This window comes from Marmota marmota, unplaced genomic scaffold (genome assembly GCF_001458135.2).
Source record: "Marmota marmota marmota unplaced genomic scaffold, marMar, whole genome shotgun sequence".
Taxonomy (NCBI): Eukaryota; Metazoa; Chordata; class Mammalia; order Rodentia; family Sciuridae; genus Marmota; species Marmota marmota.
Genome location: NW_026000051.1, coordinates 10,093,770 through 10,237,948, shown reverse-complemented (window position 1 = coordinate 10,237,948; position 144,179 = coordinate 10,093,770). Strand labels below are relative to the sequence as shown.

At 41.5% G+C, this 144,179-nt stretch overlaps 3 protein-coding genes across 19 annotated transcripts in view; all 3 read right to left on the bottom strand.

Moving 5' to 3' along the window:
• Positions 1–18,243, bottom strand: part of Traf1 (TNF receptor associated factor 1) — a 23,569-nt gene extending 5,326 nt beyond the window's left edge. Inside the window, exons 1-9 of one of the 10 annotated variants that reach the window (XM_048813193.1) lie at positions 18,103–18,118; positions 16,525–16,679; positions 15,106–15,242; positions 14,509–14,877; positions 12,795–12,879; positions 5,416–5,481; positions 4,545–4,955; positions 2,964–3,141; positions 1,329–1,477 (exon numbers count right to left, since the gene is read on the bottom strand). In XM_048813193.1, the coding sequence (XP_048669150.1) occupies positions 1,329–1,477; positions 2,964–3,141; positions 4,545–4,955; positions 5,416–5,481; positions 12,795–12,879; positions 14,509–14,648 (1,029 nt within the window). In that variant the 5' untranslated portion in view covers positions 14,649–14,877; positions 15,106–15,242; positions 16,525–16,679; positions 18,103–18,118. The other 9 variants (XM_048813191.1, XM_048813190.1, XM_015497668.2 and 6 more) reach the window with 9 other exon arrangements.
• Positions 18,244–39,743: 21,500 nt separating this feature from the next.
• On the bottom strand, positions 39,744–124,967 carry LOC107152134 (complement C5-like). The gene is made up of 41 exons (XM_015497664.2): positions 124,589–124,967; positions 120,567–120,759; positions 118,387–118,549; positions 115,058–115,128; positions 112,592–112,683; positions 110,192–110,274; positions 107,879–107,969; positions 106,240–106,354; positions 104,480–104,606; positions 101,965–102,080; positions 100,595–100,780; positions 99,055–99,258; positions 97,507–97,716; positions 97,243–97,392; positions 95,947–96,076; positions 93,945–94,007; positions 92,537–92,734; positions 90,711–90,801; positions 88,678–88,751; positions 87,603–87,742; positions 84,921–85,148; positions 83,654–83,714; positions 79,316–79,405; positions 77,754–77,966; positions 77,240–77,315; positions 71,784–71,943; positions 68,810–68,905; positions 67,318–67,489; positions 63,809–64,014; positions 61,289–61,441; positions 58,611–58,673; positions 57,278–57,359; positions 56,097–56,154; positions 49,615–49,717; positions 49,172–49,246; positions 48,959–49,064; positions 47,725–47,808; positions 46,734–46,823; positions 43,839–43,922; positions 40,790–40,928; positions 39,744–40,284 (listed from the first exon to the last, which is right to left on the bottom strand). The coding sequence occupies exons 1-41, from the start codon at positions 124,651–124,653 to the stop codon at positions 40,146–40,148; spliced, it is 5,040 nt and encodes a 1,679-aa protein (XP_015353150.1). The 5' UTR covers positions 124,654–124,967; the 3' UTR covers positions 39,744–40,145.
• Positions 124,968–137,171: 12,204 nt separating this feature from the next.
• LOC107152133 (complement C5-like) overlaps positions 137,172–144,179 on the bottom strand; it is a 31,285-nt gene continuing 24,277 nt past the window's right edge. For 3 of the 8 annotated variants that reach the window (XM_048813182.1, XM_015497659.2, XM_048813183.1), the window contains 4 exons: positions 141,590–141,665; positions 139,957–140,030; positions 137,854–137,977; positions 137,172–137,518 (listed from right to left, as the gene is read on the bottom strand). In XM_048813182.1, the coding sequence (XP_048669139.1) occupies positions 137,892–137,977; positions 139,957–140,030; positions 141,590–141,665 (236 nt within the window). In that variant the 3' untranslated portion in view covers positions 137,172–137,518; positions 137,854–137,891. Of the gene's footprint in view, positions 137,538–137,845; positions 137,978–139,956; positions 140,031–141,589; positions 141,666–144,179 lie in introns of all 8 variants that reach the window. The other 5 variants (XM_015497660.2, XM_015497661.2, XM_015497658.2 and 2 more) reach the window with 5 other exon arrangements.

The following is a 144,179-nucleotide window of genomic DNA, read 5'->3' as shown; positions in this document are numbered from 1 at the left end:
TGACCCACCTGGCTGCTCCCCACCCCAGCTGAGCTCTGCAGCCTTGACACCTCCCCTCACTAGATGCTGCTGTTCACTTGCCGGGATACCCAGCCTCTCCTGACTCTCCTTTAAACATTTTTTTAAAATTTATTTTTTAGGTGTAGATGGACACAACACAATGCCTTTATTTTTATTTGGTGCTGAGGATCGAACCCAGGTCCCGCCCGTGCTAGGCGAGCGCTCTATCGCTGAGCCACAATCCCAGCCCTAAACATTTTTAATAGACTATTATTTAGAGCAGTTTTAAGTTCCCAGCAAAACTGAGTGGAAAGTGCAGAGATTTTTCATCCCCAGCACCGTACCGGCACCTCTCCCACTATCAAGACCCTGCCCCAGAGAGGTGCACCCGCTACCAAAGATGAACGTGTTCGAGCACCTGTTGGCCACCAGAGCCCGTGGTTCACATTAGGGTTTACTCTTGGTGTGGTGCATTCTGTGGGTTTTGAGAATGTAGAGGACGTGTGTCCATCATCACAGTATCATATGGAATAGTTTTGTGGGCCTCAAAAATCCTCTGGGCTCCATCTCTTTCTTCCTTTTTCTCCCCTACTGACCAGAAACCACAGATCTTTTTTCCTGTCTTCATGATCCACAGTGGGGATCAGACAGTACGACTGGCTTTTCAAGACTGGCTTCTTTGAATAGCAACATGCACTTAGGCTTCCACGTCCTTCCGTGGCTGGACAGCGCATGCACACGGAGCAATGCTTTATTGTATGGATAGGCACAGCTGGCCCGTTCTCCCGCTGAAGGATGCCCTGCTTGTTTCTAAGTGTCAGCAGTTAGGTATAAAGGTGCTATGAACGTCCAGGACATGTTTTCACCTCCTCTGGGCAGACACCGAGGAGCATGACTGGGGGATCGTGGGGCAAGAGCATGCTAACTTTTTAAGAAACTATCATACTGTCTTCCAAAGTGGCCGCGCCATTCTGCATTCCCACCAGCACGGCATGGGCTCCCCTGCATGTGGTGGTGTCAGTGTTCTGGATTTTGGTCATCTTAACTCCGTCCTAGCCTCAGAGCACCTCCTCCTGGACGTTTTCCTTATCAGGCCACCCTGTGAATTCCACTTGCACACGCCTGCCCTTCGGGAACTCCATGTTCTGGACATTTTAGCTGCTGGGCTCAGGGGCTGGAGGGAGCCTTGACTAGATCCAAACTCAGCTTCTTGTTTTAAAATAGGGGGAACTGGAAACACAGGGGGTGGGGACGTGCCCAGGTCACTCGGCCAGTTCATGGCTAAACAGGTCGTCTGCCCTTCCCCCCACATTTGCCCAGGCCCATACCTTGTTCCGGAAAGGCCAGGACAGCAGAGCATCGTACTCCCCCCTCATGATCACGATGAAGAGTGACAGGTGGGTCCTCTTCCCAGTGCCGTCCCCATTCAGGTACAGCCGCAGGCACAGCTTGTAGCCATACTTGGCAGTGTAGAAGGCTGCAAGGCAGAGGAAGGGTCAGCAGAGCTCGGAGGTGGAGATGAGGAGACCCAGGCACTGCAGTTAGGTGCGCCCAGGGTCAGCAGCTCAGAACCAGGCAAGCTCCGTGGGAGCCTGGCCGCCTTCTCAATGAGCGAGTCAAAGAGGGATGGGCTCCCCGAGGTCGGGCAGCCTAATGGCTGTCGGCTGGCCTTCTGTATCACAGACGCAGGGCCGCCCTGAGCTCTGGCTCTGTGGTGTTGGTGAGGACGGAGGATCTGCACTCTGAAAACCTCTCCAGGGATACCAGAGAACAAGCTCTGGCTCTAGGACCCTCTTGGAGAACCCTGCTCTCACCAGCCTGCATGTGATCCTGGAGACCAGCCCGCGGAGGAGAATGGCTGCCGTGGCTACCGGGCTGGGGGCAGAGCAGGACCCCACCTCCCAACACTGGTCCCTTCTGCTGTCCTAGGCCAATGGCTGGGCTCTCGCCCTGGGCAGCTCTAAAGGCCATCCCATCGGAGCCAGTTCCCACAGCTGGCAGCTCTGGTGGCACCTCCCTGGACAGAGGCAGGGTGTGGGGCAGGCAGGAAGTGGTGGAGGAGGGACAGGCTGACGGTCTGACTCATCACCGGGTGTTGGTGGAGCAGGAAGCCAGAGGCAGGCTGGCTTGTCCCCTCTGTGGAAAGATGGAGGAGGAAAGGTCTAGCCTCACATGGGGGCAGGATGTGAGGCCACCCCATGAAGAGGTCCACCCTGCAGAAGAAACGGCTTTGGGACCTGGTCCTGCTCTGGGGTGTAGCCCTCTGCTGCCTTGCCATTGTCCCAGTCTCCTGAGGGAAGCAGCTTCACAGGTGACCGGTGGGACTCCTCCTCCTTCTTGGCCCCTCCCGGTTCACTTGGACACACAGGAGTGACATGGCGGGCGGGGGGAGGGGGAAGCACATGCTCCACACCTGGCTTCTGTGCAGCCTTGGTGGGATCTAGCCTTCTTGGGCTTCAGTTTGTTCAACTACAGAATGATGTCGAGGAAACGGGCACCAGGTGACGGAGGCGCTGAGTGGTGACCCAGGAGGCCCCAGCACACGGTGCAGTACAGATGGGGCCGAAGCCACGTATACAGGAATGGGAGCGTTATATGCACAGGACATGCATGAGCTGCCCACAGTCAGACCAACCGGACACCAGCGTGAGCGGGTCTGACCCAGTTCCCTCCTTGTCTAACTGCAGACCGGGGCTCTCCGTGGGTGGGTCCCACAGTATCCCCCTTATTTGCACGGACTGCGGCTCACGTTGCACCTTCTTTCACACAGAGAGCCTCTGGGTTAACGATTTTTATTCCTATTTTCAGAACGCACTGACTGCTGTGTGTGGCTGAGGGCCAGAGGTCAGGGCACAGCATGCCCACTGTCCCCGGTCTCAGCATGATCCTAGGCCCTGGCCTAACGGGCCCCGCGGACTGTCTCAGCACTGGCTCCTGCCCACCTGGTCACTGTGCCCTGTTACCTGGGGAGAAGAGGCTGATGGTCCTGCCACACGCGGACTCATGGCACCGCCTGGCGACGTTGGTGATCTTCCACAGGAAGGTGCCGTCGTAGGAGGCCTCCTCCATGAGGCGCAGGCTCTGCTCCAGCTTGCCCAGAGCCTGGTCTTTCTGGGCCAGGGTCTGCTGCAGCTCCACCACCTGCAGGAAGCCCAGTCAGGCAGGGACACCGGAGCCCGGCATGGGGACGAGGTGGGGATGGCGGGATGTGGAGCGGACATGCCCCTGACCTGCTGTCCTGCTCCCCATCCCCCGGGGCACACACATCTGCATTGGCACGTCTCCTGCCAGGAGTCCCTTTCCCTTCCTTTGCGAGGGGCCGACTCCTAGTCATCCATCAGGAAGCAGCTCCCCTGGCCCCTCCTGGGGAGGCCCTCGCCCCTGGCCCTCGCTCAGCTGGCCTCTCCTCCACTTTCTCACAAGGCTCTGACCATGGTCTGGGAGGCCTGATGGCCTGCCTTTCCGACCAGCTGGGCCTAGGCTCACTTCATCCGTGTTCCTATTTGGCAGGGGGCTAGCCTGTAAAAGGACAGCCAGGAAGTTTGCTGGGGAGAAGACAAGGTCCTCAGGAGATGTACCTTTTCCCTGCGGCAAGTTTCATAAATAAAGGCTTTGTTTGGCCACTCTAAGCAGTGCCCAGCCTTGCTAGTGGGATTTCCCAACGAAATCTGAAAGAACAAAACTATCCTCAGGTGAGGGAGCCAGGAACTGAAGTGAGAGCCCTTAAGGAAAATTTAACCCCTAATTTTACTGATGCGGAAGCTGAGGTTCTGAGAAAGTGACTTGCTTAGAGCTACTCTGTAAGTTAGTAGTGGAGCCAAAACTAAAATCCAGGCCTCCTTCTGTATGAGACAATGATGTAGTGTTGCTACAAAATAAAAAGCAACATTAGCATAGTGACTGGATATGACAGGAAAAGTATAAGCTCTGGAATAAAGGAGGAGACAGATGGGTGGATTATCTGGAGTCAGTCTGGGACCTGGGATCACTATATTTGGGACCTGGGACCATTATATTGGCTCCAAGCAAATATGATCCTTTAGAGACTGAGCCCATGCATATGAAGACCACAGGAAACAACAGGCTCTGAAGGACAGGAGAGACCCTGGGCATTTGGCCTAAGGAAGGAAAGGCTGGTTAGGACGTAGTCACTGACTATCCATCTCTGAAGGGACTTGAACCTGAACTTGTTTTGTGGACCCTGGGGGCCAGGGCTAGGAACAGTGCAGGGGAGACAGACAGACATGAGCTTAGTAGAAGAAAGAACTTTCTAATAGTGAAAAGTGTCCAGCAACAGAATGAGCTGCCCGGAGCGGGAGGGAGCGCCCTATCTCAGGAGCAGCTCGGCAAAGGAACTGAAGCACTGGATGGGGTCGGGGTTGACCTTGACTGGGGCTTCTGACCCCGGGCTCTGCCTGGAAGGTCCTGGGGCCCAGGAGACGGGCGCCTCTGCTCTGTGAATGTTAGGGGGAGGCCGGCCTGGTGCTCTGGTGACGGGTGGCAGGGGCCTCCCTGAGCTGACCCTGAGGGCCTCTCACGCTCACCCTCTGCTCCAGGCTCAGGATGTGCTCACGGTCCAGCTGGCTCTGGTGGAGGGAGGCGGCCAGGGCCAGGTGGGAGGCCTCCACCTCCTTGTTGAGGACGGCCACGATGTTCTCGAACACACGCAGCTTCTCCTCCAGCTCGGCCAGCAGCTTCTCCTTCAGGAAGTGCTGCAGGGCCAGCTCCTCCTGGCTCTCGGAGCAGGGGGCGCGGTAGCAGTCCACCTCCAGGTCCCCCGCCACCTCCACGGCCGCCTGCAGCTGCAGGTCTGACAGGTTCTGCTCCAGGGCCATGGGCCCAGAGCCCAGGCCAGGGCCCAGCTGGGCCTTGCAGTGCTTCATGAACCCCAGCAGCAGGCTCAGGTGGCTGGCGTAGGAGGAGGCCTCGTGCTCCTGCACGGCCTGCGGGCTCCCCTGCAGAACAGCAGAGGCCATCACTGGAGAGGGGCGGATGGGCCAGGAGGGTCCTGGCATCAAAGGCCACCCAGGAAGTCAGACCCATTTCCCCAGCCCAGGGGAGTGGCTCTCTGTGCCGTGGGAGGGATTCAGGAGGACCCGGCACCAGATGTGCCCATGGTGAACCACATGCCTCCCAGCCTCTACAGAGCCATCCTTCCCTGCCACACAATCCCAAGTCAGGACCATGGAGAGAGGCGTGGGGGTCACTTTCATGACCTGCAGCAAGGCTTAGGTGAGACATTAAGAAGAACTTCCCTGAGCACTATGATGACTTAACAGAGAGACCTGTCATTTGGAAAGTCACTGGTGTAAGGGACATCCAGAGGAGCAGCTTGATGTTATAGGAAAATGTCAGAGGGGTTCAAGAAGAAAGACCCAGAGGACACGACCACAGTGGACACACGCAGATGCTTACCTTGAAGGAACAGCCGATAGCTGCAAAGGGACACCCGACTCCAGCCTTAGCCACCTCAGGGTGAACCTGGAAATAATAATGGTGTCACCGAGGACATTTTATGGGGATCCCTGTGGTCACCCTTAGGGCTCTCAGTACAGCACCAGGCTCCATCAGGGCAGGAGGTGGGCTGGGCACATGACTTTGCACATGCTGTTCCTTCTGCCTGGACAACTCCTTTCCACCCTCTGAGCCGCAGCCCTTTTATGACCTTCCTTCAAAACAGGACCAGGGCCCCTGCTGTCATCTTCAGCAGCACCAGGACCCCTTGCACACGGACGGCTCTGTGCTCATCACTGTGTGGTCGCCCCCACTGGTCTGGGGGCAAAATACTCAATGGCTACTTCACCAAAGAAGACGTATGAATGACGAATCAGCCCGTGAAAAGACACTCTGTGTCACCAGTCATCAGAGAAGGCGAATTATAACCACAGTGAAATGCCACTCCCCACCTGCTAGAGCAGATGAAATTAAGCTGTGGCGAGATCGAGTCTTGGCGAGGAAAGGAAGCAGGAGAATTTTCTCGTGCTGCTGGGTTCAGACACCGTGGAGGCATCTTATCAGGCTGAACCATCCTTCTAAGATAACTTATGTCCAGCCCAAGAATGTTCTTGATAGCTCTGCTCAGAACAGCCCTAAACTGTGAGCAATCTATGTAACCAAGTGGTGAACAGATAAATAAAATGTGCATCCATACTACAGAACACCGCTCATCCACCAGGTGGAATTAAATAGTAACAGGAGACGACATGGGCGAACCCTGAAACATTACGCTAAATGAAAGAAGTCACACAAAAGATGACATACCATTCTACTCTTTTTTTTTTCCCCTGATATTAGGGATTGAACCCAGGGTGGTCGGCCCCTGAGCTACCTGCCGAGTCCTTTCAGTTTTTTGAGACAGTATCTTGCTAAGTTGCCAAAGCTGGCCTCCAACCTGTGATCCTCCTGCCTCAGCCTCCCAAGTGGCTGGATTACAGGTGCATGCCCCCCTCCCCCCCCCGGCCCTTGATTCCATTCTTAGGGATTCTAGAAAAAACAAGGCTACAGTGGTAGAAATTAGATGGGCTGCTGATCCAAGCTGGGAGGAGACGGCGCAAGGACACGGACAGCTTTTTCCAGGGCAGAACTACCGTTAAGATGGTGTTATGCTTTAACCAGGATTCATCAAACTGTATACTTAAAACAAGTAAATCTGACTGCATGTAAATAATAGCTCAACTTTTCAACAGCTTTATTATTTTGATTCGAAGGAACGAGTTTGTGGGGCACAGTGAAAGGGGATCTGGAAGAACAGAGGAGGACACTAGTCATCCCTCTGCACGAGGAAAATAAGCAGAGGGCCGTGGGCGTCATGAGCAGCTGGTCTGGGACTCATGCACCACCAGTCGGGGCCCACCCTGCCCCACCGTCCTGGGCTTCAGGGACAAGTTGTTCCCAGCCAAAAACAAAGAAAGAAAACAGATGCTTCTTGGGAGACGGGCAGAGGGCAGCCTTGGCAGGGAGACACTGGCTCTGGGGAGTCAGGGGCAACAGAGCCCCCCTCTCCTCACAGGTCCCTTTGATGACAGGTGGGAAGCAGGAGCCTGATGCCGAGGGGCCCGGGAGCTGGGCAAACGACCTGGGGGATCTCGGGGTCTGCGAGTCCCACGCGTCCATGATTCAAAGCCTCTGCAGTTCTAAGGTTGAAGCTTGGAGTGAGTCATCAGAGGGGTAAGAAGGTGACAGTGGCCATGCTAGCAGTGGAATCTGAAGCGTCCCCTGAGTGAGGTGTGTCCTTCTGTGGCAGAGCCCTTATGGTGTGGATGAACAGGGAAGCCAGCTTGGGGTAAAACGCCAAGCAGACATCAGGGTGGCACTATGACGTGTGTGTACAGGTGTGGGCTGTGAACAGTCGAATCCTGGAGGAAGAGGAGGGGCAGGGTGACTCGAGGGGCCTCGGAGATTAGCCAGGCTGCCCTGTCTCATCAGCCATCACTCCCTCCTCAGAGAGTAAGGGCTTAGGGGTGTGGATTGGGGTTTGCAGCACACAAACTTTCTGTCACTTCACATGCTAGCCAGGTGGCCCTGGGAGAGTCATTAACTTCTCTGTCTTAGTTTCCCCATCTGTCACATGGGGATGACAGTGCCCGCCTTTAGAGTCATTGTGAAGATTAAATGAGACACTACATATGTGTGCTAGCATCAGTTATTTCTTGCAAAATAATTCTGGGAGTGTTTAATGGTTTAAAACAACACAAATTTATTATCTTACAGTTCTGGAGGCCAGAAGTCCTAACACTGAGGTGATGGCAGGACTGCGTTTCCTCTGGATATGGTGGTGGGGAATCTATTTTCTTCTTTTTTTTTAGCTTCTAGCAGCTGCCATAGCTTCAAGCCGTAGCTTGGGGTCCCCTCCTTCACCTTCACAGCCGGTGCACAGTATGGCTTGCTGACTTTCATCGCCCTCTTGGGAAGACCCCTGTGATCACGCAGGGAGCCCGGGGTAATTGCCCTACCTCGAATCCTGCATCTAATCACAGCCACAGCCTTCTTTTGCCACTGCCATGAGCTGAGGGGCCCCCGCCATTCACATGTTGGGGTTCTAGCCCCCCCAGCATGTCAGACAGTGGAGACAGGGCCACAGGCTAAAATGAGTTCATTATGGGTGCAGTCATCGGACTCGTACCCTTACAAGAAGGAGACATTTAGACGCAGAAGACCAAGTAAAGATGGCCACCTACAAACCAGAGAGGGGCCACGGAGGAATCCAGCCCCGCCAGCACCTTGTCTGGAACCTCACAGCCTCCAGAACTCAGAGAACAAATGCCCAGGGTCTGCCCACCCCGTCTTGGTGCTTAGTTAAGGCGGCCCTAGTAGAGAACAGCCACGAGCACCATCGACAGGTTCAGGGATTATGATGCGGACATCCCTGGCACATTTTTCTCCTGATACCACGTTCAATAAATGTGAGCCATTCGCAGTAGCATGACTGGTATTAACATTCTTCCTGCAGATGACCGGCCTCTACCCAGTAGCACATGCATCTCTTTTAACCCCCACGACGCAAGCTGTGACAACTAATTCTATGAAACTCTATCAGATTTCTTCAGATGGGTAAGAACGTCCCTAGATGTGTGCGTACCCAGAACGTCCTGCAATGACAGAGGACCGAGGCATTTCTGCATGCTGCCTCGTGGGTCCCGGCACCGTCCTTGGCGGCAGGCGGGGCTGGATGAGCTGCTGCCTCACGTAGACTGAGACTGGGCTGAGCCGCCAGCTGAGTCTGGGTTTTCTCTCCCCCAGTTCCAAGCCTTGGCGAGGCTGTGCTGCTCTCCCAGAGCTGTGTAGCTCTGGGGGCCTAAGCACTCTGAGAGGGACAGGGCTCTGAGGAGGATGGGGGCGGGAGTCAGGGACTCACAGGAGGCAACAGGGCCAGGTGAGGTACAGCCCAGAGCCTGAGGGCCACGTCCAGGGTCCTTTCTCCCCATCACGGAGCCTTCACCTCACCTGAAGGCGGGGACCAGTGGCACAGAAGGTTGCAGAGGAATAACAGGGGATCAGTCCCAGGCCAACCCCAGAGTACGCCTGGAGCCACAAGTGGACCCTATGTGAATGGCCTCGCTGCTTGCAAATTGCTCAAAATAAAGTTGGCAGAGGAATTTCCTCTGAGGAGGAAACAGAAAGAGAGAAAACAGCATGCCAGCCCCTGGGGAGCACGTGCCCTCTGTGTCTGAGGGACCTCTGGGTGTGGGTATTCCCCACCAGCCTGGCTACCCGGGCCCTTTGTGATCGGGTCACAGAAGGTCCCCGTGGGAGGCCCACACTCAGGGACCTGGGAACCCCCAAAGAATGTGTTAGGAGGGTGCCAGGAGCTGAAGGGCCACCTCTGGCAGCCACTGTGTGGAACAAGGAGGCTCTGCATGTGCCAGGTGCTGCCCACCATACTAGACTGGGCACAGAGACTGGCCGAGGATCTGGAGGCCCGGGGCTGGGTGTGTGTGTGTGTGTGTGTGTGTGTTTCTGCTCAGCCTCAGCTGGTGCTGACCGGGAGACACCCTAGCTCCAGGGGGACTTGGCTGTCTGATGCTGCCCGTTCCTGCCCTTCCTCTATAACTGGGCCAGTTCCCTCTCTGCTGTCCTCAGCTCTAGGAAGCCCTGCCTGATTCTCCTGGTTGAAGGTGGCCCTAGTCAATCCTGTCCTCCACAGCACTCGGTGGGATCTAGCACTTAAGGCTGACGCACGCACAACACATTTTGGGGGTATGGGTCAGCCCCCATTTGGAGACCGCATAGAGAAGATGCCTCCAGGGTAGGAGGCGGGAGCACGAGTTGGAGTCTGGCTTTGCCTCCCTCTTGCTTTGTGATGTTGGTCCAGATGCCCAAATCTCTTCCTCCCTGGGCCTTGATATATTACCTATCGGTAAAGTAGGGACACCACCACCGCCCACCACACAGGATGCCCGTCGGTCAGTGAGCTTACAGATGTAAACTGTCAGGGGTTCATGTCCAGGCATCACACTTCAGGGGACACAGATGGAGGACATTTGCCCCAGAGGCATACAGGTGCAACAGGGATGTGGTATGTGTCTACCCCAGATCAGGAAGGGCCCTGGGGACAGGAGGCTGACTTGCCTTTTGTGGCCCTCACAGGAGACAGATTTTAGCTCAGCATAAGTAAAGAAAAAAATCACTGCAGTTGTCAGAGTCCCCCAGCGTGGACAAAGGTTTCACAGAGTCACGAGCTCCCTGTCTTTGGAAGGACATGAAGCCTCACGGCAGGGGTCCAGCACGGGGTGGACATTGAACTAGACGGCACAAATGCCTACCATCTTCAGACTCTAGAAAAAGTTAGGCACTATTGCGAGCCCCTGGCATCAGATGCCAGCTTGCTTTAGACCTTCGTGAATGGGTCAGAGAGGGAAGGGAGCGAGAGAAACACTCCCACTGTGGGGGTTTGGCACACAAAGTTCTTTTCCACTCACTGGTTCATCCTTCACTGTTATTTCTTCAGATAGATGACTCCAGGCAAGAACCAAGCCTCTAACCAGGTCACGTTAACCCTCTAATACGTGTGACTTACACCAGGTGCCGGTGCAGGACTCCGGGCCCCTCTGAGGGAGGTATTAATCTAATAAGTCAGAGGATGCAGACAAGCTGATAAGCGGACGGCGTGTTTGCAGGGGTGGGCACCTTTGGGCCTCGCTCCCCTGGTCTCCAGCCCAGTCTCTCTACCCTGTCTCCACTTTTTGGCTTCCCCCAGATACACAGTCCAACTTAGGCATCACCACAGATGCAAAGTATCCACTGATAACCACCTGCTTTCCCTTGGTCAAAAGTCCCCCCAAATTCCCATCAGGGGCAGGAGCCAGAGGAGTCCCTCGTCTTTCCACTCTGTGGCTTTGTGCAGGTGATTAGCCCACTGACTCAGCCCCACCAGCTCCTTCTCAGCAGGGCAGAGATGACTGTGCTGGGTGGGGAAGCCAGAAGGGAGGGGGGTCTGCCTGCATCTAACAGGCCTTCGCCCCTATGCCCAGAGCCTGTTGGAACACCTGTCGCTCCACCCCAAACGTCGCGCCATTTAGTTCAAGGCAGCAAGTTGCATACTGGGTTGTACAGGGCCCGCGGAGTCCCCAGAGTGTAAGCCTCTCTCCAGCACGACAGCCAAACGGGAGGCTCAAGAAGTTCTCCCATGGGTCAGTGGTTCAAATTAATCCTTCCTACACGGCCCAAGAAAGTGTACCTGATCCTGCCCCAGGAGGGCTGCTGAGGAAGGTTCGGGAAAGCCCTCCAAGCCAGAGCGCGGTAGGGCAGGAATCTCCCCTGAACTTTCTGAACATCAGGAACCAACCAGCACAGAGAAGGGAGACGCACCAGCCTTTGGCTCAGCAAATGCAAAGAAAAGCTCCCAGGCAGCTGCTGACCCATAGCCTGGACATCACAGATACTGCAAAGGCCCCGCAGAACCAACCTGACATCTTCACTTTACAGAGGAAGAAACAGCGCCTGGGAATTGCCTCCAGCCATGCAGTGAATGATCCAAAACCATCTTCAAATGCCAGCCTCCTGATCTCCACAGAAGGGAGCTTTGTCTAAAAGCAGCCAGACGTCTGTCCCACAGAGGGGCAGTGAGGATGGCCACTGAGACTCCCCAGTGGGCCTCGGGTCTCACAAATAAATGAGGGGGTTGGATTTTGAGCAGTGATTCCTACCTGTTTGCATTCACAGGCCCACGAGAGTTTTGTTGCTTTACTTGGGAGACTACATTAACATAAAGATTGCTATCTTTTTATTGTACCTGGTAAAGGTTTTACCAAAAACTATCATCTACTATTGAATTTTGTTTATACAAAGACATGTCCAGGAAGGACACAGTCTCAGAGTAGTGTTGATTCTATAAATGGAGATAATTTAGCTTTATAAAAATTCACTATGCTTATTTTTTTTTAAAAAATATTTTTATAGCAGATGGGCACAATACCTTTTTTTTTTTTTAATTTTTATGTGGTGCTGAGGATAAAACCCAGTGCCTCACATGTGCTAGGCAAGTGCTCTACCAACTGAGCTACAACCTCAGCCCACTATGCTTATTTTAAAAAATTTTTTTCATAAACCAGTGGATGGGATGTGGAAACTTCTGGGCTGTGCAGGTACCCAGGAGAGTTCTACTAGTTTGCAGGGGCAGAGTTCTAGATGGTGGTGTCTGAGAACATCTCCTCGCCCCTCACATTTTAAAGGTGTCTCTTACTTCTAGATGCACAGCTTGGCAGAGCCTAAGAGGGGGCTGATAACGGTCTATCCCTGCATCAGGAGGCTGGCTAATTTATTCCATTAGAACCTCAGAGTAAGTATTTTGGGCTTTGAAGTCTCGTGGAAAGTACTCTGCCATTGCAAGGAGAAAGCAGCCACAGGTAATATGTAAATGGGTGGGTGTGACTTTATTTATGGACAATAAAACTTTATGGACACAGTGGTTTGAATTTCATGTCCTTTTCATGGATCCCCCAATACTATTCTTCTTCTGATTTTTTTTTTCACCCACCTAAAAATATAAAAATCATTCTCTGCTTTTGAGCTGTACAAAAACAGGTGGTGGCCGGATTTGGCACCGGAGCCACAATTTGTGGACGGCTGGTCTAGACCGTGGTTCTCAGCCTAACTCTATCACAGACCAGCCAGGTGGCTCTGGGGAAGACGCTTCCCCACGGTGAACGCCAATCTCCTCGCTGCTCATAAAGTGAATTCAGTCCAGACTCAAGGTAAAAGAGGGTGCACCTGTCAGGGGATATCTGGGCAGCTGGCCTCAACCTGAACAAATCAAGAGAACAGACAGATGCTCTTTCCTGGCTGTGCCAACATACCTTCTCCTGAGTCAGAAGGCTCCTTGGGCTTTCAGATTGGAGGTTGTCCCCTCTGCATTTGGGACAGATCCCATCTGGGCTGTTTCTGGGGAGACATGAGCAAATGCCCTGAGTGTGGCGTCCACTCCCTGCACCACCCACTCCGCTGGCAGCTCTAAAAGCCCAGGCCTTGCCCAGCATGGTGGCTGACAGCAGCGGTCACACAGGTCCAGAATCCTGGAGCCGCCATTCTCAAACCTCCAAAGCCTGGGGCATCCATGTTTTTCTGTGGGTTTGTGGGAAAATTCCTTGGCAGCCAAACCTGACCTGAACTGACCCTTGCTGGTCCCACTTGATGTGACTACTTGTATGTTTCACTGTAGAAACATTAAAGTGCTTGATTACAGGGTAATCCCCCTATCCCTGCTGGAAGAATTACATAATATGCTGACTTGCTTTTCTAAAATGTGAAAAAATTCTGAATTCCAAAATATAACTGGCTCTGGGAATTCAGACAGGGACTGAGGACATGTAATTAAGTCACTCTTCTCAGCACCTTCTATTGCGTTTTGGTTTCTTATATCTGGTGATTACAGATGATCATGGCCTATTAGAACAAGAAGGGGGTCTCAGTTATCATCTAGCATGGAGTTAGGACAGGGTGTCCGATTCTGACTTGGGTTACACATGGGCACCTGTGTCTTTATGAAGTCCCCAGGTGATTTTTACTGACTTAACCCATTTTACAGGTGAGAAAATTGAGGCCTTGGAGGCCTGTGGATGGGCCAAGGGTGGAATGAGTTCTGAGCAGGACAGAAGCCTCTTTGTGCTCAGGGGCTTTGTGCCTTTCCCTCCCCCACCTGCCCTTTCCATTCTCGGGACCTTCTGCCCCCTTCCCACACCTCCTGCCTCCCTCTTCTCTGTCACATTTGAAATTTTCATTCAGCTTGATTCAGGTTTCCCACCTTAAGCTGAAAAGCCCCAAAGAAAAGGTCATGGCCACAGTATATGGCTTCTCGAGAGAGCACATTTATGCCAGGAAACTGACCTGGGGCAAGCTGACCTCATCTCTCTACAAGACTTCAGGGTCCTCACTTGTAAAACAGAATTATAATAGTACTCACCCCTCGAGGTTGTCCTGAGGACATAAGGAAAGAGTACTTGACATACAGCAGGTGCATAACAGTTGCTTAAGGCAAGATGCTGATGTTTCACTGAAGTCATACACTTCTGAGTTGTTCAAATTTTAAATATAAATGTCTACATAGATACGTATTTTTATCTTATCTTTGTCCCCTTTAAAGGGTTTCCAGCCAAGTACTGAGATATATTTATTGAACCATTTGCCATTCACCAAGGAGCTGAATACTCAATATTAGAAGAGCTTTTTTTGAGTATTGTTCATTAGGTCTTGTAACAATTCTGCAAGGCAGAAAACTGCTTTACAGACAAGAAAGTTGGGGCTCAGAGACACCGGCAGTTTGCCCCGGGCCACACAGTGAGTGCAGAGGTGGGTCTGGAGTGTGGACACTGTGGGGCTGAAATCTTTCTGTGGCTACTTCTCCTTCTACCCACAGCCACAGGGGCAGCATCAAGGAGAAAAGGGTGTGGACCCTGAGGCCCAGAGAGGTACAGTCACTTGTCCCACGTCCCTGGCTCCTCTCAGCCTCCCTTCCATCAGGGGTCCCTCCCCAACACCTTCGTCCTGCCCACCCCCTGTTTCTCGTCCCCTCACCTCAGGTTCTCAGAGAGACAGGCTGTGCAGCAGAGGGCCCTGGGTTCTGGTGGGTCCTGGCAGACAGTGCGAGGGCACCCGAAGGGAAACTCATTCTCATCAGGGGCCTGGTGGGGGCTGCTGGCCGAGTTGGAGGCCATCTTGGGGGCCGTGCAAGCTGCTCCAGGCCAGAAGGCAGCCCTGTGGAGTCCGTGGGGAGAGGAGAGGAGGGTTCTGGCCTGGGCCACCTCTCTGGTGAGCAGAGTCTCTGGTGATTTGATCTTTTCCTCTCTGGCTGTGTGTAGTTCAACGTCACAGCTGAGTCACAGCAGGGATGGAGCAGGAATTACCCTTCGTGGTGAGAAAAATCCCCTGCATGGTGACCAAAGGCTTCAGGAGTGTCCAGTCATTTTTTAGAGTGAGAAAGAGCAAGAGAACGAGTCAGAGAAAAAGGAGCAGGTCACAGACTTTCAGGAGCCAGAGTTCCCCTGAGAACCGCAGGCTGCTGCTGGCTTCCTCTGCCTCCTCCCTGGGGCATATCGGTAGAAGCCACAGCTGGCCACTTGTCTTGTCCCCTGGGACCTCTGAGCAGTGTAAAATTCTCAGTGGGATGCTCACCTTCTGGTGGAAATCCCCAGGGTCCTGGAGGCTGGTCCCAAATTCAGGTTCAAGGTCCTTTAGCTCTGCCCTGTCACTTTTACCTGGGTGACCTCAGGGAAAAGTCACTTTCTCACTGTAGGTCTTGGTTACCCCACCTGTTTAAAAAAAAAAAAAAAAAAGCAAGTTTCAACTGGTGGTCTGTCTCTGGGCTTTAGGATTCGGCAACTCTGTGACTAAGCCTAGAAGAGGGAGCAGAAATTCTTCTGACAGCCCAACCCTGCTGGTGGCATGTTGCACCAGTCACAACAGTGACAAACAAAGCCCGCCCCTTCTTTGAAGTCCAAGGCCTTAGGACCTCAGACTCGCTGGGCTCTCTCCCCACAGCCCCACTCAGGAAGTCATAGGTGGCTACATGCTCGGGTCAGGCGCCACCACTTCCCTGCTCTGAGAAGAAAGCACTAAACAAATAAAGATCTTAGGGAGTGGGGGCTCAGTAGCCAATGTAGACATATTTGCAGGAAAAGTGGACCGTGGGAACCGTGCTCCTGGCGTCTACTGTCTGCTCCCTTCCAATCCATACAACAACCTGCTGGGAATGCCTCTGCAGTCACACACAGGTTCAGAGAAGCAAGATGCTTGGTCTGGAGTCACAGAGTCTCTAGTGGTGGAGTGGGATTCGCACCAGGGCTATGGGTCTCCAGGGTCTGAGTTCTTCAGCCACAGAAGAGTCATAAGCAAGGCAGCTGGGTTGAGCCTCCAAGCCGAGCTCCCCTTGATGATCAATGGAAAAGATGACCCTTGCACATCTGTCTATTCCACTGAGTTGCCACTGGGGTTCTGCACATATTCAAAGTGATTTCCAATCGGGGGCTTTGAGGTCAGACAGACCTGAGTTGGGATCCTGGATCTACCACTTACTAGCTAAGAGTCCTTACACAAGGGCTTTACTTCCCTGAACCTTAGTTTCTGCATCTATAAAAATGGGGATAGTGATACCGCTTCACCCAACTGTTCATGATGAGTGAATGAGATGGTGGGTGAGAGTAGAACACAGTTCATGGTCCAAGTGACGTGCTCAGAAGGCTTTGACATTTTACTCATATTATGGCCATAGCCCCTTGACTCCTCAAAATCGGGGAAGAAGATGAAAATGGTAAATTACACAGAGTATTTTTACATCTGTCAACTTAATCTGAGCCTCCCAAGTGGGCAAGGCAGGTTGGATGTTGTCATCCTGCCCTCAATAAACCCAACTGCCCACCTTTCCTGGGCTTCCAGGGGCTGTTGGCAAAGAAGTCACTGTGTCCTATGGCCGCAGTGTAGATCAGGACTTCCACCCTCACCTGAGCCTGCCCAGCACTCTCAGCCCACCACTCTAGTTCAAATTATCAGACATTTAACTGCATGCCCCAACATGCAAACTTCCTCCATTCCCACCTGCCCCTCCTTCCCTTGGTTTGGGATAGAAGAGGAACCCAAGCCTTATCTCTCCATGCAGCTTCCATCCCTTTCTGTCCCCTCTGACAGGCCAGTTGTCATCCACTCCCTCTAGATGCTCCATCCCAACAGCATCAAAATATGCCCGAGCTGCTCTAATAAGTTAAAAAAAAAAATAAAGGCATTACTTTTTAGCACTGTTAAGTATTTTACATACACCATCTCATTTAATTTCTACATGCCCCCCCCCCCCAAGAGGCACATATTATCACCATTATCCTCATCTTACAGATGAGCGAACGGGGAGAGGTAAATCAGTGACTCGGGTTAATAAGCACAGGTTAATAGAGGTTAGCAAGCACAAGGTCCTCTGTTCAGCTACCTTCCAGGGCATGCCCGAGCCCAGAGCTTTGCTCTAATCACATGTGCTTTAAAATTGTTAACCTTCATTCCAAATCCTCCTCTCACAACTATTTTTTCTCCCCTCTCGGCAGACCTTCTAGAAAAGACTGTCTACACAGGTGCTTGAGTCTCCTGGAAACCATTTCCCCAAGATTACCGACTGCTCTGGCCCTTCCTTCCGGAATCCTTTCCTTCCTGGCTTCCCGCACCCCTTTGGATGGAGTCCTTCCTGCGTCTCTGGCTGCTCTCCGTGGGTCTCCTTGCCCACTTTCCCTACCACCTTGAACCTCCATCGATTCTTCTCCGTGGATCCACCCACGGAGATTCGCGCACGCGGAGTCCCCAGCGTCACGTGCCCCAATCTTCCCCATTGGTCCTGGGGCGCGCTGGGCCCAGACTCCGCTTTCCTTGGCAAGTTTCAGTGGCCACCCTCGGGCGCGGGGCTTTCGATCCCATCGCGTCCCGCCGTCCCCGACCCAGCCCCTGCGGCCCTGCTCCGCGATGCCGGTGGCCAGTCTGTCGCCCCCAGCCCTGCCCATACGCCCCCCAGGGCAGGTGACTGTCGTTTCACCACAGTCACAATTTCAGATGCGCGCAGAGCTCTGCAGAAACACCAGCCCGTGTCTGTTTCAGGACGAACGGGCCCCAGGGGTACCCCAGGCGCCCGCAGGAAGGGCCGGGACCGTGAGTTGGGGACCGGCTTGGCAGCGCGGGTACCAGGGTCCGGCGCGGCGAGGCCGGCACTTGGGGAGCCCCGCCCGTGCGAGCGCAAGCTGGGGCGTGCGCGGCTGGCGGGGCCGGAGCCACCCCGCGGTCCCGGGCTGGGTGGGGAAGGCAACCAACCTCCGCGTCGCCACGACCTCCCCGCCACCAGCCGGGAGCTTCCGGTGGGCGGCCCAGGACGTGGCCAGGCCGGCGGAAGCCGCGGTCCCCACAGCCCCCGCTCGCTCCGGGGGCGGGGCGGACGCTCCTCGAATGGGGAAACTGAGGCCGGCGGCCGGCACCGAGCTCCCGTTGGCAGTATTCAGTCCCCTCCTCCGCGTGCCGCGTGCCAGCCCGGTGCAGCGATGGCACTTACTTAATAGTGCAGCGCCCGCCGCGGAAACCAGCCCACCCCGGGGATCTGGACCCGCCGCGGCCCCTAGCCGGCGGGAATTCCTGCCCCCCGAGTCTCACCGGCTCGTGGATTCCTGCAAAGAGCCCAGGGCACTGCCAGGCTCGCCCAAGTTTAGACAGTGGCCGCAATCAGGACGCAGCCCGCCCTTAGGCGCTGCGCATCTACAAAACTGGTTGTATGGAGGAATCGTTTCTGCTTTTTAATCCAAACACAGCGGGTGTGCACGCACACCCACACACCCACGGCTACTTGTTCCCCATGAATTTATGTACATGAATCAAAAAGTTATGGAAATTAGCGTTGGTGTAGAATATGAGTTTAAAGGGTAAAAAACATATTGTTTGCGAATCACTGATTTGACAGGTCTCCTCTTTTATCAGATCTCTAATTCCTGCGGACCAGACTGCTCAGGGTGGAGGAGGACGCCCACCTTGCTGATTTTGTTTGACCTTCCTAGGGACACCCATGAAACTCCCTTTGTGTGTTATGATCCCTGTTTTGTTTGTTTGTTTTGTCTTGACTCTAAGGTGGAGTTTTAGAACTGGGAACAACCTTCTGCTTTTCTCTTTTAACCTGGGGTGTATGTAAGTCTCCCACCCATTAGAGGCTGAGCTGCTGTCTTCCAGTTTCAGGCAGACAGGCTGGGGCTGCAGCACAGATGAAAGCAGAGAGGCTCTGGCACAGGAGGACCTCTGGGTTCCACCTGGAAGGGAGATACCTGCTTGAGGACAGAGGTCCCAGGAGCCTCCTGGAGATAATCCTGTAGGAGGCTGACCACAAGTGGCCTTTTCTAAGACCAAAGAATTCAAAAAGTTCCTTCCATCTCTGACTTAAAGATTCATCGATTCTCAGTCCAGTCCCTGAAATGGAGTTGCTTAAGGATGTGGGGCCTATAGGAGCCATTCTCTGGTCCCACTTCTCTCCTGCCCGGCCCTCCCTCTCTGCCCTAAGCTAGTATAAGTGAAAGGCAGGCAGTCTGACCTCACTCTTCATGTGCCACATCCTGTTTTCAGATTAGTGAGCTCATTCGCTGGAAATTTACCAAAGGAAATAGTTTAATTTTGGAAAGTACCAAAAACTTATTTGTAGTCACTCGACATCATTTTGGGGGCTCTTGGAATAGAGGGGGGCATCTCTGGAGGACCTCTGAGTGGTCAGGGAACAGTACGGCTACAGAAATTGAAAGTGCAGCTCTGTGAGGCTGAACCTGATTCAGAAAGGAAATAAAACCTTTTGGGAACTACTCGTCTCTACGGAATAGATTTATTTTTTCTGTTCTAAAAATGGCCTTAGATCGGAGGTCAGAGCATGGGACCACAATGAGGAACCAGAAAGCAAACACAGGGAAATGAGATGTTGGCGCCTCAGTAGGCTTTCTTCTTATCCATGGCTGTTCCCCTTGTTCTCAGAGGCAGAGAATGACTTTCATTCTTCAGTTTTGCCCCAGTCTTCCAGCTGTCACACTCTTGACATTGAAGTGGCCTGACAGGTCTCACAGTCTCTAGAGCCTGTGGCTCCTGCCAAAGAGGCAAGGACTGATGGTCAGGAGGACTGGATAATTAAAGGGCCATTCTGTGTCAAAGATGGTAGAGTACAGTTGAATCCCCGGAGACTTGCCTCCAAGTATCTGACCACCTCTTGGCCTGGGGAGTAGGTAGGAGCCACCTGATTCTTTAAACCAGCCCAACACACCAGCCTGTTCTTCAGTCTCTTAATTCTGGACATTGGTTTATCAAGAGACTAGTCTATAAGTCATGGTGACCTATCTTTCCGTCTGACGATGAGGAGGAGTCTCTCCTGGGAGCAGGTTGGGAGACAAGGCACTGGAGAGTCCAAGGTGGGGAAGGCAAGGCTCCACGGAGGGGTGAGGGGATGCAGGGTGGGCTGCGGTTGCTGCAGACATTATTGTTTACTCCCCCTGCCCCCACATTTATTGAACACTTGTACCAGGGTAGGCCATCAGCACACTCCGGCTTTTAGCTGTGAATGAGATGACAAGGTCCTCATATCCTGATGGCCACCCCTAGAGCAGGATGATGTAGGAGAAGTGAATCAATCCAGCCAGCCAACTACAGCTATTTGGACCTACCCCTGTTTGCCAACAGCCCTTAAAATGGGGAGCCCCAGAGTGGGCTGCCACTCCTCCTATTTAATGCCACATGTTCCTCATTTTGTCCTTATGTTCTTTCTTATCATCACCAGCAGGCATGTCCTCTCTCTGTCATGCTCACAGCTTATATTTGGTAAAAACAATTATGATCAGGTTTCCTGATTAGCTCTTCTTAATCTCTTATGATAACTTCTGATTCAGGAACCAGGATTTTTTTTATTTAGTTGTAGATGGACAAAATACCTTTATCTCTCTATCTCTCTATCTCTCTATCTATCTATTTTAAGGTGGTGCTGAGGATTGAACCCAGTGCCTCACACATGCTAGGCAAGCGCTCTACCACTGAGCCACAACCCCAGCCCATAAACCAGGAAATTTAATTAAACACATGATTACAGGCTGTCTGCAACCTACTCCATTAAAAGACCAAATAGTGCTGGATTCTTCAACCCAAATTCAATAGAGCTGATATCCACAACAGAACAAAGAAACAAAACAAATAATTTTTTACCAAAACAATAGCCTATCAGATGTATTTTTTGCATTAGTGTGATGATTAAACTGTGTTGAGTTTCTGTTCCTCCCCACCTCGGTTTTTCTTATACTTATTATAACTGGAAGTTTGAAAAATGTACGTGTCTACAAGGTTTTTTCTTTCTGTCCTAGTAGAATAGACAAGCCCGTGAAATGAAAGGAACACATGAAATTAGGCATATGAATACATCAGTTACATAAGACAAAGCCATAGAAGTAAAGCTGTGTCTGACTTTATTGTTGTTCCCCCATTGAGCTGGAAGTACTGGGGGACTGTCAAGAAATAAATGTTCCCTGGCCGACTAACATGCTCCACACTGTTCATGAAAATGTTTGCTTCAGGTAACAACAGTTAAGGATGATTTCACCACAACCAGGAAACATTGATTCAGTTTATCTTTGACCTGGTCTTTTCTGGGATGCTGTGAAGTTAGAAAAATTTGAAAAGAAATCCAGGAATGTTTTGTTGAAGGGAGTTTCTGGGTCTCAATAGATTTCCAGATTTTAAGTCAAAAACAAAACAAATGAATCAACCAACCAAAAAACCCACCTCTGAAGTTCTTTGAATTACAGGCACTGAGAGGTCCCTGGGGTTTTTCCGATGGTCTGGGACTGGCAATGGGATTTCAGTTGATGGTGGGGCAGCCAGGGACACTCATGAGTGGATGAGGTGGTCCAGGGGAGAGCTTGGCTGATAGACCTTTGGCTAGGGACAAGCTCTGGGGTGACCATACAGGGAAGGCCTCGGTGCTGGCCCACCTCTGCTTCTTTTTGTCATCTCTGCTCACCCACGTGCCCTGTTCTGAGTCTTACCTTCACCATTGTCGATTCCTTTCTTTATGGACTCTGGAAGCAAATTCTCTCCCAAAGGTGGATGCTAGACTGCGGCCTTTTGCTGGGCTACAGAATTTCTGTTCATCCTTCACTCTCACCTCTGTCAGGCTTGGATTCCCTGGCAGTTGGCTCTCCTGCAGGATGAGAATGCTTGTGTTCTACAGCGGGCAACATCTGGTTGAAGCAGGACGCAGCCTGGTGGTTCTCATCTCACTCCGTCCTGAGCTCCTCCTCTGTGGTTGACTGCAGGACTGTGGGAAAGTTCCTCCCAACCTCGGCCTTATTTTTCTCATCTGCTAAGTGGGAGAACAGCCTCAGAAGAATCACCGAGCACCCTTTAATCATTTAGACTTTGATCATTCAAACTCTGGTGCTGGGGAAGGGGCATACCCTTCTCTTTCTCATCTGGACTTGGAGAGGCACCAGGAACCCTGGTAAATGATGCTGGGAGATTCTAGTAGAAGCTGGTTATTTTGGACTCCAGACTCTTCTCTCTCTCTTTCTTTTAGGGAAGGTATGTGAAAAACCTCTTCTGATAGATTTCTTTCAGAGCTCAAGCCAGATGAATTTTACCAGCACAAGCCAATCCTTGGGAGCAGCAATGTGGGGTAGGAGTAAGAGTCGAAAAAGGAGGGCTGCGGCCCTTGCTCTTCAAAGAATTCCCAAGATGGAGGCCAGGAGGGCTGTGAACATGGGGTTGGTGTTTGCTTATCCCTTCTGACCTCCTTGTCTTACAAAAGGGGAAATGGGCCCAGAGGGAAAAGTCAGCTCACCCAGTCAGAGGGCCCGAAGTGTCTTTCTCCATGTTCCTCTGTCCTTTTGTCCCAGAATGTTCTCAGTAATACCCTGCCCCTTTGTTGCTGCATTCATTTATCTTCTCCTATCTCTGCAACTCTGAGCTTCCTGAGGCCAACAGGCAGGGCATACACATCCCTGTAACCCCTGGGGGCCCAGCCTACATATTGCATACAGGGAGAGCCCCATTAATATTTATGAAGAGGGAATGATTTGCCATCCTAAGAAGACTTCGTGATACTAGGAGAAATATCAATCAACACTTTTCACACTTGTGGGCTCCCAAAAAGTGTTTAACAAATGTGTATTTAGCTTCTACTGTGAGCCATTTGCTCATTTAAAAAAGTATCCTTGCATAAATATGTAGCATCACTTTCTGGGGAGGTCTTACTCATTTCAGATCTATACTTGCAACATTTTTTAAATGCAAAATTGGACAAGAAAAGCTGTTGTGTCTAGTTGTCATCCTTAGTTACTATGTTCTGTAAGTATCGTCCAGCTGCACAGCCAGAGAGCCTTGGGTTGGGCCTGCAGCTCCCTTTGGCCCCTCTACTGAAACCAGAGCTGCTGGGGGAGGCCCAGGGCCTGGCACCAGCTCCTGCCCCATCCTGCTTATCCTTTCATACAGAACATGTCGGCACACAAGCTCTCCTGAGCCGCCTTGGAGTCCCTCCAAGGACAGCCCTGGAGACCGGCCAGGAGGGAGGGTGCCCCTGGGAAGGACACATCTAGCAGGAAGCAGAGACTGTGGCAGGCAGGCACAGACATGCACATTTGCAGGGTGGCTGGATCTTCCAAGGTTTGAAAAGAAACTGGAAATCTGGACTTTGATGTGAAATGTCTTGATTTTAAGAACATTCTGTGAGCCAAAAAACAAACCCAAACCACATGAGATTCCCCACCAACCATGTCTGTGGGCCACTATTTTCAACCTCTGGTAGAGCCTGGCACTCCATAAACACGTCCTGAGCAGACGTGTGAACGTGCTGACATGGACCTCACCCGACTGCACACATACTGTACGCGTTCATCCAGATGTGGACCAGGTGCACATGATAGGGACTGCCATTGAAAAGCGACACAAGCAGACTATTTCCTAGGATGTGGTTTTAATATTTGAATTTTCCAGCTGAGGAGAATGAATGTCAGAGCCATCTCCAAGGTCATGTAGCTAGAAGGTGGTTGGACCAGAATCCCAGGCTGCCTGACCACAAAGCCTGAACCACCACACAAACCGCGCCCCTGTCTCTGGTCTCTGGATTGAAACTGCCAGTTATTTTGCATCCCTCACTAAGCTAAGCATTTGGAGATTATGTCCCCATCACCTTTTACTGTGTCCAGCACAAAATAGAAGTTGCTCGATAAATTGTTGTGTGGGACCGTATCCACAGGTGCACACAAACACATGTATAGGCAAGGCACATGTGCACACCCATAATGCCGCCATCCCCAAGAACATGGCACACCCATGCTCCCACACCCACTACCACCACTGTCCCACCTCCCAGGGTGCTGGAAACTAAGCTGTGCCTCCCTGAGCTCCCTCTGCCAGCCTCCTGCCAGCCTTGCCCAGAGCCTTCACATTTAGTTTCCTGGAAATCTCCAGGCAGATGTGGTGTTCTGTTCCCCTAACTCAGGAGACAACTCAGCAGTTTTGTTTTTCAAAGTCTGGGACTCATAAACCTGGAATCTTTTCTTCATTTTTTCCACTAGAATTTTTCTTGGCCTGTTGCCTTTCCCCAGGGCCGTGGCCAGGAGGTTACTCTCGGAGCGCCCTCTGCTGGGGACCCTTCTCCCAATCTAGTGGGTAGTTGCAGAGACCTACCTCAGACTGCTTTGCTGAAGGGGAAACCAAGTCAGAGGGGTGGTTGGGCGGGGAGAGACTGGGGGATGTGGCTCATTCTAAGTACATGCCAGCATGTGTTACTAATAAGTGTTCTTTTTTTGCATTATTGAAAATAATAAAAGAAACAGTTCCCGGAGCTCAAAGAAAGGACCTCTACTCTCCCTAGGGTCCTTGTGTGGAGCAGGTGACAGAGATTTTGGGACATCACCTGATTCGACTTTATCCTTGAATGCCCATCACATTTAATAGATGAGGCAGCTGAGACACAGATCTTGGGGGACGGGAGAGGTGGCATATTTACTGAGCATCTGCCAGTTGCTAGTTATGCTTGCAAATCTCTATCATTTAATCTCTGCAAGCAACCTTGTGAGGTGGGTGCTTTTGCTTTCATTTTACGGATTAAGACAAAGAGGCTCAGCGAGGTCTCCAGACCAGAAAGGGAAGGGGAAGAGCTGGGGTTTGAATCACCCCGGCTGTGCTTCTGGCTGTGCTTCCTGGCTTTTTCCCATTTGGCTCCGGGTCTGAATTCAGTGAGGCCCAGGGCAGAGTCTGAGGCAGGACTCATTGGAGGCGAGGGCTCCTTGGTCAGAAAGGGAAGGCCCTCTCCTTGGAGTCTTTAGACAGCCGCGTTCGGGGGCTGCCATGTCGACAGGCAGACCCACACGGCTTTTGGAGCCTGGGGCCAGAGAGTGAGTTCCTGGCACTGGCAGTAGTGCCAAGGTCCCTTAACCAACAGTGACAGCAGGATTGCATGGCTTCATAAAGGGAACCCATGAGAGGCTCCACAGGGCAGGAGTTTTCTTGGAAAAGAAAGTGGGTCCTGGAAGGTTTTTTGTTTTTCTTCTTAATGGGGCCCTGGTTAATGACTCAAGGAAATGAAGAACATGTTTCACCAACAGTTAGTCATCGCCCTCCCTCGTCCATCGTCCACTCTGCTGCCCTGTTCGGAAACTCTCAAAACTTCTCACTTCCTGCAGGGAAAATTCTAAACATCTTGTCTTGCTTGTTTTGGTCCCACTTTTGGTCTCTGCTACTTGTCTCGTTTAAACAAACCTTCTAAAGGTCTGTCCACATCTCCCTTGGTCCCCATTACTGGGCTCTGCTATATTATTTTTTACTGAACTGACTTTACTTCAATGGATCCAAATCTGGGTCTTTCTTTAAGACCCAGCTCAGAGGTCATCTTTTTTTTCTTAATTTTTAAAATTGATTTTTAAAAATAAATGACAGCAGAATGCATTACATTTCTTATTACACATATAGAGCACAATTTTTCATATCTCTGGTTGTATATAAAGTATATTGACACCAATTCATGTCTTCATACATGTACTTTGGATAATGATGTCCATCACATTCCACCATCATTGCTAACCCTCTGCCCCCTCCCTTCTCCTCCCGCCCTTCTGTCCTATCTAGAGTTTGTCTTTTCCTCCCATGCTCCCTCTCCCTATCCCACTATGAGTCAGCCTCCTTATATCAGAGAAAACATTTGGAATTTGTTTTTTTTGGAATTGGCTAATTTCACTTAGCATTATCTTCTCCAACTCTACCCATTTACCTGCAAATGCCAATGATTTATTCTCTTTTATTGCTGAGTAATGTTCCATTGTGTGTATATACCACATCTTCTTTATCCATTCATCTACTGAAGGGCATTTAGGTTGGTTCCACAGTTTAGCTACTGTGAATTGGGCTGCTATAAACATTGATGTGGCTGTGTCCCTGTAGTATGCTGTTTTTAAGTCCTTTGGGTATAGACTGAGGAATGGGATAGCTGGGTCCAATGGTGGTTCCATTCCCAGTTTTCCAAGGAATCTATCTCCATACTGCTTTCCAGATTGGCTGCACCATTTTGCAGTTCCACCAGCAGTGTATGAGTGTGCCTTTTTCCCTGCATCCTCGCCAACACTTATTGTTGTTTGTATTCTTAATAGCTGCCATTCTGACTGGAGTGAGATGAAATCTTAGAGTAGTTTTTTTTTTTTCTTAGAGAAGACAGAGAGAGAATTTTTAATATTTATTTTTCAGTTTTCAGTGGACACAACATCTTTACATCTTTATTTTATTTTTATGTGGTGCTGAGGATCGAACCCAGCGCCCTGAGCATGCCAGGTAAGCGTGTTACCACTTGAGCCACATCCCCAGCCCAGAGTAGTTTTGATTTGCATTTCTCAGAGGTCATCTTCTCCCGCTACCATCTTCTGATTCTCATGTTGTCAAGTTGAGGGACTTAATATCCATGTGCCTTTGTTGCAAAGTCTTGGATGACAACCACATTCTGATTCTATGAGATGCTGCTGACTGTAATTTATAACTACCTTGTGCCAGGCCTTGGGGTTAGGATGACCCCTGTCCTGCAGGGCTCAAGGTGGGATGGAGGAATGTGGATAAGCCATCAGAAGGCTGTGGGTAGCCAGAGCTCCGGCACAGGTGTGTTCACAGAGAGCGCTTATTGGAGCCTTCACATATATGATGGAAGTATTCTTCTACCTCTTGCAAGAACCACTATAAAGCCAGTGGTTGCCCCTAGTAATAACTGTAACAGATAAGAAGCTGGTGTCAAACTGTCTGGCTTCTAGTTCCGACTCTTCTTTACTCTTGACGGAGTCTGCCCTTTGATGTTACCGTGATGTCAGGCCCATGGCAAGCAGGCCGGGCACTTAGTTTGCAAACGTCAGCAATTCCAGGAAGTTTTCCTTGCTGAATTTGATTCCAGCTCTCATCACTTCTTTGTTCTGTTATTCTCAGCACTTTTTCAACTCAGCCTTGCGTCCATTTACCCTTCCACTGCAAATATAGTGAACAAACACAGCCTACGGGATAGTGACCTGCATCTTAGCTCAGCCCATTCGGGAGAGTTGGAACTGTGATTGGAACCCAGGTGGTTTCGTGCCTGCTCCTCATCCTTTACCTAGTTATTATATAGTGGCACCACTGGCTTTATAATGATTCTTTTTTGAGGTGGCATAATATTTCATGGAATGTCCGTCCATCATTTATGTATTATATTCCCCTCTTAGGCCACCACTTTATACATAATATTTAAAAAATCATTTAAAGTACCTCAAGAATGTGTGAAGCATTCGTTTATATACCCTTATTCTAGACTCAGATCAAATTGCTACTTGATATCTCCACAAGGATGTCTAAAAGTCTTCTCAAATATAGAAATATCCTTTTCCTATCTTGTGTTGGTTTGCAAGGGCGGTGGTAATGAAATATCACTAACAACAGAGATTCAGTCTAGAGAATAGATTTATCCTGTCAGAATTCTGGCGTTAGACGCCTGAAATCAAAACGTCAGCAGGACTGCATCCAGGAGCTCTGAGGAGAGCCCGCTCCCCGTCGCTCTCCTCGCTTCAGTGACAGCAATTCTTGGTGTTTCTTGGCTTGCAGATGCGTCACTCTGACTTCTGCCAGTCTTCATGTCTTCTGTTATCTGTGTCTTCTCATGATGTTCACTCTGTGTCCAAATTTCCCTCTTCTTATAAGAACAACAGTCACATTGGACGAAGGGCCTAGCCTATTCCAGGATGACTCCTGTCTTTAATTGTAACTTGATTTCAATGACTTTATTTTCAAATAAGGTCACATCCTGGGCATTGGGGGTTAGAATGTCAGTACATCTTTTGGAGGGACATGGTTCAAGCCCATAACAACTCCCTTCCTTATTTTCCTGAAATGTCACCTTCTTCTGTCTCCCCAGCTGTGTCAATGGCACCTGTAGTGGCTCAAGCTAAGGGTGCAATCCTTGGTCCTTCCGCTTTCCTCACCCCATACCAATTCCTTCAGCCCAACCTCCCAAATTATCCTGAATCCGTCCATTTCTCTTTACTCCGATTTCTATGGTTCTGCTTCAAGCTACTCTCACCTCTTACCAGGGCAGCTACATTAGCTCCCTGGCCCTATTCTCATCTCCAGTTTGGTTGATGACCCTTGCTTACTACTCACAACTGAATAATATCCAAATACTTCATAGCTGCTTACAAAATCCTATTGATCTGGCCCCTCCCACCTCTCCAGCCTCATTTGCTGTAACTTGGTTTCTTTGCTCCAGTCACATGGGCCTTCCCACTGTTCCCTGGACCACTGGGTGTTTACCTTCACTAGCTTCCCTTCTAGAAATCTCTTTCCTGAACCTTCATATGGCTGTGAACATTCCTTTTGTTATGAGAATCTCAGCTTAAATGTCACCTTACATAGTGACATTTAATACACCTTCTCTGACCATCCAATCTCAGCAGTCACCTATGGTTCTCCATCATAAACCTTGATCTTAATTCTCTGCAAGGAATTTAGCAAGTTATATTATTTTTCTAATTTATGTGGGTATTGTTTTTTCCCCCATTGGAAATCTCCAGGAGAGCAGAGGGCTTGTTTATCTTGATTACACCACCTAGAACTACATCTGGCTTGTAGGAGGTACTCAATAAATATTTGTTGAATGGATAATTAATCTTCCACAGAAGACCTTTGTGTATAAACCCTTTTTTTTTTCTGTTTGGAAATTTAATCTACATAAATAATTCATCAGAAGGAGGGTTATTGGATCAAGAGATATAAACATATTTTGACTCTTGAAACGTATTGTTAAATTGCTTTGCAAAGAGGTAAGATCAGTTTTCATTTGTTAGGCAGCTTTTTAAGTCCTAAGTGCCAAGCTAGTGATTTCTGGTATGTGGGGGGAGGAGAAGGGAGGCATGCACTGGAGGAGGGGGTGGCCCGTCAGAGCTGCTGCCCTGGAGGGTCAGGGAGGGAGCTGCAGTGGCAATGAGCCAACTGAGCAGGTCTGGCAGGAGGGCAGCAGCCTGGTCTAAAGGCCCACATAGAGGATAGAGGGTGCTGCTCTGTGAACTTGGGCCAGAAGAAAGCCGACAGCGCAACTGCTCTTAGCTCAGTGAGGCCTGTCCTGCATGCCTGGTTGGGGACAGAAGTGAGGACACAGAGTAGGGCCTGGATCTTTTGCTTGAAGGCTCTTTGTAGGAGGCTATTTTTAGATTGGACATGGGGTCTGGGACATAAAGTGACACCAGCGCCCCTGTATAGAAGCCTCTAGGAACAGAGACCTGCTTTACCCAGTTTTACACGGCCAGGCCTGTTCCACAGGGCTCTGCCCTGAATCCCTGCTTGGCCACTGGAGCAATGGCAGGAAGACAAATGTCCTATGCTCATAAACGGAAGCTAAAATAGTTGACTTCATAGTAGAAAGCAGAATGGTGGTTCCTAGAGGCCCAGAAGGTTGGGGACAGAGGGAGGTTGGATCACAGATACCATAATGCAAGCAAGGGCACCTCCTCACACGTAGCTGGTTGTGCACATGCTCTGTAAATGGAGGTGCTGGGCATTAATCGGCTTGCTCACTGAATAGCATAAATACTGGAGAAAGTTCTACTGGGTCTCTTTTGTTTGGTGAGGGAGCCTTGGAACAGCTGGGGGTGGGCACAGGTGACTGGGTACTGGGAAGGTTCTTGTTTATGGTGTGGAATGCTTGGATGGAAACCATGGCATCTTTCCTGCCTTAGTCCACCTTATGCCGGTCACTCCCTCTGTAACTCCCAGCCCTACTGCACAAACAGGTCTCTACTTTGACGCCGCCTCCTTCCAACCCAGTCCTCTTTTCTTCGGTCCCTGGCCCCAGTATTCCCTGGATCTTTCAACTCTTGCAGGGCATGTCCCTCCACCCTCCTGGTCATCCTCCTTAGGATCTGCTCTGATTTAGGTTCCTAAGTAACTTGTGAGGCTTGGTTTCCCCTCCTTCCATCACCAGGGCCACAAGCCAGGATGCTGCCCACAAGCCAGAGCCGAACTCTCCCTCAGGGCTGGCTCTGTCTCTCTGATTCTCCTTTCCTGGTGTCTGAGTGTCTCTATTCTATCTTTGCAATTGCACAATGCTTTGGCTTCTGTCTCTGTCTTTCTCTCTCATGTCCCTCCCTATTAACGGGCCTCTGCGTAGGAGCAGTTTCCTTGTACTATTATTGTGGTCAATAAATATTTAATTGCATAAACAATGTTTTTAATGTCAGTAGTCCCTTCCAGAGCCCAGCGTTTTTGTCTGGCCCTTGCTGCGTCTCGCACATATTTGCTGAATGTACAATCAGCCCAAACCAGAGACTGACACTTCCTAACACATCATCCACTTCCGAACTCCTCCATGATGCCTCTCTACTCTAAACAAAGACCACACTCTGAGTCATGACCTTGAGGCTCTGCATGACCCCCTTACTCTTCTTACCTCTCAGCTCCTCTACCCCACCAAGGGACCCACCATACTGTATTTTTTTCTTTCCTTCACATCTTTGTTGCATGGTCCCACTTTGCTCTTGCAGCTCTCTGTGCTCAGGTTGATCTGTTCCTTTCCCTTTGCTCCACTTCTGTCCTCTTCATCTGTCAACTCCTCCTACTTCAGATATTAGCTCAAATACCACTTGCCCCAGGCAACTAATCAGCTTGCTCACTGGATGGCTAATTGCTAGAGAAAGTTCTATACTGGGTTCTAAATTCTGGCTGGCCACTTAATAATTGAGTGACTGTGGGCAAGTTACTTAATCTCTTTGTTTCTCTGTTTACTGCTCTATAAAGTAATTATAGTTCCCACCTCTTGGATGGTTTTGTAGATTCATTAATTTGGTGAATGCAAAGAACAGTGCCTCACATATAGAGGGCATTTGGTGAGTGAATGGTTAGTTCACACCCAGACCTGGCCTGCACATGTTCTGCACAGGGAACTGAATTTTCCTTTAGTGCGCTCCTTTTTCCTTAAGACCTCTTTGTGATTGTTGTCTGTTTTCCTTTTCCCTAGTGTCCCTAAGCTTTTTCTTCTGCAACCAATTCTTGAAAATCCTGTGCAGAATTACTCTTAACTAGGTATTGATTGTTAAAGGGTTATTTTTCTTCATACAGAAAACTCTGTCTTTATAGAACAATCTAGAACCTTGTTGTTCAAGGTTCAAACACCAGTTCTCTCTGGGCATCAGGTAGATGTGGAGGCTCCAGCCTACTCCAGGCCCAGAGAACCAGAACCTGCATTTTCACAAGATTTTCAACAACACTTCTTAGACTCTGATGTACCTGTAATTTTCTTGGAAAGCTTGTTAAAATATAGATTTCTAGAGCTCCCTGGGGTGGGGCCTGAGGATCTGCTTGTCTAACAAGTCTCCAGGAGAATGGCAGCCTCCAAGCATCAAAGGAAGATGTGCTAATGGGGAAATTGGAGGCACTGGGGGATATCTTTTTTCCAAGATAGTACCCTTTTCCCATCTTTTAAAATCACCAGGCAGTCTCTGCCTGTGGTTTTGTGGCACAAAAATGCTTGTGATTATTGCTGCTATGTCCATTTCTATTTAAAATTCCACAGTTTAAAAGTTCTTCACATCTTTCATTTTATTTCCTCCGAGCAACAATTCTACCAATTGCATGAGAAGAAAATTCTTAGCCTTCTTTTTAAAAGAGCCTGATCATGTACAACCAGACAAATGAGAAGTTATACTCCATTTATGTATGATGTGTAAACATGCATTCTACTGTCATGTATAAGTAATAGAACAAATAACAAATATATTAAAAAACAGCAAGAGACTGAGATTAAGAGAACTCAGAGAGGCAAAGGCTCACAGCCACCAGCTGCCACTGCCATCACAGGTGGCGTCTTCTGGGTTGGCACCTAGTGTTTCTCTAATACTTACAACCTTTACGGCTGATAACATCACTTCCACTTTACAGGTGATACAAGGAGGCTGGATGAGGTTCAGGAACCTTCTCAGGGTCACAAGCCAGGGCAGCTCCACTCTGGTAAGTGGGTATTACAGAGCAGTAGTTCTGCTTCTAGAAGGGAATGTGGCCCTTCTGTTTCCTGGTCAGGATCTTAATTCTTCATTATCTCATTACTCATAGTAACAGCTCCTCTGTCTCTATCACACAGTCTCTCTCTCTCTCTCTCTCTCTCTCTCTCTCTCTCTCACACACACACACACACACACACACACACAGATGTATAGGCCACCGATGGGCCATTTAAATTTCTACCTCCATTTGCCCTTCTGCCTTTAGAGGTGAAAGGAGCTGGGGAGGAGGTATGAAAGATGACCTCCCTGCCCAAGGCCCCGACAGATCCAGGAATCCATCTGGCTTTCTCCTCCGTCTCGGCCATATCATCTTTCTCTTCCTCTTCCTCTGCTCTCAGAGAATTACAGTCCAGTCCTGGCTCTAATTTCCTACAGATTCTTTATTTAGAAAAAAAAAAATTAAGCCAAACAATCTATTCCTTAACTTCAATTTCCCTTGTCTCATTGGGTTTCAATCCCCCTTCCACCTGCACACACAACACGTACACACAGCCAAAACTCCAACCAATAAACTCTGATTTTTTTTCTCATCAGACAGTTCGGATTTCTCTCCTGTTGCCCGTTAGAAGTGCTGCCCTGGCCCCCTTGCCCTCCCCTGGGCTCTGGTATGCTTGCCTCCCCTGAGGCCCGGCTGGCAGGAGGACACACCAGGCTGCCAACAGAGGGCAGAGGAGCTTGGTGCTGCAGTTCTAGGCCCAACTGGGCTGTGGAGCCCTCAGAGAGTCCGTGCTCCTTCATGTGGAACACGGGCGGGTTGGTTAGATGACCTCCAGGGGTGCCTCAGACATCAATATTTTATGATTCTAAGTGGAATGTTCACAAGGAAAAACTTTCATGGCCTTTATTACCGATGGCGTGCCAGGGACATGTTATCGGGAAGCCAGAAGTTACTTTTATTGTGCCAGGTACTGTGCTAATAATTTTACATGCATTATCTGAATTATCTCATTTCAGTCTCACAGAAACCCTCCAACCTGGGAATTATTAGTATTTCCGTTTCTCATATGAGAAAACTGAGGCTTAAAGAAATGTTTTGTTTTCCTGAATATCAATGGTCTCTCACAGACGAACAGAGGTTGGACTGTTATCAGGGCCAGCCCCTCACCCTGAATTGTGCCTGCCATATTTCTGGAAGGTGGTGCCTGGACTCTGCTTGGATTTCCCCAGGGCTGGGGAACTTGGTTTTTTGGAATCACTTTTTTGGTTCCATTTTTGGAACCACTTTTTGAATGGTTCTGAGTATAAGAAAACTCTTCTTCACAGGGAGCCCAAACTTCTTTCCTTGTAACTTGTGCTACTCTGTATGGTGGAAACAACACGGGGCTGAGAGTCACAGGCCTTGGGCTAGTATCCCAGCCCTTCACTTAGCACCATAACCATGGGCAGGTGGCTCCTCTGGGCCTCAGTTATCCCAGGTGAACATGAAGGGATTGGAGGAGTTGAACTTGGGGTCCCTTCTGGTTTGGACACTTTAGGATTACATAGTTCACGATGGAGGATGTAACATACACATATCTGATCCCAATCATGGAAACAGTGAAGGAGTGAACATTGTGTTCCAAGAACAGGTCCCTTTCTGCCAAAATGTCTGTGAAGGTGGCAACCCTGCCAGCTGAGATGAATCCAGAGGTTCTTATAAATGGAGTTCTTGTCTGGTCTTAAAACCAAATCCCTCTTCTCTCCCTCCTTCTTTTCCCTCCTTCCTACTTTTTTTTTTATCCCTCCTTCCCCCACCCCCCACCCTCCCTCTCTTTCTGATTTAGAGAATGTCTCTAAATGTGGACTACTGTAATCTTCCAAAGTTAGAGATCATGTCCCTGGCAACACACTTCTCTCATACGTTAAACATACAGAATCAATCCTTTTCAGGAGTAGAGAAAAACCTGCAGAAACATAATCTAGAGTTGTTTCATGTCTCTTGAGAACCTTTAAATTTGGCTGCTAAACTCGTGGCTGTTGGGATAGAGGTTTTCAGTCATGAAGTCCCTGCACAACTTTTGGGGGGCCTCTGGAATAGTATGTCTATGTGTGCTTTGTTTGTGAATGTGCATTTTCTGGGGAAAAGTATCTGTGAAAGAGAAGAACAGCCTGTGACACTGGGGGTAGGCCTTGGTGTCTCTAGGAGTTGGCCTGGTGTTCAGAGCTGGGCTGTGGTGTTCTCTGTATCTGATGTCACAGAACACCAGCCGTCAGACAAAATGAATCAAGACAATAAAAAGAATACTCCATAATCATGTTTGAGCAGAGAATAAAAATAAGAACATCGTCCAAGCCACAAAAATGACCACACATTCCCCTTTCCTGGCCAATGGGAATGCTGCTTCCCTCCCTACCTGCTAGAAAAGAATCTAGATGACCCATTATGATATCGCCCCCGTTTCTCGAACAAGAGTCCAGAACAAGAGCTCCATTTCCTTGAAGCTTCCCTGAAATGATCCATCAACAGCCCAAATCCTATAAGGAGTCTGTTCTAACAGCCTCTTATTGAGAAGCCTCCTGAGTCTCATGGCATATGCTCTCCCTTGTTCCACTCAATAAACTTGACCTTGTCTAGTGGCAGGTGTTCCCAGTTGCCTTGACCACAGGGAATAGGCATGTCTATAGCTTTTCAGTATCTGAATGGGATTAGAGAAAAATCCTACAATCCATGCTGACCAGTCTCATTTGAAATTCATGGCTAGAAACCCCAAGTGGACTCTGGAGTCAGAGAGGCAGTTATATGGCAAGTTCTTAGTCCATTCAGTCTTCCTGTCTTCTAGACAATTGTTCCTCCCCTTCCCTATCTCAGGTGGCGATCTTCCTGCCTAGTTCTCCGAGACAGGGACTTGCACAGGTTCTCTGGCACATCCACCCACCTTCTAGTGTCTGCCCATGTACTCTCACTCTCTGCCTACTCTCGTGGATCAGGGATGGGTACACTGCTGCCCAGGGCTAAATCCAGCCTGCCCACCCCCTGGCCATGCTTATCCCCTTATGCATTATCTATGGCAGCATTTGTGCTGCAATGAGAGAGTTGAGTGGTTGCAGCAGAGACCTCTTGACCTGCAAAACCTAAAATGTTCACAGATATTTTAATGCGTGGCCCATTACAGAAGAAGCTTGCTGACCCCTGGCATAGATGAGCAGGTGATGCACTTGGTTAACCCTCCACTTGTACTCTAGATCCCCTGCCCCAGCCTCTTCCAAGACATTCCTCTATCAATCATCTTTGTCTCTCCTGCAAGGTCAACAGTTTCTTGTCTATTGGATCACTCCCTTCATGCACAAATGTGTTATTTCTCCTATCTTAACTTTTTCTTCATTCTACTCTCCCAACACATTTCTTTTGCTCCCCTTTGTGGCACAACTTCTTTAAAGAATTTATTCTCCCTGTCCCCAAATCTTCTCCTCCCATCCACTCCCCTGCCCCCACCCTGCCCCATATTGGGGACTGAACCCAGGCGTGCTTCACCACTGAGCTACATCCTCACCCATCTTTACTTTTTATTTTGAGAGAGGGTCTTGGTAAATTGCCCAGGCTAACCTCGAATTTACGATCCTCCTGCCGCAGCCTCCAGAGTCTCTGGGATCACAGGTGAGAGCCACTGGGCCACTGGGCCTGGCCCATTTGCTCTTCATCCATTGTAATTAGGCTGCTGTCTCCACTACTTCACTGGAGTGGCATTTCTCAAAGTCACCGATGCTAAACCCAGTGCCAAGCCCTCACCCCCTTCTCCTTTCAGCAGCGTTGGTTCAGTCCAGCACTCTTCCTTCTTCCTCCCCAAACTCTTTTCTTTCTTTCACTTGGCTTGTAGGGCACCCTGCTCTCCTGGATTTTTTTTTTCCCCTTAACTCTGTGGATCCTCTATCTCTTTTTCTCCATCAAATTAATATTGGGATGCTTCAAAGGTCTAGGCTTGGTCTTCTTCCCCCCTCTTCTTCCCCCTTCTTCTATCTATATCCACATTCTCCGTGATCTTATCCAGTCTAATGGCTTTAGATAAGAACTCAGATTGATATCAGCTCAGGCCTTTCTCTTGAACTCCAGAACTGAATGACCGGTAGTCTCATTGCCTCCTTCACTTGAATGATCCATAGTCTATTCTACAACTTGACACACCCAAAACAGACCCCTCCTCCTGCCTCCTGCAGCCGGCTCCATTGGCAGCCTTCCCCACCATTGTCAATGGCAACTCCATTCTTCCTTTACTCAGGTCAAAATCTTGGTGTCATTCAGACTTCTCTCTTTCAAACTTACTTCCAGTCTATCAGAGAATCCCATTGAATCTACGTTGATAATATATCCAGAATTCATCTGTGTTCCAATACGCCCACAGTACCTCTCTGGGCTGAAGCGTCAACCCTCGGGTCTGGCCTCTAACTCGTCTCTACCTCCATCCTTGCGTTATTTCAATGTGGCAGTCAGAGCAGTCCTTTAACATGGTTAGATAGATTGTGACACTCCTCCATTCAAAACCTTGCAGGGGCTAAAGCCCCTTCCACTGGCCTGCATAATCTGGACTGTTACCCCAGCCTCCCTGCTTGCGCTGTGGTACCCGTGCTCCTGCTGTAGGCTCCTGCTGTAGCTACCCACAACACTCTTGCCCTAGTACCCATTGGCTCACTTTTACATCCTTTACATCTTGGTTCACATTTCCCCACTGAAGCCCACCCTGGCCTGACCCACCCCATGTAAAAGGCAGCCCCTCTCCCCTCTCTCAGTCCCCTTGGTCTGCTCTATTTTCTTACATTTCTTATCTTCTAACATTCAAGATCAGTTTCCCAATTGTTGTCCTTATTATTTCTTGCATGCCCCCCTCCTCTGGAGCCCCACAAGGTTAGGGATCTTGGCACCAACCACCTGAAAATGGACTTAGCCTACAGTTACCTTTCTGTAAATATTTGTCGCATGCTGCTGAATAGATCAAAGACTGACCATTGCTTTGGTCCAGAGTTTCTCACTGAGCCCTCGAACTTGGGTCATAGTCAATTCTATGCATTTCCTTAGTAGAGAGTTCCCTAGGCTTTCAACCACTTGCATGCCAAACTCTGGATTACTGCCCCAAACATAATCTGTATTTTTATTTACTTTATCCTTTTCCTTAATATAGACTTATTTTATGACAACTAAATTAATTTTATCAGAACATCTCATATCATGGCTCTGATGTACTAGTTCTGTTTCTCCTAATACATTAAAATAAACATATAGCTATTAAATGAAAAAATGCTCATTTGTATTAACCGAGGTCATCTTGCTTAGCTCTTGTGGTGACCTGCCCATTCTTTTCCCTTCCATCAGAAAGGCCTCCAGCTTCTCCCATCTCCTCAAATCCCACTGTCCTTCTCTAGGAGGCCTCGGGAAGCTCCTCCAGCCTCCTTCTCTGAGCTCCCTTCACACTTACAGACAGAATGCTTAACCCAACATGTGGATGCCGACATCCTAGTATGGTTGGGCTCATGTGTTGAAGGCATGTTTCCCAATGCAGCAAAGTTCAGAGGTGGGCTTTTGGGTAGTGAGGGACCAGGAGGGCTCTGACCTCATCAGTGGATTAGTTCATTGATAGCTGAGTGGACTACAGGAGGTGGTGGAAACTCTAGGTGGTAGAGCATGATTGGAAGAAGTAGGGCATAGGGGCATGCCCTGGAGAGGTATTTCTTTTTTTTTGGTACCAGGGATTGAACCCAGGGATGCTTAACCATTGAGCCACATCCCCTGCTCTTTTTAAATTTTTTATTTTGAGACAGGGTCTTGCTTAGTTGCTTAGGGCCTCATTAAGTTGCTAAGGCTGGCTTTGAACTTGTGATCCTCCTGCCTAATCCTCCTGAGCTGCTGGGATTATAGGCGTGCGCCCCATGCACGGCTCGAAAGGTATCAATTGACCCTGGCTTCTTTTTCTTTCTCATGAGCAGAGCAGCTTCCCTCTGCTGTGCCCTTCCACCCTGGTGTTCTTCCTTGTCTCTGGCCCAAAGCAATGGACCAGTTTGTAAAAAGCTGACTAATATTCCATTTGGTTTTGTTTTCTGTTTTGCATCATAGGATAATGAAAGATCTTCCTAGAGCTATACATAAAAGAGATGTTAGAGTGCTCGACTTCCTTATTTTACAGGCTGTCAAGAACATTAAGGGGCTTTCCCCAAATCACTGCTAAGTAGGGGAAAAGCCAAGTCTTGGGTCTTCTGATTCTTCACTCTCAGAGGGGGAAATCCACCAGCACTTGCTGGGTCCCTGTAATGTGCAGGAGGGAACCGTGAATAGAATGGATTCAGGCCTTACCCAGAGCTTACAGTGTGCTCAGGAAGACATCACTACACAAACAACCCTACATGATTAAGTAAATCACACCCTCTTTGGGACTGACAACTCAGCTGCATTGTGGGTTAATTAGGCCACTCTGGTCTCACCTATTTGCCACTGTGCTCAGGGAGAAGGCAGCCCAGGAGCTCAGGGACTCTCAGCCTTAGGAGTAGCTCCAGTTTCCACCTCGCTGCATTCAGCTAGATGGTGACAGGAGAGACTGCCAGGTCTGCCCTGGAGACAACCCCTTGGTTTTCGGAGTTTGGGCATCTTGGACATTTTTTGTTGTTGTTTTTGGTATTGGGGATTGAATCCAGGGAACTTTACCACTGAGTTACATTCATAGCTCTATTTTTTTTTTTTTCTTTTTGAGACTGGGTCTTGCTAAGTTGTTGAGAGTCTTGCTAACATTCTCAGACTGGTCTTGAACTTGCCATCCTCCTGCCTCAGCCTCTGAAGTTGCTGGAATTACAGGTGTGTGCCACAAAATGCATGTTGGTCATTTTTGCCAAGGGAGTGCCTATAATGTGGCTTTGATGTTTTTTTTTTTTTTTAAAGTACTGAGTTTCCGGAAGTGGAAACTCTTAGTGTCATGTGTGAGGCCCATTGCAAAGCCTCAGGTAGCTTCACCTTTTTGGTAAAATGCAGGTTCTTCTAAAGAGGATGCACTTTTGTCCCTGTTACCATTACATCCAGAGCTTGTGCATTTCCTTGAGATTGTTCTGTGGGGCTGGTTAACCCATGCCTAAGAAACTCCAATTCCATCTGCCTTAGTCTTAGAAAATTAAACCTAACAAATGATGTGACATGTAGTGATTTGGAACAGGGGTGCATTTAACTGAGAAAGCACTGGAGGGCTTCAGCTCTGATTCTACCTCTCGTGAGGCTAGGCAACTGGCTTTGTGTTTCTCAGCCTCAATTTCCGCCGCTGTCAAGTGTAGACAATAATGACTCCTATACCTTCTGACATTCTTGAGACAGGAGATGGGAACATATGGGAGAATCCTTATCAGATCTCAAGTGCAACAAAATGTCACTTAAAAATTAACCTCCTGTTATGAATCCTCTTTTGTAAAGTTCACAAGGAGGCTCAGAGAGAGAGACGTGTTAGGGCTAGAACAAAGGGTCTCCTGATTCTTACGTTTCTTTTCACCAGGTTACTGTACCAGGGCCTGCTTTCTGGTAGAGCAATTATTGGCAAGAGCAAGTTCCTGGGGAAATTAATAGGGGCTGGGAGGGAAAGGAAGGGAGGAGAGTAGAGGGATCTCCTGTCAGGGTATGGAGAGGGCAGCGGAGGGGAGGGGGCAAAGCTGAGCTCTCTCTTACCTTCTCAGCGTGTGGAGGGGGTGAGATCGGGTCTCCTCAGGGTCAGGGTTCTCTGCTGCCACCTTTCTTACCCTCTCTCAATTTGCCTATGAGTAGCTGAAGCTGATTCTAGTATAAAATAACATGCACTTTAGTACATTTTGAAAGGAAAGTCAAGTTTTAATGATAAGTTTCATGCTCCTTGGTATTTTCTTTCAAGCAAAGGCCATGTTTTCATAAGATACTCCACTTCAATGGGGCTATTCTTTTGGCCCCAGCAAACATTCCTGAGTGGTAGGTTTTAGGAGGTGTGCCAGTTTATTGCTTCTGTGTCCAATAACTTTGGAGGGTCTCTCTTCATACCCCCCAAGGTCATGTTATTTCAGAAACCTACAGCTCTTCAACGTGTACTCTAATAAAAGCAAGCGCCACTAATTCTAAAGGAAAGTGGGCTTTCCAAATAAGACCAGCTGTGAATGTTTTTTTTTTTTTTTTAAAAAAGGTGTAATTTTAGCAACAGGAGTCCATACATCAAAATTCCACGCAGTTGGACCTCTTCAGGCATTTTCACAGCCATTTAAAAAGATGTCTTCAGCAAACTCATCTAAGTTAGCTATAAATGCTTGGCATGATGGACATGAAGTGTCTGTAGGCCAATATTCAATCCAGGTTGAGGAGTCTAATGGGTAGATGTACCTACCAAGAAGAAATGGAAACAGAGTTTGTGATGACGCCACACACAGAACGAAGCTGTATTAGATCTCCCTGGTAAGAGACTATGGGCAGGTCCCCAGGGCCCCAGCTGTTAGTCACACTCTTCTAAACCAGCCTGGGGAGTGCATAGACCCTTAAAAGATGGTGAGCTGTTTGGGGCTCCCATGGCTAAAGATGGTAATGGCATCTATGTCACGGTCCATATTTCGTAAACAGATTTTAAGGTACATATTTAAACATTTTCTGAGGACAGATTAAGGGAGCTGGTGTGGTGCTCCTGAACTGATTCATCATCCAGATGGCCTGTCACATAGCTGCCAGGACGTTGCCAGCACTTCTTTGTTGTCAGCACGTGTTAGTTCATTTATGTTTGCAATGGTTTCTTGGTTAAGAGCAGAGTACATAAGAAGCATATTGTGCAGATTAAGTATGAACTACACTCAGTTTTGGAGGGAAGATCAGAGGCCTCAAACTACTGGTGACTTACTTGAAGCTGAAATTGTATTTTATCTGCAGGGCTTCTTTACCCATAATTAAATACTGTCTTCCTTTTACCAGGTCTGCATTAGCACAGGTGGTCTTTTTGATGAAGGTGATTTCAGACCCTTTCTCAGCGACGGCTTCTCCTGAGACACACAAGGAAGCTTATCACATTCTTGTTCTCATGTCACAGTTATCAACCCTCTCAAGCTGTCCAGTTCCTCATGGCTTCTGAGAGGTTAATGGCCACTGGAGAGCAGCACTAGTCACATGGTTAAGACTTCAGACTCTGGAGCCAGACTGTGTCACTCAAGCTCTAGCTGTGCCATTTCTTGGCTGTGTGGCTCTGGGCAAATACTCTACTATGCTCTGTATTAAGGACTCAGTCCTTCCACCTGAAAAATAGGCATGATGATAAAACCTACTTTGTGGATCGTTGTGAGATTCAATGGGTCAATGCGTGACCAGTGCTTAGAACACAGTAAGAATCATGTGTTTGTTATTACTGCTCTTATAGACTCCGAATTATTGCTCTAGTAGTTGAACAATATTAATTCCCATGTGTCATATAGCAAAAGAGAAAAGCATTTGGTAGCTGGCAATGGTCAACTTTGTTGAAAAGAATAAGACATGAAAGGCTTGGAAAATTTTAAGGAGAATAACTGGGATTCCCAAAAGATTCAGAGTCGCCTAGAAGCTGGTTCTTCTTCCTGGAATGCACTCCTCCCCACGTTGGTCTGTTGAATTCTACCCATCTTTAGACCCACTTTCAATCTTCACAGTATCCACTAAAACTTTCTTGTCTACTCTCTGCTGTATGAGTAATGGGGATGGAACCCAGGGCTGGAGGCTGCCGGAGGAGAGCTCCACCACTGAGCTCCACCCCCAGCCCTCCCTCACTCCTTTTATTGTGAATTTCTATCAGTGTTTCACACCACATGTCTGTCTCCTCATCTAGACTAGAAACTTCTTAAGGCAAGGATTGTGTCTGATTCATTGCTATATATTTAGGACTGATATTTATATATTTAGGACTAATATTTAACTTTTTAAACTCTGGCAGAACACAGTGCTGCACACCTGTAATCCCAGCAATTTGTGAGGCTGAGGCAGGGGGATCACAAGTCACAAGTTCCAGGCCAGACTCAGTAGTCTAGTGAGCCCCTGTCTCAAAATAAAAATTGAAAAGGGCTGGGAATGTAATTCAGTGGCAAAGCAATTCTGGGTTCAATTCCTAATACCAAACAAGCAACAATCACAAACATACACACACACACCCCTCTGGTACAGTCATTTTAATTGTTAAATCCTGAAAAAATTTTGAACCTGTCTAAAAACCATATTTAATAAATGTGTCCACAGAAAAACTTTAATTAATAACGTAAATTGTTCAGGCTCATTTTCTTAGGCTATCCCAGTGCCACGGTGTCCTGTTACAGCAACATCTGAACCACATGCCCACGCAATCTGCCAAGTCAACCATCGTCATACTATGCAGTGTGGATACATGGGCATCATCATCATCATTATTATTATTGTTATTGTTATTATTTTGTGTGCGTGGTGCTGGGGATTTGAACCCAGGGCCTTGTGCATATGAGGCAAGCACTCTACCAACTGAGCTATATCCCAGCCTTGGGCCTTATTATTTTTAAAAACTTTTGTTAGTGGAAAATTTCAAGTATATTTAGAAGAGAGAATAAATCTTTTTTCTGTTTATATCCTCACCTACTATATGTACCCTTATGCTTTAGGAGAAAAATCAGTTTATCATTATCCACCAACTACATCATTTATCCTTGGTTCTGAGTGGTTTCTTGTTAGTAGGCAACAATTCTTAAGCAAGTAGTAAGTGTGTATTATTTTAATGTTTATGTAAATTCGAAATTTATAAGTATTAAAAAGGAACATCCAGAATGGGTTTGGCTTAACATTCCCTTTTAGGTATCATAAAAATTAATCCCCTGCATCTATAGAATAATGAAATGACACTCAACAAAGGACTACAGTTTGGAAATCATTTGATACTGGGTAAAGTTCAAGACAATCTTGATACAATGCAAAAAAATTGGTACACAGTAAAACAAATAATTTTTATTTTGGGAATGAAAAGCATTTATTATTCAGTAAAAAAGGGGTGGCTTATTGTTTGTGATGTGGGTGTTGAATGTAGACAGTGCTCAAAAAATGGAGGAGTGGTGGAATGATCAGAGTGCTAAATACCTATTTCATGAGAAAGGTAATCCATTCAAATAGAGAAAACCTGTGACCACCAATGAGGAAAAACCGAAACAGCATCACAAACAACTTTTATAAAGTGAAACGCTTTAAACTAGGAAAAATGTTGTTAGTGTTGATAAAACAAATTAAAATGAGGAAAATATTATTAGAATTTTTAGAACACTTTTAGACTCAAAACACTTGATAGGAATTAAGAGAAAAAATTGACATAAATATATTATTATAATTTATGTTTAGGATCTATTTATGTTTTTTTTTAAGCATCAGAAATTTACTGGTTGCTCAAAACATTACATTGATCTTGACATATCATATATCATACATTTGTTTCAAATGGGGTATGAATTCTTATTATTCCCCCATGTACAGATTGCAGAATAGGATCTATTTATTACAGAACTTACACCTACTGAAATGAGAAAATAGCTGTTTGGTAGATATGAATAAGGCAATAAGCTAAATTTTCATCATGTTAAATAAATAAACTACTTCATTTAAAAAAGTGTTTTAAGTGACTCAAAACAAAAAATTGCACTTTGAGATTGGCTTATGATTTTTGTTAACCTCAAGGTGCTGGAAGAACAACTAAACAACACATCAAACTGTTTTGCTGAGGTTTGAGATTAAAGGATTCATTGAGAAATATTTACGTGAACACCTTTAAAGGATGTGTCTCCCCAAGAATAATATAAAACTCTATGAAGGCAGAAGTCTGTTTTATTCAAGTTGATACAACTCTGGGTCTAACATAATGCCTGGCAAACAGTAAGTGCTAAATGTTTGTTGAATGAATGAAAGAATGAATGAAGGCTCACCTGCTTTGTAGACATCTAGGAGAGTTGCTGAGTACCTGACAAAAACGTTGTCTTCAGTGACGGATGTGATGCTAACTTTGTAAGCTGGTCAGAGAGCAAAGCAAGACAAGACAAAAACAAATAATTCAGGCTGAATACCACTGATACTATGTTCAATAAAAGCCAGAATTTGCCAAACAAACGAGAAACGCAGCATGGCAGCTATTATGGGAAACCTGAGGTAGATCTTACTTCTCCCAAGGAGCCTTCCTAAGCCTATAAGCCTATGAGAATCATTAGCTCTGGCCATGGTTACTGAACAGGCTGATTAGGGTAAGAGACGTACCAAATTAAACAACAGAAGCACATAAAACCAACCAACAAGATAAACTCATGTTAGATGTAAAGTTCAGATGTTAATCCTTTAAGATTAGTGGTGTCACACCCATGGGCACTTTGAATTAAAGAGCCCCTTCCTTCTCTACCTGGAACAGTGGCGCCTTTCTCTCTCTGTCAGGCCTACCAGGGGAAACAACCTGCCAGCTTGTCTCCTTCATTTGCTTTCTCATATATCTTCATTGATTCTGATGTTTGATTTTAACAGGATTCTGTTTTCTCACTCATCCTTGCTGGAATTGGCAACTATCTGACATAAGCCACCCCAATCCTATTTTTGAAGGTTCAGGCATCGGTGTTTGACTTATGGCATGCTGGACCTCAGCTCTGGAATGACCTGCTTGAAGGGAATCATCTCTTCTCCTTGGCTTCATAGAAGACTCCTTTCTTATTGGTGCATTTGTTGGGGATGGAGTTGCAAAGAAAGAACTAAAAAAGAGATTTTATTTCTGATATCCTTCTAGTCTATCAGTCTATCCTAGATAAAGGTAAATGATGGATAGAGAGTGAACTCACTGTGGCAGAAGAAAAAGTTCAGTGGCTTAAGATGTGTAAAAAATGGGTTGGGGTGTGGCTCAGTGGTAGAGGGCTTGCCTAGCACATGTGAGGCACTGGGTTCGATTCTCAGCATCACATAGAAAAAGAAGTAAATAAAGTCATTATGTCCATCTACAACAAAAAAAAATTCAAAAAAATTTTAAAAAACCATGAAAGATGTCCTGGATTTCAGATGTATGTCTTTATGTTGGACATGGACAATGAGGATGGGTCGAGAGAGGGGACTATTTTGTTTTCATTGTGTTATTACAGTAATAGTCTATGGTTTCCAGAAAAAGCCAGTTTTATATTATACTTGGGGAGACACATCCTTTAAAGGTGTTCATGTAAATATTTCTCAATGAATCTTTTAATCTCAAACCTCTTTTCTTGAAAGTAATACCCTAAATCCAGGTTGTGTTTATTCTCTATGTTAAAATTGGTTTCTGATGTCTCAGAGTTAAAATAGTTCTAAAATGGAAGGAAGAAAGAATTTAGTGAAATTTTTGTTTGTTTGCTAAAACAATATAATATTCTCTTTGTCTTGATATATTTTAAAAAACTGCAGTAGGTCTTGGCTGAGTCAGACTTTTTAAAAATCAAGATGAGTTCATAGAAAAGAAATAGCTTAAAGCATTCAAAATTTATTCTGAAAGCAGTGTTTCCTTCCATTAAGAGAATTCAGTAGATTATGATGGGAAAAAATATTGGAGCCCAGGATGTATTCTAGTCTACAACATACTTCCTGCATGACCTTGAGCAAATGTTTTAGTCTCCTTAAGGCCCATTTTCTTTATTAGTAAAACACTGATAAAGCTTGTAAAATACTCAAAGTGTGTGTGTATGTGTGTGTGTGTGCGTGTGTGTTTTCCCCATGCTGGGGACTGAATCTAGGGCTTTCAGAGTTTCACATATGCTAGGCAAGTGCTCTACCACTGAGCTACATGCCTAGCCCTTTTTATTTCTGAGACAGGGTATGACTAACTTGCCCAGTCTGACCTCAAACTTGTGATCCTCCTGAGTCGCTAGGATTACAGGTGTGTGCCACCACATTAGGTTTCTGAAAGGCCTCTTCTGGAATTCCAGTGAGAAACCACACACAAAAACAGTAGATAATTACAAAGTGCCAAATCAACTGTAGTTTTTTTTTTTAACTTAGAAATGATACCTTTCCAATAAAAAAGACATAGTGTACAATATGATCTCTGTCTTTTTAAAAAATATTCTGATTTTTTAGTTATAGATGGACACAATATCCTTATTGATTATTTTTATGTAGTGCTGAGGGCCAAACCCAGTGCCTCACATGTGCAAGGCAAGCGCTCTGCCACTGAGCTACAGCCCTAGCCCTGATCTCTCTTTCTTAAGGAAAAAAAAAAGTGCCAGAAATAAGCATGGGAAACTATGGATAGAAAACAAAGCTAATTCTATCAGGAACTGGAGACAAAGTTACAGTGGTACTTGGGTATTGATTTAGCTCTAGGTTCTGGACAACTGGAAGGAGATCCTCCTTTTGAAATACAGTTTGAAACATGGATTGCGATTCTACAAATACTAAAAATTATTTAGAAATTTTACTTTTACCCTGTAGACATTTTTAAAGAACCAAGTCTCCCAAGCCACTCTTGCCACTGCCTCTGTTCTGTTAACTGGAGGAATACAGAATTGAAATCTCAGATCCCTGTGGAGTGTCAAAAGTTCCCTTTGAATTGGTTATAATGCCTGTAATTCAAAAGGATCTAGTAAAGAGTCTTAGCTGGGTATGCATGTCACTTTCATTATTTATAATGAAAATCATATTTCTTTGCTAGAGAATAAATAACTTTCCATGTTAATGTTGAAAATCGATGCCATTTTTCCTTCAAGGGACAAATGGAATATGGTATCCATATAATCACTAGTTAAGGTTTCTGACCTTTCTAATGGATCATGGATTCATAAAATTTCATGTTTAAAGGAACTCTATTGAACAGTTGAACTTACCATATGCAATCTCTGGTTTACATGCCGTTGCTTTCCTAGACTCTGCAGAGATCGTCAGATCCAAATCTTCCTGCATTTGCCCACAGTCAGCTGGGTGTGAAAAATGGCACACATTAGGTCACTGTGAAGAAGCTGGTGCTCCCTTTGGGAGTAAACATGGTGTTTCATGAGCCCTGAGGCAATCCAATAGAATCTTACAAATGCCAGATTCCAAAAACCTGCAATTTTCTCCTCTTCCATAAAGTGGAACAGTACATAAAGTAAAAACAAAACCAACCAACATGTGCCAAATCTAGAACATAAGACTTATTCTTAGATGTGCATTAACTCCACAACCAGTTCTATAGAAATGTATTTGCTTCCCTTGAAGAATGGGGAAAATTTTTCCATTGGAGTATAATCAAAAGTCCCTTGAACAATCTAAAATGATAATTTGATTTCTAGCTATAAGATGGTATGATAAGTACATAGGAAACATGTAGATATCAAGGATTTTGAAAGAACCAAAACCAACCCAGACCCTCCCGGAGCCTGTGGTTGGTTACCGGTGAGTTCTGGATCTTTCCCTTGATCAAAAAAAGCTGTTTTCAATTTATGAAAGATGGAACTGAACTAGACCATAAAGAGACTTCCCTGACCGGGAGGGATAAGGAGAAAGGAGCTAGTGGCTTAGCCCCAGGTTCGTTCTCTTGGGCTTTGGTCCTATGTTAAAAAGATTGGGGGAAAGTAAAACTTTCCCATCATGTTACCCTGGGGTATCCAACAACCACCTGCATGGGTTTCCCTGCTCCTGGGCAGTGTTCCACGGGGTTGTTCTAGAGTTATGCAGAAGTAGCTTCACAATGCTCAAGGAATCATTAGCTTTCTATCAGTTGAGATTACATTTCCACTTCTCAGAAACAGTAGTTTGTCAAACAGCTTCCCCCAGATTAATTTTGGATTATGCGTGGTTGCTTTAAACAAGCATGCAGTCTAAGTAAGTGAACTTTACCTTCTATGCACTTGCACATTGGTCCTTCACAAACTTTTTGGAGTTTGGTGTATGAGGTGCTGTAAAACATGGTGCACTGTTTATCTGTGGCAATAAAAGAGTGGTTATGAGAAGTGGCTAACAGACAGAGCTGCCCAAGGTCAAGTCATCTGCTTTCTGAACTGGTAAGCTCTCCCATCACTTAACAATCTCTGAAGTGCCTGAGTAGTTCAACGTGGGATCCTTCATTCAACAAAAGTTTATTGAGTACACACCATGTGCCTGACGCTGTGTTAGATACTAGGCACGCAAGGATGAAAATACTTTGGGGTTGGTGAGAAAGATACACCAACAATTTCAATGCAATGTGAAAAGCGCTATCACAGAGCTATCTGCGAACTGTAATGGGAATGCAGGGTAGAAATTTTCTGGGAAGATCAAAGAAATAGAAGGGTATACTAACAGTGAATACCACAGACAAACTTGAGGCAAAAAATTTTAAGTTAGGCAACATCATCCAGTTATTTTAAAAACAAAGTGAGAACTGAGACGTGAAATGATTTTCTCAATGTCATGAAGTAGATTGGATTTAGTCATTTAAAAAGAAACCTGTATGCAATAGTTGGAATATTCTGGTTGGGACTGTTATGAAGTGGGTTCTAAGTGAGGCTATATATAAATCGATTGCATGGGTCTCTAGTGGGTTTCTATTGGTTATGTGAAGACTATCTGTGGGAAGCCATTCTCGAACGTGATTGGGCACGTCCCTGATTGGGTGTGAGGCGTTCTGGCCAAACTGTGTCGGAGCTATCCCCACCCTCTCCAGGTGCGAGAGCCTGTCCGTGTGGGGGTGTGACTGACCATTGACCCTGAGACCAATGACTGACCCTGACCTTGGAGTGCTGCCCCCCTCGACCTTCATTGGATGGAATTTTCCCCTGAATTTCTTGTTCCCCCCAAAAAGGCCACTCCCTGGTGTGCTCTCTCTCTCTCTCTCTCTCTCTCTCTCTCTCTCTCTCTCTCCCCTGCTAGTCCTGAGTAAGTCTTGCTGCCCCACCTGGTGGTTCGAGGCGAGAGCTAGAGGGAGGGCCGTCTCGGACCTGGTCATAGAAAAAGGTAATTGAGTCTGTGTGTTTATTTTGATCTCACTAGTTAACTTCTATGCTACGAACCTCTTGTATGAAACCAGCGTGCTGGCCGCGTGGTGGAACTATCAATTAGTTTTCTGAAGAAATTTTAGAGTAAAGCGGATTACCTGGTCTGTGATATTCATACACTGTAAAAGTGGCAGGATTCAGAAACCCAACTTCGAAAAGTTCAAATATCCGGAATCGGACACAAAGGAAATCGCTGGAGGGAATCTGCTTGACAAATTCAAGGATTTAAGGAAATGATGGGAGAGAAGAAATTCATAATAGCTTACTTTATACATTTTGAATGGTGATAGGAAGGGGAAAGTGGACCTTACCGAATTCAGCTGCAGAATGACATGTCCATCTTTGATTTGATAATCAGTCAATAGTTGATCTACCCCTTCCACAAGCTAAGGAAGGAAAGAGAAAAACTTACATTTCATTTTGTTATCTTTATGTTTAATTGCACTCACTTGATGATGGGATGTTTAACTAAAGGCATGTGATTCACTATTCAAAGAAGTTCAAGAGCAGTTTTCTCCTCTTGGAAAAAACCTGAACATGTTAGCACAAGCACTCACACTCTTTGGACCATGCTAGTATATGCCCTGGTTTCACTTGTGTAAATCAAAATGTAGGTAGATTATTGTTTTGGAAAGAAAATTTGGGGTGATTGCATGAAAGGGACATATGAGAACGAAAAGACAAACTTGTCTATAAAAATAACGCAGAAAAGAAATCCAAACATTCACAGCAATTTTTAAAAGAAAACACTTGCAGCTTGTAAATCTTCTTGGTTTGCACCGATGCCAGTGGGCAAGGAGATGTCCATCACTGCATGGGAGGACCCGGATGATGATTCCTCCTTGCTGGGCTTGTAGCTAAATGAATGAGAGATTAGGAATTGGAATAAGTAAATGGATAAGATGCTTTAATAAAGGACTCTATACTCTAAATTTCAATTTGGGTCTCCATTTAGCTGTTCCAGTCCCTTGCATGAGTTAAAGTCTCTGAATTTTAGGGTTGTAAGAGATCTTTGACTCATCTGTTCTCTTTCCTTGATTTGTCCAGTAATCTCAGTATAGCCTATTCTGGAGCACAGAAGACACCAGTCCAGGTGAACGAGCTGGAGAAACTGAGGACAGAGTAAGACACCCCGCCAAGGTTACATGGCTAGTTCATTAAAATACAGGTTTCTTGATTCTCACTTGAGTTCATTTAAATTGAGTACATTTTAAATTGAAAATTAGTTGTATTATTGAGAGGGACTCCATAAGTGTGTCTAGGAAGAAAATACACTTAAATGTCAGCAGCTATTTTCTCCGGATGGTGAGATCACACTTGATTATCTCATTTCTCCCCCTACTTTACTTTGTTCTTAAAAATTCCCACAATAGGTAGATTTGAAAGAAGAATTCCTTGAGGACAGTCCCTTTCTGAGAATCATGCTAGTGAGGAATTAGGGAAAAAAGGCAAAGATGAAGCAGGAGGTGTTTTTGGTTTTTTGTTTGTTGTTTTTGGTTTTGGTAAGAAAGGAAAGAATGCTGAGAGGGAGAAACAGGAAGCCTGGTTTTATCCCAATTCTGCTGAGAGATCTCCACAAGTCATTTCCCCTTTGTAAGCTCATTTGTAAAATGATCTGTGAAGAAGCATAAACTTGTGTTTTACATTTGTCTTTACGATTCTGAGGCTTTGGCTGAGTGGCAGAGGCTCGGCACTACCATTAAGGGGAGTCAGAGGACTGAAAGTGGGGGCAGAGGCAAGGCCCCTGCAGAGAGCGGGGTTCCAGCCTCCTCACAAGATGCCTGAGAGGCAGCTGTGTCCTGGAGGCTGGAGTCGGGAAGAGCAGACAGGATAAAAGGAAGAAACTGAGAAGATGGCTTCATAAGAGGGGGAATGAGCTAGTGAAACCGGAGACACTGAGTCGGTGAGGTGTCAGGGCACCTCTTCCTCAACCGCACATAAGGGAGCACTCACAAAACGCCTCTATTAGTAGTTTTAGGTAGACTATTTACCCCAAAAATAAAGGATTAGGAAATCTCTGACTTATAAAAACTTAACCCCATTCTCCACCAAGCTAACCATTTAAAACAGAACATAAGACTTCTTTGAATGTACTGTGACACCCGAGCCATCTCCCTAATTGGATGGGCAGAGGCAGAGAACTCTGGCTCACAGATGCAAATACTCCAGGACAGGATGGAAAAGGCCCCCCGCCCCCCACCGTGGAGGGTGTCTATGAAAAGGTCGCTGGAGCCTTGATGACTGGTTGCCATAGAGACTGTTTCAACCACAGAACAGAAATCCTCCTTTCAGGAAGCCCTTTGCCTGCTGCCAAAACCAGCAATCTTCCCCAAGGCATTTTGTTGTGAGAGAAATGAAATCCTCTTTCCCCCTCCTCTTTTCTTATGAACATAACAGAGAGGCTGTAAAAAGCTAAATGCACGAAAGAGACCCTCAGAACACAGAGAGTATGTGCTGGGATTTTCTTTCTTTCTCTCTCTCTCTCTCTCTTTTAGTCAAGAGAGAGAATATTTGAAAGCAAAGAATTTCTTACATGAATAAGAACTACACAGTTACTTTTGGAATTGACCCAACCTAACTTCTGTATCACAGAACCCAAAACATATTCCACCCGCCTTTTTTGAACATTCTGTCTCCAATTTGTACAAACCAAAAGACAGACTATTCAACATGACATTTTAACTTCCTTTTGTACATTGACGATGTGAAATGAGGCTTCCTATCAATGAAGACAAATGAATGAATTTTTTATAAAGAGCCTTTTGGGATGTAGCAGGGTTGTGGACATTTAGAACTGGCAGAAATGTTAAGATAAGACTGTTCAGTTACCCTTGCTTTACAGAAAAGGTTCAGAGAAGTAAGCTGGTTTGCTGAAGGTCTCTGGAGTACATACAGGCAGAGGTGGCTCACAGGTGTGCGCCACTCCATCGTCAAGAGCCCTTCCTGGTGCCAACTCCAGAAGCCTCCCTGTAGAGTCCTGCACACAGATTCTGGCTGTGCCCAGAAGTTTGCTCACACCTCCCTGAGACAACTGCGGTGGGTTTAAAGAGAACCATGATTGTGTCTCCTCTTCAGTTGACCCAAGAAGAGGAATGGCAGTTAGGAGGAAGTGAGCTGCCTGGGAAAAGGTGACCTTCATGGAAAGATGTTAGGACATGAAGAAAGATGCTCAAGAGAGAACAGAGCAAGGACTGGCCATGGCAGGAGGCAGGGAACGCTGGAAGGAAGCTATGCTGCCAAGGAAAGAAGACTAGGTGTGAAGGAATCTGAAGAAGAGTAATGTCTTACTAAGGAAGTCGGGGCCTAATCCAATATGACAGAGATTAGGGCCGACTTTTTCTTCTATTAGATGCAGGGTCTCTGGTTTCATTCCTAGGTCCTTGATCCAATTTGAGTTTTGTGCATGGTAAGAAATAGGGGTTTAATTTCATTTTGTTGCTTATAGGATTCCAGTTTTCCCAGCACCATTTGTTGAAGAGGCTAACTTTTCTCTAATGTACGTTTTTGGTGCCTTTGTCTAATATAAGATAATTGAAATTGTGTGGGTTAATCTCTGTGTCCTCTATTCTGTACCATTGGTCTACCAGTCTGTTTTGGTGACAATACCATGCTGTTTTTGTTCCTTTTGCTCTGTAGTATAGTTTAAGGTCTGGTATAGTGATGCCACCTGCTTCACTCTTCTTGCTAAGGATTGCTTTAGCTATTCTGGGTCTCTTATTTTTCCAGATGAATTTCATGACTGCTTTTTCTATTTCTATGAGGAATGTCATTGGGATTTTGATTGGAATTGCATTAAATCTGTATAGTGCTTTTGGAAGTATGGTCATTTTGACAATATTAATTCTGCCTATCCAAGAACAAGGGAGATATTTCCATCTTCTAAGATCTTCTTTAATTTCTTTCTTTAGCATTCTGTAGTTTTCATTGTAGAGGTCTTTCACCTCTTTTGTTAGGTTGATTCCCAAGTATTTTACTTTTTTCTGAGGCTATTGTAAATGGGGTAATTTTCCTCGTTTCCCCTTCAGAGGATTTGTCACTGATAAACAGAAATGCCTTTGATTTATGGGTGTTGATTTTGTATCCTGCTACTTTGCTGAATTCATTTACTAATTTAGAAGTTTTCTGGTGGAATTTTTTAGATCTCCTAGTTATAGTATCATATTGTTGGCAAATAGTGCTAATTTGAATTCTTCTTTCTCTGTCTATATCGCTTTAATTTCTTTCATCTGTCTAATTGCTCTGGCCAGTGTTTCAAGAACTATGTTAAATAGAAGTGGTGAAAAAGGGCATCCCTGTCTTGTTCCAGTTTTTAGAGGAAATGCTTTCAATTTTTCTCCATTTAAAATGATGTTGGCTTGGGACTTAGCATAGATAGCTTTTACAATGTTGAGATATGTTCCTGTTATATCAGATTAGGCCCCGACTTCCTTAATAAGACTCCTATTGCACAAAATTGAAATCAAGAATTAATAAATGAGATGGATTCAAACTAAAAAGCTTCTTTTCAGTAAAAGAAACAAACAGTGAGGTGAATAGAGAGCCTACAACTTGGGAGCAAATTTTTACCACTTACACATCAGATAGAGCACTAATCTCTAGGGTATATAAAGAACTCAAAACAAATAATCCAATCAATAAATGGGCGAAGGACATGAACAGACACTTTTCAGAAGGTGATATACAATCAATAAATATATGAAAAATATTTAACATCTCTAGCAATTAAAGAAATACAAATCAAAACTACTCTAAGATATCATCTCACTCCAGTCAGAATGGCAGCTATTATGAAGACAAACAACAATAAGTATTGGCGAGGATTCGGGGAAAAAAGCACACTCATACATTGCTGGTGGGACTGCAAAATGGTGCAGCCAATCTGGAAAGCAGTATGGAGATTCCTTGGAAACCTGGGAATGAAACCACCATTTGACCCAGCTATCCCACTCCTCAGTCTATACTCAAAGAACTTAAAAACAGCATACTACAGGGACACAGCCACATCAATGTTTATAGCAGCCCAATTCACAATAGCTAAACTGTGGAACCAACCTAGATGCCCTTCTGTTAGATGAATGGATAAAGAAAATTTGGTATATACACACAATGGAACATTACTCAACAATAAAAGAGAATAAAATCATTGGCATTTGCAGGTAAATGGATGGAGTCGGAGAAGATAATGCTAAATGAAGTTAGCCAATTCCAGAAAACCAAATGTCAAATGTTTTCTCTAATATAAGGAGGCTGATTCATAGTGGGATTGGGAGGGGGGAGCATGGGAAGATTAGACAAACTCTAGATAGGGCAAAGGGGAGGAAGAGAAGGGGAGGGGACAAGGGGGTAAAAAAGGTGGAATGAGATGGACATCATTACTCTAAGTACAAGTATGAAGACACAAATGGTGTGAGTATACTTTGTATACAACCAGAGATATGAAAAATTGTGCTCTATATGCGCATATGAATTGTAATACATTCTCTTTGAATTGTTAATGATCAAATTAAAATAAAAAAATTAAAAAATAAATATACCATCTAATTTAATGCTTCAAAAAAAAGAAGAAGAAGTAAACAGCTGGCTGGGAGGCAGTGGGAAACAATTGCTGTTTTTTGGGATCAATGGTCTCAGATTGCACTGATTGACAGAATTGGTTTAGATACTGAATTGGGTGTCAGGGGTCAGGGACATGAGCCCCTGGCCCTGCATCTAACTGTGAGAACTTGGCAGCCTACATTACATCTTTGGGTCTTAGTATATTTCTAAAATCAGTCTATTTCTACAATATTCCCAGAGTCCTCTTTAAATCTAGTCTGTTACACAGCCCCACTGAATGTCCAAGATGTCCATATGGAGGGCTTTGGTATCGTGTGATTACAAGTAAAAACAGCAAAGCACCTTCCACAGATACCACTGTTTTTGACAATACCAAGAGTTAAGGAGACAGAACATGACAGGGGCCTGGAGAGGAGAGGGAAGGAGCCTAGGTCCAGCCCTTGCTTCCACCACTAACTGATGCACTCTTAGTGAAGCCAAAAATACACGCATATTTTCAAAACCAGCACACAGGTTCACAAACATTTGAGGATGGTGGCTTGGTAAGAGACTAATGGCTCCCCGGGCATGTCCATGTCCTAATCCCACAAACCTGGAATATGTTAAACTTATGTGGCAAAAGGGACTTTATAAATATGATTAAATTAAGGATCTGAGGTAGGGAGATTAGGGAGGATTGCGGGTCTTTTACAGGGAAAGAAACAGAAGAGTCAGAGAGGGATGTGACGATGAAAGTAGGCATCAGAGTGAGGAAGGGCAACTGGAAAAGCTCAGATGCTGGCCTTGAAGATGGAGGAAGAGGCCACAAGCCAAGGGACACAGGAAGCCCCTAGAATCTGGAAAAGGCAAAGAAATGGATTCTTTTCTAGAGCCTCCAGGAGAAACAGCCCTGCCTACTCCTTGATTTTAGGACTTTTGATTTCTAGACATGTAGAAGAATAAATTTGAATTGTCATAAAGTTTGTAGCAAATTATTACTTAACAGCAATAGGAAACTAAGACAATAGCCAATTTAGGACCCTGGGTCCAGTCACAGATGGTTTAACATAGATGGTTCTCAACTTTGGCTCCATTTAGAATGGCCTCTGGGGTGAGGTGTGAGCTTTGGTCATTTCGGAAACTTCTGATTTCAATGTGCAGCCTGGGCTGAGAACCACTGGCTGATAGTGGCCAGGGGCTCGGTTGAGTGAATGATTTTTCTAAGAGGGAGGAACTGCTAATGGGAGACTCTTTTGCATTTTCTTTTCCTAACGCATCATATCTCCACCCCTGAAAGACTGAAAAAGTTATTATACTGTTTAAACAAAAAATAGAAGAGAAAACTATATGTGAGCAGAACCCATATTGTTCTTTATAATAAGTAGCTACAGAGTAACACCTGTTAAATTTTGCCATTTAAAAAAAATTGCGGGGCTGAGGATGTGGCTCAAGTGGTAGCGCGCTCGCCTGGCATGCGTGCGGCCCGGGTTCGATCCTCAGCACCACATACAAAACAAAGATGTTGTATCCACCGATAACTAAAAAAATAAATATTAAAATTCTCTCTCTCTCTCACTCTCTCTTAAAAAAAAAATTGAACAATTTCATATCTTCTGGACTTCTTAAGATTCAAAAAGATACAAAGAAGTAATACTATGATAAAATCGAACTCCACACTCTTGTTTTGTGGAAATGGCTCACCTGGCACAGGCTACGATGCGCTTGTATCCTGAGTCACCGAAGCCACTGTAGCTGGATGCTAGTACAAACAAAGGAACAAATGAGCAAATATGAAGCAAAGTGTTTTGAGTTGTCTTGGAACCTGTCAGAACAGAATCGTTAACGATCAAGTCTCTAAACATACTTCAAAATGATTTGACATTTGGAAGTTGGCACTTTTGGTGATTTCAATGGAAATTCATGGCTATGGGCAACATCAGGAAATCTTTAAATAATTACAACAGCTCTTTGCTCTCCAAGAACTTATAATTTAAGGAAGACATCATTTAAGATAAGTATATATTGGCAATGTGTCTGGGAGATTTGGAAGGAGGAAGAGCCAATGGCTGCATTTGCTGGTGGTTGCAAGAAAGCTGGTAGAAACTGAGCCAAAATGGAAGCCATCAGGGCAGAGGCAGCAGCAAGGCTCTGACCCTGGGGCAAAGGTCAAAGGAGGTGGTTTGGAGCCTGCAAGTGGACTTGATTTTGGACAGGGAAGTAAGATCCAATTAATAGAGGCTTGGGAGGGCCACAGGTTATAAAGGGGGGGGGGAAGGAACATAAGAAAAGGGGGAGGAGGGGGAAGAAAAGGAGGAGGAAGAGATGGAACAGGGGGAGGAGGAGGAGGAGGAGATAGAGAAGGGAGGAGGACATGGAGGAGGGGGTGGGGGAAGAAAATGACACTGAGGACTGTGAGTATTGGAGAAAAGAACAAGGTAAAGATGGAGGCAGAGGATTGTGCATTTGCTGGATCCCTTGGAGTCCAGCAGAAAAGCTAGGGATGAAAAATTCACAGGGTTATAAGAGAATTCAAGGTCCTAAATGAAATGCTGGCATAGAAGTAAAGGGGATTAAAAGGAATTAGACCTTTCTGCAGCTTTACAACTAATTACAATCCTTAAAAGTAACAGGATCAAAACAACTTCAACAATAGTGAATGAATTTAGGTTAGTTGTTAAATTATTTAATGTTAGTTTCCAACTCTTATTAAAGAGTTACGCCTATTATAATTGCAGTAATGTTTACGTGGATATTAGCCTGCTTAAGAATTGGGTTAAGACATTTTGTTTCTTTAGTGAGTACATTTTTCCTAACCAGGAAAGCTCTCTTTTTTGACATTCTTTATGTTTAGCCAAAATTACATGTAAGTTGTTTTGTTTTACCTTCAATATCCTGGGTATCAATTTTCAAATAAAAGCTGCAAACTTCCTCAGAGGTGCTGGTTTTATGAACTATCGTTTTTACCTATATGGAGACATGGAAACAAGAAGGTTCTATTTAAAATGGGAAAATAAAAAAGGTATCATGGCAGTCCTGCTGACGTAAAGGCGGTGCTTGAAGTTTTGATTTCAGAATCCAGGATGAATGGTGGACACTAACGACTCATTTCCCAGCAGCTGAACTTGCAGCAAACTCCAAACCTGAAACATAGCTGGGAAGCCCAAAGTAAACAAACAAACAAAAAAATGACCTTTGTCCAGGCACATTCTTGGTCTGAGCACCTTACACTACAGAAAATTCCCAAGGGTCTTGTCCCGGAGCTTGGTCGCTTTAATTTTACACATGACCCTACAAGGCTAGGAAGTGTGGTTTTACACTAGCCCATACACCATCAAGGCAAGGTGTGTTGGGTGGGTGAGGGAACTGTCAGAAGTAGATACAGTGAGAGCAACCAGAATGGCAGAAAAGGACCACCCCTTCCTCGGGCAATCTATAAACAGACCTTGAAGGAATAAATAGAGGAAAAATAATATTCTATTGGTGATTTTAATTTTGTTATCAATAGAATATTAAATTAAAATCACCAATAGAATATTAAATTCAGCTCAGAACACACAGCTTAAGACTGCAAGGATATATGTAAAGAAATTAGAAAACTTGTAACCACAAAAATGGCTAAAATAGAAGAAACTTCAACCTTGATTATAATACCTCAATCCTCAAACACATTGGATAAACAAGATGTGACATGTTATTAACCAAAGAAAACACACATACATGCACAATGTATGAGGCACTCATATAAAAAAAATTATAGGTCCAAACATAGTCATGTACCACATAACCCTGGGGATGTGTTCTCAGAATGAAGTCATTAGGCCGTTTTGATGTTGGGTGACTATCATAGGGATTACTTACAAAAGCTAGGCAGCTATGACATCACTAGGTGATATAATCTTATAAGACCATTGTCTATGTGGTCCCAGCATTGACAGCAATGTCATTATGTGGTACATGACTGTATAATTAGGTATATATAATTTCTACAAATATACAGAAGGTATGCATACAAGGATTAACAAGTCATTATCAAAAATAAATTGTGTGAGGAGCTGTCAAGATAGCTCGAAAGAATTAGAACATTCTCTGAATCCTATTTTAGTCATGGTTATCCAAGTTCAGATTACTGTGACTTTGTGGCAAAGTCCTTAACTTTTACATTACCTAGTACAAATAGAGACACAGCTCCCTACTGATTTCCAGTTAAATACTTACATGTACTGTAGCCAGGCCATTGCTAAATCCTGTACTGATGACAAGGTCATCATTGAGAGGCACCTGGAAAGAAATCAGGCTTTTTTATTATTCAATAGGGAGAGAGGATGGAGCAAAGAAAAGAGTTGACTGACACCTGCCAGTCTCCTCTCAGAGCCCTGGTGAGAGTCAATGGATAAGACACATGCCCATAGTTGGCACTAAAAGCTGCTGGAGCTCACCCTTGCCTTCCATATGTGAGCAAGATGCCTGAGCTCTCTTGAAGGACAGCTCACTCATGTCAGAGGTCCTTTTTGGTTGCGTTATTGTTATAGATGATCATAGTAAACCTGGGTCTTCATTTCCTTTTGCCAGTCAACTAAGTTTCTAGCTTGATGGCTTATTTCTTCCTACTTGTCTCTGGCCTTGTTTGTCCAAACTCCTGACACCCCACTCAAGCCTTCTAAACCCATCGCTGCTGTTGCTTTTCTTTCCAACCCACTAGGAGGAAATGAAGACAAGAACTCAGTTAAGTAATTCTCCTCTCGAGAGAATTTTTATCCTTCAAATTCCCAATTCGTGGAAATCCTGGGAGAGGTCATGCTGAGCAAGGGCCGAAGTGTCCGTCTGTAGCCCCCCCTGACCCATGCTTAGCACACTAGTGCAAAAAGGATCCAGGGTGCATTCAGGTTTGTCATCCTTCTCTCAAATGTTAGGAGACTTCAGAAAATTGGCCAATTATCCTATTCTACCTGACAGAATCTTGCCACATTAACTGGAAAGCTAGAAAAAAAGGTTTCTATGGACAAATACGTTTGGGAAATGCTATGCAATGGGCCCACCTGGCTCCTGAGTCACATTAAAGAATAGGAGAATCTTATACTAAAGAACTCATTTCACTTATTTTATTTTAAAATTTTTAAAAAATATTAATTTTTTAGTTATAGGTGGACACAATGTCTTTATTTTACTTTATGTGGTGCTGAGGATCAAACCCAGTGCCTCACACATCCCAGGCAAGCATTCTCCCTCTGAGCCCCAGCCCCAGCCCTCGTTTCACTTAATTTAAACAAAAGTTTCCGCACTTATTCAATGACCTAACATTCTTTAATTTCATGTAACATGTTTAAAGAAGAGCGTGTGTACAGAATTCCAAACTAGATAATAACAGCCCAGGTTTCACATGCAAGCAGCATTCTGGGCTGAGGTTCAAGGTATTTTAAGATGACAAGAGACTCTTACAAAATTACCCCTATGGAGAAAAGTACTTTTAGCTACGTCAAACAAGCCCACTAGGATCCTTAGGCCAATAGCTCCTCATTAGAACTTGGACTCAGAATGTGAATCTGGTGAGTTTTAAATGCTCAGGGGTGGGATGGGGATGGCTCAGTGGTAGAATGCTTGTCTGGTAAGAGTGAGGACCCAGCACCACAGAAACAAAACAGCAAACAAAAAACAATAACTAAATGCTCTCAGGGACAGGAGACACATTCATAAACCAAGGACCATAAGAGCAAATGCCTACAGAGGCTGAGTGAAGCTAGTGAGGACATAAATGCATATTTCATGTGACTAGTGAAAATTATAGCAAATTAAAAATGACATGCCAATCAATGCCTAGAGCCCTATCACCGATCTTTTGATTTTCTTTTTTAAAATACTTTTATTTCACTTATCTATTTTTATGTGGTGCTGAGGATCAAACCCAGGGTCTCGCATGTGTGAGGGCTCCGCTCTACCACTGAGCCACAACCCCAACCCTGATCTTTTGATTTTTTTAAGGGAAGCTGAGAATCATATTTGTATTTAAAATCTCTGGATCTTTAAATGTTGGCACAGACCTGTATTCAGGTCTATATCTTTTTAAAATTATGGGCCACTGGTTTGCAACTTTTGCATTATTTTTATTTTTATTTTTCATGCCTATTTAATATTTTTCACAAGCATAGAATTGTGGAGGATGTAGACAGTGAGGACTATCCCAATTATCTGTATCTTTAAATATGCTTAATAATACAAACATAATAATTAGAAAAATAAATATTAGCAGCTTCATACTAACTGCTAATAGTAATATAGAACATACTTTTCCCCAGTGTGTCTTTGTCTTTGGGAAATTTTCATAAGTCATTAGAGTTTTCACTTTTAAAAATCCATCAGTAGCAAAGGACATGAAGCAAGGAGTTTGGGGACCTAAAGGCCAATTCCTACTTGGTTACAGTCTGCATATAGGACTGAGGCCAAAAGAACCACCAGGAGTCTTCCATGTCTGCTCTCCCACTCTGCAGCTGAACCTTTGTGTATGACATACCTATATCTGGAATGTTCTTCCCTTCTCTTTGCCTGGCTACCTCACTCCGATTGTTCCAGATCTGACCCACATATTTGGGCATGTTAAGACAATGTCCCCATCTTTCAGCCTGGATCAGGAGGCCCCTCTTGGAACTTGCACAGACTTATTGAGGCTCTTCATTTTCTCTGTCTGCTTAAATGACTGTCTCTCCCCTGTACACAGGTTCTTTGGGTTTTACTTTGGAGTCCCCAGCACTCACGATATAGCAGGCACTCCCCCTTAGGGCACCCCAGGCACTCAGCAATATATTTAAATGGTGCATAAATCTGTTTGTACAGTAAGGGCAGGACAGATGATTGGTGGTCTTACCCAAAGGTGAAATATTATGAAAAAAATCTTTATTTACCTCTACTGGCCTCCCAAGGAAATTCTCTTTGGTCACCTTGTAATGGTGGAAGTCCCCTTTGTGCTTGTAGGAGACATTGATGTCCATATTCAATTGGAGTTGTTTAACCAGGAGTGAATATTCTGTCAGGCCCTCGATGGCATTGATTGTATCCTATCAACAACCAGCAAGGCATGAATCACATTGAGCTTATTTATATCCCCCCATTTGACAAATGCCCTTCCTTATGAATGTGTGCATCATCATTGTTGGAGGCAAAACTCCAGTGCCCAAGGGCAACCATTGTGGAGGTGGAAGGGCGTCTCCTTTCCTCTCAACAAGGATGCTGCTGTTTGTAGGAACAGGAAGTAAGTGTGGTCTCAGACCTGGGTTCTCTACATATTCTGTTCAGGTAACCTCGGGCAAGTCACTCTGCTGAATGCCCCTGACTCTATTTTCCCTTCCCAGTATTCCCTGTTTTAGTGTTTCCTTTCTTCCGTTTTTAGCACCCATCTCCATTTGTTATACTTTTATTTGTAGTTAGTTAAAATACTTTTCTTTATAGTTAGTGACCTCCCTCTCTGTCATATGAGTCATGGTGTGAGTGAGTACTGTATCTTGGTATCTGCGATGGTTTGATTGTGTCCCCAGGTTCAGATTGGAAACCTAATCCCCAGTGTGGCAATGTTGGAGATGGATTCTAATGAGAAATATCTAGGTCTATGGGAGAACCACCCTCACTAATGGATTAATGCCATTTTTGTCCTTATAAGTATGAGTTTGACCCTCTTTTGTGTGTGATTGTTCTCTTTCTTTTCTTCTCTTGACCTCTTTGCCTTCCTTCAAGGGATGATGCTGCAGGAAGGCCCTTGCCAGTTGCCAGATGATGGCACTTTAATCTTCTACTTTCCAGCCTCCCAAACCATGAGCTAATCCATTTCTGTTCAGTATAAACCGCCTACTCTGTGGTATTTGGCACTAGCAGCAAAAAAACTGATGGATACAATATCTATTGCATTTAGTAGGTACATATGATAGCTACTCAAGAAATATTTGTTGAAGAATAAATGAGAAATTTATCATTTTGGGTTTCATCTTCCTTACCTATAAAATGAAGAAATGTGGCTAGATCAGAGATGTTACATACACAGCTATTCTCTTTGTGCATGCCTATGGAAGCCAGTGCTAATCAGTAGGGCATTTTTTTCCCTCTCCTAAGCCTACAGTTGTCCTCAAGACAAATCCATTAGATGATTACTAGATTAATCCTTCAGGATCCCTGAACTGTATATTTACATATATCTATAAATATATGTAGATATACACATGTCATCATTATCTAAACATTCAGGGGGCAGAAAAGATGTTAATATTTCAGCTTAATTTTGAATATAGAATATAGGCAATTCCATCATTGTACAAACATCACAGAGTATACTCACACAAACCTAGGTATAGGACAATCACTCAACGTGGCCTCTTTATACAATGAAGAGATGCGGTAAACACAAGATGTGTGAGGTTTTTGTAAGTAGAGTGAGTATGCTTTAAAGTAATAAGAAGTGTACTATAGGGGTGGGGGTGTAGGTCAGTGTACAGTTTGTGCTTAGCAAGCTCAAGGTGCAAGATTTAATAATCCCAGCACCCAAAATAAAAATATAGTATATAAATAGACAAAACCAGTAACATACTCATTTATTATCAAGTATTAAGTGCATAATTGTATGTGCTATGCTTTTATATGAGCGGTAGTGCAATAGGTTTGTTTTTACCTGCGTTACCACAGGCATGTGAGTAACATGTTACACTATGACATTATGATAAGCACATCATCACTAGGGAACAGGAATTTTTCAGGGCTCCCTGGAACCACTGTTGTATATGTGGTCTCTCATTGACTGAAATGATATTATGTGGCACATGACTGTATTTTATACAACGACATAATAGAATATAAAATATACATACTCAAATAATTGATAGGTAGGTAAATATAACAATCAGAGTTTCTCTTACTTTTTAGTTGTTTTCTGCAGGGAAGGGTAAGGGTACCTTTGACTACATGGTAAAGACTATGTTACATAGGATGTGATATAATTGTGTATACATATATATATATAATATGTATATATACATATATAGTATATATATGTATATATACACATTATTGCTTTAGTCAAGTAAACCAGTCACCTTGAATCCTTTTGGAACAAATTATTATTTTTTTAAAAGAACTTACAAGGCTTTCATGGTCTCTAAGAATTAGGAAGGAATCCCTGGGCTTAGTTGGGAGATGGAAGTCCTGAGTTAGGGTCTGCCACTAATGCCCTGAGGAAACTCCCTGGGCTCACTTCCCTCTCCACATAGTAAGGATATCAATGCAGATGGCTCTAGGGGGCCTTCACTTCTAAACATTTACTTTAATCTATAGCGTGCTCATTTGGTGGGCAAAGCATGGAGGCCAGAATAAGTGTGGAATGCGTGGTGTGAGCAACAATAAAAATGTCTACAGGAGGATAAAAGAAGCCACAAAAGTACTACCTGGGTGGAGTAGAAGCCGCCTCCGTACCTCTGCTCCTCCGCTAGCCATTTGATGATGGGTTTGACATAATTCATGTCTTTCAGGCTGAGGCTGGTGAGCAAGGCGTAGGCGGTGGTTTCCACCATACCTGCGGTGCCCATGTTAGGTGTGGAGCTGTCTCTACGCTGGAGATTATCTTTCCAAAAGCGGTAAATGGGTGGATTACCTGATATAAACACATCACATAGGATTAAAAATGTGAATATGACACCACTTTAGTAGTGAGTATATTATCGCCTTCTCATTCCTAGAAGTTTCTGATTTTTTTTCTTTCTTTTTTTAATATTTATTTTTTAGGTGTAGATGGACACAACACAATGCCTTTATTTTTATGTGGTACTGAGGATCGAACCCGGGTCCCGCCCATGCTAGGTGAGCACTCTACCGCTGAGCCACAATCCCAGACCCTCTGATTTTCTTTATATGAAGAAATTCCTCAAGGGTCCGATACAAAATGAGATCACTTATGACAAGCGTTACTTGTCTTTATTTGTAAAGGTCAATGTGGAAAGGCCACATGGACCAGGGCGAGGTGGTTCAGTGGAGTGGAAAGTGCAATAAGCTGGAGATTAACAGACCCAGGTGCCAGTCTCTCCTCTAGGACTAACACCTCTGTCAACCTGGGCAAGTTCCCTTGGTCAATCTTCTAGTACTTCATGTAGATAATACTTTCTTTCATGCAGTGAAACTTAAATGAGATTCTAAATGCGAAAAATATCTGTAAACCAGAAAGCACCATGCACATAGAAAAGATCACTACTATTATTCACACTACAAAGTAAATTGGAGAACCTTTCTCCCTGAAGGAAAAAAATCCACATACTGGGAATTATTAGATTCTGCCCACATCCTTATTAGATCTTTAATTATTTTCTTCCAATTTAAAGTACCAAAGGGAATTTCATACATGCAGCACTTTTCATAACATAGATTCTAAATTATATATACTATACATCCATATTATATATAATATGTATACATATATATGTGTGTATAAATAGTATATAAAATATATTATATAATATATAAATGTATTATATAATATGATATATATATATATTTTATATATATATATATATATATATATATATATATATATATATATATATATATATATATATATATATATATATATATATAAAATTGCTTTAGTCAAGTAAACCAGTCACCTTGAATCCTTTTTGGAACAAATTATTATTACATTTTTTAAAAACCTTGAAATCATTTTTGACAGTTAGTAAAAAGTTTCATGTGTCTGTTTACAACTCATTAATTACATTATTTTCATGACCTTGAACAAGATACTTTACTATCCCTTTCAGAGACTCACATTTGCTACATTTGAAATGAAAGATTTAGTTTAGGTTCTGAAAGAAACTTCCAGCTTGAACATTATTTTAATTATAAAGTTCTTTTCTAGCTCTTAAATTCTATGATTTTCTGATCCATATCATAATATGGAAGATGTTTCTTTTGTGTGATTTTTGAAGTAGTTTACAAGAGGTTTGGAGGTATGTGATAAAATATAGTCATTTTTCAGTGATGACAGAGTGAAGCTTTGTAGAAGGCCATAACCTCATTTAAAAATAAAATTTTTATAAAACTCCATCCAGGAGAGGGCTCAAAAGTGTCCAACCAAAGGGCTGGGATTGTGGCTCAGTGATAGAGTGCTTGCCTAGCATGTGTGAGGCAGTGGGTTTGATTCTCAGCACCACATACAAACAAGTAAATAAAATAAAAAAGTTCATCAACAACTAATAAAAATACTTTTTAAAAAAGTGTCTAACCAAGCTGATGACTTTTGCTACCTGGTAGAATATAAGCAGATCAACCACTCCTTTGCTCAAAATCCTCCAGTGGCTTCCCTTCTTACTCTAAGTGGAAGTTAAAGTTCTGGGGTGCCCTCTGACCCTATAGCACTTTGACATGAATGAGACACAGGCACCCCTTGCTGTGGATGGAGGCTGCTGTCAAAACCAGGGTGCATACCTTGAGGAACAGAGCACAGGCTGGATTTCACCTTCAATTCACCAGCCTGCTTGGGTGCTGTACAGTTTAATCTGGCTTGTCATCCCCAAAGCTCATGATGGGGCTTGGTCCCCTATGCAGCAGGGATGGGAGGTGGAGCCTAATGGGGAGTGTTTGGGTCATGGGGGTGGAGTCTTCATGGATGGGTTAATGCTTTTTCTCATGGGAATGGATGAGCTATCCCAGGAGTTCAGTCTCCTTTTCTCTTTCCACCATGTGCCCACTTTGCCCATCTGCTTTCCACCAGAGGGCTTCATCAAAAGCTGAGCAAGTGCTGGCACCATGCTCTTGGACTTCAGAACTGTAAGCCCAAATAAACTTTTCTCCTCTATAAATTAACTGGTCTCTCGCATTCTAACAACAGAAACTGGACTAAGGCAAGCGTCCTAATCATTGTACACAGAATCCTGAAAAGTCCCTGTAATGGCCTCCAATGTGTTACACAACCTTCTCTCACTCCCTCCTCCTTTCCTTCCCTGACCTCACTTCCTGCTCATCATCTCAACTTTCCCATGGTCACACTGGCCTCCTGTTACTCTTGGGGCACCAGGCAGGCTCATGCCTTGGGGCATTTGTGCTTGCTCTCTGTTCACCAGAAACATCCTTCTAGCAGCCACAGGGCTTGCTTCCTGACGTCCTTTCAGGTCTTTACTCACAAACGGTCACGTGCTGTATGATATGTTTCAGTTAATCATGGGCTGCTTATACAATAGTATGTACCATATGACCTGAGTGTGTACCAGGCAGGCTATGCCATCTATGATCCTGTAAATATACTCTATTGTTCACAAGATGGTGAAACTAATACGCACCCCACTGTTAAGTGACACACAGCTGTACCATCTTCTCTGTGAGGATTAAGCTGAAGCATTTTACCTTAAATCCCAACCTTTACCCTTGTTATAACTTCTTTTCCTGCTTTATTTTTCTTCATATCAGTTATTACCAACCTGTTCACAGTTTTATTTTTGTATCATGTTTGTCTCTCCCCAAGTGGAATGTGCATTTCATAAGGGCTAGATTTTTTTCTTTGGGATCTGTTTTCTTTATTTCTAGAGCCTAGGACAATGCCTGGCACATAAAAAGTGCCCCTGAGACACTCAACACACATTTAAAAAATGTTTTTTAGTTGTCAATGGACCTTTGCTTTATTTATTTAAATGTTTATTTATTTAAATCGAACCCAGTACCTCACACATACTAGGCAAGCGTTCTACCACTGAGCCACAACCTCAACACACATTATTTGAATGAAAGAATACTTACTGAGTAAATGAATAAATAAATGAATATCAACACTTGGTGCATTGCAGCGTGATGACTGTTCCTTGAGAGCAGGGACTGTGTCTTGCTCAATCTTGTAGCCACCCACTTCCCCAAGTTAGCAGACTCTATGTGCTTAGTAAACATTTGCTGAATAACTGTGCAGGATTAGTCTCACCTTTAACCACAGCTTCTTTCTTTAAGGCTGAAGTAATTAAACGAAACCTTGGGTGTGTTTTATCTCCCAGGGAAAGAGCATAGGCCACAATGGCCAGGGTAAAGGTGTTCCGTGGCGGGAGGGCATTTTCAAGCAGGAAGGAGTCCGCTTTTTCTAGGGCTGTGTTGATTTTCTGGAAACAAGAGCAGAAGAAACTCAAGTTTGCTTGGTCAAGCACCAGCCTGTCAACTGATGAGCACAGCTCTCGGGGAGCACCATCCGGGGCAGGGGAGACAAGGGGTGGGAGGACACCACTGAGTGGAAATGGACAGTGTCTCAGAAAAGCAAGCCCTTCTGAGAGAAGGGGAAGAGCGGAACTTGGAAGAAACGTGGTTGTCCAAATCAGGTCAGGCTTTTCACCTCTGAATTCCCACTTTCCTTTTAGAGGTTTTGTCCCTTAAGTTTCTGACTTCAATGTCAGGCCTGACCTCTGGAAAGAAGCACCAAGCACAGACACAACTTTCCCCTTCCCTTTCAGCATAGTGGAGACAGGTGCATGTGTTCAAAAGAAATTATGCTAAAAATAAGTAAAACTATAAATGGCAGAAAAGAGAGCCCAGTTGCCAAAGTACTTTCTGGTCCTATGAATTCCTGGGAAAAGACTTCTATCACTTTGGGCCAACACCACTAGAAGAGTTACTATGAACGACAGCCTGGAGTATGTGGCTGGCATCCCCTCTGGCTCATCCTCCCCCCTCCACGCATGCTTCTCCCACTCATGGCTGCGGGTGCCACCTGGTCCTCTAGGCACCTGGTAATCGGTATAAGTGTAAATGCAAATACTTATTAAACAAACTAAAACTGTTTTTGTTCAGGTTCAGGTTCTGCAAATACCCTTGGTTTTTTCCATCTCAGTTCCGTATCCTAGTTTGAAGGACATGTCTCATTGAATCCTGCTGTGCAGATAGGAGTATTTAACCTTAGCTCTGGGATCTAGCTCTTCCCAAACCAAGAGAGCATTGCCATTAGCCTCTGGAAGTTTCTATGTTGGTTCACGTAGGAGGATCCTCTTTATTCCCCTCAGCAACAGTACAGTCCAAAGGAACAGACCTGTGCTTGTGTGGCCCCAAGTACTTCCATGCTACAAAGAGCTTCAGTTACTGAATTTAATGGCAACAAGCATACAGCAATATTTACAGTAAGAGAGGGGAGCTGGAGACACTGGGTCAGTCCTTCACAGTCCCCGTTATTGTCCCAATTCTACAATTTTGTACTGTGTGCCACTGGATGATTACATTCACCTTATTTACAGGCATTCATTTTCTGAAGTCTCAAGTAGTTGAGAGGATGTGGTCTCTAATAGCTATTATAGTTTTGAAAGCCTTTGATTCTAGAGTTCAAGTTATTTTCAAGTAATGTGAAAAAGGAGGAAAAGAAACTTTTTTCTAAGTATCCTCTGATTGATGGCTTCCCCACACTGCAGTAAATGGAAGGAAAGCAGACTCTTACTTACCAGCAGGGGGCATATGTCAAAAGCCTTTCTAATCCCAATGACAACAAAGGCTGTAAGATACAAGGTGTTCTGTCCAGCCTCCACAGGCAAGGTACCCTAAAAATAAACAATGTTTTAAAAAAGTAAAATGATCTGGTTCTAATTTCTTCTTTGAGGCCCACGTCCTGCCCTCCCTTCACGCACTCCACGTTTCTCCATGAGCTCAGGTCTTCCTACTCCTGTGCCTTCTGTTGCTGGTCTCTCCTGCCTCACCTCCTAGTCCCATCTGATACTTCTTCACCTCCCACCCTCAAATTCTCCCCCTCCTTCAAGATCCCGTGAAAATCCAGCTCTTCTACAAAGCCCTGGTCTCCGTTCACCCGTATGTTCCTCCAAGGGTAGTGAAAATCCAATGTAATGCTGATAAGACCTTCAGTGAAATAGATTCAACCCCATAATTTTATTTCCTGCCACTCACCATCTAGTTCTCAAGGTCCCGGTTCTTTAAATGAACCACCTCCCCATTCTCTCTTTCTGCAATTCAAAATGCCAGGCATAACAGGTATACAAAAAAATCCTCAATGTCACTAAGCATCGGGGAATTGCAAACTGACACCACAGTGCGATATTACCTGACACCTGCTAGGATGCTATGAGCAAGACAACGAGCAAAAAGTGTTGGAGAGGACATGGAGAAAAGGGACCTCTGAACACTGTTGGTGGGAATGTAACATAGGACAGCTACTATGGAAAACAGTATGGATATGGAGGTTCCTCAGAAAATTAATACAGAATTAGTATCTACCAGTACCACCACTGGGTATATGTCCAAAAGAGAGGAAATCAAGATCTCTAAGATATATTTTCCCTCCCACATTCACTGCAGCATTATATACAAAAGCCAAGATATGGAATCAATCTCAGTGTCCCTCCATGGATACATAAAATATAGTGTATAAATACACACAGTGGAATATTATTCAGCCTTTAAAAAGAAGGAGATCCTGTCATTTGTGACAACATGGATAAACTTGGAGGACATTATGCTAGGTGAAATCAGCCAGTCATTGAAAGACAAATACTGCTTATATTTGGTATCTAATAAAGTTGAACTCATAGAAGCAGTAATCAAGGCTAGGACTAGGGTTGGATTAGGGAGAGATTGGCAAAAGATACAAAATTTCACTAAGAAGAATAAAGACATAGAAGACTGTACAATAGAGACTATAGTTAATAACAATGTAGTATGTCATTTGAAAATTGCTAAGAGACTAGATTTTAAATGTTTCACCACAAAAGAGTACATGTATGATATGCTGATATATATATATATATATATATATATATATATATATATGCCCAAAGCAAACAAAAAGAATACATGTGAGATAATATATATGTTAATTAGCTTGACTGAATCATTCTATAATGTATACATACACCAAAACATCAGGCCTTATGCCATAAATATATACAATTTTAATTTTAGTTAAAAAAAAGAAATTTATTAATACTGATGAAAAACATCAGGCATGCTGTGGCTCTACTTGGAATGTTCCTTCTGTGTCCCTCCTATTTCTCCCAGGAGCCTGGTCAACTCGTTGTTTTCCAATTCCTCCCATCTAGGTTAGATTCCCTGCATTCTTTTCTTTTCTTTTCTTTTTTTTTTTTTGGTCTTGGGGATTGAACCCAGGGGTGCTGTACCACTGAGCTACACTTCCAGCCCTTTTTGTTGTCTATTTTGAGACAGGCTCTCGCCAAGTTGCCCAGGCTGGCCTTGAACTTGGGATCCTCTTATCTCGGCCTCTTGAGTCACAGGGACTACAGGTGTGTGCCACCATGCCTGACTATTTTTTCCTTTTCTTAGTATGTGCCCCGACTTGAAGTTACCTGATGTCTGACTTCTCTGCTGGGTCCTGAGCTCTGAGGCTTCAGTGGCCACTTTGCTTGTGTTCATGGCTGGGTCCCTGCCACCTAGTACTTAATAAATATCTTTTGACTCATATGAAGTACATTAGTGAACATACCCACATATATCTTGATTAGAGTCGCTAGTGCTTAGGCTAGCATTTGTACCCTCCCTTCTCTACCAGTGTATGAGCTTCTTTGTGGCAGGGATACTATCTGGGGTCCATTCTTCTCGGCTCTTCTGTCCTACCATGCCCAAATAAGCCCTGGCATGATCAGGTGCTTGGTGGATGGTTGTTGAATGAATGCGGATAGATGGGTAGATGGGTGGATGGTTGGATGGGAGGATGGGTGGGTATTTCAAAAAGAAATGTGTTATAGTATTTTACTGTTCAAATAGCGCCTTGATGATGTTAGTTGCCCCCATTTCTCATGGGAGTCCAATATTTTGCTATTGGTATAGCAAGGGACCAGTATGAGATCCACTGTCAATCATGGAAGTCACTTGTGCTTGATATGAAAGGGAATGGATAAGAGCAGGCAGATAAAAAATTCTGTTGAATCTTATGTAAGGTATAGAAGGAATTTCTGAGCTACCTTGGAGCGATATTGTAATTTCTTTGTAATTCAAGTTTGTAAGTAGATTTTAATCTCAGAAAACTCTTCCTTTTACTTTTTAAAATAATTTGACCCCCATCTCTCTTATTAACAGGGTCTAAATAAGGTCTCATCTTTCACGACAACACCTTGATCTGCAAGATGACTCTGAACTTTAGGTACAGATTCCTCGCCAAAGGGAGGTAGACAAATTGATATATTTTATTTATTCTGAGATTTCTGGAAGTTAACCCATGTGAACTACAAATACCTGTTCTACCAGTCACTTATCTGACCTCCAATGAGCTATTTGAGGATCTCTCCATCTCAGAGAGTATAGGAAGGCTTTAGTATTCTTTGCCTCTTCACAAGAGGAGTTTCCTGCTAGATTACATATATGTTATTCCTATTTTCTTCATCCTCCCTTAGTAGAATGAGAATGAAATTCATAAATAAAATTATTGCTAATTTATATATTTGACTTCCTTACCTGTAATTTTATTGGTTGATACTGAGAATTTTCCTTAAAAGATCCGTTTTCCAATTGACAATTCTCAACCAGCCACAGTAAAGAATTACAAATGGAATTTTGGTTCTGCTCTACATATTTATTTACTTGTCCAAGTACTCTTAGAGCAAAAGCTGTTAACCTTTAAGACAGAAATCAAATAAATATTTAGAATGCTGAATTCCTTTTGGCTTTCAATTTGCAGGGTGTGTTAGTTCATACAATTTTATGCTTCCAAAGAAAGTAAAAAATTTAAAACACAATTCCAAAGGAAGTCACCATTTTACAAGGTGATAAGACATTTGAAAGATTTCCAAAACATTCCGTCAATAATAAATGCAAACAGCATGTCTTCTGTGATTACAACAGTGTTAGTTAGCATAGAAGCTAAAACTGATTCTCAATGACAAGGAAAAAAAATACTTTCTAAGGTTAAAGAAAACCAAGGTGAAAGAAATAATTTTGAGTCAAGATACTGACACACGAACACAAGCCATGGAAGAGTAAAACTGTAAATTCTAGGTTGTAAAATTTGCACAGTGTTGGCATCTAAATCGCTAAGGCTTGAATTTCCTTTCCCAGCACCCCTGGGATTGTCTTATCTCACTTCTTCCCCTTGAACTCTGCTGTTGGCACAAAGCTTGCTACTACACAAGGAACTTTTAACTTTTAATATCAGGATTACTTGGACAAAAAGCAATTTCAGTCTCTGTTAGGATCTAACACAGAGCTATTAGGCAGGATGGAATTCATGACCTCCTCAAGCACCTCTTTCCTTTCTAGCTGCCCAAGAGCAGCTCCCTCTTGGCCTCTCCACATCCCAGACTCAGATCACTTGACTCCCCTACTCCACTTCCTCTCACTTTAAAATTTTGTAGGTTTATTTAATTTGCTTTCTTTTTTTTTTTTAAATATTTTTCAGTTGTAGATGCACACACAGTATCTTTGTTTATTTTATGTGATGCTGAGGATTGAACCCAGTGCCTCACACATGCGGGGGCAAATGCTTTACCACTGAGCTACAGCCACAATCCATAAGATATTTTTGTGTGTGTATGGCACTGGGGATCAAACCCAGGGCTTGTGCATGCTAGGCAAGCACTCTACCAACTGAACTGTATCTCAGACCTAATTTGTTTTCACTTGCTTTTTTTTTTTTACTTAAAAATTAATTAATTAATTAATTTTAATTAGGTATATATGACAACAGAATGCAATTTGATTCATTGTACACAATTGCAGCATAACTTTTCATTTCTCTGGTTGTACACGATGTAGCATCTCACCATATGAGCAGTCATACACGTACCCAGGGTAATAATGTCCATCTCATTCCACCATCTTTCCTCTCCCCAGGCCCACTTCCTTTCCCCTCCGCACCTTTTGCAAAATCATTTGCTTTTTAAAAAACGCATTTTAAGTAATTAATTTTCAGAGGGAAAACTTTCATATGATTCAAAAATCCAAATGCATAAAAGGATAGATAACGAAGAATCTTCCTCCTACCCACTCCCTACCCCCCACTCTTTCTCGTACGATCCTTCCAGATATTAAAGACAAGACAATAAGCTCCCTGTTACCTTTCCATCCCGGCCACACCAAAGCAGCAGTAGTATATTTACATTATCCTGTACTTGGCTTTTTTTCATTTAATAATATACCTTAGAGTCTATACATATATACATATATGTATAGACTCTATATACATAGTTTCCTCATTCTTTCACAGATGATTTTATATATTACAGTATTTTGGTACAGATGCATGAAACTATTTTAGCTATGAACCTATTTATGGGTCTTTATATTGTTCTTAATCTTTGTTTCAATAGCTTTATTAATTTATTTTAAAAAATTTAAGCTGCAGATGGACCCAATATCTTTACTTATTCATTTATTCTTTACATAGTACTGAGGATTGAACCCAGTGCCTCATATGCCTGAGGCAAATGCTCTACCATTGAGCCCCAGCCCCAGCCTCTCTCCCCACGTGGGTCCCTTTTCTTAATCTTCCTCTGATGACATCAGAAGGTCATTTTCTATTCTGTTGACTTTTAGGGAAAATAATTGAGAGATTCTCTTCCTGCAATCCCCTAGTCTGCTCCCAAGCAGGAGGAACACTTCCATGATGGCCATATTCAAGAACCCTCACTGGGCCTTGTATGGTGGCACACACCTATAATCTCAGCAGCTTGGGAGGCTGAGGCAGGAGAATTGTGAGTTCAAAACCAGCCTCAGAAACAATGAGGCACTAAGCAACTCAGTGGTACCCCATCTCTAAATAAAATACAAAAAAAGGGCTGGGGATGTGACTTAGTGGTTGAGTGCCTCTGATTCAATCCCCAGCATCTCCCTACAAAAAAAAAAAAAAAAAAAAAAAAAAAAATCCTCACTGGAGCTCTTTTGGAATCTAGCTTCTGGGAATGTCTTTTCTGTTAGCAGCCTAGAGAAGCCTAAAAGCGTAGTTGTAGGCCAGGCTCCCTTTCCATCTGTTAGCTATCTGGCCACTTATGCACCCTCCTTGGGCTTCAGTTTCAAGGCAATAGCAATAAAGAGAAAAAAGGTTCTCACTCCTGGAATCTGTTATAAGGATTAATTATATGACCACACCTAAAAATAGTTCTGGCTTACAGTTACATATCCGGTGGGTCTAAGTGAGTGTATCTGCCTCTGTTTGGTCCTGGGTTGCCTCAGACCCAGAGTCCTTCAGGAATGGATATTTAGACAGCTCTTCACTAGTTAATAATGAAGCAAGAGCATCTGGCTCAGGCTTTTTGGGTCCTCTTCTCACTAACCTGTCTTTTCTAGATGGCTCTGAAATTCAAAATTTAAGTGTGACTTGGAGGAAAGAAGAAATTGTAGGTTATTTGACTTTCTTTTGTTCTAGACCTTTCTTTTGTTCTAGACCTTCTCTAGAAGCTCTTTTAGGCTGGCTTAGCTCCTCCAGCTTTACAATTGGATCTGGTATACTAAAAATTTGTAGTGGAAAAGAATGTTTGAAACTACCTTGAAGAGAAATCTGACAAAATGTAATGAAACTGAAAATGTGCATGCCTTACATCCCAGCAATTCCATTTCTGGGGATACACCCTACAGAAACTCACAGGTGTGCACAAAGAGACATATGAAGATGTTCATTAGAGTGTAATTTCTGAAAATTGGAAGAATTGTCCATCAAATGAGAACGGATAAGGAACATATGATGTGTGATATATTTGTAAAATATAATACCGCATGCAATGAATGGAATGTACTAGATCTACCTATGTTGCTAGACCTAAAAACCTAAATGTTGAAGGAAATAGGCAAGTTGCAGAATGATAGCTAGTTTGATACTAGTTTTGAAAACCTTTTTTTTTTTTTAAATCAAACACAAAAGGGATTCTTATGAATTATAATAATATAACACAAAAAAGTTCACAATCATCAATTCTGGGTTTTGTTAATATAAATAGTATACTTTTTTGTATATGTATACTTTTCAAAGTATGAATGATATTTTTTTGTTTTTGGTCTTTGTTTTTCCAGAAAATTTTTGTGGGTATTCAGGTGCTGTTTCCTCTTATGCATATTATTTCTTTGAAGGAACTTACAGGGTCAAGGACAGTACTCATTGCATGCAAGTGCTCCTGTTTCTGGCTAAACGCTATCCACTCCGCCTTGCCCCGACCTCTTGAAGGGCTCTGGTGTTGACCTAGAGGTCATGTCACCTTCTCTCAGGATTTCTGTTCTCCAGGCTTGCTTCCCAGTTCATCTTGTGGCAGTTTCCTGTCAGCATTGACACCCTTCTACTCCTGTAACCTAGTGTTACCCTCTGGTTGGTGTGCTCCCAGGACCCATGAGTCTTTGAAAATGTGCCACCTACATGTGGTAGGACCCAATTCTGAAGTCTAATCTGTGGCACATGATAACTGATTGGACTTGGAACCAAAAGCAAAGGGAGGGGTCAACAGCCAACTGAGGAGCCTGACTTGACGGGTGGGGATGAGGGTAGGGCATTGCCGGGCACTGATGAAGGGAACAGAGAAACGTGTCTGAGAAGGAGAGAATGAATTGGACACAGACTGTGCTTGAGGCCTTGGGCTGCAGAGCTTTGGAGAGAAGTTAGGCCTGGAGACATCAATTAGGGAGTCATCAGCATAAAATCATGGAAGTCTTGGGCGAAGATGAGATTGCACAAGGAGAGACTGCAGGAAATAAGAGACCAGGGAGGAAATCCTGGGGACTCTTGATAGTTAAAAGGAAAAATCTAAAATTAAATCATTGTAATTTATAAACTCCTTTAATGTGTTTCACATAGTGGAACCCACCAAGGTTGATAAGCTATGTTTTGTTAAGTATTTTGTCAAAGCATGATAGTATTTTTTTGAAAATAGACTGCTATGGGGCTGGGGATGTGGCTCAAGCGGTAGCGCGCTCGTCTGGCATGCGCGCGGCCCGGGTTCGATCCTCAGCACCATACAAAGATGTTGTGTCCGCCGAAAACTAAAACAATAAATATTAAAAAAAAAAAAAAAAAAAAGAAAATAGACTGCTATGTGGACTTTTAATTCATTCAGACTACCTTACCCTCAAATTATCAGAATTACAGAAGTTATCATTTATTGAATAAATACTTTTTGAGCACGCGGTATGAACCAGGCATGTACCAGGCATTAGGCACATTTGAAACTGCCCACATGCAGCTTATGTTCTAATGGGAGAGACAGTGGAATAAGTAAGAATGTTAGCACTAAATGTTAAGGAGAAAATGGACACAAACAGAGAAGGACAGGAAGTGCTAGGATGAAAGCAAGTCGCCATTTTAAACAGAATGATACAGCAGGGCCTCACTAAGAAGGTGACTTCTGGTAAAGACCTGAAGGAGATAAGAGAACCAGTCTTGCTGACACCTGGGAGGGATAAGAGACAGAGGGAACACTCGGTGCAAAGGTGCAGAGGTGGGAGCCTGCCTGGCGTGGAGAAATCACCTAGGTGAAGTGACGTGGAAATCAGTAGAGCTTTCTAACTCTCGATTAAAAGTTTGGATTCTACCCTGGATAAGGTGGGAAGCTCCTGAATGGTTTTGAGTGGCCTGGCCTAACTCGCATTTTAACAGAGTTGTTCCAGCTGCTGTGTTGAGTACAGACCAAAGAGGATCCAAGTCTGAAGTCGGAAGGCTAGAGGAGGCTAGAGCAATCATCCAGAGAGGATGCTGGCTTGGCCAGGATGGTGTGATGGAGTTGGTGAGAACCAGCCAAATTCAGGATCTGTTTTGAAGATGCAGCCAAGGATATTTGAGGATCAGATGTGTGTTGTAAGAGAAAAAGAGGAGTGAAGAATTAGATAGGCTTTTAGTTGGATCAACTGGAGGAATGGAGTTCCGTTATGATAGCTCTTCTTTAATTAATCAACTACTACATGAAATATAAGTTAAAAAAAAAAAAACTTCTACTTACCAAGTGCTGGCACTTCCGCCCCTCCACATGCTGTAAGAATGGTCAGAATTTTTGTAGGACATGATGCTCACCATCCCTAAGAGGCACCAGAAAAAGAACACAGAGCTCCACTGAACTCCATTTCTACTCAAAGAGTATCAGCCCCTGGGAGCAGTAAACTGCATTTGGTGTTGGGCAGCAAGCATGTGCTCTGTGGCCAACACTGAACTTCTCAAAGGAATTGCTTGAATTGGCAATTATCAAGTAGAACATTCTAATCTCATTCAAAGAGGAAGGAAGTGTTCAGTAGGGTTTGGAATGCAGGTGTCTTGTCTCCCATCCAGGCATTTTGGAAAGTTAAGCCAAAATGCTAAAGAAATAGTATCTATTTATATAGCAGGGTCCAACTCATGTTTTTTTCCCCCTAAAATTCTTTTGTAATTAAGCTTTTATACAATTCACAACTTAAATGCTAGTTTAATTAAATATTTGCTTGAAACCCACTGGATTACTATATAAAATAGATTATTTTTACCTTCTTTTATTTTTTTCTTCAGGTTCTGTTTTTTAGTTAATGAGTTAGGATGAAAAATGTTCCAGTGATTTCCTGTTTCCAGGTAGTGATAAACATAGAATACAGGGACAATGCTCATGAGCTCTGCCTCTGCACTCCCCTTGGGGAGGTGGGTGAGGAGGTCAATGCCTTCTGGACTCAGAACAGTAGACAGCACTTCACCTATAAGCAGTCCTGAAACAAAAGAAATCAAAGAAGACACATCCCCTTTCTATCAACATCTAACAGTGTACTCTAGAGAGGATCAACCATCTCTACTCTGCTTCTCAAAAATGACAAGAAGAACCATCTGGTTAGGAATGTGAACTTTAAAGAATCAAAAAAAAAAAAAGACTTAAAAACATTACTATTTTATAGTAGTAGATGGTATAATACAGTAGATAGATTACTGCTTAGAGAACATGGCAAACTGGTTGCCATTCAACCTGATAGATTTAGACCATCATAAATCATAGTAACTATCCTCCCATGAAGCAAAGCAAAGAGCAGGAGAGGGGAGTGCTGGGATCGCTCTGCTATAACTCCCTGTGCAACCATAGGCAAGACATTTTCTGATAAATCCAACAATAGGATTGTGCATGATCAAAAAGATCCTTTCCAGTAGCAATGATCTGTGATTCCAAGGTTTTGTCTGAGATAAAATACAGTCAGGACATGCTGTCATATTGTGTTAAGTTATTGAATTATGAAGGCCAGAGACCAGGGGGAGCCCATCAAAGATGCCACATCTGCGAACATACTGCAGGGAGAGATACTGCTGTGGATTCAAAGTGTGTGCCACTCCAGAACCTATGCCGAACCCTAACCGCCCAGGTGATGGTATTAGAAGGCTTTGGGGAGATTAGGTCAGGAAGGCTCAGTCCTCATGAAGGGATAAATGACTTTATAAAAGAGGTGTGGGAAGCTGTCCACACATTTTTGTCATTTTGCCCCTGTCTTTTGCCATGTGAGGTTGCAGCAACACAGGGCCACTTGGGAAGCAGAGAGCAGCCCTTGCTAGACACTCAAACTGCTAGCACCATGATCTCCAACCTCCAACCTCCACAACTGTGAGAAATACATATTTTGTCTTTATTAATTCCCCAGGTTCAGGTATTTTATTATAGCAGCACAAATAGAGTAATACAGCCCCTCTGGGACCAGTCATTCTGCAGGAAAGCAACATATCACAAAGCTTTCTATGGAGCACGATTGGTTAGGACCCTGAAAAGTTCTTTAAGTCCAGAAGCAGCTGCACCCCCATTTTAGTGGGGTCTCTGGGCCCATGACAGCCCTTACCCTTCATCATGGGAGAATTAATAATCTCCATTTAAATCGGGCGAGTGGCAGAAGACAGCTGCAGAAGCAATCAGGCATTTGAAAGGGGTGTGGGGGTGGGAGTAGCAAGCGACAGGGTACGCTCAAGGGCAGAGCTGTGTGTGTAGGGAATTGCAGAAACATAAATGCAATAATCACGAGGATATTTGATTTTTGTTTAAAGCACAAAGTGAAGTAAGTAATAAAAACGGGATTTATTAATTTACCTTTTACACTCAAAATCCTTTTGACATTTGTTTTGGGGACCAAATCTAATGGTATCCTGTATGGGAATTCCTTTCGTCTGCTAATGACACCTATAAATTAAAAAATGATGAGACTTACAGACTTCTTCAGGGAAGAGACTATTTGCAGATTATTTATAAGGTACCTACTGCCAAATAATTTTTCAGAATAAAAGACTTCAATAATAACAATTAAAATTTTAAAAGAAAGAAAAATCATCAAGATTTTTGAAAATTAGATCCTAGGCTTATATAATTTTTTAAAATAAAATATTTAAATTGACTGTAAGCTTTCTGACATGAAATAAATAGGATATATCAAGTTTATTCACTAGTATAGGGTAGCATGCCATTTTGTCCAAAGAGAGAAAATTGTTCCTGGAACTGAAATCTAAAAATAACTAATATGTAATTTCTTAGTCAAGGTTATTTGAACACTGTTGGGAAGCATGACCTGAAATTCTTTCCACTGTCCCGTCAGTCTAACTTAGATATTATTTTTTTCTCTATGTCCTCAACAGCAGAGTTTTAGCATACTGATCTCAGGAGAATTTTTCTATTATAATCACTTAGTGGTTTATATCACAAAATGATAACATTTATCATTGTACTGATAGAGTACCAAGCACTGCACTAAATTCTTTAAATGTGTTATTACATTGGATCTTCACAACACTTCTGTGTGTTAGGTCTATTTTTATTATTTTAATTTTATAGATGAGCAAATTGGGCTTGGAAAGGCTGAAGGCCACTACCCCAGGTGGAGCTGATCTGAGCTGAGGAAGTTTTACTGCAGAGTCCATTGTAGTCATCAGAAAGAGAATCTACCTCCTGTTGTCCTGCTAAGAAGGCTCTTTCAGGACAGGAACTATCTCTGACTCAAACTGAAGTTCACAAAGTCCCTGGCTCATGGAAGATGCTGAAGAAATGAGTGACAGTTTGCAATTTAATGGACGAGCCACATGGCTTTGCCAAAGATGCAGGAATGTTCCTCATGAGACCTCATCCTCCATTAGCCTTGAAAAGTGCAGAGGAGAAAACATTCAGCATTTGTTTTTGGAGGACTGGCTAACTTAGCATTATCTTCTCCAATGCCATCCATTTACCTGCAAATGCCATGGTTTTGTTCTTTTTTAATGCTGAGTAAAATTCCATTGTGTATATATGCCACATTTTTTTTATCCATTCATCCACTGAAGGATCTAGGTTGGCTTCACAGTTTAGCTATTGTGCATTGAGCTGTTATAAACATTGATGTGGCTATGTCCCTGAAATACCAAATATTTTCTCTGATATAAGGAGGTTGACTCATAGTGGGATTGGGAGAGAGAGCATGGGAGGAATAGATGAAATCTAGATAGGGAAGAGGGGTGGGAGGGATTAACAAGGCTAGTGGAATGTGATGGACATCATTATACGAAGTACATGTATGAAGACTTGAATTAGGGTCAACATACTTTATATACAAACAGAAATACAAAAAGTTGGTATTTATGTGTATTAAGAAGTGTAATGCAAAAAAATAATGTTACCTTAGATTAGGTAGAGGGAAGTGAAAGGAGGGGAAGGCAGGGGATGTGGAGATAAGAAAAATAGTAGAATGAAACAGACGTTATTACTGTATGTATGTATGTGACTGTATGACCAATGTGATTCTACAATATGTATACTCAGAAAAATGAGAAATTATATCCCATCTATGTATGATACAAAGTATATAAGTGCATTCTACTGTCATGTATAATTAATTAAAACAAATAAAAAAGAAAAAAGAAAAGTGTTGAGGATATTACATTAAGATAAAAGTCAGTGAAGGCGTTTAAGAGTCTTATAGTATGGCTGATGGAGCTTGGAGTTCAAAGAGAGCATCCTAAAAATATGTGGCACTGAGCAAGACACAACCTATAATTCAGTATGTTTCTTAGTTGGATGGAGGTAATAACTTTTTTCCTCAAAGGATGTGTGTGAGGTGAAATGGTATAGATAGAGAAATTGGCATACAGTTCATGCTTGATGCATGGCACTTATTTATAGAGAGGTGTTTGTGAATATCTAAATTTGAGCTTCTGCCATTTTCTCCCCTGATACTTGCTCTTGATTATTTTAATTCTCATTGACAACTCTGCTACCAGATGGAAAAGCTAAAGGAGGAAGTTAGAACTCAGGAAGTCAATTTTACTTCTTTTAAGAGATCATCAGCAAATGACATCATGACATCACATGTAAAGGTAGATTCCAGAAAGATTAAAATGCTAAAAAGCTGAATCTGTAAAATCAGTAGAATGAGATATCCATCAATGTCTTTTTGAACTAAGGGTAGAGGAAGATTTCTTAAAGATTATCCCAAAATAAATAATCATAAATCAGACAAATTATGATGGATTTGACTATCCCAGTATAAAGAACCATTGTTCAAAACCCATTTAGATTTTCTGTTACTCAAAGTATATCAGAGACAAAATGAAGAAGAAATGGACAAATCCAAAGGGAAATAGGAGAAGTTAAAAAGATGTGAATAGGCAATGGGCAGGTGGAAAATTTAAACAGCTAATAAATATATGAAGAGATGCTTAAAATTAACCAGAATAATCGATACTAAAATGACAATGAGATATTACTTTATAGCCATCAAAAAAAAATGACACAATTCACAGAGGTAAGTAACAGAAATAATTGGTGATAGCTAGGGAGAGAAGAGGACCCTTGTGTTGGTAGAAGCGCAGGAATACTGAAGAGTAAATGACATTAAATATGTGTATGCCCTTTGACCCAGCAGTCCCCCTATATAGTCCAGATAAATGCTTATCCAGATTTTTCAAGGCTAATACTTCCCAGTGTGCTGTGAGACCCCATTATCCCTCACCCATACACATATTTTCATATTTCATTTAACATTATTATCATCCATGTACTTTTTCAGGTTCATCCTGATTATTTCTAAAACACTGAATTCTGTAGAGTGTCACTGTGGAATAGCAATTTTAATATATAAATATTGGAAGTATTAATAAACTCTAAAAGATAACTGGATAGAATTGATTGCCATCTTAACCCTCTTTGGCTTCCTAGAAGGCAACGAAGCTGCCTGAATCTAAGTTGCCTAAAATTATAAGGAAAAAAGGTCACATGACAAGATGGGAAAGAGGCGTAGACTTGTTTCCCTTCCCAGTGCTGGGTTGGAATCAAGGACCTTGTGCATGCTGGGCAAGTGCCCCACGACTGAGCTCTATCCCCAGCCCAGAAAGTTTTAAACTAAGAAATTCCCTAGAGGGATTCATTCTAGATAAAAAGATCATTCCTCTCTTTGACCCTACTATTTACACATAGGACAAATAAGACGGGGCTGGGATTTTTCTTGCAATAATGTCAGGATGGGAAGCACTGTTGATGAAAGGACATGGAGGCTCTGAGGCTCGACGGCCCTGCCCCAGGCCTCAGATCTCAGAACACGCAGTGTCTCTACCCCTAGCCCACTCAGGAGGGTCCTCTGTGGGTGTGTGCCTGGGTGGCTACATGCACGCTGGAAGGAGCTTTCTGTTGTTACTCTGCTGAAGTCATCCTTATTCAGTTTGTGATACCCAGCTGATTTAAAATGTAAAAGTAGTAGCACTTTTCTTTCCCTGAGGAAACAGAACTCTGAGTATAGTGGTCTTTAATTGTAAGTAAATGTCTTTTCTCCCACTGTTGCATCATGGAAATAAAACAGGAAGGACTGAATATGACAAGAAGGTAAATTGTAACAACTTAATATGAAGAATGACAGTCTGTCTTCCCTTGTTGAGAAGAGTTGTTCACAAAGCACATTCTAAAAAATTCAGAAATATATATTGTGTGTAGGCGTTGACTTAATGCACAAATATTTACAAGAGTCTAGCTTCAAGGAGTTTGCATATCTCAGTTGAGGGAAAATCAAAGAATCAGGAGCAATAAGGAATGGATTTGTAAAGTGATCAACATTATTGTGTTTTCAAATAATGCATGCTAAATAATTATGCAAATGACCTTTTCTTTGGACTTATGGTAATATAACATAATAGTATAAATTATTATTGTGATGGATAGAAAATAACTGACATATGAGCGAATCCATACAATTCTTAGTATTTCAATGCTTTGCATTTAAAATTAATGGAATAACCTTTGGTCTCAATCCTACAGTTTATAGCATGAAAAATGTTATCAATAAAGTCGGTGATTTAGGAAGCAGACATTTCTGATTCTACACATTTAACATTTTGAAACGTAGCATTTTAAGTTACATGTGCACTTCAATTTCTAGAGCAAAAAGACAACACATAAAATACAAAATCATTTTCCTACCATAAATTCCCTGAGGGTCCAGAGTAACACCAGCATAACTCTCTCTTTTGACTCCTTCTGGCTAAAGTAAAGGCAGAAAACATCAGTTAAGAATATAATTAAATTTACATGACCTGAATTCCTTGAATCAACTTTTTTGGTCTACTTTCCCAATTTAAAAAATCTTCTTTTCTTGAAAAAGCAAACTATGTATAAATACTTGCATGCTTACATGGCTATTTGTATAATGATCAGAGCAAGCCCTTAAATGGAAGTTGTGATAGGCTGGGTAACTTGTCTAAGTGCTTTGTATTTATCAACTATTTATTAACTCTTTAACCTCTAAAAAACTCCATGAGGAAGGTGCTATAATTACTCCCATTTGACAAATGAGACAATTGACACATGTAGAGATTGAATAACATATCCAATGTCACACTGCTGGAAGTGGGGAGCCAAGAGTCAAAGCCAAGCAGCTTGCTCCAGAATCTGTGCATGAAACTACGAGGCAAGGATGCACAGGAATGGGCCTTGCACAGAACAACTCAATCCAGGTTCGCAGAAGGGAATTCCACAACTGAAAGCAGAGCTTGGAGAATGAAAACCTAGGGAGACCTATCAGTAACTAGCAATGTGAACTTTGCCAAGAATCTGACCTTAGTTTAAATTAACGTTGTTCTAAATTGACAAATACGAATTGTATAAGAGAGTCTTAATATTAACATGGAAACATTTAACAGACTATGGGATTAATGGTATTTAATAAATGATTATTTTCTTCCCTTTTTGGCTTGCTCACTCACTCATAAATTGGAGAGTTAAGTTCTTTAAAGGCAAGGGTCACATGTTAATTTTTTTGCTTTAACTTCAGAACCTAGCATGATATCGACATGTACATTTCAAGATGCAGTTTCTGAATTTGTCTGGGGAAACCCTGGAAGACACATACCAATTTGTTAAAATAGTGAATCTCTGGGTGTGGGGATTATTGGTGACTTTTTTTCTTTCTGTGGTTTTTTTCAGTATTCATATTTTCTTCAATAAAAAGTGCTGTTGTTTTATTTAAAAAATCTAAACATGATTTCAAACACACAGAAAAGTTGCAAGAATAGTACAAAAAAAATCAGAATGACCTCCATTCAGATTCCTCAACTGTTAATATTTTGTGACATTTACATTATTGTTTTTCTCCTTCTTTCCTCTGCTCACCTGAATCATTTAAGCATACGTGATTGATAACTTTTTTTTTTTCAGAAAAAGGTATGTTTAAAAAGAATGCTTTTCTTACCACCACTCGCAATGTTTTTACTAAAATTTCTTTTCCAAGCGCTGTCTCCAGGGAAAAGTTGATATGGTGGAGGCCGATTTCCAGGGGGAGCAGGCTGAAGGTCACCAAGTGACTGGAGGAGCCCTCTACTCTCTGGCGCACACATTTGGAGGACTTTGTCCCCTGGGGGTCAATGGTTGGGCTTCCTGAGGTACAGATTCCCTCCTCAGCTGACATTTTAACACAAAACTGAAATATTATCAGTGAAAAAATCATATCAATCAAATCAATCAATCATATCAACACTGAGTTATCACTTGAGTCATACATTTTATGAAAAAAAAAAAAAAACTTTATCTCTGGGAACATTTACCCTGAATTTCATTTGATTAGACAAGCTTTTCCCTGAGGCTTTAGTGATGTTAGGGTGACCCCTTAGGTTCTCAGCATGGGAGAAAGCTTGCTTCTGATTTCCTAACATACACACAAGCTGCTGTGGAGCTGAGTGATGGGAAAGGATGTCTAGAAAACTCGGCCCTGGCTCGGAGATGCCTGGCCTTTCTTAGGCCACCACCTCCTAAGTGAGGTACAAAGCTACAGTCGTTCTCCATGCTGTTCTGAGAGCATTACGTTGTCTCTCTGTGTGTTTGTGTTTAGAACAGCGGGAGCCTCGGGCTCAGGTACTCCACGTCTTACTCCTCTTTGTATCTTTTAGCCCAACCCCCAATATTCACTAAATGATGATTTGATGAAAGGTTGAAAACTACATATCTTGGTCCATGCACAGTCCTGCCCAATATGTCCCCAACTTCTTTTTTATTAACTTCCCACTTGTACCCAGTTTTACAACTAAACTCTAGCTCTAAAAATACCTAGATTCAAACCTTGGCTTTCTTATTAACGGTGACATGGGACAGATTGCATGACTTCTCTAATCTTCCATTTCCTCATATTTATTATGGGTTAGTAATAGGACTCACGGACTTCTGGCTCAAATAGTGAATATTTTTCACCTTCCCTCCAAAACCTGGTGAAATGATAAAATCAAGAACTATACCTAAAAGATTCAATCCATAAAATTGAGAGTAAATCAAGATAAAACAAAAGAAAGCATCAACATTTAACAACTAATTTTGAGGAATTTCTCAAAAATGTAAAGTTCCTTCTCCTTCTTACCCCCTCATGACACAGTGACAACCTGAGTTGGTGGGTTAGGAGCTGAAAAAACCTCAGGGTCACCTGAAGCCCCTGATTCCCCACTCTTAACCAGAGCAGATAGAATGGATGAAAAATGAAAAGATATAATGTTGAGCTTACTTTCATTTTTAGCAATAAATATTATTTATCCAGTTGCTGAACCAATTGTTTAATGACTTTAGAAATACATAATGTCATGTTATTTTATCAGTCGTGTACTAATGATATTTATAATGGTAACTAAATCCATAATTCTTTGCCATCTAGTGTTATAACCATGGAATTTAAAAATACTTCATTTTTTACATGTGTCATATCTTTACCGCATCAGAGTATGATAGGATAATCAATAGAATGGAAAAATTCAAGCATAAATATAGGACAGTAGAATAAAAATGAGTTCATAAAGAAAAAGGAATGACATATAATCTGTTAAGAACTTATTCAAATTTTTAAAAAATGGTTTACTATGTTATTTAGATTACATTATATATCTATTCAAATGTGATATACAGTCTTATTTAAAAATATATATTTAAATATTTCAAAAGCAATAGATTGGCATTATAACTCATAATGAAAAATTTTATATGACAACTTAAAATGTGTCAATGGAATACATAAGTCTTCAAAACTTTAGAGGGTGAATAAACCAAACTTGGGTGGAGCTACTGAAATAGTCAACTCTGAGAATAAAATTGGAGATGTAAAAAATAGGCAGATAGATTTTTGGACGGCATTAGATTTCCATAGGAAGTTTTGTGATTGTGTGATTTTCAAGGGAAACCAGCCAGCCTCTGTACACTTTTTTTTTTGAGGTGTGCTGGCAAAGGGGAGACAAGTGGTGAATCCCCTCAGGGTTGGACCTTCATGGATTGTACCCTGGAGTGACAGGCTCAAGGGAGTCACCATCATTTTAATCAGTGGTTATAATGATGGCTCGTGAACTGTAACCTGTACAAGGACTAAAGAAACAATGGCAGAGGGCCAATGGCTAATTAACAAGTGATCAAGTTGTGGACTGGAGGTGTTGCTGGTGCTGCAGAACCCTGCTGTGGGTAGCCAGTCAGAAGGACAGGAAGGAGGCTACGACTCAAGGGTGAGATGTTTGAAATCAAGATGCTAGGGAGGGTGACAAGTTCCCCAAAGTGAAGATGAATTTGAACAGCTAAAACGGTCGCAAGGAAAGAGGAGCTAGTGTCAAGGAGATCAAGGAACTCAAAGGTGTGAAATGAACTAAATATGAACTCACCCTTCCCTGAACCTCCACAGCACACCAACTGCCTTGGGCACCTTGTTCTGGAGTTGCATGAACACTCATCTCAACCCTTCCTCCCTCCTGTACCCCTTCTTGTACCAAGCTGCACATTCTGGTACCACACTCCTTATAAGTGCGTGGTTATACTGCTGAACTGAGCTGAATTTCTGTTTTTGTGTGTATGATAATCACACCAAGGACATTCTCAGAACCCCGTTTCTTCTTCCACACCACGAATACCTACTCACCATCATGCCAGAAGTCCTGTAGTTGTAAACAGTTCCCTTCAGTTGGATCTGCTCCCCTCGCACAACAGAATACGGGATGTTCATTTCCAGGAAGATGTCTTTGAACACCGTTGCCTTGAGGATATCAGCAACACATATACCTTCAGCGCAAAGGAAAAGCACAGCAGGGGCACATCAGAGAACTCCCATCCTGCTTTGTTAGTACTGAAATGTCTCATGTTGGCTTTACTTCAAGGTAAAAAGAATATTATATCGTGGTTTTTTCAGTTTTATCATCCATGTTCTTAAATTTTCTGCTCATTGATCTTTATTCTTTTTTGGCAGGGGGCATACCAGGGATTGAATCCAGGGGCACTTAACCACTGAACCACATCCCCAGCCTTTTTTATTTTTAATTTTGAGACAGGGTCTTCTGAGTTGCTTAGGGCCTCCCTAAATTACTGAGGCTGACTTTGAACTAGCTATCCTCCTGCCTCAGCCTCCCCAGTGACTGAGATTACAGGCATGTGCCATCAGGCCCGGCTGATCTTTATTGTAACAGTTATTAACAAAAAACTTTATTTGTTCAACAAATGTTTAATTCTATTTAAGGCATGAAAAGGCTTATTAACTAATAAGCATTCATGATTGGCTTTTAGATATTTATGATTGGCTCCAATAATTGGCATAAAATTTTGATTGTGGGAAAATAAGACTTTGTGAAAAGAAAAACAGTAAATAAAGAAATGAAGCCAGTGCTGAATTTATTCATAAAAGTAAGTCGTCGCCACAAAGGGACATTGGGCCAAGAGGGAAGTCATGTATTTATTCCTAACTCAAGCTCCCAGTCACTGAGAAAAGTGAAAGAAAATAGGGATGTGACACCCGCATGTATAAAATGATAGCTAATAGAAGCACAAAAGGAGAGATCAATCAGCTCAAGGATGTGGGTATATCTAAGTCTCCTGGTAATACAGGAAGATTATTATTTTTTTAATGACACTACCTAAGTCCTGGGTACACTGAATACACAGTAACAAGGATACATCTTGCTAATCGAACCACTCCTTCAATGAGCAAACTTCAGCTTTCTTACCACTATTTGAAATGCCAACACCTTGAATTTCCCAGGTAGTTAGAGAATCAGGGAGCACAAACTTCAGCTGTTTCCTGGAAGGTAAATGGTTGATGTTCAAATGCAGTCAAACATTAATTAACCCAACTAAATGGCATTTTTGCTTTTTATTACTTTAGAAGAAAGAAAAAAATATCATAACACAAAATCAAATCAACTATTAGGGAAAAACTCATCAACAAAAATACATTCAGCAGCTCTCCATTCTATTCCATGTTTTTAGACATTATAAAGTGAGCATTCGAGGATGCATTTCAAAGCATATAAAGCAAAGAAAAACTATGTTTATTGTATATTCTAAAATAGGGAAGCAAAGTAATGCAACTGAACACTGCTCACCCCAAATTGACAAAACCAAAACTTTCTGATTAAGCATGGATATTTATTTCCAGGTCTTATGCACCAACTTTGAGTCAGGCATAGTGTCAAGTACAAGTCAAGCATACAGTACTTGTCCCTCTTAGTTCTGTTTTCTGTTGTCTAGTGGAAGAAATTGTTAAGGAAATAAATTGTATTTCACTGTGATATCTCTACCGAGGGATACTGAGAGTTCAGAGCAGCATGTATTTATTTATATACTTATTATACCTTTATTTTCTTTATTTAATTTGTTCATGTGATGCTGGGGATCGAACCCAGTGCCTCAAGCATGCTAGGCAAGCGCTCTACCACTGAGCCACAACCCCAGCCCCGGCAGCATGTATTTATTTAGCACATTTATTTTTATACCTCTACAAGTAGGATCTTAGTCCAGGATATAAAAAATAATCTGAATTCAGTTTTTGGCCCTTAAGGTATTCAAATTTTAATGAGAAATACAGGAAGTAAACAGACCATTATATACTTCGATTCAGGCAACAGACTTAATTGGAAAGGGTAATTAATGCAATCACTGGTTGGGTGGGGGGGCAGTATTGGAAGTGTGAGCTTGAGCAATGTCAGATGAAATGGCCAAGAGTGTGGAGGAAGACCACATATGTGAGGAAAAGGAGACCCATGAGGAAACTACTGCCAGCTCTGGATACAGGCCCTTGACTTCTCATGGGAAAGCCAGAGGTTTGAGCCCACCTGGAAAATTGAGGCCTGGAGACCCAGTATTATGTATCACTGTTTTCAGTGCCTGATACAGTGCAGGCATCCATCCCATTAAGCTGTGTCAAGTAAGCCAGGTGTGGTGGCGCACATCTGTAATCCCAGTGTCTTGGGAGGCTGAGACAGGAGGATTGAGAGTTCAAAAGCCAGCCTCAGCAATGGCGAGGTCCTAAGTGACTCAGTGAGACCTTATCTCTAAATAAAATACAAAATAGGACTCAGGATGTGGCTCAGTGGTTGAGTGCCCTTGAGTTCAATCCTATACCCCCCCCCAAAAAGATGTATCAAATAAGACTTTTTTTGGGGGGGGGAACTGGGAATTGAACCCAGGGGTACTTAACCACTGAGCCATATCCCTAGCCTTTTTTTTTTTTTTGTATTTTATTTAGAGACAGGGTCTCACTGAGTGGCTTAGGGCCTCACTAAATTGCTGAGGCTGGCTTTGAATTTGCGATCCTCCTGATGGGATTAAAGGCATGTGCCACCATGCCCGGTTCAAATAAGACTTTAACAAGAAAATAACTAATCTTTTTGTTTATTAATGTTTATTTTATTGTACAGTTATTATTAAGATAAAAATAGCTGCTTAACATGGTGTAGAGCACACAACTGCATGTAGTAAATGGATCCTAACGTAAAATGAAATAGAATGGAAGAGTACTCTTCTTTACCAGTAATTAATGATGCCCTGGAAGGAATTATCACAGCAAAATACACTATAAAACCAAACCAAACAAACAAAAAATCATGAAGTGAAACAGAACAAAACTGGACCAGATGGTGGGATCATCTTAACTCTAAAGCAAACTATGGGGAATGAGTAGCATCCAGATTTTTGGCCATAATATTTTCATTTTCCACACTTTTTTTTTTTCCAGAGGAACATGAGAGAAGTAGAATACCTTTTGGGAACAAAATGAACTTCCCATAACCAGCTTTCTGGGAAGTAGCTCCGAATTACTGGCTTGCTTACTGGTATCAGGGTCTTTATATCTGGGGAGTAGGGAAAAGCATATTCAGTTATGGAAAAACAATATAAATTCTCTTTGAAGATGAATTTTAAAATACGGCTGTTAATCTATTACTTAGGTGTTTTCCAAAAGGCCAATAAAACATTTTGCTTAGTGATTTCAAAACAGAACTGTAAAGGCCTAGGATTTCTCCACTAACAGCACTGATAGGACAAAGTAGAAAAACATCTTTATGATTTTTTTTCCTTAGAGTGTTAAATGTTTAGTTTGACCGAAGTTATGCAAGATACTGGTTAGTCTATAAAATTATGTTCACTTCTACAATCTTAATAATTGTGTCTATATTAGAAAATAGGCAAATTTTATGTGATTCCCTGCCTTAACTCAATATTTTATTTATATTTACTTTAATAAAAATAGTCAGAACTTCTGCTTCTATCCAAGGTGTACTGGATTTACCCCTCGCTTAAAAATCCAGAAAATGCTACACAATATGTAAAGCAACAGTTTTCAGTCCTTAGGACATAACAGCACAGGACCACAAATCCTGAGGGGAGAGAGTCCTAACAGCGTCCCAGCTTACTGCTTGGAGGCAGTTTATAGGCAGGGCAGCAGAGGAGGCCATGCGGAGCCTAGTGGTTTTGAAGACTCAAGGCTCCACAGCTGTCTAGAAGGACAGGTAGAGCCTCCAGAGAGGAAGGGGCCGTAGAGAGGGAATTCCAGGTAGCTGAGGCCAACCAGATTATTTTAACTGAAAAACTAAGCAGCCAAAAAAGAGTACTAGACTGTTTATCAAGATGCTGCTCGTAATAAACCCAAAATTGAAAACAACCCAAATATATCTAATGACATGGTTTTCATAAATAGCCATAACATTTATTTGTGTAGAAATGCACCCATTTCTGAGAAGGGCAATGTTTAAAATACATAGGTAAGCAAAAGTCAGGGTAAAAGAAGGATCTGCCACTTGCTTTCCTTTGTTTTCTTAAAGGCTATATGCTTTTGTTCATTTTCTTTTTTAATTTCCCCCACTCTTTTTATAAATATTTATTTTTTAGTTTAGGTGGGCACAACATCTTCACTTTATTATTATTTTATTTTTATGTGGTGCTGAGGATTGAACCCAGTGCCTCATGCATGCTAGGCAAGCGCCCTACCACTGAGCCACAGCCTCTTTTGTTCATTTTCTTTAAGATGATATATAAATTAAAGTCCTAAAAGCTTAAAAACATTAAAAAGAGTTTTATAAGTTCTGAAAATACTTATTATGGCTGAAACTAAAATGCGATTTCAACTTTTATAAGTACAATTAACCTTAAGCTAGATTTAAAACACTCTTGCTATATATTTGGTCAGTGTAACTATAAACAATTTTCAATGGTTGTAATACCACAGCACTACAGAATGATAGAACTCAAAGGTATATTGGAGCTATCTGGTCCAAGTGTCTTGCTTAGAGGATAGATAGTCATTAATATTTACAAACTGAGGGTTTATCTAACAGAGAATAAATAGTCATTAATATTTACAAACTGAGTTGGTTTCAGGTTTTCACTAGGTGTTGGTTCTCAACTAGTGTGCTCTGCTCTGTACTATATCTCTTCAAATTCCCAAAAATGACAGCGTATTTTTTTTGTGGGCCTTTACAAGTTGTTTCTATTTTTAACTACAGCATGAAAACTGCTTTTCTTAGCAGCATAAAATTACACACAATTCTCCACATTGGGCAGAAATCTGATAGAAAATGTCATACTCACTTAGCCTTCCCAACTGGATATTTTTATGAGGATCTGCATCTCGGTACTGCTTTGCAATGATACAACATTCATTGAAAGCTCTGATACAGAATGGGCCTATGGTAATCCGTGCGACCCGCTGCTCACAGGTTTCATCATCATTACGACGGGCTCCATCATAGCAACACTTCTTTGGCACGGGATGTTTGTATTTATCAGCTAAAAGAATAATAATACAAATGCCTTTGACCAGACTGAGTCCTAGCATCTCTCATTTGATTTCTACTACCAAATGCCCCCTTACCCACAATAGCCATACCTAGTTGACTGACCAGCCTGTCCTAGGTGGTCCATCTCAATTCATACTAAATGGTTGAAGGGCTTTCTGCAACTAAGCTAAGTACTAACTTTTGAAAATGGCACTTAGGGTTCAGCATACTTTGAGTATAATAAGTTAAGCATCCAAGAAGGCCTTTAAATATTTGAAGATGGCTATCATTATTATACAGGAATTTCCTTATATAAGCTAAATATCCTACTTTTTGAAACATTTCTTATATGACATTATCTGCAGACCTTCACCAGTGGCATCATCCTTCATTGTAAGGGCTCAGATTAATCAACCTCTCTCTTTTCATATCATTAGAACACAGAATGAAGGTTAGAATTATAGTAGCTCATTTGAAAGTTACTATAAACATGATCACTAGCTGAACTCAGGCTCTGGACTCTCAGATTGATATTCTTTTGTACTATAAAATGAACAACTGTCATATAACAATTTAAATTAATTCCCATTAGAATTATTTTCCAAAGAATAATCCAAAATTCTTAGCTATTAGCTATATATTGAGAAGAAGGGGAAAGTGGTAGGAAGTGATATTGGCCAAATTATGTTGTTATTTTGTATGTATTTACAAATATGTGATAACAACAAATTCCACCATTATGTACAACTATAATGCACAAATAAAAAATGTGGAAGGATAAAAAAAATTAATATACATTGAGTCTTTGGTGCCTCAATTTCTTGGTCTGTGAAGTAAGAGGCTTGACCAGATAATTGGATAGATTCAGCAAAGAAACAGATGTCTACGTATGCCCCAGAGTTAATCAAATCATGGATATTTTTCTGAATAAAATGGAAGAGTATGATTTGTCAGTGAGGAAATATTTGTGACAAATCAAAGCTCATATTGTAGATTTTAGAGATAAAAGTAATGAAGACTTATTTTCATATTAGGGCTATGGCAAATGGACTACTGGATGTATTTGGATTAATCTTTCTGAGGGAGGCAAGTTAGACATCCAAATCTTTCTTTTCACCCATTCTATTTGAGTTAAGGGAAATTACATAATATTTCATTTTCTCCAGTTTTTGGATGATATGATCATGAACTTTCTATAATCACATAAACTCTTAGAGTACCTTGTTCCTTTATTTTCTGTTGCAGATCTCTTCTTGGCCTGAGAATTTCTTTACAAGGTTTATCTGTGTAATTAAAAAATAAAAGAAAGAGGGAATAAAAGCTAAAAGCTAAAAGAAATATTGCATGGGCCTATGTACTTAAAACATTCACAGCTCGTTCATTTAACAGATTGTATTACTTCTTGCTTACTCTGGATTGGGCACTGTGCGTTACACATCATAATGTGACTTATTTATCACAGTGGAGATCATGGCATGGTGTCATATAGTTTGTTTTATCTGAATTTGGTCTTGAATCTAAAAACTTATGGACCCACTGGTTATTGAGAACTACCAAAGCATTTAGAGTGAGCAAATCCTAAATAAGATATTAGCCATTCTCATTCAAAAATACATTAAGAAGATGGTACATCATGATGCAGCTGGTTTCACTCTAGGGATCCAAGGTTGGTTCAACATACACAAATCAATAAAAGTACTTCACCACATAAATAGAATTAAGGACAAACATCATCTCAACAGATACAGAAAAGCCATCTCAACAGATAAAAAAAAAATCCAGAACCCAATCATGTTAAAAACAGTGAAGAAATTAGGAATAGAAGGAAGTTACTTCAACCATCATAAAGGCTATAAATGACAAAACCAAAGCCAACATCATTCTCAAAGGGGAAAAACTGAAAATCAGGATCAAGACATTCCTATCAATCCTATTCAACAATGTACTTGAAACTGTAACTTGAGCAACCAGACAAGAGAAGGAAATGAGGGATGGAAATAGAAAAGAAGTTGAATTATTTGTTTGCAGATGATATGATTCTTAGAAGACCCAAAAAACTCCACCAGAAGACTTCTACAGCTGACAAATACATTTAGCAAAGCAGGATACAAAATCAACATAAAAATCAATAGTTTTTCTATGCACTGATATTGAAACTGATGAAACAAAAATCAGGAAAACAATTTCATTCACAATAGCCTCAAAAAAACAAAACAAAGGCTGGGGTTGTGGCTCAGAGGGAGAGTGCTTGCCTCACATGCATGAGGCACTGGGTTCGATCCCTAGCACCACATTAAAAAAATAATGATAACTAGACAAAATAAAGGTATTGTGTCCATCTACAACTAAAAATATTAAAAACAAAACAAAATAAAACACCCCACCAAAAAACAAAAACAAAACACTCTGAATAAATCTAACTGAAAGATATTTATCATGAAATTATAGAACACTAAAGAAAGAAATTAAAGAAGACATCAGAGGATGGAACGTTCACCCATATTCTTGGACTAGCAGAACTGATATTGTCGAAATGGCCATACTACCCAAAGTGATCTCCAGCTTCAAGGTAAAGATTTTTCTTATTTGCTCTTCAAGCTATGTTATTACAAATACAAACATGAATACCACAGTTATCAAGTATAATTATGAACAATTTTAAAACCACAGAACAGTGATTAAGATGTGGTCACTGCCCGTGAAGAGCCCACATGGCTGTGGGTGAGACAGGACTATAACTGAGTGTGAGGATATGAATGACCCAGTGCTGTCATGTTATAAGTAGACCTGGTCCTACAAGACCCTCCTATTAAAGCAGAAGGGAGTGATCAATTCTGTGTGGGGAAGAGGCCCCCCCAGAGGAGAGGATTCTTCTACTTGCTTCTCCAGGCTAATAAAGGGGAAAGCAGTCCCCATGAGTAAAGGCCCAAAGGTATGAAGAGCACAGCAGCAGATCAGAGCTACACCTGGTGCTGTGTAGACAGGCAGGAACAGCAGGATGAGAAATTGTTGGAAGACCCTGGAGAAGATCACAGAAGGCGTTGAGTACTATGCTAACGAACTTGTTCTTTATCTTGAAGGCCGCTGGAACACCTTATACAGGGGAGTTATGTAGTCACAGCATTCTAAGATCATTGTGGGGAATATTCTGGAAAAGGGACAAAAAGGAGAGTTGGGAAGCAAATGACCAAAGTCAATCTCAGTGATAAACGTAGGCTTTACCATAGTCTTGGGAGTCCTCTGCATTCGCATTGGTGAGGAAGGTGAGTCCAGCCAAATGAAACACATCTGCATTGTCTCGGCCACCACCGGCCCCACAGCCCAGGTCACTCTTCTCTAGAGCTTGGAACGCCTGTCCAGAAAGGCAAAAGGATGAGCTTCTTCAGTGTGAAGAACCAAAGGTACTGGCCATTGAGTGGTTAGCACAACCTGTGAGATGCACAGGGCACAGGTTTTTCCAAGGACCAGGACCAAATCTCCTATCTCTATTCCTTTAGTTTGTGATTTTATATTTATAAATACATACCTATTCAAAATTCATCCAAGACTGAAAATTCTTAGAAATTGACCCAGAGTGTTTTGTACATAAAATATATGTTGCAATCAATGTGTAAAACAAATGAATGAATAGGTGAAAGCACAAAGGGGTGAGTCATTAAACTAATTTTTAGTTGCTAAATAGAAAAAGAACATGCCCTCTTATGTTTCCAAGAGAAGGCTCTAGTGGAGAAGGACTGATCTGGGGTCTTATTTCAGTTTGAATTTTGACTTCAAATGTCCTCTTCACTGTGAATAGTTTAACTTTCCAGTTTCTTAATTTGTTCTTCCCTTGTTCAAGCAAACCCAAGCCAAGACAATAATAGCTGAGTGTAGTGGAAATAAACGGGAACTTAGGGAATTGAGTCATTGTCAAATTCTTCTGCGCCACAGATTTATTGAGTTAAATAAACCAACCCAAAGATTTTGTGTCCGGGCTTCTCTTGTGCTGCTTCTGTCCCCACCACCACATGCTGCCCCAAATCCTCCAGCTCTCTGAGTTGAGGGCGCTTTTGCCCCATAAATACAATTGCTACCATGATCGTGTTTTGTTTTGTTTTTAAAGAGAGAGAGAGAGAGATAGAGGAGAGAGAGAGAGAGAGAAATTTTAATATTTATTTTTTAGTTTTTGGCAGACACAACATCTTTTTTGTTTGTTTGTTTATGTATGTGGTGTTGAGGATCAAACCCGGGCTGCACGCATGCCAGGCGAGCGCGCTACCGCTTGAGCCACATTCCCAGCCCAAATCGTGTGTTTTTTAAAGTGCTTGGATCTGTATTTGGAAAGCAAAAAAGCACTGACTTGTGCTTTGGATATTTGCTGAGGGTGGTTGACCTTCCTAAGACCCACTGTGCTGAGGACCTTGTGGAGAAGCAGGCCGGGTTGCCCAAACTCTCCCCCAACCTGTCCTGGTGGCCACCCTGCTGAAGTCTGCACTGAGCCACACCTCCCACAGTGACCCCAGAACAGCATTACTTAACCCTTTCTATGGGCTTTCTGGCTCTTCCCTGGACTCCATACACAGCACTGTCCACTGCTGTGACTGCCACCCATGACTCTGACTCAGTTGCCAAGTTAAGAGACACGGGTTGGCCTGGAGAATAAGCATCAGCATCTGGAGACAGACGAACCTAGAAGTTCAAATGAAAAAGAACATTTGTGTGTGACAGAACTGTTCAGAGGCAGCTGCTTTGACAACTTCTATTAAAAATAAAATTAGTTGTGATATATAATTTGGGTCTCACCTGGAGCTGATTGTCACACTTCTCTTCAATATTTAACCAGACTGAATCGGACACTAATTCTGCAGTCTGCTCTCCTGTGACGATGTAATAGACCAGAAGTCGAGCGGAAGGAACCATGTTCTGAGTCACTGGGATGTTTATACTTTGATAAGTTGAATCTAGAATCTTCTCTCTTGTGCCAAAGTGTACAATTTTGCCCCTGGATAAAATCTAAAAATGAATAGCAGTGGTGAAAATAAGTATAAAAACAAAACCTGTGCATCAGGATGGAAATTGGAGAAAAAAAAAAGTATGTATATTCCTACTATGTGCCAGGCACTTTGACCTTTATTTAGCTCCTTTAGTTCTTATAGTACAGCAGTGGGATAGGCATAGTACCCCCATTGGAGAATCTGAGGCTCAGAAACTACAAAGTCAGACTGAAAAAAACAAAATAAAGATAAAAAATAAAAAGTCATACTGATTTTAATTGAAAACGACATATCTAGAAATTAAAGAGCTAAAATTTGAAACCAAATCTGTTCGAATCACATACTGTCAGTAAATCCTCTTTTGTTTCATTGATTTAAAAAAAAGAAGAAGACAAGTAGGTGCAGGGCATCTTTTGGGGGGATTCAGCTTTTAAGCATGGATATGATTCTAAATGGGAGAGTTAAGTTTTTTCTTAATCCCCTTAATTGACCAATAAAAAAACATTTTAAAAAATTGTGTCTTTGGAGAAAAGGACTGCTTACATGGTTTTAGAATAGTAATCCATAAGCTGTTTCCCTGTTCTTCATCAGTCAATATTTTTGTATGGTCCTCATTTATTTTTCTATTTCTTCCTCAAAATTATTCAAAGAGCCTCACCACCTGCTTGACCTGGCCTGTGGAACGATTCATTCTATGTCTTTGATGACTGCAGGAAGCGCTTGACATTTTTTGCACATTCTTTCCTTGGCTTCACCGACAGGCCTGACTGCTCCATCTCCTGTCAAATGTGGGTGTTACAATAGAGGTGTTGCTAATAGCGGGGTCAATAAGACACAACTCTTCAGAGCTGGATTTGGATTCCCCCATTTTGTGCCAGTGAAATGCACATATTTGAATTAGGTGCAGGAGTATATATTTTTTTGGCTATGAAACAGCAGAGGTGATGTCATTGAATCAGACTCTCTTTGCCGAGAAGAGTTATCAGATCAGGAAATAGAGGTCCTTGGTTCAAGTAAAATCTTTTTCAGCTGGGCTAAGTGATCATGGTAAGTCATATTACCTAATCATATCACCTCAACTTCCTCATCTGTGAAATGGTTGTGAAAATCGTGCACTATGTGAAAAGGTTTTGAAAACTTGATATTCAAATTAGATGGTGTGTGTGTGTGCAGTGCTGGGAATTGAATCCAGGGACTTGGGCATGGTAGGCAAGTGGTCTACCCCAGCTACATCTCCAGCCCGTAAGTGATGTTATTGAAAGTGCTTTGTATTTACAAATGTAAAGAACCATTCCAGTGCTTCTCTAAACCTAAGATATTTTTCCAGGTGGGTGAATGAGATGTAAATTATACTTACCAAGAAATTGTAGTGAGTTATTTTGTCAATATACGGACTTTTGGGAGTAACAATAATATTCAGATATTCTCCTACTAGCAGAGGCTTATAGTTTCCAGTCCAATCAATATAAAGGTAACTTTGGCTGAGTGATGAGTATGTGATTGCTTGGTAATTTCTGCTGGCCTGATTTTCTTCTGGAAGATCTGGGTCATCAGTTTTGATCTGAAAAGGAAAATTTCAAAAAGACATTTGGATGGTGAGTCATGCTTTTATAACCTTCCAATTCTTTGCTTTTTAAATTTCTGAATTTCACAATACAAAATACCAAAGGGCAGTGGGTTGGGAGGGGGAGGTTCCAGCACTCCAGTGTTTGTACAGCTGCAGTATCAAGTAACTTTGCAAAGACTATGGAAAATAATGATGGGCTTGTGGGCCATGGTGGAAAAGTCTGGTGAAATGCACAGAGAAAGATGCTCCAGGAACAAACACTGGCTCCCTTCCTGAAATACCACGTGAGCTTTACTACTCTTTTTGGGGATGGGAGGGCAGGAATTGAGGAAGGAGAGGGAAATTGGTGGGAGGAGGCACCAACTCAAGCAATGGGGGCAGAAGTTAGAAGTTAGTGTCATCTATGATGACAGATACCATCTGTGGTATTGTTGCAGGAAAATTTGCCTTCAGACAGCAGAAAGATTACTAGCTTGTGATCTGGGGTCAGGTACACATCGGTTTGCATCCTGGTGCTGCCACTTATTAATTCTGGACAAGTTATTTGATCAAAACAGAGATCAAAACAGAGGCAGAAGTCTCCTTTCCTCTGACACAAAATGGCAAAGATGATATTTTCCAACTCTTACTGCTGATAAATGAATTTGTTCCTCAGAAATCTCTTAGCACAATGCCTAAGTATTCAGTAAGGGCTCAGTAGATGATAGTGAATCTGTGCATGCTGCAGTCATTGATCTGTGTAGTTAGTTATACCTGGGTTGAGACTGGGAACCTAAACATTATTTGCTGGGAGAGAAGATGATTGAACCCTAAAGCAGAGTGGTTTGTGCATTAGAGAAAAGGGAAGCTTCCACATTTGACCCTTGTATGGCCCTGAAAGAATGGGTGTGTTGGGGGAGGGGATTCCTACTCCTGATGTCCACTGCTATACCTATTCTGAAGTTTCTGGATTCTAATATACTTTTAAAAAATATTTATTTTTTAGTTGTAGTTGGACACAATACCTTTATTTAATTTATTTATTTTTATGTGGTGCTGAGGATTGAATTCAGGGCCTCACACGTGCTAGGCAAGCGCTGTACCACCAAGCCACAACCCCAGCCCCTCTAATATACTTTTATTGGAAACAAGATATGGATTGATTGATCTTCCTCAAGGACCATTCAACGAAAAAGAAGAGTGTCTCTTGTCATTTGGTTTGTTTTCAGAATTGTAGAACTGTTCACTGGACTCATGTATAAAATCTGCCACATCTGTTCTCTACACTTGCCAAAACATACAGTCAAAAGTACACACTGTCCTAGAAAATATAGCCAGAGATTCAGCTCACATCAAACTCCAGTGCCGTCACTCCAGATGGGAGGTTAACCACAAACGAGGCTACTCCATCACTGAGACGTGTGATGCTCTTCTGTGGTTCCAAGTCGGCCATCTCTTGGTTTTCATCAATGGTTTGTGCATTCAGGGTTACAGGGACCCCGCCTACCAACTGGTCCAGAGAATCCTTAACCTGCACCTGTTTGTCAGAACAATTCCATCCACGTCAACAGCTCATCATGACCTTGAAAGCCCAACAAGTCTGAATCTTTTTCCTTCCTCTCTACAAACGCATAAATTCATTGTGGTTGTTAATTCGGTAAGATTGTGTTCTCGACATATAGAAATGTTAAATTCTATTTAGTTTAATCATCTTGAATGGATTCCTCCACATATCAACCTGACTCAGAACATAAATATCATTTCATTATGCCAACCAAGAAGATGTGGCAAGATCTATGTGATCCACCTTCTGCATTTCTTTAATTATATTGGAACTGGATAATGGAGAAAATGAAGCAATGGCTTCTGGGAATGATTCTTTTGTGTGTGAGAAACAATAAATAACATTTTTTTCTTAACCTCTATCTTGCACCACCATGCATATATTATTTCCAAAAGGATATCTTTTGCTTTATGTTATTTTTTTCTTTTAAAAATTTATTTCTTACATACATGACAATAGTGAGGTGCATTACATTCATAATTATCCATTCACAGCACAATTTTTGTAACTCTGTATATAAAGTATGTGCACACCAAATTATGCCATTATACACGAGCTCTCTTACTTTTTTTTGCATACAATTCTTAATACACCTTTATACCACCATTTACCATATCTCTGTTTGTATGTAAGGTATGTTGACACCAAATTCACATCTTCATACATGTATTATATAATGATGTTTTATGTTATTTTTATATGTGACGTAAAATTTAATATTATATTTCAAATATTTTATTGTGTAATATATTACATATCACTATGTATTATGTGATAATATATTATATATTGTATATGTATGTAAGAGAATATTATTAAAAGAAAAATGTTTTCAAAGAAAAAATTAAAATATCATGCTCTAGGCTTTCTAAATTAAAGATGGAATATATAACATTATTTTAAATAAAATACTGAATACAATAATAAATACAATAAACATGAAAAGGATGCTTTGACTCTAAACTATTAGCATTTTAAAAAGAAACAGTAAAAAAGGGAGCAAAAAAGGCAGAAGATAGAGACAGAAAGTCCAAATGGGAAGGACAGAGAGCAACATAGACAGAGGACAGACCAAACAGGGTGTGCCCAGAGACGGCAGAGAGAGAAAGTGAGACCCACAGAAAGGCACTCAGACACAGCAAAAGCAAATGACCTACCTTGATAGAATATGGAATCCCAGGCTTCAAGAAAAGAGGAGTAGCAACCAAGTTCAGTTTGTAGGGAGAGAGAACATAGTTGACACCAGGTACTTCTGCCTCTTCAGAAAATCCACCTAAGGAAATGGCAAGCATATTTGAAGTCTAATGATCTGCACAGGTCTCTATATCATCTCTAGGAGCCCACGGACTTACTGTTTCTCTCCCCGGCTCCCGGCACTCATTCATTTTTTTCCCCACAGTAAGTAGGACATGGATCTTGGTTCTGAGGGGCAGAGTAGAATTTAGACCTCAGGAGTTTCCAAACCCACACAGAAGGCTCCTATGTAGATGCCTTTGTGGAAGCAGCTTTTGCAAAGGCCCCAGTCTCAGCAAAACCTGTTCACCAAGTAAGGAGACAGCAAAAGACCAAGCCAGAGACTGAGCCTTATAGGTGTTCACAGTCAGATTACGGGTTTGAGAGACAAAGAAGAATCAGAGAACTTGATGTAGAGAGAACCTGAGGGACCACCAGCAAAAACTCAATAGTGTCATCCTACGGCTAAAAGTTAAGGTAAACATTAAAATAACATATGAAACTCTAGTATCCTCAATCTCCATTCCAATGCCGTATCCACGAGTCTCCCATATATATCTTACACTGTAGTCAAACTGTAAAATCTTATTCTCAAAGACCAATCTTCATTTTCCAGGCTTCTTGGTGAGCCCTCCCTGTGGAAGGAGCCCCACTTGGCCCTATCTACCATCCGGTCTCCAAACCCTTCTCCTTTAGGACTCGTCATCAGAACCCTGTTCTTGGTTGCTATACACATGTCCAGAAACTTGCCCTCTTCTTAAGGTCACTAGCATTGAATGCTTTGTGGAGAGCACATTTGGAATTGCTTCTTGTCAAGGGTCTTGGATTACTGTCTTCTACCTGATGTCAGTTTTTAATCCACTTGGTTTTGGCATTATACATCATTCATGTTTATAAACCTGTGTGTTTAGCAACACTTTGAATATTTCATAAATATTGAACAAATTGAATTTATTTAAGATAAATTGAGGAACAAAAGAGAAAGAAAGAAACATTGAAATAATGCTGAAAACAATAGCCAGGGCAAGGAGTATAAAGTCAGTGCAGGTCTCCAACATCTGCTAGGCATCTGCACAATAAACTCATACCACAAAAGGACAAATTTTTTTATTTTTATTTATTTATTTTTTCACATCTTCATACATGTATTTTGTATAATGATGAGAGTCTCCTTTCACCAGAGAAGGACAAATTTAAAGGGAGAGAAAAAGTCTTAGAATCATCTGGTCTCTCTCTCTCTCTCTCTCTCTTTTTGATACCTGGGATTGAACCCAGAGGTGCTTAAACCACAAACCACTGAACCACATTCCCAGCCCTTATTTATAATTTATTTAGATAGGGCCTCACTAAGTTGCTAAGGCTGGCTTTGAACTCAGAATCCTCCTGCCTCAGCCTCCCGAGCTGCTGGGATTACAGGCATGAGCCAACATGCTGTGCCTATTATTTTATGGAAAAAATTTGACTCAACTCAGAGTAGTGATTTATGACTGTTGAAAACTATTGGAGTAGGGTTGAAAGCACCAGCCAGGATATTAAGTGTGGAAGGGAGGACCTTCCGGAGCAGGAGGATAAAGGCGGGAAAGAGGAGGGAGAAGATAGGAAGAGGGCGATGGACATAGGGCTTATTTGACAGGTACTGTTTAAGCTTTGCTTATATTGACTCTTTGATCCTCACCATAACCCTAGGAGGTATATACTATTACTATACTCATTTTAGAAACACTATTCCCTCTAATTTTAGATAAAAACTGAATTTTACATCTAAAGAGGAATTTATGAAGCATTTAGTTCAACTTCATAATTGCAAAGATAAGGAGACCAGAACAATAACAGTAACTGTGGGAGACCAACCTTGCACCTGACTGGGTCATACTCCCCAGCTGGGTGCTGAGGCGCTCAATCACAGAAATGTTATTGTTCTGTCACAGCGACCCCAAAGAAAAAGGTATTTGTGTCTCTTGTGTGGTTATTTTGCTCAGCCCAGTTAGCCCAGTTCAACTGGAATGACCCCTGAGCCTTTTAGTCACGAGAACAGAAACCTGGCAAGTAACATTTTCATTTGCTTAGCATTTTATCAAATATTTGTACATATATAATCTTATTTTGATTTAGATTCTGTCCAGGGGAAAATACTTCAGTAGCACATCTTCCAGCCAGATGCCTGCGGAGCCACTTCAGATATCACCTGGATGGTGTTATTCCATTTCTGCAGATGAGAGAGCAGGGACCCAGTGGCTCCCCCCAGAAACTACAGTTTGGCAGAGCTCTTTTCTAATCCCAGTCTTCAATGATGTAAAAATAAAATTTAACCATTAAAAAAAAAGAAGATATAAAGTAACTCTACAAGTCATTTGCACCCTTGATATACTAAGTATTTCCCAAGAGAAAGTTAAATACATACACACACACACTCTCTCTCTCTCTCTCTCTCTCTCTTACCTGTAGACTCTATGACTGTTACAGCAATATAAAGGTACTTGTTGTTTAAATCTTCTAGACTGTCATATGACAGCTCTTTAATTGCCGTTTCAGAATCAAATGTGACATGAGCAATTCCATTTATCAACTTTTAAAAGGGGAAAATGGAAACATTATTTTAGAGAAGAATTTACAAGAAAATATTCACAAAATTTGTGTTAACTAGACTCTAAACTGAAAGCAAATATTATTAAACTGTTTTAGCATCACCCATGAAGGGGATGCCCGAGGCCACCACTAAGCCCAGCAGTTGCTTCCTGCTTCCTCTGTGTGGAGCTACAGACATGGAAGAAGCTGGAACGTGACAGGAACAACAGGCTTTTTTGGTACTAGAGACACAGGTGCCTCTTCCAAACCCTGAGTCCTCATCCACCTGCAGGAGCCTCTTGTTCTGCTTCTGCCATTAGCCAAGAGTTTGTTGGATTTTATATTTCATTTGTGCTTCACTGTTAGTAACTTTAAACATTAATTCACAAACATATGTTAAATAGAGGGAGATGAAGTTAAGGGCATATCATATCTTTTAACTATTTTAAAATAGATTTTTTTTTCCTATTTTTAACTTTAAATTTGAGGACAGGCATTTTTGTCTGGTTTAATTTTATTTTAATCTTTTTTATTTTTATTTTTGGTGCTGGGGATTGAATGCAGGGCCTCACATATGCTAGGTACTTGCTTGAGAACTTAGTTACATTCCTGTCCTGCAATTCCAGCGACTGAGGAGTCTGAGGCATGAGGATTATAAATTCAAGGCCAGCCTCCGCAACTTAATAAGATCCTGTCTCAAATAAAAAATAAAAAGGGCTGGGAATATAGCTCAGCAGTAGAGTGTCCCTGGGTTCAATCCCCAGTATGAGAAAAATAAAAGACATGTAATTTGTATCTTGAAAATATAGGGCTACCTTTTAAAAAGCAGAGGATATATAATTGATGATGCAAAATACATAAATATGCAAAAGTAAGGAAAAATGACATAACCTCGTATCACCCATGGTATAATGTAAAGAAACTGAATAAGAGGAGAGGGGGCCAGAACTCTAACCTCAGTCCCATCAGTCACGCCCTTAGCCATGAACAAATAACTTCACAAATATTTACAGAGCACCAACCCATTACAAGGAGGTATGCTGTCTCTGGCCATAAAATGACAATGATTTGGACCTGCAAAAAGTTCAATGTCTAAAACGATAAACAAGTAAATAAACCCTCCCCAAAAGGAAGGTCTTCTTCCCCTCAGCATCACTGACATTTTGGACAGGATAATCTTCGTTGTGTGTGTGGGTGGGTGGGGGGTACTCTGTCTATCCATTACATGCCCCCTGTTGTGACAACCATAAATGACTCAGGAGCTCATAGTTAGCCAAGGGAGGAGTTAGGGTGGGGGGCTTCCCAGAGAGAAGATGTCAACTTAAAGAATGAGAAGGAATTAGGTGAAGAAGAGGTGGAAAGAGACAGAGGAAAGAATAAAGACCTAAAGTGAAGAGAGTCTGCAAGTCTGAGCACTTGGAGTGATTAGTACATAGGGGAGGAGGAGAGAATTGGCCCAAGATCAGCTGGCCGATGCCCTGGCCTTTATCCCAAGGGCAAAGGGAAGTCAACAGAGGTTGCTAAGCTTCAGCTTCCATACCTATGTAGAACAAGGGATTGGACCAGAGGGGTCCGAAATACCCCACAGCTCTCACGTCATCTTTGGTATGAGCGAACATGTCTTAGCAACTCACCTTGGTGTTCTGCATTGCTTTTGGCATCATTTCTTTTTGACCATCTTTTATATCTTCTCTTATTCCAAAATAGATATAAACTTCAGCCTCAGTAACTACTTTATTATAGAAATATCTGTCAAACAATACCAAAAAATTGTGTTGCCCAACATGGTGACCATAACAATCAGATACACTGTAATGATTTGAAATCACATAAAGCACTTTATACACTTCCAACCCACTACTACACTTCATAAAGCAACAATAAGAAAGCTAGAGTATGGATTTTTATTACTGTGAGAGAAATGAAAGAGCTGACTTGGGAGAGATGAAGACACCCAGCTCCAGGGCCTTTCCTCCAGCCCATGTTACTTCCTGGATGATCGTGACATCAGTGGGGAGCGACTCCCAATTTTCTTTTATGTCTTTAAAAGGAGCATGCTGATCTCACTGCTGTGAGATAAGTTCTTTTGAAAAAATACAAACTGCATATTTGCTTTTTTAGTTTAGAATTAAAGTAAGAATAAAGTGAATTTTCTATGTATCAAATAATAGTATAGCAAGAGCTAACTTTCCTTATTCATAATTGGAACAAACCGTCACCATTACAAGAGGTTAGTTTCTATAATTTTCTCTCAAGTATGCCATTTACACTGTTGTACACTAAATATCACTCTATTTTCACAGTAAATGCTTACAATAGAGGCAGTATGGGGTAGTGTTTGAGGGTAAGCACTCCAGAACTAACAGGTTGTACAACTTACCAGCTGTATTATGTTGAGCAAATGATCTACCTCAATTTTTGTACTTGTGCTATGCAGAGTTGCTATAAGGATACTGTGCTGTATAAATTGGTTATTAACAACTACATTAAGTGGGATTTCTAAGTGACCTTATCTCTTTTGATAGTTTGCTACATACAACACTAACCCCAATTCTCTCCCTCTGTCTGGATCCACAACACTGGCAGCCCTTGCCTGCAGAAAGCGTGGGAGGAGCCTACTTCCTCTGGGCTGGCCTTGTAACTTGCTTTGGACAAAAGAGTATGGTGGAAGTAATGGTGTGCCAGTACCAAGCATAGGCCTCCAGAGAATTTTTCTGCTTGCATTTCTGTCAGAGCACTGATGCTGCTGAAGGCTAGCTTGCTGGGTAGGATATCTGTGTGGTCCAAGCACTGTTAGCCCCCACCCCTGCCAGCTATTGACAGACATGTGAATAAGACCTTCCTGTACTCGCCACCCACCCCCAAGATGACCTGTGTACTGAGTGTAGACACACGGGTGAGCATAGCTGCATCAGCCTGGCCCAGATCAGCAGACTGCCCAGCTGACTCGTAAACAGTGGTGGTTTCAAGGCATTGGGTTTTGAAATAGTTATGGAGCTTTTGTGGCTGAGTAAGCCACTAAAAATGACAAGAAGTCAAGTATTCATATTTCAGCCCAGATATGCTAAGTCATCTTGGGTTCCAAATATATATATATATATATATATACATAGAAAAAGAAAAAGGTCCTAAAGATTTAATCTCTTTTTTCCTTGCTTTTCACTAACAAATAACCAACAAAACTAAAGTCAGAATAAGCAAATAAACTATGAGCACAATGTTTCCTAGTTTAGCTGGGAAATCTGAAAAACAAAACAAATAAATCTCTCTTACCTTGCTTTTATAGTAATTCCAAAATTCTTAAAGTTCTTGTAACCAATGAAATTGCCTTCTGGTTCTATTGATACAGAAAAATGTGGCAAGACTGAAAATAGAGAGGAGGAGGAATATTACCAGGTGAATTAGGCCTTGAAAACACAGCAAAGGGCTCTCCTTGCTGGTACCTGGGCAGGCTGCACCATCAGCGCCATATCTGCCTTGGCATCACCACTGTCATCAGCAACAATGCCCCTGGGAAGCCTTGCCACCCAGGCAGTCCAGCCTCCCCACTGGAAGCCCCTGGCTTCTTCCATTTTGATTTTAATGTACATTACAGGCAACAGGTTACTCCCTCCACTAGGTATGGGCTCCTTCAAAACAAATGAAAGACCATTCTCTATTTTTCTTTTTCTCCCTTCACCCTTCTAAGTCTTTAACATAGTATGTGTTCAATGAATATTCATTAAATTGAAAATAGAAATGGAAAATTCTGGTCTATTTAGCATCTCCCATTTTCATCTAGTAAAAAAGTGCATCCAATCTGCAAGTGCCAGCATGCAACTCTGATGTTGGAAAAGGGAGAGAGAACTCCCAATTAGAGATAAGAATGAACATCAATGTTAAATTTAAAAATAGGACCAAAAGGAGGCAGGGGTCTATTTTTTTTCTTTTATCTCTTTGGTAAAGAAAATGATTCAATCTATTGAAATGGCCCTAACTCAGGCCACATCCAAGGGTCCTGGATTCGGATTCTGATGACCTGCACTACAGTTAACTGGTGATTGCATGGAATGGATATTGTGGACAGAGAGTGACCTAGAGAGGGGTGAGTCAGCTGCAGCTGTGGCTCACAGGTCTTCTAGACATTGAAGGTAGAAGAAACAGAATGAAGCAATCTGTTGCTGTGGGCTGTGTTCCTGTTCTTCAGAGACCAAGGCAGGTGTGCTCTCTCCAGCTGACACCTGCTCGCCATATAGCAGCACACACCTATCAACAGGGACACAGGGATGACTAAGACAGTCAGGAACAAGCAGGAAAGATAGGACAGGTATCTAATTACACAGATACACACCCAAGCTACAATGATGGGCACTGATGTGATGTACAGGGATCCCATGCAGGGAAAGGAGTTCAAGGAAAGCTTCCTGTGTATGTGGCTTTTCAACTTGGACATGAGCCATGAGCAGGAGCTGGCTGGGCAAGGAGGGAAGGGAAGAGTGTTGGAAGCAGAGGGAACATCATGTGTAAAGCCCCCAGTGCTGCAGGTCAGCGAGGTCAGGAGTGAACTCAAGTGAGGATGAGGAGGAGCCAGGGAGGCCTGTCCAAATGAATCCAAACGAATAAGGATCTACTGTAATGAAATACAATGAAATAATATGATGAGATTTGCATTTCAATTTTTTTTTTTTTTTGGCTAATACCAAGCAAGGTCACTTGGAAGCAGAGGCACCAGATGGGGAGGCTTCAGCAGTCGTCCAGGAGAGAGCCTAGTGATGAACAGACCAGGGTGGCTACAGAAAGTGGGTGAATGCTACACATATATAGAAAGTAGCAAAAGCACGTAGAAGAAATGAGATCAGTTTGAACACCATGTGTCTGGGAGACTGTAATCTTTCAGGTTGTGTTTTAGTACAAATTTTTGTCACTGTTTTCCTTGTTATTTGTGAAAATTTCCTGTTGAGTATTTATCCTTCTATCATTATGAATCTACTAAGAGAATGAAAAATGACTTCAAGCAGAAAAAAGTTAAATCTGATATGGGGCACACAGATATTCTATTAAACTACTACGAGAACTATAAAGTTATTGACATGTTAATTATTAGTTCACTTATATGATTGGTTTCGAATAAGAAATTTTTAAATCAGTATGTTAGAGATTCGTGACCTGGAAGAAAAAGCACTGAACTAGCTATAAGGGAACCTGATATCTTTGTTCTGTTTCTAAGTGACTGAGATTTGAGTGACTCATTTATCTTTCTGGGTTCCACTGTCCTTATTTCTGATTGTTTATTTCTCCTAAAATCATAATTCTCTAAAGGACCTTAACAAGTCAAGCTCTTTAGAGGACTAGGCTCTTCCAGCTCCATGAAGAAGATCCCAGGTGCAGAGAAGCTGGTGACTTGCTCAAGGTGAACAAAGGCAACCTGGAACCAGAATTTGGGCATTCAATACCCCTACCCCATCCCCTGCCTCAACAGGCCCTGAGCAACACCAGCAGGTGGCCCCATCTATATCTGGGATGATTTTACTTTAGGAACACAAATGAAAAGAATTACTGCAAAAACCACGACTTTTAGTAGGTAGACTTCTAATTGTCAGAAATTACCATATTCTTTAATTTCAAAGTATGTGGTTCCAGCTGTCGAAAAGTCCTCTTTATATTTAGCTTTAATTGTCCACACACCATATCTGTGAAGCAAAATATTAAAAATTACACATTATCACATATTTTAATTCACACAGTGGAAACCAAATACATTCCTATTTTAAAGAAGTTATAATATATTTTATACATCTACATGTAGCCTAAATAAATGTTTTATTTGTGTAAGATTTTAAAGCAAGAAATAGAACTAATTTGGCATTTTCAGGACAATAACAATTGTTTAGTAATCAGATTTTCATATATTGTCTAATTTTTCCAGGTCTACCACTGAGCTACAACCTCAGCACTTTTAATTTTTTATATTGAGAGAGGAACTTGCTAAGTTGCTGAGACTGGCCTTGAATTTGTGATTCTCCTGCTTCAGCCTCCCAAATTACTGGAATTACAGGTGTGTGCCACTATGACTGGATATTTTATCTTAATATAAATTCATTAACTTGGATTTGAAGAGCTGACAAGTTGAGAATTTATTTAATCCTGGAACTTAACTATGCTGGCATAACATTAAGATTCACAAGAGTAGAAAATTCATAATAGTATATCAGGAAACATACATTATAGATCGAGCCTATTTGAATGACAAAATTCACACCTCACACAAATGAAATTCGGGTTGGAGACAAAGTATGGTGTGTTTAAAGAGGAAGTAAAGTAATTAGTAGTAAAATCAATAAAGAGTGGTAAAATTATAGGCTCAATTCTATATTCTGTACCTGTGTAATTAACAACCTTTACTAAAAAGTATTTACTGAGCAGTATATTAAGCACTAGAAATGAAAAAGTAGACAAAATAGGAAAAAAAAATCTAATTCTCATTTTTTCATTTACTACCAGGTTTGACTTATCCAAATTACTTAACCTCATTTGTGAAATGAAAAAAAAAAAAGAACACCAACCTTCAGATTGGTTATGTTGTCCATTAATGTTAATATTATGACTGTGATTATTATCATCATCATCTTAACTCAATGAGTACCTATTATACTGAAGTGCTGAGATACAGCAGTGAGCTAAATGGACAAGGCCCCTGCCCTCAAGGAGTTTACAATCTAAATAAAAAGGCATGTTCATTAGTAAATAAACAACCACCATGTTGAGGTAAGTGTCAAAAAGAAAATACACAGGTGTGAAGATAGAGTAAAGATAGTGAGGGACTCCATAGATCACATCCAGCAATAGCCTCTCTGCAAAAGCAGCATTTTCTCTGAGACCTAAAGATGACAGAAAGCTTGCTCTGTGAAGGACAAGGGGAAGCACACTCTAAACAGGGGCAACAGGTGGTACTGGGGCTTGGGAAAGTTGTGGTCGTAATAGATCCTCACCTCTGATATATAATCTTCCCTGGGGAAAGTAGCACAAGATGATAATGGCAGTGAGATATTAGGCTCAATCTGTACTCGAGAGCGTGCAGCATTTTCAAAAAAGGACACAATTTGTAAATTATTGAAATTCTCCAAATCTCCCAATTTTAATCTAAATTTTTAGGTTGATAATCCAATGAACTAAATGCAAACTCCCCTCAAGAAGGCAGAGGAGAAATGACCATAAAAAGATTGAGCCTCAAAGTTACAATGTAGCCATTTCTAAGTGCCCTTATCTTATGAGTCCTCCTCTATTTTAAGTTCCTTCAAAGCAGGGATTGTGGATTCTTGGTTTCTATTGGGCACCTCTCCCTCCCATGGTGATTTACACATGCCAGGAATGTGTTCACTAAAGGTGTGTTACATCAGATCCTGTGAAGACACGATTTTAAGTCCTTTCACATGAGGACCAATGAGGTAATGGCTCTAAATGTCCCCACCTTGGACTCTGCCTTTTGGTGGTCTATGCAGACAGAGGACCTGACTATCTAACACCCAGGCAAGGATTATAGCACCACTCCAGTCTCTTGGACCCACAGCCTACAGTATTCCTTCAGAGGTGGGAAGTGGGAAGTGATGCTTTTGATGAAAAGAAGCCCAAGGACTATTTTTATATCTTCCCAATTGTTATTTCTGTATGTTAAGAGAATGAATGAGACGTATTGGGATTTTTTTTTTTTTCCCTTTTGAGACATGGTCTCACTATGTAGCCCATCCTAGTCCCAGTCTCCTGGGCTTAACCAATCCTCCTACTTCTGCCTTCTGCAAGGTCTATCAGCTCACCTGGCCAGGCTCTAGTACTGGGACTCCCCCCACACACCCCAGGAACTGATCCTAATTTCTCAAAAGACTAAAGACTGCACATCCACATTTGTGACACCTTTTGTTAACACTAGGTGGCTCCATTTGACTGCTTCAAGGCCAAAAGTTCCTGATGTGCTTTGTAGAGGGAACTTTATCAAGTAATATTTTTACATACATAGGATTGGATGGAATCTTGAAGTCAGGAAAAGAGATAATTCCAGTATAATCCTTTTCTTCTACTATGTCAACTTCTGATCCTTGGGGATCCTTTGAATAAAAACAAACATCCTTGTCTTAATTTATTTTCTCCAACTATAAAAGAATATTTCATACTCGGCAGTCTGTGAAGAACACAGATTTATTTAGGCTTACTGTTTCTGGAGCCTTGGAAGTTCAAGAGGATGGTGCTGGCATTTGGGGGGACCCTGGTCTTGTTTCTCTTATGGTGGAAAAGGTGGGGGGACAAGCAAGCTCATGGGAAAGAGTTTGCTCTGATGACAAAGCCTCTCCCAAAGAACTCACCTGTTCCCCTGAGAATGGCCTAATTCATTCATCAGGGTGGAGCCTTCTGACTCCTCCCTTGACCCCACCTCCCAACACTGCCTCACCTGAGCTTGGGGCACATACTCAACCCACAGCAGCCCTGAAGGCCCAGAAACCACATTTTAACAATTTCAACTAATTATATGATCTTTGACCTTTAGAAATACTTACCAACGAATACTCCTGACTTCAAATTAAATATGAAAGACAAAATTCAATGTAATGTTATGCAAGGTACATACAGTTCACTTAAAGCTACTTCCTTCCTATTTTGGGAACCTGTCTCACCTGTCCTCATTATCTGGAAGAAGCTCCACTCTATTTTACAATTAAAAAAAAGTATAACAAAGTGTCAACAACAACATCGAAGTATCCCTGTTAGATTCTAAACGTGAATCTAGCAGGCTTTAGAAATACCAGATTTTTTTTTTTAATGTATGTATGTTCATTTGAAATTTTCCAAAGCAAATATTCTACAAACTGAATTTTATTAGCTAGACAACCCTCAATGTGTTCTATGGGCATTTTAAGCCTCTACAACCCTTAAAATGGCTAAACGAACTTGAAAGGTCTCATAAAGCCTTCCCTACAAGCTTCATTTTTGTATTTGGTTTAGCAAATAAACAAGATGAGGTTTCATCCTCTTGGAATCACACTTGGAGGTCTGGTTGCACCTTAACTAAAAATCAGCACCATTTACTCAGACTGAAATTCCCGTTTGGAATTTTAAGCTGCTTTTTTTTTTTTTTTTCCTGTTGGATTACAAATTGTAACAGTTACAAAAGCCTATCGTGAGGAAGAACTACACTCAACACTGAAGGTAAGTATCTTCCCTGCTGACCTTCATCCCAGCATCAGTATGGGATTCTCTAAGATGATCTGAGTACTCTTTCCAGGAAACTTCCTACATACTGGCTCCCTGCAGGTCTGGGATGAGCTCCTCCACCCTGCTCCCTAGGGAAGGCTCTTGCCTGGAATGACTGGAATTCAGTGGTTCCTGGGTTCTGCTTTATTCACATTCAATCATGGAGATGTGGGCTCAGGAGCCTGTCCACAGCCCTGGTGCTCTCCAAAAGAGCCTAGGTTTCCTCTGTTTACTTCTCTTCCAGCCATTCTATCAGTCTGCCAGTCATTTATTAATTACTACTGTTTAAAATACTTCCTCCTCCCAGAGGTTAATTAACAGTTTCTTCCACAGGAGGACCTTTATTATTTTAAAAGAACCTATGTCAGTTCCTTTCATTAAGACCCAGTTCCAGGTTTCCTGTACCTCCTGCATTCCAAAACAGGGTTTTCTCAGCCCTTCCTGTCACCCTCTTTTGTCTCCTCCAAGCTCCTCTCTTATGTCATTTATCCTAATGCATAATTGGTTTGGTTTATATTCTAGGGTAGTTTTGTTCTCTAGTATCCCCTCTTTTCACTTGTATTCTGATAAGGTTTCTGTTTGTTTTGTTTTTGGAGTAGCAGAAGTGGTGCCACAGCCTATAGGGGAGGACTGTACTCCTACACCTGATGTTAATAAGTGAGCAGTTTTGACTAATTGCAGTATCTTTTTTCCCCACAAAAATATCATAGGTGTGTAAACTGAGTAAAGCTACAGACATCTATTACAATCTTATAAACTGGGTGAGACCCTGCAAATTTATTTCATATTATCTATTATGTTTGTCATCTCTGACAAAAGAATAACTGCTCACCCCATCTGTTAGCAAAAATTTCCACATGTGTTAGCATATTAGTTATTAAATTCTACATAACTTAAAAGTAAGCACCATGGATTTTAATTCTTCATCTTAAATTATGCAAATAAAAAATCATAATAGATATTTAATTAATTATAATTGATTGGTGGGTGTTCTTTTAAAAAGGAATCATGAAGGATGTACTTAAATGGTTTAGTTCAAAATCCTTCAATGTGTAGCCTCCTGCATGAGTAGAGCATATGGGTAAAGGTCTATGGTGCTATTCTCATATTGGATATTTAACATCTGTTTATGGGACACTGAATGACAGAGGGTGCTGTAAGGACAGGATTTTGGAATGGGACTCCTGTCTTAAAAACAAGAGTTAGTGTCATTTAAATAAATCATATACTTACTATGAAAGTTAAAACAGTTTCTCTTTTGGCTGGCTTCAATTCATCATCCAGTGAATAAACTCTAACCTTTACTGCAAAGAAAATTAATATAATCAAAACCTCTGTTAAACACAAGGGTATTTTAAAAAACGATAATTCTTAAAAGAGAAAGTTGCTTTTAAAAACCTCAATAAATAGTCTATACATTACAATCCGTATTTAGAAGAAAGAAAATGTCACTTTGAAGACAGATATGTCTGTCTTTACCTATCTTTTCTTTATCCTAAGGTGACTCCTCTGGGTTTTCTTAAGAGTTATTTCTCCCAGTGAATTTAAAGTACAGTTCACTTTATTAAAATATACTTATGGCTGTAATCCCAGCAACTCAGGAAGCTAAGGCAAGAGGATCATGAGTTCAAAGCCAGCCTTAGAAAAAATGAGGAGCTAAGCAGCTAAGTGAGACCCTGTCTCTAAATAAAATACAAAATAGGGCTGGGGATGTGGCTCAGTGATCCAGTGCCCTGAATTCAATCCCCAGGAGCCACCCTCTCCCCCAAAATACACTTACAACTTTTTGGGAAGACACCCATAGTACAAAATTAATTATATCTATAATTAGGTCATTATTTATTGAGAATTTCAGAGCAGAAGAATAGTGACCTAGATCTACCATATGGTTATTTGGAAACATAAAATGTTGTCTTAAATTATGGTTAAAAATTTCAGTGAAAAATTTGGAGTTTGATTCAGACCTATATACTCTTCCACTTATGAAACTCAGCAAGGCCTCAACTAAGCCTTGAATTATATGGTTTTGTTAACTGTGGGAGACCATCCTTACATGTGACTGAGTCATACTCCCTGGCTGGGTGCTGAGGCGCTCAGTCACAGAAATGTGGCAGAGCTTTCCCCACCCTTCTTGGATCCGAGGGTCGGTGTCTCGTGCATGGGTGTGTCTTGCTACAGCCCCATGGGTGAAGCTACGCTCACCTGCTCCTTTGTAATATAATCCTTTGCCCTGTTTAGGATAGAATCTTCCATGGAAGTGCCTTATATGTGTCCCCTTCTCTTACTGTGCCCTTGGGTGTGGCCTACCCAGGTGTCAGTCACCTGCTGACAGTGGACATCATGAAGATAGACTCAGCCCCTGAAACCTGACCCCTTGCCTCATTTGAATAGCTTCTCCTCAATAAAAGGGGTCAGCAGCGTGCTGTCTCTCTCTTTCTTCGGACCCTTAAGGTCGGAGGAGCCGTCACAGTGACCTCAAAGAAAAAAGTATTTGTGTCTCTTGTGTGGTTATTTCATGCAGCCCAGTTAGCCCAGTTTAACTGGAGTGACCCCTGAGCCTTTTAGTCGGGAGAACAGAAACCCAGCAGTTAACATTAGTGAACCAGATCCTACCATTATTTTCTCATGTTTAAAATAGTAATGCCAGGGGCTCAAATTGTTCATTGTCTTCCTTTCATTTCTGTCAATTAATATACCCCCACTTTTGAACAAAAGCCTTTGTTTAGCTCTTTGTTACACATGGAGTAAATGCTTTTCAATGACATGCTGTAATTTCTCTAGCAAAATCTGGTGCTCAAATCATTTCATGGTGAAAACTTTGTTCATATAATAAAAAGATTGGTACCAAAAGCCGCATATGTTTTAGAGGGTCAGTACTATGCAAAACTCTACAAAGAAGCTATGTTAAAATCAGTTTTACTGAGACCACGAGATAAAATCAACATGCTGAGTACGTCTCTCATGTTCTTTTTCTCTCCTCCCCCTCATACATATCTGCCACATTGAATCCCCCCTGCCCCCCACACCCCCACACCCCCCTCCCACAACTCTAGTAAGTATGTTATTTTATTAACTTTTTTTTTAAAACAGATGAGGAAAGTGGGGATCTGAGAGTCTAATTCACAAAGTCATGTAGGTAATAAATAACAGCCCAAGCTGGAATTTGAACCCAGGAAATCTGGCTCCAGAGTCTGCTTCTAACCACTTACACATCACTACCTCTCACTAATGCGGCAATGTTTAAAGGAATTGCTCTCATTTTCTTCTATGATTATAATACTGAGGATATATTTCACATTTTTAACTTAAAGTCCTGATAGAGGACTTTAATTTAATAATGAGGCTGTTCTTAAGGAAAGCACTGATAGCCATGAAAGGTTCCAGATATTGGGGATTAGACTAGGTACTTACTGGACAGTGACTCTGACCCTAGATGGTAGGCAGGGTGAACAGGACCCAGTCAAGGAGCATCAGTAATACAGGAAGAAGGGTCAAGGTTGTTCTTGTTTCTAGGTATGATCAAGCTTCAAAGGACCTGACCTGTGTGGGGCAGAGACTGTTGCCTTGTCACCAAGTCATCTTCAAGGGGCAAGAGATGGCACTGTTCCAGCAAGGACATTCTGTCTAAGATGATGGCAATATCCTCACCCTCTCTGGACCTTTCCATGCTGAATGGATTATAACAGGTGCCCCTGCTGAGGAGGTAGTGGTACGGCCATGTCCCACTTCAGTGTTGACATCAACATCTACCAACATTTAGCAAGTCCCCACAGTGTGCCAAGCTTTTCAACAAAACCTGCTGGTTCTGCCTTCTTTCCCCAAAACTATCACTAATAAAATGTCAGAGGCTCCCCCGTTTACAGACACATCTCTCATAATCCTGTCTCTGGCGTGGTCAAGAGGCAAAGATGGTGAGGAGGAGAGATGGGGAGGTGAAGGCTTTGCATACATGACTGTGTGGGCAGCATCATGCTTTTCTGGGTTAAACTTTTGGTCCATTGAGAATATTTCCAGGCACTCCTCAACCAGGGTTAGACTGGCTATTCTGCCTTTCCCCTCTAACAGAAGAACAGTGTGTTTAACAGACATTTTCTCAGGTAGAAACTCTTTGAAAATCAATATCCACACATTTCTGTGAGCTGGTGTATTCTCTGCTGAAACATCTAATCCCCTTGGCTTGGATTTGTTTCTCCAGTTTGGGGATCCGCTCCAGAGTCAATTAAATTTTTCATATATGTGGTTCTAAAGTAAGTTATTTTCCCATTGCCAAAATTGTATTTGCAATTAAGTCTTACATTTGTTTAATAAATAAATTCAAACAATATTTTACAATGTTTAAAAAACTTTTTTCTACTTGGAAATAATTGATAGGGAAGATAATGTAAATGTTGATTTTACAATTTCTCTAGAAATTAAACATTAAAATGCTATTTGAAAATGTAAAAGTCATTAGGAATTTAGTCTCTTGAGCAGGTTGAAAACCTGTCTCCAATTTTAGGTGTGAAAAAGTTCTACAATACAGTGTCATTTTTCTCCAGAGAAGGAAGCATCTTGCACTCTACCTGACTGGTGAGGAGTGTAAACAGGTTTGTCTGTATGAACGAAGAGATATCCATTGTCATAGCTTATTGGCATTTTTTTTGATTTTGAAAAATGCTTTGATACGACTTCCAAATACACATATGAAACAGAGCCTTGTTCTCCAGATAGTTGTTTGGGATGTATCTGTAAAAGAAAATGTTAATGGAAAAGAGAAAAGTACTTTTAGGATTCTAAGACATGTTGACTTTCTCAACACCACTGCAATCTCATTAAAACCCAAATTGATGTTCATCTCACCATTTGTGAAGTGGACTGGGAGCCAGAAGAGTCAATTAAATTTGCCCAAAGCCCTTCAGTGTCAATTATTATCATCAACTTTAAGAACTGACAGTCTTCTTGGTTCCATGTTTGCTAAATGTACACACTCTTAATGCAGCCACTGCTACAGAATTGATGAGAAACCTCGGCCTGGTCGGCTCCCTGATGAGCCCTGCTCTCCTCGGCCTCTGTGGCAGCCTGGCTCAGGCTCTGCACACTCTGTGCCCATCACACACTGCTACTCCTGGGCCACGGTGCATGCTTCCCAGTGTGAGCATGTAATTATACTCATCCCCTTTACCTTCAATGATATGTGATTTTACACAAAAATATGTAATAAAAGGAAGCACAATGTATATCAGAAAATTAGGATCTAAAACATGGGGTGAAAATACTAACAGCTATTTCAGATTGTTGTAGAAATTTTGAAAACATTGTAAAAATCTGTAGGATTCTGTACTCGGGTTACTTTGCAAAGCATCTTAATTTCCTTATCCACTCTTAAGAAACACTTTAGAACACTCATGATTCATTGAAGGCGTAACCTGTAATAAATTAGATTTTTGAACTCAGGTCAATGGACTTGTCCTTAGAAGATAGTGGTACAACACCCAACAATTGGCCAAGAAAGATACCTTAGAATGTTAACATAAAATTAAATGCTTCAGATGCATATTGATTTTTATGATTCTCTCACCTTCATTTCCTTTTGCAATTGACTGTTCAATAGCACAGCTGATTGATTTAAATTTAAAGGTGAGCACCATAGGTGGCTAGTGGCAACCCTGTATATCTTTTCAGATAAGAAAATGCCTACTGAAAATAACACTTGTGGGGAATGAATTTGAATTCTTAATAAAACTAATAAGTGCAAGTATTTGTTGAGATTAGAACACTTGCCATCCAAAATTAATGACAGAATCCTTATGTAGGCCACAATTTATTTAGATCAGAGTTGATTAAACATGAGTAATAAATATACCACTTTTAAAGGATAAATATAGAAAGATTCTTCATGCTGACATTTTATTATTTGTAGTATAATGAAAATCATTTACATTGTATCTTAATATATCCAAACCTAATATTAGCTGTAATATTCTTATGCTTATGACCTCACATAATTAAAAATCAAAACAAATGTAGAAATGAATCCAAAATATTAACAATCAATATGAGTCTAACTTGAAGTTTTCATAAAATTTCAATTTTTAATTTCTTTATGAAGAACTCAGTTTAGACAAACACTGGTCTCAATGAGGTCTAGAGCCCCTTCCAAATTTGATTTTTTTTTTTTTTGGTTCTTTTTTAAGTCTCATAGTTTTTTTTTTTTAATAACAAATGACTTGCAAGCATGTCTCTATGCTACAATGTCTTAATAGAAGAAGTTGGTTGATCAAGGTTGACATTTCTATATACCATGGGTTGTCAGTGAGAGCTATTTATTTAGTAGTCAATAGTTTATGACTTTTGGATTTTAGAATATTGGAGTTTAAGCAACCACACATTCAATAGCATCCATGGTTGTTTGTGAGCAAAGTACTACAGATCAATACACATATTCATGTTCCTCTATATCTTTGCACGATAATTTTCATAGCAAAAAAGTATTTTCAATTCTTCAAATATTTTCCTTAGTACAATTTTACTTTCCAATAAGAGTTTGAACATTCACATGCATGGCTCAGAAATAAGACACAATTCTTTGTTTAGAATTTTCAGTTTCACTCAGATTATCATTAGCAACTGATAATCGGCTAATAATTGCACAGTGGTAGTGTAGCAAAAATGGTCATATCTTATGTTTATCGATATTCTAATTTTGTACATATTTTATCAGAAATATTCTGCATATAAAAGAAAATGAAGGATAAATACATACGCTTAAGATTGCAGAGCTTTGGAATTTATTTTCTGGAGTTAAAATAACATAACTTGAAGAGTAACTAATTTTTTTATCAGGATAACTTTTAATAGAGACTGTTGCATCAAATGCTTCAGTGTATCCATAAACTTGAATCACAATATTTTCAGCTGCTCCAACATGAAGTACTTTTGGTGCTGAAATAACGTAGCTGTTGAAACAGGAAAGAGTTCAGTATCTTTATATGACATGTGTTCTTATATTGACTTTTTTCTCTCACTCGTGAGATTCAACTTGAAATAGACATATGTCAACTTAAAATGATATTTTAAAATAAAAATTTATTTGTGACCTATGATAATTTCAGCAAAGTTTCGAGGAAGAAAGAGCTTATTTAGATCTAGGAAATAGAGCTGGGGAATTTGTTTATGTTTAGAAAGGTAATAATAGCAGTCAGGGAGGTGTTCACGGCAACATAGAAGTGGGCGCTTGCATGTGTGTGTGTGTGTGTGTGTGTGTGTGTGTCTCTCTCTCTCCCCCTCTTCCTTCCCTCTCTCTCTCCCCCCGTCCCCTCCTTCCTTCCTCTTTCTCCCACTGAAGAAAAAAGAAATGCAGGTGCTAAAAACTGAATTTCAACCCTGCCATCTGCTGGCTGAATGACTGAGGTAAAGTCACTAACCCTCCTGGAGGCAAAAATAATATATCTGTTAAAATATAATTTTTTTTAAATCATACTGTGGTCAGGGTTAAATAAGAGCATGTATATGATAGCACCCAACATGCTTAGTACTCAATAAAGAATAAGATCCACCAATTTCACTAAGTTAGTTCAAAGGAATTAATCTTAGAAATATGTCTTTCTAGTGAAGGGATAAAGACGCAGAACATGAGTGAGCTGGAGGAAGGTATCTGGCAGTAGTGATGGAGCTCCGAGAGGTAACAGAAATAACAATAATCATACAACAATAATCAGAAAGGCAGTAACTTGGGTAGTGATGTGTCAGAGCAGGTTAGGACTTCTTTAGAACTCTTTTCATCTTTACAAGCCAGTGATGTATTATTATTAGCCAGTGCTATAATAGCCAGTACTATTATTATTCCCGTTTTACATGTGATCAGAGGTCATGACTTATAAGTAAATGAGGTGAAAGTTTACATTCAAGTCTCTATTGTATGTGTATAATTGAGGTCAAAGTAACAAGCATTGTTCCAACCATAGACTGTTTGCTTCAATTTTATCTTTATGCAATTTATATAAGAATGGTAGTGATCTATATGAACTTTTGAAATTCAAATTTTAAAATGTGATTTTCATTATCTCATTAAATGGAAACTTTCAAATAAATGTAAATTAGGTTATTAATTACATATCATGTAAGTATCTAATTTGAATAGTGAGAACTGCATAAGAAGTATGTATCAATCTAAAAGGGCCTAGTGATTGACTGATTGAAGTGTTCCCAAAGTCTTGGGATACACCTACCACCCCACTGGGTAGAATTACCCTAGGCTCCTACCAATATCTGACTTCTTAAAAAAGTCTTTAAAGATCAACAAGTCTATGGTAACAACAAAATTAGTTTAGCAGTAAATAATTCCTTTAAAGCATCAGGCAGTTCTGCTACATAACTAATTTGGAGCCAATTATAGGTACATTTAAAAATCTCCAGACTTCCAACCCACCAGCCAATCATCTCAGTCATTTACTGCTTTAGCAGGGGACTGCAGAAAATGAGAAATGGTAATAAGATATGTTTGCTGAAACCTCCCTATGTGCTAGACACCATTCCAAACTCTGTGTGAGATATCATTATATATTATGTATTATTACCCATCATGTATAACTCATTATATATTATATTATTACTAATTTATATATATAATTATTACTCATTTGTTATTATAACTATTTATGTTATAACTTATTATTACTCCCATTTTAAGATGAGCAAGTTGCTTATTAACTTGGCCAAAATCACATAACTAAGTTATAGAATTAAGAACTAAATCTGAGAAGACATTTCCAGAATTAGCATTTTCAACAGTCATCCTAAATGGAACTTAAGACTTTTGCAATCAGAAATGTCTGGAGATAAAAAGCTATTTTAATCTCAGTATTCTTAGAAACTTTGCATTTTTCATTTAATATTGTTTTGAGTTGTTTATTTGGTGGTAGTGGTAAGACATTGTAAATTCAGTGCCTTGAAGCTCTTAGGTGGCCCACACCTGGAATTCCCACTATTTGGGAGGCTGAGGAAGAAGGATTCCAAGTTTGAGGCCTGCCTGGGCAATTTATAGCAAGATCCTGTCTCAAAATAAAAACCAAAAGGAGCTGGGGATATAACTCAGTGGTAGAGCACCCCTGGGTTCAGTCCCCAGTAATTAGGCCAGGATGGCCATGGAATCACCTTCATACAAGTTTCAGTCCCATATTTTCATTTTCTTTCAACAGCTGCAGAGGATCAGGACACTGAGCTTGCAGAGAGGTGAGACTGCTTCCTTGGCCTTTACCTAGACTGTTTCCCCCAGAAGGTTGCATGGCTTCCTCCCTTGCTTCTTCAACACCTGCTGTGTCATCTCCTTAAGAGAACTCTTATTCACACTTTTAAATGGTGCTCCTTCATTTCCTTATCTTCTTACTTTTATTTCATAATACCAGTAACTACCTGTCCCCATTTATTCCTTCTGTTGTTGGTTTCTCCCATGAGAAGCAAGCTCTAGGAATTGTCTTTTCTCATCTGCTATACCCTCAGTGCAAATCACATGCTAGGTGCTCAATAAACATTTGTTCAATCAACCAATCAATTAAAGTAATTGATTACCACTTTTTCAGAGCAAGTGAGGAGTTGCTTTTTATTAAGGGCCAATGCACTGTAGTAGGGGAGAATTCAGAATGTCCTTGGATAAGAATCTTGTGATCCCAGGTTCTAGCCTTACTTCTGCCAGTAATGTGAAGTCAATTAATATCAATTTCCATAAGCTTTAATTGATTGTCTGAAAAACAAATATGTGTGTGTATACACACATATATAGTACATCAATTTAAAATAGATAAACATAAAACCAATAGAATAGAGTAGAAGAAGGGTACTAGGGGAGGGAGGAGGAGAGGGAAGGGGTAGTACTTGCAACTGAAATGGAGAAAACTATGTTATATGCATTTATGAATATGTCAAAATTAGCTCCAATACTACATGTAACTAGGAAGTAAAAAAAACCACTAAAAAGTAAGAAATAAAAACTACATAAGGTGATGGGTTGATTATGGTAAACATCAGATTAGAGATGGTAAAATACTATATATTTATGACATACTAAGAATTTGTATTTAATATATTTATGTGGAAAGTTTTGAAAAAATTGAAGTGATAAGGAGAAGATGTGAATGAAAGTCTTGCCCTTCTCTCTCTAGTCGTGTGACCTTTAGCCAATCACTTGCCCTATCTGGACATACCCTCACATCTTAAATGAGTTGGTTCCATTAGATAATATCCAGTTACTTTTCAAAAATCAGATATTGTTTCTAAATATGAAATCCCCACTTGTAAGACATAGTTTAAAATGTACAGGCTTTCAACACCACTAAAACTTGTGAAGAATCAGCTCAGAAGTGTAGACACAATTAATTACAACAATAAATTTTCAAATCACAGTATTAGACTTGACCCCCAAGTAACTCTGGCTTACCTGTGTGTAGTCCATGGAAAATCACAAATCAAACTAAGTACTGAATACAAATAAGCAAGAAATGACAAATAAGTTATTATCTTGAGTTGACTTTGTGCCTTTTTGAAGTGGAATGTGAGTAATCACTTATGTATATTTTTATAAATAACAGTCTCATAAAAGCTGTCACTTTGTTAGTCACTCATCATATCAAAATGTTCCTTGGCTGTCTCATTCAGAAATGAGACTACCCATTTGGTGCTCTCAGAAGGAGAGAGTTATTTTCAAATCAACACAATCTGTTAAATTTACTGTTTTCTTCACTCATCACTACTAAGATACATTATAAAATGAAGACAATTTCTTTTACTTACGTTTGTTCCTGACTCCAACTTTTCCCCAGGAAGATTAAAAGACAAAGTATTTTCAAAAGGTCCATGGCTGGAGGTGGTATAAAACCATGGATATAACCTGCTTGAAGCTACTTTCCTTATAAATAAACTGAGCTTGAAGATTTTGGATAAATTAGTTTTCTGGTTAATTATTAATTCTGAAAGAGGGATCTCTAAGTAAGAAAACTAAAATCAGAACTAAAACACTAAAGATAGAAGTTATTTTATGGGAATTTATATCCAGAAGACTTAATTCTATTAATGCAAGTAAATAGACTCTAAAATGAGAGTTTAGCACTATGAAGAACAGCTCAGTGCTAGAATCCAGGAAGCCACCTTTGGCCTTTCTCCTCTAGACCAGGGCATTTGCTCTGATGTTGTTTTGTTTTTTTAGCATATCTCTGGTCAATTCCACTTGTTTCTAATATTAAAAAAGACCCACCTGGATTTAGTTTCTATCTCAGATGATTTTAGAAGTGTTTTGAACAAACAAGGCTCTTTCAGGGGATGGGGTTGTGGCTCAGTTGTGGAGTGTTTGCCTAGCATGTGTGAGGCACTGGGTTTGATTCTCAGCACCGCATATGAATAAATAAAAAATAAAAGTTCATCAACAACTAAAAAAAAATTAAAACAACAACAAAAAAGTTGTCTCTTTCAGAGAAGACCTGAAAGTGATATCGTCATTGATGCTGCAAATGGTCTAAGGATAACTAAGATCTGCAAAAGAGGTCCAAAGGATAATCAGGTGGTCTTTCCCAGTCTAGAGAGAAAGCTGAACATTAGGTAGAGAAAATCTTGTGACTGGCAATGAGGATGCCATGCTGAAGATGCAGTCATCATCCTCTAAGTACTAACCAAACACTTTGGAGTTTGGTAGGGAATGCATACCCTTTAATACCCATCCATTCAAACACTGCTCATTCAAAATCTGCATCCATTTAGACACAGAATATTTTTATTTAAAAGTTCATATATTTGTATGAAGATTTCAAGATTTTAGTATAGCTCAAGAAAGACAAAGCTTCTTATAACAACTGAGAATAGCAATTAATTTACAATTAAATAAAAATTTACCTTTTTTAGGTTTTTTTTTTTTTGATACTGGGAATTGAACCCAGGGTTTCATGTCTGCTAGGCAAATGCTTTACCACTGAATTATACCCCTAACCCTTTAAGATTTTCAATTTGGTTTTATGATTTTATAGTCATTAGAAAAATTTTATTATGACTAATTTCTACCTTAGTATGTAATGTGTACTCTACTTGAAATAGAGTTCACATCCTAACCATATTTCTACAAATCAGATATGGTCCCAAAGACATCCTTGCTTTGAATTGATAAGGTTCTATTTACCAACACCTTAATACTGAATTCGGTAGGGGAAAAAGAACAGATACATTCACTAAAGGTGTCTCTTACACGTGGCTGAAATGACAGAAATATGTCACTACTGTCTGACCACTTAGCCCATTTAATTCAGAAGAAAATCTGTCAATTATTAAGCTGAGTTGTGAAAGATAGGTCAAGTTAAACAAAGCACTTTCGTCATCACTTTCGGGAAAAGAAACTTGAGGAAAAGAACACTTCAATCAACATGGGTAATATTTGTTTTAAGTGCAAAGAAGTTTGTTTGCTTGTGCTATAGGACAAATGCTAATAAATAGTATTTGCAAACCATTGCTATGTTTAGCTTGTAGAATATATTTAAAGAATGAAGGAGTTCAAAGATTCTAAAAAAAAAAAAAAAAAACAGATTCTCAACTGTTTAACGAATTTTTTTTTCCTGTCTTTTAGATGCAAACCAAAGATGGATTTTTCTTTGTATGGTAAAAATGTGACCTTTGAGCAAATCTTTGGTTTTATTTTATTTTTGTACACATACTGCATTTCTAAAAGAGGAGAATCTCAAAAATCTGGCAGAAGTTTTGACGATCACTTAACATTCCTGTTGATATTACCTTGATTCTGCTCTCAAGGTGGAGCCCAGATGACAGCCTCAGTTACAAGGCCCCTCCTTATCCAGTCTTGTTGGTTCTTCATTCTTCAAATTCCCATTCTTCCCTACAGCCAACCGTCTGAAGTATGTGTGGTGATTCCCAGAAGTCACCATGACATGAAGGTGCTTCTAGCAGGATAATAATTTTGTATCTTTCAATTATTTTTGTATATTTTAATTAGTAAAAGTGAAAAAGGTCTAGAAACCAATTTACTATTAATATAAACTACACACCTCTTTTTTATATGTGATAAAGGATTTTATTGTGTATCAATTTCAAAAGCAAACAAACTCATAGGGAGGCAATATTAATGGACGTTAAATCCAGAGAATGAAAAAGCAGCAATATTTTGTGTTATTGTTTTCAGAAATTTAGCCCACCAACTGTTAGCCTTAGGTGCCTGCTGCCTGGCTGGTACAGGAAAGGTAGTATGTCCCATAACCACCCCATGTAATTTGCACAGGCCTGTTCAGTTTCTGGAGGCTACCAGAGAAAAGGAAGTGTCTCCCTGGAATTAAATCATTCTCAATTGAGACTTGAGATCATGCAAAGTACGTTCAACAGTGGAAGGGGGGCACTCAGTGGTTCTGGGTATAACACATCTGCTCCTCAGCCTGCTTTTTGGTTCAGGCCCATAGTCTCATGCCTTCATACTGTTCTTAATCTTCTTATACCCTCAGTTTGATGTGTCTTTGGAACTATGGGTAATGAATGGATTACTGCTTCCGGCTCTGGAACACATGGTACACTCAGTGCCTTTATTTAAGTGCTTCCCCTTAATAGCATTGGGGAAGGGAATCTCAGAGTACAAGCTACATCCACTTAGGGAAACGTATGAGTCAATATCTCTCATTAATCTGTTGTTTCCCACTGGGCATGTGTGTGTTTAAATGGGTTGAAATACATATTGAGCTACCAAAATGCTTATTGAAACAAAATCTTACAGAGAAGTTTGATGTGTTAAAAGAGTGGAACAGCTCCAGGTGAAGAAGAGTAGGATAGTCCATTGTCCACATTTAAACCTTTAGGAGCCCTTGAGGGCTTTACATGGCAACCCTGGGGTCCCTGGACACGTTGTTTAAAGACCACTGACTTACACTACTAAATAACCTCTTCTCACATTTCTTGTTTAATTGTTCTATTCCTGTTGCTTCCCTGTACCAACTTACCTAAATCTAGGTGGAAATAAGTTTTTCAGTTGATCAGACCAAAGGAGAAACCAACTGCTATAATTAGATCTGGAATGTTCCCTAAACTCCCAAACATTAACAGCTCTTTTTTCCAGAGTGGGACTACTGAGATGTGGAACCTTCTAGAGGTGAGGTGTGGCCTACTGGGAGGTCTTCCAGGCTTTAGGTGCACGCCCTTGGTGATAGCATGACCTTAGCCCTGTCCCTTTCTTTTTCTCTTTCACTTTCCAGCCATGAGGCAAGTGGTTTTTGCTTCACTACTCATTGCTGTGGTGATGTGCTACCCCAATCCTCATCAGAGCACTAAAAGCAATGAGCTTCCCATATGGGAATCCCCAAAACAGAGAGCCAAAGTAAACATTTTCCCAGGTGTTTGTTATAGAGATGTGTGGGAGGCCAACCTTACAGGTGACTGAGTTACTCTCCCCAACTGGGTGCTGAGGCGCTCAGTCACAGAAATGGGTGTGTCTTGCTACAGCCCCATGGGTGAAGCTATGCTCACCTGTTCCTTTGTAATATAACCCCTTGCCCTGTTTAGGATAGAATCTTCCATGGAAGTGCCTTGTGTGTGTCCCCTTCTCTTACTGTGCCCTTGAGTGTGGCCTACCCAGGTGTCAGTCAACCTGCTGACAGTGGACATCATGAAGATAGACTCAGCCCCCTGAAACCTTACCCCTTGCCTCATTTGAATAGCTTCCCTCAGTAAAAGGGGTCAGCGCGTGCTCTCTCTCTCTCTCTCTCTCTTTCTGCAGACCCTTAAGGTCAGAGGAGCCATCACAGCGACCCCAAAGAAAAAGGTATTTGTGTCTCTTGTGTGGTTATTTCGTGCAGCCCAGTTAGCCCAGTTTAACTAGAGTGACCCCTGAGCCTTTAGTTGCAAGAGCAGAAACCCGGCAGAGATGGAAAGCTGACCACAGCCTCCTTTCTCTTTGTGCTCATGATCCTCTACTTCAGCTCAAGTTAAAATTCTTTTCCCAAGTGACTTGGGTTATCAACATCAGACCCTCAAAGCAGCCTTGTTCCTTCATAATTCTGTACCAGGCAGTATCCTTATCCAACTCTAGTCTCCTAATACCTTATCAGGAATTTATCACATACCACAATAAACTTGGTAGAGGATAACAGAAAAGTGACCCTCTAAGTATATACATCAGGAAAAATTCACACATTGTCCTAGAGATTACTACAGGAATGTTCTTTGATATTCCTTACAATGTCAAAAATTAGAACGCAACCTTAAACAATAGGATAATAAATTACTGTATATATTCATCAAATCAAAGCTGCAATTGGGCTGGGGATGTATGTGGCTCAAGCGGTAGCGCGCTCGCCTGGCATGCGTGCGGCCCGGGTTCGATCCTCAGCACTACATACCAACAAAGATGTTGTGTCCGCCAATAACTAAAAAATAAATATTTAAAAAAAAAAAAAGCTGCAAGACACAAAATGCATAACTTTTATGAAGGTCAAAAGCACACAAAGTAATGTCTTTTTCTATTGACACGTCTTTAGTAATAATACGAACATATGGTTCAAATCTATTGCAGAGGAGTTTATATTAAAATCTCAAATGGCAACTGAGGAAAGATAAAGGAGAAAGATGTTGCTCACAGTATTCTTTTAAGTCACTCATGTATTGAGTTGGAATTGCAAGTTGCAAAAGGCCACTTTGGGTCCTATTCAATAAGGAGACAGGAGAGGATTTCAGAGTAGTGAGAAAATAGCAAGCCATAAGCTTGAAAGAGAAAATCAAGTGTTAACAATGGAGTGCGGGCTGGGGATGTGGCTCAAGTGGTAACGTGCTTGCCTGGCATGCGTGCGACCTGGGTTCGATCCTCAGCACCACATACAAACAAAGATGTTGTGTCTGCCGAAAACTAACTAACTAAATAAATAAATAAAAAATAAAAAAAAAAACAATGGAGTGCAGTTAAGCACATTCACTTCAAAAGAAACAAAAAAGAGACACTCCCACTCTGCCTTTATTGCTCAGCTGGAGGGAGGTTATAGATGTGTGGACGGTTACCTCACTTGAGCTTTTCTGTCTGCACCCCATACCTTTTAATGCATCAAGCTCAGCCCATTAATCCTCTCTTTGGCTCCACTGATACATTTTTTCAGACAATCTTACTTTTTGATCAACATAAGTTCCTTCATCTAATTGTAGTACCTATTATTCCTCTAATGGCCAGGAGCCTCAAGATGGCCCCGGTTGATCCTTACCTCTTGGTAAGGATCTTGATGCCCTTTTGTGGTTCCCCTCTCACACTGTACCAGAGTTGGGCTATTTGGTAAATAAATACAGCAAAAGGAAAGGTGGATGACTTCTGAGGTCAGCTCATACAAGACATGACTATTCCTGCCTTGCTCTCTAGTGGATTTCCTGTTCTGGGGAACCCAGCCATTGTGCAGCAAGGACACTCAAGAAGATTATGGAGAGGCCCATGTGGAAAGGAACTAAGGCCTCCTACCCAGAGCTGTATGAGCAAGCTGCCTATAGATAGCCCTGGTCACGCCCTTAGGTGGCTGAGCCCCACTGACATCTTAACTGCACCCTCAAAAGAGAATCTGAGCTGTGACTGGCCAACTAAACCATTCCTGAATTCTTGCCCATAGGAGATGAGGAGGTTAACTAATGTCTGCTGCTATTTTAAACCACTAATTTTTTTTAGGTAATTTATAATATTGTAGTAGTTAACTTCTACACCAGGACAGATATTTTTCTAAAAAGGTAACTTTCATGAAAGCTGCTTACATTCAATACCACCATAAACAGGAACATACTCATCATCCTGAAGTCCTTAAAGAACAGCAGCTTTAAAAGAAGCCTGCTTTGAAAGCGCCACCTGCTGATAGTAAATTAATAGCTTCCCAAAGAAAGCTGGATTGATGCATTCTGATCTAGCAACACCTTTCCAAGGCTGACTCTGGCTTCCAATCCTGTATCTCTTCTGAGAACAAACTTCTTCAATGCCCAGAAGTAACAAGAATGCTGACATATGACACCCTTTAGCATCAAAAAAAAAAAAAAAAAATCATATAAACATGCATGCAGTGTTTCAGCCAGCTTTTTTATCACTGTGACCAAAACATCACATCTGACAAGAACAATTAGAAGAGGAAAAGTTTATTTGGCTCACAGTTTCAGACATCTTAATCCATAAATGGGCAACTCCATTACTCTGGGCTGGAGTGAGACAGAACATCCAGTCAAAAGGTTAAGGAGGAGGAAAGCAGCTCAGGACATGGCAATCAGGAAATGGGGGCTGGGGGTGGGCTCTGCTCACCAGGGATAAAATATAAAACCCAAAGGCACACCTCCAGTGTTTCTCCAGCCACACCATACCTGCATATTTAATTCATATCAGTGGATTAACCCACTGATTAGGTTACAACGCTCATAAACTAATCACTGAACCTCTAAATATTCTTGTATTGTCTCACACATGAGCTTTTGGGGGACACCTCATATCTAAGCCATAACAGTTCTTATTGTTAAGGAACAGACAGAGAAGGATGGTGGGAACTTGAGGTTAAGAGAATAATTGCATAAAATGGGACCACCGTGCTGACCCACACATGCTTTCTTTTCCAAGATGCAACTTACCTGTAAATCTGCCTGGCCTAATTGGACAGGATATGTCACATTTCTTACCTGTTAACTGCAGGAGAAATGCAGGCTGGTTAAGAATCCATTTAGAACCAGTCAGCATGGGCCAAGGTAACCTAAAGTTGTCATGACCATGGGGACTTAAAATCTGATGTCACCCTGCTGTCTGTCAAAAGTTAAGAGGTGGAACTGGGTGGGACTCTCTAGAAACTTCTCTGAGATCCACAATAAAACTGGAGTGCAGGAGAGGCACATTGTCCTTCTTCTCTATAAAAGGACCCACTCTCTCCCTTTCCCTTTTGCTATCCTTTCAATAAGCTCATTCCTGTTACTCTGAGCAACATGTCTGAAATCTTTCTGACTTGGTTGCAAGAATGAGGGTTTGAAGAGGGGGGTCTTCACACTGCCTCAGTTTCTCTAAGGGTCCCATCTTCATAACATTATGATTGTTTTTTTCTAGCATCTTATCTCTCCTGCTTTTCCAATTCTTTTATTTCTACCTTAAATATTTTTAAAATAAAGACTTGCAGAAGTCTTTGTTTTAAAAAAAAGCCAGATATAACAAAACTTTTCAATGGATCTTTTTCTTCCAAAACAACATCCAAATCTCAAATGTGTGGTCCATTCTCCCAACCCCACCAACTTTATGTAATATTCTTCCCCTCCAATGCTTTATGGGTATGTCCATGAAAGTTAGAAAGAAAATAAGAAATTAATGAAAGGATTCACCACTGTAGAAGTCATTTGATGTTGATTGGCATGATTTAGCATTATCTGCAGTGTAGAGAAAAATCTGATGATCAGAAAGAGTTTACAAAAAAACCCAGAATTACATAAAAAGTGGACATGGTCAACTATATAGTTTGAGGGACCCAGTGTAAGAGGAAAACATGAAGCCTTTTGTTCAAAAAAGCAGGGAAAAGTGCTGTTCAGGTATTGAAATATAAAGCCTTTCCCTTTTCTTCTATAGTATCTCCCTCAACTTCTCATGGTGTTTTTTAGTTTTAATGCACTTGACAGTAAAGGAAAATTAAAAATTTAAGTCAACGGCATGAATTTCACCATTTCTCTTTATATTGTACAAAGGCAGTTTCAAATGCAAATATAAAAGCATTTCACTCCTGGGTTGTTTTAGTAAGCTTTTTCACTTCTGTGACTAGAACAATTTTGGAGGAGGAAAAGTTTATTTAGGGCCTCACAGTTTCAGAGATCTTAGTCCATATAAGGCCAGGTTCACTCCTCAGGGCTTGAGGTGAGGCAGAACATCATGGTGAGAGAATGTGATACAGGAAAACAGTTCACATGATGATCAGAAAGCCGAGGAAGACTTCACTTGCTGGATACAAATATATACCCCAAAGGCACGCCCCCAGTGACCTACCTCCTCCGGCCACACCACACCTGCCTTCAGTTACCACCCAATTAATCCTATCAGGTGATTTGAATTAACTGCTTGGGTTAAGCCTCTCACAACCCAATAATTTCTCCTCCAAACCTTCTTACACTGTCTCACACATGAGCTTTTGGGGGACACCTCAAAAGGCCAAAATCACACGACTCCCATGGCACAGCTTCCTCAGGCATGTATGTTCCATTCTTCCCAGCACTGTGGGAAGGCTGCATAAAATCGACTCAGTTATTTTGATTTCACTTTGTTGTTTTAACAATACCCTCTTCCTTTGCTAACTAATGAATAAGAAAGGCCTGGAGGGAAAAGGAACTATGACTTTTCTTTTCCTATATTATATTTAGTGTAAGTGGTTGGTTGACACAGGAAATAACACGAATAGTAAACAATATGATAAGACTCCTCGTTTTCTAGAATGACACTGCCTCTTTCTGTGCTCAGAAGAATTCTGGTTCCTAAGGGAAATGTGGCCTCTTTGGGCTGTCATCAAACTCTGCTTGCTCAGCTGCAGACCAGTCGTACTTATCTTGCACTGACCTTGAGTCTCTATAAACTTCCACACACCATGGGTCCCCTGGAACTCTGTGTTCATGGGATACTGTGTATGCTGTCTGTGAATGAGGTGGCAAGGAATGGTGGCCTGGTCTTGTGCTATCTCCTATGTTTCTGTGCATGCTCCACTGACCCACCAGACTTTACTTAAAGTAAAAACCCAACTTTTTTTTTTACTAATATTTTCAAGACAGCAATGGCAGAACATTAAACCAAATGTGGAGTCCTTCTTGAGTGCAGAGCCCTGAGAAATTGCACAGGTTGCAGGCCCCTGAATCCTGTGAGGATCTAAGTTAGAAGTGAACTTATATCTGATACCTAAGATGAATTTCTTAACACATTATCAGAGCTTTTAATAATGTAGGGCAATGTATTGGCAGAGTGATCAAAAAAATGTCAAGAGAAATTTTTAAGAGGAGAAAATAGGAAACATTGAACAGGTATACCTGTGTCCTGTGATGATTATTACTGTGGTCTGAATGTTTGTAACCCCTAAAACACGTATGTTGAGTCCTAACCACCGAAGTGGTGATGGTATTATGTAGAACTTTTGGTTGATAGTCTTTTTTTAGCTTTGAATATATAATGTCATTATCTCGTGGCCTCCATGTTTTCTGATGAGAAATTGCCTGTTAATTTTACTGATGATTCTTTATACCATAATGTGTTGCTTTTGTCTTGCTATTTTCAAGATTCTCTTTAGATCATTGACTCTTCATGGTTTTATTTTAATATAACCCCATGTGACTGTTTCTGAGTTTGTGATACTTGGCATTTAGCGACGTATAATTAATGTTTTTCGTTGTATTTGGAAGGTTTTGACCATTATTTCTTCCAATAATTTTTCTGCCCCTCTGTCTCCTTTCCAAGGATCTCCCTTTATGCATATGTGCTTGGTGTTGTCCCAGAGGTCTCCCTTTACACACATGTGGGTACATTTGATGGTATAACAAGATGGCAGTTGGAGACTACTCATTTTTCTTACTTTTTCTCTTTTTTGCCCCTGAGACTGTATAATATCAATTCATCTATCTTCAAGTTTGCTGAGTCTTTCTTCAGCATGCTCAGATCTACTGGTGAATGCCTCTGGCAAATTTTTCAGTTCAGTCATTCCAGTTTTGAACTCCAGAATTTTTGTTTGGTTCTTATTTATAACTTCTGTCTCTCTGTTGATATTCTTTATTTGGGGAGACATCATTCTTATATTTTCTTTTATTCCTTTAGACATGGTTTCCTTTAGTTCTTTGGTCATGTAATGTCTGTGTCCAGGAAGTCCAGTGTGTAGACCCTAAAGGTGCAGATTTTATTGGTTTTACCTCTGTGTGTCTACACCTTCCTGATTCTTTGCATGTCTTATAAACTGAACATTAACCCATTAAATTTCAGGTTTTCAGTTTCTGTGAATATTTCAACAAAATTTACACAGCTGCATTAACATAGATTGGAAATTATATACAGCTTATACATATTATTGTATTAATTAATATTAAGCAATACTAATTAATGTTATGTTATGATAAATTTATGTTATTATTAAATAATCATGTAATATATTACAAATTATAAACTATATTCAAGTTTTTATAGGTGTTCCATATCTGAGACCATAGGACAAAGTGGGTTAATGACATATGAAGAGGACTGGGGCTGTAGCTCAGTGGCAGAGCACTTGACTAGCATGTGTGAGCACTGCATTCTATCCTCAGCACCACATAAAAATGAACAAATAAGGGCATTCTGTTCATTTACAACTACAAAAACATTTTTTAAAAAAAAAATAATATGTGAAGAAATTCTGGAAAATTTGACCAATAGGTTAGATTTGAACCTTAATTTATTTATTTGTTTATTTTACTGGGGATTGAACCCTGGGCATTTTACACCACGCTACATCTCCAGTTCTTTCTTTTTTTTTTGGAGACAGGGTCTCACTAAGTTTACTGAATCTGATCTTGAATTTGCAATCCACTTGCCTCAGCTAGGATTAACAGATGTGTGCCACTGTGCCCAGCTTGAATTTTAATTTAGAAATGCTTCCATTTTCATGTGTTAGGGCAATTCTTAAAATGTTTTTGAACAATTTTTAGAAGCAATATTCAGAAAGGTCATAGAACTGGATTGCTTTTCCATGAAGCTAACCCTTTAATTCTTTGAAACAAGATGTGATGATTCCCAGTTAATACAATAAAAAGTGATTTATTCTACTGTAAATTATGAAAAGACAGGTATGTAAAAATGCCTTCCAAAATTTAGTTGACTTTTAAAGCTGGTGCTTATTCTGGGAAATTCAGGAAATATTATCTATTTAGTATTTCTTGAGTGGATTTATTTATGAGAACTGGATCATTGCTTCTCATGAATCTTACCAACATTGAACCCTGTCCCTTGTTTTTTATTATCCAGCTTTCATTTCCATTTTTTCTCCACAATAAATAGTTAAGAATATCTTGACTATTTTCAAAACTTAACATTATTTTTATTTTTATAAAATAGGGATTGCAATCTACTTACCCACCTAACAGGGTTGCTGAGAGTTTCATATGATACTTGTTACATCTCAACAAACCATACACTGGCTTCTGTGGCTTCCTCATACATTTCTTTGAGTGTTCTTTTACCCCTTTCATATGAAATTGCTAACAAGAGGATATATCTTAATTGATCTTACTAGTAACCAGAATCTCAGCATTTCTGATGTGATCAAATTGTTGCCACAGGTTTTCATATGTGATGGGATCTGTTATTTTTAGTACCATTTGTAATAACTCAAATGTTAGCAATTTTTTGTATTCTCTCATCATCGGTTCCTTAAATGGCTTGCCAACTTTATCTCTGTATTTCTATCAAAAACTTAACATCCCCCCCCAAAAAAAAGAAAGAAAAGAAAAAAACCCCAATCAATAAATGGGCTAAGGAACTGAACATACACTTCACAGAAGAATAAATACAATTGATCAACAAATATATGAAAAAGTATTCAACATCTCTAGCAATTAGAGAAATGCAAATCAAAACTACTCTAAGACTTCATCTCACCCCAGTCAAAATGCCAATTATCAAGAATACAACCAACAATAAATGTTGGCAAGGATGTGGGAAGGAAGATACACTCATATATTGCTGGTGGGTGTAAAAATTGGTGCAACCATTATGGAAAGTGGTATGGAGATTCCTCAGAAAACTTAGAATGGAGCTACCATTTGACCCAGCTATCCCACTCCTTGGTTTATACCCCAAAGATTTAAACTCAGCATATTACAGTGACACAGCTACATCAATGTTTATAGCAGCTCAATTCACAATGCTAAACTATGGAAGCAATCTAGGTGCCCTTCAACAGATGAATGAATAAAAAAGGTGTGGTGTATATATATGATGGAATATTGTTCAGATTTAAAGAAGAGTGAAATTATGGCATTTGCTGGTAAATGGATGGAGCTGGAATATATCATGCTAAGCAAAATAAGCCAATCCCCAAAAGCCAAAGGCCAAAAGTTTTCTCAGCTAACTCACAATGGCGGGGGTGGGGGGGGACAATAGGGAAGAATAGAGTTATTTTAGGTAGAGGTGAGTGAAGGGAGTGGAGGGGACATGGGAAAGACAGTAGAATGAATCAGACATTATTATTCTGTGTACAAATACTATATGACCAGTGGGATTCTACATTATGTACAAACAAAAGAATGAGTAATTATACTTCATTATATATGATATATCAAAGTGCATTCTATTGTCATGTATAATTAATTAAAACAAATTTAAAACTTTAAAAAAATCTTAACAATTAAATTAAAACATCAGAAAACATCAGATTTAAAAATTTTTAATTTTAAATGCTAAATGTCAGTTAAATTTTTAAAAAAGCTAAACAACTCAAATTTCAAATGTAGATTTAAAATGTAAAGTATATGAAAATGTAAAGTTAATGTTAATCTGAAATTTGAAAGCATCCAGAAAAAAATTGGAAAAATTCATAAAGAAACATTCCTGTCAAAGACGTCAAAAAGATTCTTGATAAAGTTGGTCTGCCACTCCAGGCTCACAAATTTGGTGAAGTAGGTGGAGTTGATATTCAGAAGCTGATCATCAGGTAAACTGGCTCTTTTGGTGACGTGGCTTTCTGTGAGTTGGCATTTTGCAGATTGTGTTGCTTCCTGGGTGGGAGAGAGCATGCTGATGAGACAGAAAATGTAGATAGTCTGTATATAGTATTGTCCTCTAAATATTTTACAAGCATGGTTTGATGTATTGATTTACCTAGAGACCCCTCTCATCTCCCATCATTTCCAACAAAAAGTGACTTTGTCCTTACCTGAATCTTCAACTGGCTCCCTCCTGCTACAGTATAATTTGGAAGAGAGTTTTTTTTACCTCTTCTTTGTCCTTGAGTCCCCCAACATGCACTTAGATACTTTGAGCATTAAAGTAAAGTGATTTTACCATCAGATTTCCCAATCATGAAGTCTCTATTGTGCATTTACCTACTTACTTGGAGTCCTGGAGTTTTGATGCTGGGAACTGTTCCTTTTAATTGACTCTGGTAGTACCGTCACTTGTGACTGAGAAGTGGTCTCTGTACACCTGCAACTGCAGCCCGTCAGCAACACACAGGCCTGTGAGGAGCAACAGTAACTTTCAGTGCACTGGGGGCTTCCCAGATTACTCTATCTTCTTTCAAATTCTTGCCTTGCCTTTACTTTGTGGAGAAGAAGAATATCCTATAATCAAGTTTCCTTCTCCCCTCCTATATTTCTCATGGCTCTTGGAAGTTCTGTCTTGTGACCTGTTATTTCCTCAGAATCGATTGATATTTTGAGAGTCTACCATGGGCAGCCGATGTTCCAGACAATATAAATGCAACAGAGAACCAGAAGACAAAATTCCCGCCTTCATGGTGCTTATAACCTAGTCAGAGACGTAGCAGCTGTGATGAAATGTCAGGAAGTGATCCATGAAGTAAATAAGACAGGGTGGTGAGAGAGAGAACACAAGGAGTAGATGGTCTTTTAGGCAGACTCATCTGAGAAGGCCTGAATGATGTGTGTGTGGGGGGGAATATGTGGGGGGAAGATACCTTTGTCTTGAATGTTCAGATAATGATCATTCATAAAGTTTTATTATGATTATTTATGAATTTAAAAGTTTTTATTATAGAAGAATTTAAATCTATAAAAAAAATAGAGTTAATGGTATACTATACCCCCAGGTACCCATTATCCATTAGCATGCATGATTACCAACTCAAGGACAAATTTATTTCCTTGAAATGTCCTTCTCTCTACATTTCCTTGATTATTATTATTGTTGTTGTTATTATTTGGTACTGGAGATTGAACCAGGGGCACTTTACCAATGACCTACATGCCCAATTTTTAAAATTTGTATTTTAAGACAGATTCTCCCTAAGATGCTGAGCCTGGGCTCAAATTTGTGATCCTCAGCCTCCCAAGCTCCCTCCCACAGTGGCACTACCATGTCCAGCTCCATTTCCTGGATTATTTTAAAGTAAATTCCAGAATCATATTATTTCATCTGTTACTATTTCGGTACATATCTCTCTAAGAAATGACTTCTCTTTTCAAACATATCTACGATGTCATTATATTACATCCCTCAAATAATTTCTTAATATCATCAAATATTCATTTAGTGTTCATGTATCTTCCAATAGTTCATGAACTTTTAAAAAATAATAGAACACCAACACAATTTCTGCTAGTCCCAGTGTCATTTCCTTTAAGGCATTAGACTAAAAATATTAATTACATACCAACAACATTTGCTTTTAGGTCCTGTCTGTTCCATGACAGGCATAGCCCTGAATGCTAATTAGTTTACAATGACTGAAAAGTAAAGGAATGATAGCAGAGTATCCCATTGATTCATATGCAATTTTTTCTAGCACATTAATATTTTTTACTATTATGTAATAGTAGCTGAACAAATTGAACGTAGCCAACAAATTGAAGTGGGTTATTTTGTTTTCTCTGTAACTCAGCCTCAGCCGTTCCTCACACCTCCTCTGTTGCAACCCCTAATTTACTATGTCTACTGTAATGTCTTCTGTTAGAACCTAATATTTTTTTTAAACTTTCAGGATTCTTGCTCCATTGTTAGCGAGGTGGTTACAAAGTTACATAGGCTTCTAAGCAGTCTTTCTCAATCCTGTTTTTTCAACACAGTAAAAAGCTCTTTAATTATTTTATATCCTGGATGATGGGTGAAGATACTGAGCTGTGAAAATCAAATAAACATTATTAAAAATAATTTTAAAACAGTACTATTATCCATAATTTGCAAGAGAGTTCACTAATGGATTCTGCATTTATCCCTCACCTCAAATTCACAGTGGATCAGAAAGCTTTTAGGAGAATGGAAAGTTGTAATTTGTTGCTCACTGAGGGATGGCTTGTAAAAATAGTAAATGAATAAAATATGTTCAGAGACATAGATATTGTGTTTTTATCCTGGATTACAATGAGAATACAAAATAGGTTACTACCAAAGTCCTGGGTGAACTGTCAAGAAGATGATAGATAAACCTCAACAAGGAAAATGTTCCCTAATTCACTATATCAGACCAGGTACTTACCTTTACCTGAAATGCCAACACCCTGAATTTCCCAGGTAGTTACACAATCGGGTGGTACCAACTCCAGCTGAAGCCTGGAAGATAAAATAGTCCATAGCCAAGAAACACAGGTGGGCCTTGATTAGCGGGCAACCAGCGTGGTGCCATCTGTTAATCAGAACATTCATACTTTTCTCATAGGGGCTCTTGAGGCAAATCACAAGGAAACCAACTTAAATCAATGGCCGTGAGTGAGGATGAGACCAAGAAAAGATTAGAAGATCAGAGGATAACGGAGCCTTTTACATATTCAGAACAACTGCTTAGACACTGTATTAAGTTGAACCACATGAAATTATTGTTTGTGTCAGCCAAAATGTTTGAAAACCAGCAGATATATATGATTCAACTTAATATAAACTCCTGTGTTTTGTGTTCATTATCTTACTTTCACAATAAGGACTTCAAGGGATTATGATATTATAAACTATCAAATAAAATTAAATTATATTTAGTGAACCCTACTAAGAAAAGTAGAGCATGAAAACAAACATGGTCGAAAAATGGAATTTTTGGAAATCAAAAGTCCCTAATTTATCTGCTCTGTGAACATTTCCTAAGTGTCCATCAAGTACCAGGCACATCCTAGACTAAATAAAGAGATACATAACAAAGGGTGTGCCTTCAAGGAATGTACTCTAGAAGAGGAGGGAGATATGGAAACAAATTATCACAGAAGATAGTAAGTGCTTCAGTTCGAAGCTTGTACAAACTATAGTGTGCAGAAAAATCATGTATTTAATCCTCTGGAGGCCACATTGTGGAGAACCCATGATCTGAGTTGGTTTTTTAAAAGTGAGCTGGAGTTTTTCAGGAGTGGGGAACTAGGAAAGGATTTCCAGGAAAAGGTCTGGAGGCTGCAGGGGCATGCATTGCTGGAGCAGAAAGTCAACAGCAGGGGGCCAGGGCAGTCCCTGCAGGGAGAAGAAGCTGGAGCTGTCGGGGAGAGGGGCAGGAGCAGGCACTCTATCCACATAGATTCCACCCCATGGGGAAGCAACATGAGTGGACTCAGAATTTAACATAATGATTTGGTGGCTGTGCTGGGAGAATAGAAGAGAAAAGTGGGTAAGACTGGAGTTGGGGGAGTGAAGGATGCTGTTGGACATCAAACAAGGTGTGGTAACAAAACCAACATTTTCTAAGCCATATGGCTAGTTAGTATCTTACAGAATGTGTTTTTTATATGAGGAAAATATTGCCTCTTTTTCCTTGTTATATAGAAAAATATCATTGGAAATGCATGTCGACATGGACAATATATATTGTTAGTTTTTATAAAGAGGTTGTTTGGAAAGACCAAAATAATTATGCAAAAGTGCAAAGCCCAGAAATCACCCCAAAAGATACAGACAAGCTCAGTTATTGTTTGAGGCAAGTTGAATGAAATTCTTCTGCAAAGATCCTTCATTTTGTAGTCAATCAGAGACTGAGGGAAAGATCAACCCAACCACCAACCAAATAACCCTGATCCAATGTCAGTACTATCTTTAATTAATGAAGGAAATTTTAGAAGAGTGGCAGACCATATATTCATCATATTTGAATGTTTTCTAAGTTTCCTAATGAAAATAAAGATAAAAGTTTAAAATACCTTTTTGGAATGTGATACACTTTCCACAACCAGTTTTCTAAAACTGTCTTCATCATCAATATGTTTGGTGATATGTCTAAAATAAAATAAAATAAAACCACAGGGATTGGCAATGTAGCTCAGTGGTAGAACACTTGCCTAGCATACATGAGGCCCTAGGTTTGATTCCCCAACATCACAGGAAAAAAGAGGAAGGAAGGAAGACAGGAAAGGAAGGAAGGAAAGAAGGAAGGAAGGAAGACAGGAAAAAACATACAGTTAAACATAACATACAACAGAGTTATATGTTAAGCAGGATGGTTATTTTTTTCTTTTCTTTTTTCTTTTTTTTTTTTTTTTGGTACTGGGGATTGAATTCAGGAGGATTTAACCACTAAGCCATATCCCCAGCCCTTTTTAATTTAGGGTCTTGCTGAGTTTCTTAGGGCCTCACTAAGTTGCTGAGGCTGGCTTTGAGCTTTCAATCCTCCTGCCTCAGCCTCCCAATCCCCTGGGATTACAGTCATGTGCCACTGCGCCCGGCTAAAGATGGTTAACTTTTAATTAATAATTGTAAGGAATTCAGCCAAACATTTAATTTTTGCGATATCAAAATAGAAACCATAAAAGTGTTAATTTAAGCTATCTAAAATATATTAACTTGGAATGGAACCACCATTTGACCCAGATATCTCACTCCTCTGTCTATACCCAAAGGACTTAAAAACAGCATACTACAGGGACACAGCCACATCAATGTTTATAGCAGCACAATTCACAGTAGCTAAATTGTGGAACCAACCTAAATGCCCTTTGATAGATGAATGAATAAAGAAACTGTGGTATATATACACAATGGAATATTACTCAGCATTAAAAGAGAATAAAATCATGGCATTTGCAGGCAAACGGATGGAGTTGGAGAATATCATGCTAAGTGAAGTAAACCAATCCCTCCAAAACAAAGGCTGAATGTTTTCCCTGTTATGTGGATACTGATCCATAATGGGGATGGGGGATGGGGAACATGGGAGAAATGAATAAACTTTGAATAGGGCAAAGGGGAGAAAGGGGAAGAGAGGGGACCTGAGGGTAGGAAAGACTGTGGAATGAGATGGACATCATTACCCTAGGTACATGTATGAAGACACGAATGGTGTGACTCTACTTTGTGAACAACCAAAGACATGAAAAATTGTGCTCTGCATGTGTAGTATGAATTGAAATGCATTCTGCTGTCATGTATAATAAATTAGAATAAATAAATAAATTTAAAATTAAAAAAATAATAAAATGTATTAAGTGCAAAACCCAAGGCACAGAATGGTGATATCCTCTAGGTATAAAACAAAAGATACAGATATAGATCCAGATGCAAATGTTTGTATAGTAAACAACTTTTCTTAGAGGAGATAAAATTGTCCACAATTGCCATAAATTGGACAGCAAGTAAAGCCAAGCACTTTTTAAAATTTTCATTTTTTAGTTTTAAGTGGACACAATATCTTTATTTTACTCACTAAGTTGCTAAGGCTGGCTTTGAACTCTCAATCCTCTTGCCTCAGCCTCCCCATCCCCTGGGCTTATAGTCGTGTGCCGCTGTGGTTAACTTTTAATTAATAATTATAAGGAATTCAGTCCTGAATTTAAAAATGGATGGGAGGGCGGGGCTGGGGTTGTGGTGCTGAGGAGCGAACTCAGTGCCTCATGCATGCTAGGTGAGCACTCTACCACTGAGTCACAACCCCAGCCCAGTCAAGGACTTTTACCTTGAACTTCGTACTCTTCTATACAGTATTACTTTTATGAAGGAAACTAGTATAACATTTTAACAGGATAAAGAAGGATGACCAAAGTGAATCAACAGGAAGAAAAGGATATAAAGAAATAGAAAACAAGGGAACAGAAATAAGTATAGTCTCAACAAACTGAGGCAGGTTTCAAATATCCCCTTTAAAGTGAGAAATTCTTGAACTGTTAAAGAAAAAACAATCCTCAGCAATAAATGGATTTTAAAAAAATATGTAATGCCACCAAAATGATGTGGGAAGTTTAAAAATAAAGGAACAGAAAGCCATGTACTGGTCAAATAGGACAATAGTAAGCTACAGAGAAAATAATAACTTTCGATAAAATAGAGCTCACAATGCTCAATGAACAAAGAGGAGTATTTTATGTAGATAAAATTATGATTTACTAAAACTACGGAACAGACATATGCCTTTTGCACTTAACATAGCTTTGAAATACATAAAGCAAAACCTGATAGAAATAGGAGACAACTTAAACATTTATAATTAAAAATAGTTAATTCACTTAAAAATTTCAGAAGAGAACAACCAATGAAAAAAGTAGAAGGAAGAGGTTAGTGGGATATAGAGAGAGAAACATCAATCCCAGAAGCTCTAGACAAATTTTACCAACTATTAAAAACTCCTTGGGCTGGGGCTGTAGCTCAGTGGTAGAGCGCTTGCCTTGCACGTGTGAGACACTGAGTTCATTCCTCAGCACCACATTAAAAATGAACAAATAAATATATAAAGGTATTGAAAAAAAAAAAAACCAACTCCTGATGCTATAAACAAGGGTTGGAAGAAAATACTTGCAACAT

Coding starts and splice junctions, on each gene's coding strand:
- LOC107152134 (XM_015497664.2), bottom strand. CDS start 124,653: ATGGACCTTTTGAAAATACTTTGTCTTTTAATCTTCCTGGGGAAAAGT. Junction 64,015..67,317: donor GAAAGAAGCTGTGGTTAAAG/GTGAGACTAATC, acceptor TGTTTATATCAG/GTAATCCACCCATTTACCGC. Junction 40,285..40,789: donor AAATACAATTTCAGCTTCAA/GTAAGTCACCAG, acceptor TCTTCTTGGTAG/GTACATCTACCCATTAGACT.